The following is a 144,179-nucleotide window of genomic DNA, read 5'->3' on the forward strand; positions in this document are numbered from 1 at the left end:
AGAAATGCTCCTCAGTTTCATCAGCTGTCCAGGTGGCTGGCCTTAGACAATCCCACAGGTGAAGAAGCCGGATGTGGAGGTCCTTGGCTGGCGTGGTTTCAATTGGTCTGCGGTTGTGAGGCCGGTTGGACTTACTTTCAACTTCTCTAAAACGATGTTGGAGGTAGCTTATGGTAGAGAATTTAACATTCAATTCTCTGGCAACAGCTCTGGTGGACATTCCTGCAGTCAGCATGTAAATTGCATGCTCCCTCAAAACCTGAGACATCTGTGTCATTTTATCTGTTATTTTACCAGGTAAATTGACCGAGAACACATTCTCATTTGCAGCAACGACCTGAGGAATAGTTACAGGGGAGAGGAAGGGGATTATTAGGTGACCGTGATGGTTTGATGGCCAGATTGGGAATTTAGCCAGGACACCAGGGTTAACACCCCTACTCTTACGATAAGTGCCATGGGACTTTTAATGACCGCAGTCAGGACACCCGTTTAATGTCCCATCCAAAAGACGGCACCCTACACAGGGCAGTGTCCCCAATCACTGCCCTCGGGCATTGGGAAATTGTTTAGAAAAGAGGAAACAGTTCCTCCTACTGGCCCTCCAACACCACTGCCAGCAGTATCTGGTCTCCCATCCAGGGACTGAACAGGACCAACCTTGCTTAGCTTCAGAAGCAAGCCAGCAGTGGTATGCTGCTGGCATTGTGATGTGTGACAAAACTACACATTTTAGAGTGGCCTTTAATGTCCCATGCACAAGGTGCACCTGTGTCATGATCATGCTATTTAATCAGCTTCTTGATATGCCACACCTGTCAGGTGGATGGATTATCTTGGCAAAGGCAAAATACTCATTAACAGGGATGTAAACGAATTTGTGCACAAAAATAAGCTTTTTGAGTATGGAAAAATTCAGGGATCTTTTATTTAATCTCATGAAACATGAGACCAACACTTTACATGTTGCGTTTATATTTTTGTTCAGTATATTAACAATTCAGTTGTTGTTTTTTTACAATGTAACACTATTACTTAAAATAATCTTGTAATGGAATAAATCTGATTCACTCCAAATTTGGTCTCATCACAATGGTCCCTGAAGTTTGAAAAAAATAGTGTTGATACATTCAAAGACAGCCAAACTATACAAGTTGATGAATATCAGCACATTTTTTATTTAGACTCATGAATGCACATAAAGGAAGATAGTTCCTACATGATAGTGCTTGCTTTGTTATCCAACTGGTCTTGTGTCCTTTGTTATTCTGGGAACCAGATTCATTTCTGCTTGCAGCTATATTTTAAGATAATTACAGTGTATTCGGAAAGTATTCAGACCCCTGGACTTTTTCCACATTTTGTTACGTTACAGCCTTATTCTGAAATGTAGTAAATTATTTTTTCCCCCTCAATCTACACACAATACCCCATAATGACAAAGTGAAAACAGGTTTGTAGAAATGATTGCCAATTTATATTTAAAAATTAAAAACAACATTAATACCTTATATTTACATAAGTATTCAGACCCTTTCCTATGAGACTTGAAATTGAGCTCAGTCGCATCCTGTTTCCATTGATCATCCTTAAGATGTTTTTACAACTTGATTGGACTCCTTTAGTAAATTCAATTGATTGGACATGATTTGAAAAGGCACACAGAAATAGAAAGCATCAACTGAATGTTAAATGTCAGGTATTTTAATTGTATTGTCTACTTGTTGAATGTTTGTGAAGTCTTGATTTGTGGTTGTTTGTAATGTCTTGTTAATTGGTGTTGAGACCCCAGGAAGATTAGCTAGCGTCACAGCATTAGCTAATGGGGATCCTAATAAAAATTACAACCTGGACTATATAAGGTTCCACATTTGACAGTGCACATCAGAGCAAAAACCAAGCCATGAGGTCAAAGAAATTGTCCATAGAGCTCAGAGACAGGATTGTGTTGAGGCACAGATCTGGGGAAGGACACCAAAACATTTATGCAGCATTGAAAGACAAAGAAAATAGTGGCCTTCATCATTCTTGAATGGAAGAAGTTTGGAACCACCAAGACTCTTCCTAGAGCTGAGCAATCGGGGGAGAAGGGCCTTGGTCAGGCAGGTGACCAAGAACCCAATGGTCACTCTGATAGAGCTCCAGAGTTCCTCTGTGGAGATGGGAGAACCTTCCAGAAGGACAACCAACGTTTCTAAAAACCTGCTTTTGCTTTGTCATTATGGGGTATTGTGTGGTATTGACAAGGGGAAAAACTATTTAATCAATTTTAGAAAAAGGCTGTAACTTAACAAAATGTGGAAAAAGTCAAGGGGTCTGAATACTTTCCCGAATACACTGTATTATTGGATCAGTGGAGCAAAACAGAATATCAAAAGAGATCAGCACAGAATCAAAAGCACTGTAACTGAGCAGCTAACTTACTATTTATTGTCTACTAAACAAAATCTTGTGGCTTTGGACCCGACCAGACAGCTTGTATTCAATTGTATGCTGTACAATGTACATCAACCAATGCCATATATAAACCAATAGCAGGTATGTTACCAAAACATTGGGAGATGTACACAAGAATCTCTAAACTAAAACATACAGTACAACATCTTGCCTAATTGGGGTAAAATGAATTTAATGCTGCCAGATCTATTCATCTCTGTACTAAATTTGTTGTGTTTCTCTAACAAAAAAAACCATCAAAACTGTAAAGTATTACCGATAGTGGCCATTTTGTGAGATGCCATCACAGCCCCAGGGGCCAAATCTGTAGTGGCTCCATATCTAAGCCTAAGTCTTAAATTTGGAGTCTTTCTCTTAAAATAGTCATTGTAAAATATTGGTACTGCTAGGCAGTAGTTTTCAAAGATGCCTGCCACAGCCCCCGGGGGCCAAATCTATGGTGGCTCAGCATCAAAATATTTACAGGCCATGTAAATCTACTTCTCTACCAAATGCATTTCTCAAAATAGCCCTTCTGAACTGTAAAATAGTTAGTCGGCAGCCATGTTGTGAGTTGGCCCAAATCTGGGGTGACTCAATATCTAAATCTTTTCAGCTCTGACTAATTTGGTTCCTTTACCACAAAGCAGTCCTCTATATAAATTGTATATTAAGTATTACAGTCAGAGGCCACTTTGAAAAACGTCTGGTAAGCGCGCCCCCCCGGGACCATATCTGCAGTGGCTCCATATCTAAATATTTTCAGGGTATACAGCTGTACCAAACTTGTTGCTTTTAGTGAACGCTTGAATAACATTTTGCAGCGTAACAACTCTACTGTTGACTCTATAAACAAATAGCATCTGACCAAATTATGCAAGATTTTGGTTCTGGGTTAACAGAGATTACAATTAACTACATGAGTGTTATATTTGTACATTACATTATCAATGTTAAGTGCAGTGTATTTCTTCTGGGTGGCATAAATGACATGTTACAGTCTATATTTAAGCAAGCATTACACACCCTATTACAAATTAGAACATTTGATTTTAGTGAATGTACACATCTTGTCATATTGTTTAGCTACCTAATCTACATACTTAAAAACCCTGAAAGAATACATGCCAGTCCCCTCTGCAATTAAAACATACATGACACCCCCCCCCTTTATAAAAAGTTTATTTGTTAGTGCTGTGTGTAATGAATGCTACATACAGATAATTTAGCATGAATGTACACATACGGTACATTGTCACAAATATTTTTTCACATAACAATTTGAAAAAAGCTATGTGGAATAAGTGCCATCTGAAGCACTAATACCTAGGAAATATTACAGGAACTAACACAACAGGCATGCACCGAACAGAGAAAGCAGGGTCAATAGGCAGGGGCTAACTGTTATACACTACACCAGATGAAAAGTCATGTCAATCACAGTCCTAATGACCCTTCCATCAGTCAAACATCTCCTCCCATTACATCCTAAAAGGCCCTGTTACCTCCTCCCAAGAATGGAAATATTCATATAGATTAAAATCATTTTTAAAAATGTATATAAACTAAACATATACAGTACTTTTCTTTTTAATTCAAGTCGCAACTGCTTTTTGATGTGGTCTTAATGCCAGATGAAAGACGAATGACGACAGACAAATGACAAACTGTTAGCCCACCTCAGGTGACGATGGAGGAAACAAAAAAAACACAGCACAGTACATGAAACAGAGCAACAACATTGAGGCAGTCAGTTCTGGAGTAGAATGGGTTTCTAAATAACCCTGACCCCAGTTTAACAGTCTACTGAAACTGATTATAAAAAAGAACCTTCCTCAAAGTTAGCATTACCTTATCATAAAATCATTTCAATACTGCACTCAAACCACAACCAAATACATCCCCTTGAAATACTTCCTTTGAAAAAAAGACCCCCCCACACACACAAAAAAAAAAAACACTTTGAGCCACATTGATTCGCCCTCAAAGTTGACACAGATTTTTGCCTTATTAGTTGTCTTACCACTTACAGACTACAAAGAGTCAATCCATAACTTTTGCAATCAAGCTTAAGCAGCCCATTTTGGTAAGGATGCTATAAAAAAATAAGGCTATTAAATCCAGAACTTAAAATGATCTGCACAAATCTACTGCAGATAAGTTTGACATAACTGGGGTTAAACTATACAGACCTGTCAAAATTCTACACCAGATGTATGTTTTATACAATCCACTTCACAGACAGGATTCCATTTTCACAGACATGATTCAACAATCATTCATCAAATAAACACAAAGGAGCACCAGGGTTCAGAATCCTTGTAGGGCTTAGAGACAGAATGTTCTCCTTGGAAACTTGCAACATATACCACTATCATAACTATGACTTGAAAATAATAAGTCCTCATATGATAAAAAGTTGTAACATACAAAACAGCCAATGCAGTTTTAGAAACAACAGTTATGCAACTTCTGTAACCAAACTGGTAAACATACTCACATACATATTGTACTGTAAGAGGAAGCTTGATCAGGTTTTAGATATTTTCAGCACAGATACTCTTCACTGATCTCTGCAGGAATATGAACTGTATATGTGTGAAATATATATTTCTATATACCAGTGAGATGTCTTGATACTTCAGCTGGTTAATCTCCACACCTTTGGGATTTGCTGCAGTACAATGGTGTTTTGGTACAAACTATAGTTGCCACAATGATGGCCACATACAGTCACAAACTTTTGTAATATTTCACAATAGCACAAAAACAATTAAAAAAATAAACCACTTCTAGTTGGGAGTTGATTCGTGTACATAAAAAAAAATCATAAAAATACTTAAGCAAAGAGTAGAGGTGTATGATTTTATTGTATATGTGTCAGAGGTTGGAACCAAAATTATTTTCCAATTGTTTCGTTCTGAAGAACAGAACCATTATTTTTTACATTATGTTGCACTGTTCCCACCAGCCAAATTAATGTTCTGAACCGGTTCAAACCCAAGAAAGTAATGATTTATATCATTCCTTTTTAAACCTCTACATTTAGCTCAACATTAAATTACTTCACCAATCAGTGAGGATAGAGCAGCTTGCTATGGCACGGACAAGCAATAGCTGTCTGACATCTACTGCATGTGTAAACAAGTGTAGGGCGCGAGATGCGATTGAAATTTTCCAGGTGGGGAAAGATCGAGAGGTTGGAGGAGGAGGCTTGAAGTGCTGGGCATCTTGTGATGACATGCATTATCTGAACTAGGCCCACAGAATTATACCTACGGAGGAGCGGCTTATATGAAGGAACTTTGAATGTCTTTGAACTTGAAGAGTTGTGTTAAAGTTGGACGAGAGCTAGCTAACAAACTTGTGTGTGCAGAGCGGCATCAGAATTCAAATAAAAAACAATGAGAAACGTGATAAGGATACTATAGTTAACCAGCATTGATAAAGTTAATCCATTCTTCTCTAATAAAAAATCTCTACATTTCTGAATCACGCATGTAACGTCAGTAGGCTACAGGGCTTCGGAGGGGGAGGGACAGGTAAACTACAAACACACACAACGATTTTCTGAGTGACAGAGTGAGGGCTTTGCATAGGCGCATTGTTGCGTTTGTGGGACTGTAAAAAAATACCTGGAATGTAAAATAACATTATTACCCGGTTCCCGTGCTTTTAAAATAACGGTTCTGTTCCAGAACAGTATAGATCACGTCCGTTCCCGGTTCTGATCATCATTTTTGTTTTAGTGATATTTCTGGTTCTGTTCCCTGAACCGGTTCCATTTCCTGATATGCATACACTGCTACTACAGTGATTAGGTTGTGGAAAAGTAACCAATACACAATCATTTCAACCCTCCACCCACCAAACAAAACATTTTATATCAGAGTTGATACAGCGTCATTGATTCCAAAATAAAAAAAGCAAGAGGCCATCAGTAGACTGTAGCAGCTGCTGAAACTTAGCAATCATAAAAGTCTTGAGTATCCTGGGTAAGAGAATGGAACATTAATGCATGCAGGATCTCTGTAGATGCATTCTAGAGTGACAACCACTGTTGGCAAGAGAATAGTTCTGGGTCATGGTGCAACACACCAGTCAAGCAGGTCATCACAAGGAGAACTGGTCCACATCGCCTTTTTTCTTTTTAATCTACAAGGTAATTTATGTACAAATGCAAAGCTTTTCATAGACAGAAATGTAGGCGAATGTGGTGATTTACATTTATTTTTTTCCTCACTTGCAAGGAAGTTGATTCAAGAAGGTAAGGATAGATAAGAGTAAATGACCTGGGCTAGAACATCCACCCTAGTGTTTGAAGTGAAAGACATATCCTTGTTGGTGTCTCCTCTGTCCTTCAGACAGTCGCCCTAAAGCAGTGACACTTGGCAGTGACTTCTATTTTTTGTTTTTAACAATTATAGATTGTATGGGTTTCTTAGGGTGGGGAAGTGGACTGGTATCAGTTTTCAGATGGGAAGTGAGGGTATGGATTGTATATGCTGGGGGCAAATTAAGAGTAGGCAGGGGCATTTGCTATGGACTCGATAAGAAGTGGCACAGAGTAACCTACCATCGGGTAACCTTCCCTTTAGATTTGTGCTGGACTGTGTGCTCCTGCAAGGCTCCCAGGTCTCCAAAGCATTTGAACTGGGTATCACTGGAAAGCACCAGAGTGTGCACTCCAGAGATGCCCAGTTCAAGTGTGTTAAGCTGGGTGCTGCAAATTAATGGTAGACAGGGACGTTTGCTATGAACTTGTACAGAGCGGAGGGGCGTGACTATATGCAAGGTGGCACAGGGTAACCCCCTCCTTCAGCTGTGTGCTGGACTGTGTGCTCCTGCAAAGCTCCCAGGTCTCCAAAGCGCTCTCCACACCAAACACACTTGAACTGGGCATCTCTGGAATGCACACTCTGATGCTTGGCCAGGTGCTCCCGTTGCTTGAAACCTTTATCACAGCTAGCACACTTATAGGGCTTCTCCCCGGTGTGGACACGCTTGTGCCTATTCAGGTCAGACGAGTACTTGAAGCGCTTCTCGCATTCAGGACACTTTAAGGGCTTCTCTCGGGACGGGTCGCAGCGGTGCTGCACAAACTCTGAGGATGACAGGAAGCGGCGGTCACATAGGGAGCACTTTAGGGGCTTCTCTTGACAGTGCGAGTTCTGATGTCGCTGCAGTGTCGAACTCTTCTTGTATCCCTTGCCGCACACGTCACATTTGTAAGGCTTGTCTGTCTCCCTAGATGAAGAGGACGACTCACCGCATTTGTGGCGCAGCAGCTCTCCTGACTGACTGAATTCCTTCTGGCAGGATGCACACTTGAACAGGTTCTCCATGCCGTGGACGTGCTGGTGGTACAGCAGATGGGATGGCTGCAAGAAGCCTTTGTCACAAAGGTTGCACTTGAAGGGGCGGTCAGATGGGTTTTTGTGCGTGCGCCTATGGCGCACCAGCGCATACTGCTGTTTGAAACTCATCTGACACTCCTCACAGTGGAAGGGACGCTCCTCAGAGTGAGTGCGCTCATGCTGCCGCAGGTCTGATGGACGCTTGAAGCCCTTTCCACAAGTTGCACAGCGGAAGGGGCGTGCCCCTTGTGGGTGGCATGGATGATGCAGCAGCTCCGAAGACTCCTTGAAGTGCAGTTCACACAGATTGCACTTAAACAAGTGCTCTCCGGAATGGGCGTACATGTGGCGCACCAGGTGGGAGCGGTGCTTGAAGCTCTTGTCACACACAGCACATTTGTATGGGCGCTCAGAGCTGTGGGTGCGCTGGTGATGGGCCAGGTGAGAGGACTGGCTGAAGCTCTTGTCACACGTGTCACACTTGAAGGGCTTCTCTCCAGTGTGCACACGCTCGTGGCGGGCCAGCTCTGACAGGTGCCTGAAACCCTTCTGACAGACGGAACACTTGTAGGGCCTGTCACGGGCCGATGGAAATGTAATTGAGGAAGAGGATCCCACTGCCACACTCCCACTGGAAGAGGCTCCATCAGCAGATGGCTGCTGAGGGTTGGTGGCAGAGGAGGAAGGTGTGGTGTTCCCAGAGGAGCCCGGTCGGTAGGTCTTCTCACAGATGGAGCATTTCATGGGGTTGGTGCTGTTGTGCGAGGTGTGGTGCTGTGCCAGCGAGGTGAGCAGGGAGAAGCCCATCTTACACACACCACACACAAAGGGCTTCTGCTCCACCTGCACACACTGGTGCTCCAGCAGATCAGTGGCCTGGTGGAAGATCTTCATGCACTGGGTGCATTGGAAGGAGCGGTCCTGGCTCACCATACACTGGTGCTCATGTGGGTTGGCCAGGTGGGAGATGTCGTGGCCGCATGCTCCACACTTGTGACCGCCCTCGCCCCCTACCTGCAGAGAGGGCTGCTGTACCTGGGTAGGGTGTTGCTGCTGGCTGTGCTGCTGGCTGTGCTGCTGGCCATGCTGGTGCTGCGACTGCTGCAGAGCGGGGTCAGGCTGCAGGACAATACCATAGACGGCGCAGCCCAACGCATTCTCCGCCCCCGGTGGTATGGTGTGCACCACTGGAGGGGGAGCAACAGCATGCTGCTGCCACGCCTCACTCATCCTGGCTCTTGTGTAGGGATTCAGTTTTGTATCGTAGTGGGGGCTTTTATGAAGAAAAATCAAAGGTACATTGATTGGTGGACGGGTGGGTAGGGTGGAAAGTCAGTAATTTAGTCTGCCATTTCGGTGGAGAACATCACTAAATATATACATATAAAAAAAGGGCTCGTTTTTAGGATGCAATAGATTGGGTGTCTGAAATTTATATGCAGAGGAAGAACACCTGCTGCAAAGACATTTAAATTTAGAAAATTTTAACCCACTGTCTCCATGAGTCTTCAGTCCTCTTCTGATGACTGCAGAAAAAGGGAACAATTATTATTAAACTATTCACTAGTACTGTGTGCGGTATGGCATCCTAGAAGAAGTGCAATATCTCAGTTTCAGAGACTTTCCCTGAGACAACAGAATAATTATCAGAGCCCAAAAGGATAGACTTAAGAAAAAAATATGTATTTAACTCGGCAAGTCAGTTAAGAACAAATTATTTTTTACAATGACGGCCTATGAAAAGTGGGTTAACTGCCTTGTTCAGGGGTAGAATGACAGACTTTTACCTTGTCAGCTCGAGGATTCGATCGAGCAACCTTTCAGTTTACTAGTCCAACACTCTAACCACTAGCCTACCTGCCGCCACAGACTTCAGAGGAAGCAGGTCAGAAAACAACACTGCTACTACTATATCCTTCCATCAGATTAAAAGCAGCTGTAGAGGGCTACTTCATTCCTGCTTACTTGTCTAATGATCCATCATCACAAACACACAACAAGATAGCCATATCCAAACAATCAAAACCCCTTATTTTCAACCTGGTCTCATAGACTAGACATAACATAGTAAAATGTAAATCCGCTACACTCAAATTACTATGATATGTTAGGTTACTTCAAGCAAAAACTAAAGGAGGATGATTGGTCTGGGAGGGCATATAAAACTCAAACGTTTGGCAACCCAAAGGCGGCATGTTCGAATCTCATCTCGGACAACTTTACTTACTACTTTGTACCCAGCTAGCACAGTGGATCTGGGCCAATTCCAGATGAGAGTCGGGGCACTCAGCTCAGAGTCTGGGCCGCCTTCAGCAGTATTACTTATGGCTAGGATGCGGGGGTTGAGCTTGGGCTGATTCCGGTGGGAGTTATCTGGCCCAAATATATTACTTGGGGCTCAGGACAATTCCAGTGAGTTATCTGGCCCAAATGTATTACTTGGGGCTCGGCTGATCAGTGCTGCTCCTTGGCAGATGATTACACAGGCTGCTATACATAATTAACATTTCATTATTTATTTAATTTCCCCCCTCATTGTTTCTGTGATTTAAAAAATACAATTAACATTTAAAATAAATTCTTTAAGTCCTGTGTAGCATTTTGATACTTTTTACAGGCAATTGATAAGCATTAAAAACTTTGTGGCTGGAACTTCCCGAGTGGCGCAGCGGTCTAAGACACTGCATCATAGTGCAAACTGCGTTTCTACAGACGCTGGTTCGAGACCCTTCCCGGCCGTGACCCTTAGACCCATCGTCGGCACGAGGTGGGGGAGGGATGGTCTTGTCCCATTACGCTGTAGCGACTCCTGTGGCAGGCGAGGCGCATGCACGCTGACACGGTCACCAGGTGTGTGGTGTTTCCATCGAGACAAAATTGTTTTTTTTTATGTGGATGGGTATAATTTGTATGTATAAAATATATAATAGAAATATTTAAAATTACTAAATTGGGTAATTTTGTATACATTAATTTAAATTTGCATTGGGGCGATTCTGGTAAGATGCCGGCAAAGTTGGTAGACGGAAATGGCTCAATGTACTTGATCCGATTCTGGGCAGTCATTCATTTTGATTCCGGACAGAGTACGACACCCAATTCCGGGTCGATGCAATCAGTTCCAGCTCCCCGGAACAGGGCGCTTCTGGGCCGATTCCTCATTGCTAGCTGGGTTGCTATTTTGCAACTACTTAGCATGTTTGTTAAACCTTCATCTAACCTCAACCCGGCAGGTAGCCTAGTGGTTAGAGCGTTGGGCCAGTAACTGAAAGGTTGCTGGATTGAAACCCCGAGCTGACGTTCTGCCCCTTAACAAGACAGTTTACCATCATTGTAAATAAGAATTTGTTCTTAAGTTCTTAACTGACTTGCTTAGTTAAATAAATGTAAAAAAATAAAAACCTAACCCCTAGCCTAGCTAAAATTAGCCACCTACCTAACGTATCATACCTATTTACAAATTCGTAACATATTTTACAAATTGGAATTCGTAACATATGAATTGTTATTTGTAACATCATACTTGGACATCCACAAATTAATACATACCATACGAAACATATTCTAAATGGAGGGAAACACGTTAAATGTACTATATTCCGTCTTCCACTGAGTCCAAGTTGTTATTTATATGTATTATAGGGAGACAGACAATATTTAAAATGGTGCGTCCGAGTACATCAGGCTATTTTTCAAAACATTATATCGGTTGAGCACTAATGTCTAATAATGCTCTTAACGTTACTCCTTTCCGAATATGTCAATCATATTGGTTTGGGTTGATTTACGATCGGTGTTCCCCAAGATTACACTATTGGTGACATGCATATAGCAATCAATAAGCATCCATTTGGTCGGTGTTTGCGCACGAATGTAAACCGAAGAAAAACAACTCGATTTACCTAGCTAGTTACGCCATTGCATTTTCCACACGAGAGAGAAAAGCAAACAGCCCATAATTTGTTAACGGAGCCGGGCGGCAGTCGCTGTCTCATTTTGCAGAAGCATAGCTGCATACATCTGTATGGCGAGCTAGCTAACGTTGCGTTTGCTTGTAATGTTGCGATTGGAAAATATTCAGCTATTGTATTAAACTGATCTATAGACGCAGTAAATAAATGAGTAACATATTTGGGACATTATTGCTGGTAACATACCTTTAACGTTTTGCGGAGTTTTTTGTAGCGTCTGACGATTTTGACAGAAAAAGTATTCGTAGGCCCAATAATAATACCTCCTTTCATATCCGCATTCAGCCTCGGTCAGTCGAATATCTGTCCGCTCTCTTGTCAAGCGGGTTTGGATTCAGGGCCGAAAAATTGAGAGCTTTTGTGTCGTTCTAAATGACCCAACTAAATGTGTAATATTCTATTTTGCCCAGAATGGTTAACTTTGTCAACGCCCAGAGAATGTGATCACTAGGCCATACTCCTCCCGCTTAAAAAGGCGATTTATGTTTTTAAATAAAACTCTAGCTAGCTAACTAACTGACTAGCCTCAGAGTTCCTTCCCAGGCACGGGAACATGAATAATCAAGGTTTAATTGGCACGCTCACATACACCCGGAACCCGCAACGAATAGCTTATCTTTCTTCAATGAATATATTTTTATAGCTATGCAGTACAGTAATATTGTGTATTTTCGCAAATAATGTTATTGATTGTAAGTAAGGGAAAGCTATATAAATGTGTGGTGCCTTGCTATGTTTTGTAACCCCATGAAGATGCTGATATGAAGAGGTTGTTTCAGATAATCACGTTTAAATAAAAAATATACCACATAAGCAGCTACTTAAATTATACTACCATTATGTAAATTATGATTCAATATAGTCTACTGTGAAAATGTTTTCAGAACGTCACTGAATATGGAACCAATTTGAACGGTACTTTGTTTCAGGGGGACATAAATGACCACAGCAACGGTTTGTTTTTTATCGGAAGTATATCGCAAGCCTGCGCAATCTGTTCATTGGTCCAATGTTCTACTAACAAAAAAGCTGTTAGAATTGTAAGTGTATGTATGTCCCTTAAGGTCCTTGTGTAATTGTAATGTGATATTGTACCCCCAAGCTCGATTGTCCATTGTATATCATCTATATATACTTGTGTTCCCTCAAAAAAATATTTCAATGTTCCCATTTCTTATTTTTATGACAGAAATCAATAAAGTTTATTTATGAATTTGTAATTGAAAGCTTTACATATTAGAATGTTAGTCAGTTACAGTAACAGCTCTGAAGAGGAAATAGAAAATGTGCTATTAGAGGATGTAACAAAAAGGCTACGATACTGGCACAGAGATGACAACTCATTAAGGAAGAATGCACAAATCAGAGGAACACACCACCAAAACAAGGTAGCATCCTTTCCCGAACATTGTTTAAACTATACTTTGTTATCAATTAGGTATACTAGTTTGATTGATTTCATAGTAGGCTGTCTCATTGATTTAACTTGCATTGTCCTAAATTATTTCATGCATGTGTATCTGCAATCACAATCCCATCTCAGCAAGTGTCTCTGTGCATAGGGAGGAAGATGACTCCAAGTCCAGACTGCCTCTTCCTGGCAGTGTGCTGGACATGTTTACAGAGGAAGATAATGACCCACAGACTGGACAACATACAACATGGTGGACGGATTCGCTCTTTCAAACATGAGAGGAGAGGGGAAACTGGGCCACTTAAGTGTACTTTCTACTTAAATGCCTTATCTTCAGAGCTGCATACACTCACATCACATGCACAATGTTTTTGTCTTGAAGCGTTGTTTGCTCTCTGTCTTAACATCCCACTACTTCTTATGTCCCTCCTTAGACATCCCAGAGGAAGGGTTCTTGGAGCTGCTTGATGAGATGACTAAAGTAGCAGGATCCCATGACATCTCCCTCACTCATACAGACGAGTTTCACCTCAGTCTAAGACAGTGGTTCTGAGGCATCATTGGATCCAGCCTTTCATACAGTCCCTCAGAACAGGCTTGACACATGCCATAAGGTCTGCTATAGTACAACCAACATTTATGTTTTGTCCCTTTTGTTTGTGGAATTGGTGTTACTATTTTCTGTTATATTTTGGTAAGAGGATGCATGTCACCAGAGGTATACTGGCAGGAAACAAATACTCTGCTAAATAGTCTGAATGAGGTAAAGGGATTGCAATCTTTTTTATAGGTTAATTTCTTTGGCTGAGAAGCTGAAGATCTACTCTAATGATGATAAAACCAGGTATAGTAGGATCTCTTATCACGATGAGTGAGACAGGCCTCCTGCCATGTGCCAAGCTTGTTCCGAGCATGCCCCCATTCACATCGACGCGGCTGTAGTGGAGCGGTTCGAGAGCTTCAAGTTCCTCAGTGTCCACATCATTAAGGATCTATCATGGGCCAAACACACCAACACAGTCGTGAAGAGGGCATGACAACTTCTCTTTCTCCTCAGGAACCTGGAAAAATGTAGCATGGGCTCTCAGATCCTCAAAAAGTTCTACAGCTGCACCATTGAGAGCATCATGACTGGCTGCACCACCACTTGTTATGGCAACTGCTTGGCATCCGACCGTAAGGCGCTACAAAGGGTAGCGCGTACGGTCTAGTACATCACTGGGGCTGTGCTCCCTACCATACAGGACCTCTATACCAGGCTGTGTCAGAGGAAGGCCCTAAAAATTGTCAGACTCCAGCCACCCGTCATAGACTGTTTTCTCTGCTACCTCTCGGCAAGCAGTACTGGAGCGCCAAATCTGGGTCCAAGAGGCTCCTGATCAGTTTCTAGCCCAAAGCCATAAGACTGCTGAACAGTTAATCAAATGGCTACCTGGACTATTTGCATTTCACTGGCTCTATGCACACTCACTGGACTACTCACACATACTGTGGCGGCAGGGTAGCCTAGTGGTTAGAGTGTTGGACTAGTAACCGGAAGGTTGCGAGTTCAAACCCCCGAGCTGACAAGGTACAAATCTGTCGTTCTGCCCCTGAACAGGCAGTTAACCCACTGTTCCCAGGCCGTCATTGAAAATAAGAATTTGTTCTTAACTGACTTGCCTGGTTAAATAAAGGTAAAATAAAAAAATACTACACTGACATTACAACACACACTACATACACTCACACAGACATGCGTATTGACGCCACTCACACAGACACACTTTTACAATCTTCACATACACAGCTGGTACTCTGTTTATTATCTATCCTGATTACCCAGTCACTTTTACCCCTACCTACATGTAAATATTACCTCAACTACCTCGTACCCCTGCACATTGACTCAGTACTGGTACTCCTTGTATACAGCCTTGTTATTTTGTCACTATTTCCTTTTATACTTAGCAAATTTAGGTTACTTTAACTCTGCATTGTTGAGCAGGGGCTTGTCAGTAAGCATTTCACGGTAGTCAACACCTATTTTTATTTTCTTGATTTGACAGCATGATCATGTCAAATCAAATCAAATTTTATATACATATTTTATATACATATGAGATGAATATGTAAACAAAGTGGCATAGTTAAAGTGGCTAGTGATACATGTATTACATAAGGATGCAGTAGCTGATAGAGTACAGTATATACGTATACATATGAGATGAATAATGTAGGGTATGTAAACATTATATTAGGTAGAATTGTTTAAAGTGGCTAGTGATATATTTTACATCCTTTCCCATCAATTCCCATTATTGAAGTGGCTGGAGTTGAGTCAGTGTGTTGGCAGCAGCCACTCAATGTTAGTGGTTGCTGTTTAACAGTCTGATGGCCTTGAGATAGAAGCTGTTTTTCAGTCTCTCGGTCCCAGCTTTGATGCACCTGTACTGACCTCGCCTTCTGGATGATAGCGGGGTGAACAGGCAGTGGCTCGGGTGGGTGTTGTCCTTGATGATCTTTATGGCCTTCTTGTAACATCGGGTGGTGTAGGTGTCCTGGAGGGCAGGTAGTTTGCCCCCGGCGATACGTTGTGCAGACCTCACTACCCTCTGGAGAGCCTTACGGTTGTGGGCGGAGCAGTTGCCGTACCAGGCGGTGATACAGCCCGCCAGGATGCTCTCGATTGTGCATCTGTAGAAGTTTGTGAGTGCTTTTGGTGACAAGCCGAATTTCTTCAGCCTCCTGAGGTTGAAGAGGCGCTGCTGCGCCTTCTTCACGATGCTGTCTGTGTGAGTGGACCAATTCAGTTTGTCTGTGATGTGTATGCCGAGGAACTTAAACGTACTACCCTCTCCACTACTGTTCCATCGATGTGGATAGGGGGGTGTTCCCTCTGCTGTTTCCTGAAGTCCACAATCATCTCCTTAGTTTTGTTGACGTTGAGTGTGAGGTTATTGTCCTGACACCACACTCCGAGGGCCCTCACCTCCTCCCTGTAGGCCGTCTCGTCGTTGTTGGAAATCAAGCCTACCACTGTTGTGTCGTCCGCAAACTTGATGATTGATTTGGAGGCGTGCGTTGCCGCGCAGTCGTGGGTGAACAGGAAGTACAGGAGAGGGCTCAGAACGCACCCTTGTGGGGCCCCAGTGTTGAGGATCAGCGGGGTGGAGATGTTGTTGCCTACCCTCACCACCTGGGGGCGGCCCGTCAGGAAGTCCAGTACCCAGTTGCACAGGGCGGGGTCGAGACCCAGGGTCTCGAGCTTGATGACGAGCTTGGAGGGTACTATGGTGTTAAATGCCGAGCTGTAGTCGATGAACAGCATTCTCACATAGGTATTCCTCTAGTCCAGATGGGTTAGGGCAGTGTGCAGTGTGGTTGAGATTGCGTCGTCTGTGGACCTATTTGGGCGGTAAGCAAATTGGAATGGGTCTAGGGTGTCAGGTAGGGTGGAGGTGATATGGTCCTTGACTAGTCTCTCAAAGCACTTCATGATGACGGAAGTGAGTGCTACGGGGCGGTAGTCGTAAGATCAGTCTTACGATCTAGTATTCTGCTCTCCCCTACAGGACATTACTGGCTATGGAAGTCTCCACAGGACAGGCTCAGCTACAAGAGCTTATGAAAGCAGTGGATGGCACCATGGAGGAGTTCACCCTTGACACTTTTTACAAGGTCTGAACACAAAACCATATAGCGTATTACAAATACACTATTCAATTCCAACCCATCAGTGTTCTCTTTCACCAATTTCTTCTGGTGTCAAATCATGACCCTAAGGTGACCCCATCAGCTCCGACCAATAATTTATATATACACTAGATGTTGGAGCCACCGTGCCTTCATCCTGGCACTCCCTCACCATATTAAAAGCTATAGAAATGCATTTATTCATTTGTTTCTGTGATGTTTATTCTATTACAGACACCTTAATGCATACTTTTAAAATATTATGCATGCTATACAAATAAAAATTATATAAAAACATTTCTTCGTGTATTTGTTTTAGATTACTAATGTTACTGTCCCCACGACAACAACACAATACTTAAATACATGTCATTTTTTCCCTGAAACATTTTATTGAAGTACTGTAGAATGCCATTCATTCCTATGGAGGACTGACAATATTGCCAACCGGTGGCGTCAAAGCACCTCAATGACCAATACATAGTAGCATCAGCAATCGAGGGTTTATATACATCATTGGCTCCGACATGCCGAACCCCTCTGTGAATGACGTCATTACTGGTTAAAGCGACAGCCCACTTTAATAAAATAAGCAACTTCTATACAAATGTTATTGATCAGTACAATAAAATAAGTGCCACATGGAAGGGAAACGGATTGTCATCTGTAGCCCCATGAAATTAGCCAAAAGAAGCTCAATATGTCAATACATGCACACACTCCTATTAAATATGCATTCACTTGTATTATGAATAGACCTAGGGTACATCTTGATTTACCCAGTTTATCAATAGAGATTTACTATTCAAATAAATGATTACCATTATGTTGGTCGATTGTATAATTGGTTCATTAATGCATACATGGCTGTCTCAGGAAAATTCTGACGTAAAACATTTAAAATGTAATGATAATGAAATCAAAAGATGCCCAAACGATTGAACAGAGTGATAGCTGAGTTTATCTGTCTGGATCAAATGCCATTCTATGACTTTGGCAATTATGTCTATGTTTTTTGCTGTGGTATCGTTGGTATCGAGTATTGTGATGGTATTCACAATACTCGATACTAAACCTGGTGTCAAAGTAAAACTTCTGGTATCGTGACAACACTACTGTTTAGCAAAGAATGGTTAATAAACCGTTACACTGTTGTATGAGATGAAGAGTGAATACTGAACTTTAACTTTTCTTCAAGAATCCTTCCTTCTATGTAAGTCTGACCTGGTGTGTTGGTGACTGCACGGAACACATTCGCAAAGAGTGTCTGCAGGAGTTGCAGGTATGACCTCTTCCTATTTGTTTATTCTGTCTAATTGTCTGCTCATTTGATCATCTAATTTATTGATAGGATCCATGGCTGTGAAACCCATCACAGAAAGCTGGATCCTTCACCTAGATGCAAATTGGTCATAAGCTCTGGTCATAATACCATGTACATTGGTTTATATACCTCACATTTCATCATAAATGTCTCTCCTCCTCTCTGATACAATGGCAATATAGTTCACAAGCCTTCTCACATTGTCTACCACCTGTTAAACAATCTACTACAAGTCCAAGGTCTCTCCCCTCCCTGGGTAGGCACCGAATGTCCTGTAAGGAACACAGTATTCCAGCCGGTCTGACGATAACTCCATTCATTTCTAACAAGGAACAGAAAGTCCTTGTTCTAATTCTTGACTAAAACTACACATATTATATTCAATATTATGATTATAATAAGATTCATACATTCATACAGTAACATCGTAGTATTCTGTTTAGTTATAGTTCTAAGTTAAATGTATACATAATTTAGTCATTATTCATAAAAATCCAATAACACAACTTAAGATAAAGCAACTGAGGATGGTAGCGGACTACACTAGACATACAAAAATATGTGGACACATATTGGCAGTAGTATGGCCTTACTGAAGAACTCAGTAACTTTCAATGTTGCACCCTCATAGGATGCCACCTTTCCAACAAGTCAGTTTGTCAAATGTCTGCCCTGCTAGAGCTTCCCCGGTCAACTGTAAGTGTTATTGTGAATTGGAAATATCTAGGAGCAACAACGGCTCAGCCACAAAGTGGTAGACCACACAAGCTCGAAGAACGGGACCGCCGAGTGCATACCATCGTCTGTCCTCGGTTGCAACACTCACTAATAATTTTGCTCTTTATTTAGCCATCTTACATATAAACTTGATTTTTTTAAATAAAAAATTGTGAATAACTCACCACAGGTTAATTAGAAGGGTGTGCTTGAAAGGATGCACATAACTCTGCAATGTTGGAGAGTCTGTATTAAATAATTTTCCACACACAATCTGTACCTGTATTTAGTTTTTATGCTAGTGAGGGCTGAGAATTAGGGCTGGGCAGTATACTGTATTTTACTATATACCGGTATTGATGCACGGACCGGTTTGGGTTTGTTAAATGTGTTACGCCGTGTGTAACTATGTCACTTTATACACAGACCTAGTCCCACCCCGTCACTCAATGTGTTGTTGCTTTACCACGAGACACTTTTGTTCAGTCTGCATGGTCAATGCAGCTCATGCAACAATGTTGATGACAACGATGTTGTTTACACTTTGATCTTAATGTAAATCCACAAGCGTTCTATGATTACAATATTAGTTTGTGTTTCTTACATCTGCAAACAGCTAGTTTGTATTTTCTTAGCAGGTTAAGCTAAATTGTGTTAGTACTTTTATAAACTAGCGATTAGCATTAGTGGCTAAGTCAGTGCTAACCTAGCCAGCTAATACAGCCTGATACCAGTCAAGGTGGAGGCTTAAATCAGCATGTTGTTTATGCAAAAGTATCTTCTAAATCGAAGAATGAATATGTTGGCTACATGAATAAAGATTGAATGTAGCCAAAGATTATAGGGTCCCCTAGGAAAGACTGAGCATCACTTTGGTTCCTACCCTGCCACAATTACTCGTCCATGGCATTTCCATTCGTTGTCATGTCAAACACTGTATTCAAAGTGCCTACTATTATTTATATTCTAACTATAGAATTAGAATAAACATTATATTTCCATGATTCCAAAAGTTAACCCAAGTGTTTTGATCTAAATCGCAATTGCAACTTTTGGTTAAAAACAAGGCCTAGTTTTTCCCCCCTATATTGTGGCAGTGTGGAAATGATCTCAAACGAATGCAGGAAATTATTTTAGGTTGAAGTTGAATTGAACAGTATAAAACAATTCTAAAGGAGAAAGACCCATTGAAATCATTTAGAACATATGTGTTGCCACCCTAGGGTCACGCACTACTCATAAAGCAAATGTAGAACTTTTATGAATCAAAAACATAAAATATCGTCAAATACCATCATACCGTCAAAAATGTGAAAAATACTATATGATATTTTGGCCATATTGCCCAGCCCTACCGAGAATCCACTCTCACATAGGTATGTGGTTGCAAAGGGCATCAGTGTCTTAACAGCATGATTTGCCAAGGCAGGATACTTTGAGCGCAGACCAATCCAGAAATCTGGCAGTGGCTTCTGATTAAATTACATTTTCACAGAACCGCTTGTTGCAATTTCGATGAGGTTCAGATAACGGTAAGTGGACTGGGGCAGGGCATGAAAGGGATAACAAATCCAGTTGTTTGTGTAATCCGTTTCATGAAAGTACCTAAGTAATTGTGCAACCAACTCACTCAGGTGCTTCGCTATATCACATTTGACATTGTTCGTAAACTTGAGTTAATTTCCACACATACAAATCATACAATGATGGAAAGACCTGTGTTGTTCTTGTTAATGCAGACAGAGAAGAGCTCCAACTTCTTAATTATAGCCTAAATGTTGTCCCGCACATTGAATATAGTTGCGAAGAGTCCCTATAATCCTAGATTCAGATCATTCAGGCGAAAATTTAAAAAACATTGTCATCATGCAAACGGTCAGACAAGTGAAAAATTATGGTCTGTAAAGGAAACTTTAAGCTCGTCTCTCAATACTGTGCACCTTGATAACCAGCGCACTACTGTATGTTGTAAAAGTGTTACATGGTCGCTGCCCATATCATTGCATAGTGCAGAAAATACACGAGAGTTCAGGGGCCTTGCTTTAACAAAGTTAACCATTTTCACTGTAGTGTCCAAAACGTATTTCAAGCTGTCAGGCCTTCCCTTGGCCGCAAGAGCCTCTCGGTGGATGCTGCAGTGGACCCAAGGGGTGTCGGGAACAACTGCTTGCACACGCGTTACCACTCCACTCATATCTCCGTCATGGCTTTTGCGCCATCAGTACAGATACCAACACATCTCAAAGTCCATTTGATGTCACAAAGCTGTCTAGTACTTTAAAAATATCCTCTCCTGTTGTCCGGGTTTCCAGTGGTTTGCAGAAGAGGATGCCTTCCTTAATTGACCCCCCATAAACGTAACGGACATATACCGGGAGCTGTTGACTGCGAAGCAGTAATTGTTTCAAAACATCTCCTGCCATGTCACTGATGTGTCATGAAACAGTGTTTGATGAAGGCACAGACACATGCATACGCACACATTGTGATATTGTTATATGGTGGTATTGAACATCTTGTTTTGTGAATATGTGGTGGTGTAGGTGTTATGATGTGTTATGATGTATGTACTGTTTTATCTTTAGCTCATTCAGTACAAACAGTTCAGTTTTATCTTTTGTTTTAAATGTCATGTGGGAGCTTTGGTGTGTTTGGACCCCAGGAAGAGTAACTGTTGCTGCAAAAACCTGTTTTCGCTTTGTCATTATGGGGTATTGTATGTAGATTGATGAGGGTATTGTTTTTATTCAATCCATTTTAGAATAAAGCTGTAACTTAATAAAATGTGGAATAACTCAAGAGGTCTGAATACTTTCAGAATTCATTGTATATGTGTATAGATTGTATGTATATGTGTGTCTCCGTCCTGTCTGTTTTAAATGTACAGTTGAAGTCGGAAGTTTACATACACTTAGGTTGGAGTCATTGAAACTCATTTTTCAACCACTCCACAAATTTCTTGTTAACAAACTATTGTTTTGGCATGTTGGTTAGGACATCTACTTTGTGCATAACACAAGTAATTTTCCCAACAATTGTTTACAGACAGATTATTTCACTTATTCACTGTATCACAATTCCAGTGGGTCAGACGTTTACATACACTAAGTTGACTGTGCCTTTTAAACAGCTTGGAAAAGCTTCTGATAGGCTAATTGACATCATTTGAGTCAATTGGAGGTGTACCTGTGGATGTATTTCAACACCTACCTTCAAACTCAGTACCTCTTTCTTGACATCATGGGAAAATCAAAAGAAATCAGCCAAGACCTGTAGACCTCCACAAGTCTGGTTCATCCTTGGGAGCAATTTCCAAACGCCTAAAGGTACCACGTTCACCTGTACAAACAATAGTATGCAAGTATAAACACCATGGGACCATGCAGCCGTCATACCTCTCAGGAAGGAGACGCGTTCTGTCTCCTAGAGATGAACGTACTTTGGTGAGAAAAGTGCAAATCAATCCCAGAACAACAACAAAGGACCTTGTTAAGATGCTGGAGGAAACAGGTACCAAAGTATCTATATCCACAGTAAAACGAGTCCTATATTGACATAACCTGAAAGACCACTCAGGAAGGAAGAAGCCACTGCTCCAAAACCGCCATAAAAAAGCCAGACTACGGTTTGCAACTGCACATGGAGACAAGATCGTACTTTTTGGAGAAATGTCTGATGAAACAAAAATAGAACTGTTTGGCCATAATGACCATTGTTATGTTTGGAGGAAAAATGGAGGCTTGCAAGCCGAAGAACACCATCCCAACCGTGAAGCACAGGGATGGCAGCATCATGTTGTGGGAGTGCTTTGCTGCAGGAGGGACTGTTACACTTCACAAAATAGATGGCATCATGAGGGTGAAAAATTATGTGGATATATTGAAGCAACATTTCAAGACAGTTAGGAAGTTAAAGCTTGGTCGCAAATGGGTTTTTCAAATTGACAATGACCCCAAGCATACTTCCAAAGTTGTGGCAAAATGGCTTAAGGACAACAAAGTCAAGGTATTGGAGTGGCCATCACAAAGCCCTGACCTCAATCCTAAAGAAAATTTGTGGGCAGAACTGAAAAAGCGTGTGTGAGCAAGAAGGCCTACAAACCTGACTCAGTTACACCAGCTCTGTCAGGAGGAATGGGCCAAAATTCACCCAACTTATTGTGGGAAGCTTGTGGAAGGCTACCTGTAACATTTGACCCAAGATAAACGATGTAAAGGCAATGCTACCAAATACTAATTGAGTGTATGTGAACTTCTGACCTACTGGGAATGTGATGAAAAAATAAAAGCTGAAATAAATCATTCTCTCTACTATTACACTGACACTTCACATTTTATTCTGACACTTCACATTCTTAAAATAAAGTGGTGATCCTAACTGACCTGATGAATTTTTCCTAGAATTAATGTCAGAAATTGTGAAAAACTGAGTTTAAATATATTTGGCTAAGGTGTATGTAAATGTCTGACTTCAACTGTATGTAAATTGTCAAGTATTTATGTAGTCTTTTTTTGTTAAACTCCAGGAAGACTAGCTGGCGCCATTGGCGTCGGCTAATGGGGATCCTATTAAAAATTATAAATGCAAGCAATAGGCTAACTTCATGTAGTTTCTGCCATATTGATCTCACCAGCTATCTTATCCTATCAGGGGAATTTCTTTATTTTACCTTTATTTAACCAGGTAAGCCAGTTGAGAACAAGTTCTAATTTACAACTGCAACCTGGCCAAGATAAAGCAAAGCAATGCGCAAAAACACAGTTACACATGGGATAAACAGATATAGTCAATAACACAATAGAAAAATCTATACACAGTGTGTGTAAATGTAGTAAGATTAGGTAATAAATAGACCATAGTGCGAAAAAATGACAATTTAGCATTAACACTGGAGTGATAGATGTTAATGTGCAAGTAAATGAAACAGCCCCAGTGTCTCACAGAGACTAAAGTCTTGTTCTCTCCCCCGTTTGGGTTTGGTTGACTCCCATGAGGATGGAGCTTTCCTGTTGAGACTGGACTGTCAAGAGTTGCAATGTTAGTCTGGGAACAAGACATAGTCGCTACACTGACAACCAGTTCTCATTCATTCTGTGGTCAAATGTAATGTTGTGAAACCTGACAAATGTTCATAATTGACCTACAGAATGAAACAGTAGTTGTCAACTAAAGCTTTTGTTAGATTAAGGCTTACAGGCCTAAATCCATTTTTAAAGTGGTACTTGTGAACTAGAAGGATAGAATTCATTAATGAACCTTTTTGATTAAAGAGGATATAATAATCCTGCACTAACACTCCAGATGACAGGACCCAATGACTTATGGCGCAATCACTCGTGGCTTTCTGATGAGTTCAGAAACCCTGATTAAGTGTTGCAGGTGCATATGGTAGGTCCTGTTTGATCCGTGAAAGTACTGAAGTAGATGTGTTAAGACATCTGAGGGGAAGAGGTAGTCTCTTTCGCCAGACGATGGGCGCGCTGCACGCACGCTCCACTGCAGCTGTGAGAAGAGACTAGGGAAGAGGAACCTCTGAGGCTGATGAAACAGAGTTCCAATTTTCACTCCCTCTTACTTTAACAGAGCTCCCACAGAAGGCCAGCTTAATGCAATGTTCAACATTACATTTTACTTAAATTGTCACAGGGCTGCACACAAACATATCATGGTAGTACCAGCAATAACATATTGGTCAAGCCCAACCATAGCGCAATGGCACAGTTACAGTCAAGCTGATCGGACAGCATCTTCCTGTGCTGTCCCAGTAAACAATCTAGCCTTAACAAAAGAACCTGAATTTATGCATTAATCTCAGCTCAATACTGGACATACTGCTACTTCTGAGGATCACATATTAAACAATTAACCTGGTTTGATTTAGATTGGAAGTGTTAAAAAAATGTTAATAATAGCTGACATGTTTTAGGAACAAAATTACAGGCATTACCGTCATTTATTTCCTTATGTTATACATACAGAATATGAACCGGTATACTATACATACGGTGACCTACAGAACAAAACAAAATGTAACAGCAGAAAAGGTCTGAATAAAAAAAAGAATACGAAAGTTATTATTTCTGTGTTCACATGGCTAATGTGTACAGTAAAATCACTGATGTTTATGGTACAAATACTACTGACTTATTGTAGCTATGCCCCCAATGCTTTACATATAATATGGTAAAATCTGTATGTAAAATCACAACGCGTTTTGGTTTAGCACAACAGGAAACAATCTGGTAATCTGAGTTAAATGGATTGGAGAAGATCTTAGAAAACTGAGTCATTACTTATAATATCAATTAACTGTCACATTTGGAATGACACTATGGGGGAGAAAAAAAACAATGTCTGCTGAGGGGATAATGTATTTTAAAAAATAAAATAAGTCAGGGATAGGGTAAAACATTTCCTCATCAGACTCCGAGGTCATAATCTATCCACAAGCCCATCGTTCATCTTCTTTGTACTATCACAGTTTTTCTTGTTTGTGACTCTTAAGATCAAATCTAGTTGGTCGCTCAAGGGCCAAAAAGGACAGTCTTGATGTAGGCGACCGTCGTAAAGTTAAGCAGCATTGCCACATGCTCATTCCCTTCTAGCTCAAGCATATGGACAGGCTGATTCTGGTGGCCTATCCAACGCTTGCACTGGGTGGCACTCAGCAGGTTGACTGTCCCATCCCCATCTCCAAGAATCAGTGTGGGGTCTGTATCAGGAAAGTTGGTGTAGAGGAAACCCTCCGCTGTGGGAACTCCACTGCCGTACAGACAGTGTATGGCCACCCCAGGGGGCTCCAGTGCACTGACCAGTGGCGCAGTGTCTTGACGCATCTCCCAGCCGTCTTCAAAATCAATATCCTTGAAGAAGCGCTGGTAGTCCTTGACTGTATAGTTGGTGGTAGGTGTTTGGATCAGGACCTGGTCAGCGGGCCAGGAATGTGCATATGGGAACAGCCATGTGGTTGAGACTGCAGAGCGCTGCTGTGAGCGGATTTTTAGTGAACTGATGACTGGAATACGGTTATTATCACCTATAAGGAAAGACCCAATATAAACCACTGCAATAGTTAATATAAAGTACATAGTTGCTAGACATTATGATTGGTATGCAGCCCACAGAAACTCCACTATTGTGTCTGACTCCTATGTAACTTCATGCCAAAAAGCCTACTCAGACTCTTACCAGAAGCCACAACTCTCATGGTTTTGGCCACTCCAGCCCAAGGAGCACCCAGGGACACAAAGGCCTTGATGTAGCGATCCTTCCAGGCCTGGGGCTGATGGTTTAGGAAATACAAGGTGTACATGTTCCCCATGCTGTGCGCAATCAGTACAACTGGACATCCAGCCTTCTCTGCCATCTCTTCAATCATCTGTTGCAGACTCAAAAAGTAGGCCTTGTTCTCATCTGTCAAAATCATATAAAAGCAAGGGAGAAAACTTGCATGAGACTGGTCCTTCTAAACTATTGCGATTCCTATAACAATATTTTAAAGCAAACAATACATCTAAAAAGGTCTAAATTGACATTCAGTTTCTGTATTAAAATGTTGATCATAATTCCAATGACGAGATACAAAGTAATACAACTTACAGGCTAAAATCTACCCAACAACACTATAAAGGTTGGCGGCAATAACACATAGCTTGCTCCTAACACAAGGACATGCAATTCATCCAAAGACCTGTTGCCAACAAGCTCGGTTCATCAGACCGCAAATGTAACAGAATGCAATGGACTGTAAGGGGTGTAGGCTACTTACTTGGAGCCTTACGCCAGTCATACGGAGCCCCTCGAACATCATCATCTCTTGTATATCCCCATTCTACCAGCGACTGCACTATGGTGACGAAATACATACCTGCAATACACACAGTAGTAGCTTAGTCAAACCCACACACAAGCAACGACTGAGATACTAACACTATTAGATAGACCTTTGAATAAATACTTTTAGGCACACTTCGATGGGCCCACTCACCAACATTGCGCTTGCTGGGGTCAAGGTATTCCAGAGAAAAGGTCTGTCCAAAGCCAGGCACCCTGACATCTACCCCCGGAGGAGCTTCTGTCTGCCTTGTTGTGCGGTTGTAAATCAGTCTAATACACAGACAGATGCCAGACTATTAGAAAAGTTCATTACAGTATACATTCTAAGTATTATGAAGATAACATTGGATAGAACTGGAAACTTTCACTTCACTTCATTCATGGGTTGTTCCTGAAATAAACCCACAGCACACTGACATGTGGTTATTTTGGTTAGAGACCCCACAAGCAACACCGGTTTCAATTAATTTCAGTGTAGAGGGCTGCACCTGCGGGTTCCTACAGAGATCATTGTGGAACGGTCAGTATACTTCATGCTGTGGTTGGGAGTGGGCGTCAGACAGAACTTAAAATATTTGTGTTGTCCCACAGATTATTTGGAAATGGACGTCTTTCTGCATTGTGTGCGTTGGCCACGCTCAGAATTCACAAGTTAAGTAGCCTACCTCTCCTCTACTAGTTGGGCGTGCGAGATCAAGTGCGCCTAGTATACAGTGCCTTCAGAAAGTATTCAGACCCCTTGACTTTCCACATTTTGTTACGTTACAGCCTTATTCTAAAATGGATTAAATAAATACATTCTGCAATTTACAAACAATACTCCATAATGACAAAGTGAAAACACAGCTAGATATTTTTGCTAATTCATTACAAATAACAGATACCTTATTTACATAAGTATTCAGACCCTTTGCCATGAGACTCAAAATTGAGCTCAGGTGCATCCTGTTTCCATTGATCATCCTCGAGGTGTTTCTACAACTTGGAGTCCACCTGTGGCAAATTCAATTAATTGGACATGATTTGGAAAGGCAGACACACCTGTCTATATAAGGTCCCACAGTTGACAGTGCATGCCAGAGCAAAAACCAAGCCATGAGGTTGAAGGAAATTAGGAAAAGAGCTGAGACAGGAGTTTTGTAGGGGTACAGATGAAAACCTGCACAGGACCTCAGCTTGAAGGTTCACCTTCCAACAGGGCAATGCAGGAGTGGCTTTGGGACAAGTCTGAATGTTCTTGAGTGGCCCAGCCAGAGCCTGGACTTGAACCCAATCGAACATGGAGAGACCTGAAAATTGCTCTACAGCAACACTCCCCAGCAAACCTGACAGAGCTTGAGAGGATCTGCAGAGGAATGAGAGCAACTCCAAATACAGGTGTGCCAATGAGAACAATTTTATAATAAGGCTGTAGCATAACAAAATATGGGAAAAGTCAAGGGATCAGAATACTTTCCGAATGCACTGTATGTGTGGTCTCAATGAAATCGAATAGGCTGCCTATGCATGTATAGAATCATGTTAGTTATCTTTCCTAGTAAAATAAATATGACTAGACTAGTGTCTAAATGTTTAATGAAAGTGGAGGGTGCACAACCAACATAAGTTGAGGTGCAATCAATTTGATCATTGAAGAAAGGCAACCATGGTAAGCGAGCGTTGCGCCTTGTCATTTTCAATAAATATTGATTACCCATTTATCTGCAACTCGTCCTTGTAAACAACCTGGTCTCAGCATTTTGTATTCTGTATGTAAACCCGGGACACTCTATTTAGGATGTTACATTTCTTATGGTATGTATTAATTTGTATGTCCAACCATTTTGTATTTGCTAAACGTACTATAGTGTTATGAAATTGCAAAAAAGTATTGTTGCTAAATAGGTTAAATTCTAGCTAAGTGGTTAATGTTAGCTTAGGGTTAAGTTTAGTAGTTAAAATGTTTAGGGGAAGGGTTAGCTAAATGTGCTAAGGTTGGATGAGTAGCTAAAACGTAGCTAGTTTCTAATTAGAAAATGTCTGAGATTTGAACTCGCAACTGGTTGTGCACTACGCCTTCTATTCGAATTTAGTATTTAAAGACACTAAGCTCAGACAGACTACTTGTTGAAAACACTGATTAAAGGGGATTCAAAGGTCAATTTGTACAATGGTCAGAAGATAACCTAGGCTACAGAAATAGTTCTAGCGCATGCCTACTCAGCCAGCTACTTAGTAGTATTAAACTAGTATTTTATTACGTTACCAGTAGTAGATGTTATCAGTAGCTTTCTACCGAGCTCATATTAACCAACACCCTGCTTTTCCTCCTCACATAGAACTAAGTGCTAACCTTATGTTATCGATCCAGCAGTCGATGGCCACCGGCACCAGCAGTTCCAGGTTGAGCCATAATGTGAAATAGACATCAGTCTTCTTGTAACATATGTAGTGAACCACGCTGGGCTTGTCCAGCTTGGCCTCCAACTGATTCCCTAGGTCTCCAGGAACTGTGGGACAATACAATAGGTTGAGGATGGCCAATCAGACTGACCAAAGGCAGAACACTATCAATTGAGTGTGATACAATCAATGAGTTAACATTGATTAACTAATGACAACAGTTTGTGGGGTCTTTAGAATGGCGAGATTGTTTACTCCGGCTGGACTTAAATTTCAACATGAGGCAGTGACTACATACAACCTTGAGTGACTGAGGCAACCACAAGTTAAAAGCCGTAACCAGAAAAGAGACCTTGGGCAAACTTCACTGATTACTGCCATGTATGGCGACAAACAAATAGCTTATTGCTAGGGTTGTAACTTGCCAAACAGAAGATACCCTTTGTTGGAACACAGAACAGACTAATTGTTAGGCTTGCAATATGCATTTTTATTCAAGGTGTATTAAAAAGCTGTTTAAATAAAGGTGACATAAGAAACCGCATTAGGGAATTTACAAGTTGGTTAAATAGTAAGATGCATTACAACGCGTGGGGAAACATGTTGGCAAACAAAGTGTCGGTCACATTTTGTTCCATTTGGTAGTCATATGACCGTCATATGACTAGTCGCTCGAACCTAGCGTGCCTGAATCACTCTGCTCATGAGTAAACAATCGGAGAACGAACTGCATTGTAAAATTGGAGTAATAATGTGCACAGGGATAGATTGACTAAGTTAACGACGGTATGTATATTAGCTAGTTTTACCCGCTCTCTAATCAAGCAAATAAACTATGCCTTGCTGTTCGAGGGACATCTCAAAACAAATCTGATGCTGAGTAACAGGTCACGACTTTCTGCTAACTAGCCTAACGTTACCTGTCTGACGTTAGCCAAGAAGCTCGTGAGGCAATAAGTTACACACTTTGTTGCACAGTATTGACTACATAAAAATAGGTGCGCTATCTAGTTAACGTTAGCTCCAACAAATATAAACAATTGGCACTTACTTAGGACTACGGGAGGTCTTTCCGATCGACATGACTTGCCCGTGAGACAATTCTCAAATGTTCTGCCGTTGATGTATGGTGACAAAAACAACAAACACAGCTGAAAGAGCACTGGGATAGTCAAACCACAGGATACCATTTCTCCCATTCATAACGCTGTTTCCCCTAATGAGGAAATGGGGGTGTTTATCAACACGAATAAATCCCTTTGCTGACACACATTTCATAACATGAAAACAAAACTGCGCAGATGTTGAAAGCAGGGGTGCAACAGATAATTTATCAATCTATTGACCTTCTTCTATGGTATTATGACGGTCCGCAAACAACACTAAATGTGCATGCCGCCACCTACTGGATGGGATGAAAACGGTTTAACTTGAACGCACAATTGGGACAAGGGAAAGGTGAAAAAAGTATACAGTACTTCTAATATTTAAAAGTAAACCACTATACTCCTTCAGTCAGATTTAAATGTGTTTTCAGATCCCTACACCGGCTCTTCATTCAGTATTCCCTGTAACACTTGGGCTGTAAAGTCCAAATGGTGAGTAAGGCTGAGCAAGGGCCAGTGATAACTGTTGATTGGCATGGATATTGGATCACTACACACATAATACCCACAGGCTGAGAACAAGATATAGCTCAAAGTAAAAGCCGGATTGCCCAAAAAATTGTTGTGCACAATCAAGACCTCAAGTGGAAGAATCCTATTGATTTTGTGACCACTTGACTGTTCCTCTAGCACCACCATCAGGCCTTTTCATTTCGTTTTCCATTTCCACTTTTACAGCTGCTTATCTTCTAGTTGGTATGTATACTTAGTTCAAAAATCTGCTGCCGATTTTGTTTGTTATATCATTCAAAGATGATAATGTTAATTTATTTTAATTGAAGAGGTTAATATAAGAGGGAGGTTATATAAGCTATATTTATTTTAAGTTATTCATTAATGTTAAGAGAATTTTCCATTCAAGATTTTTACCATTTAAAATTACATTTAGACTGTAAAAGATTACCTTGGGCACATTTCTTATAAAGGGTATCAATCTTGCATCAAATAGTGAATTTCACTATATGCAGAATGTTGCGTGCATGTCTGCACAGTGTTATATTTTCACAGATCAATGTCAGTAAATATTGGACTACAAGAGCCTGCAAGCCTGCAAAGGTAGAGTTATTTAAAGCTTTGAATGGGCCGATTGGGTTCTGGAGGTGTGTGGCTACAGCAATTGCGCAGGGTTGTTGTGACCTGTGGTGGTGGGGCCCAATGTGATATCTTTTCATGAGTCCCAAAATCCCTGGCGGTTCCCCTGGCTGTGGGACATCCCTATCAACCATCAGTTAAAACCTTACTATACACTGAGTAGTTTGGCTCCTGGGTGCTGATTGGCTGAAAGCCATGGTATACTACATTTATGACTCAAAATTACTTGGTTACTGTTCTAATTATGTTGGTAACCAGGGTCCTGTGTGGCTCAGTCGGTAGAGCATGGCGCTTGCAACGCCAAGCGTCGTGGGTTCGATTCCCGCTGGGGCCACCCATATGTAAAGTAGTGTCCCCAGCCGACTTGTAAGTCGCTTTGGACAAAAGCGTCTGCTAAATGGGATATATTATAATAGCAATAAGGCACCTTGGGGGTTTGTACTATATAGCCAATATACCACAGCTAAGGCCTGTGTACAGGCACTCCGCATTGGGTGGTGCATTAGAACAGCGATTAGCTGTGGTATATTGGCCATATACCACACCCCTCAAGTCATAAGAGACGTTAGTAGCAACATTATGTACAAAATAAGTTACTAACAAAATGGCACGGTTAGTTAAGAGCCCATAAAACGGCAGCCACATCCTCCGGCCTCCTACATATTTATCAACACTACTATGGTGATACATGCTCAGGCCAATAATGCATTGGTAACTGTTACTGCTGTGCTAACTTTATTCACTCTCTCCCTCTTCCCCCACCTCTCAGCAGAATGTCTGTACAGGAAGCAGCTCTGTCTTTCTCCCTGAGCCTCTGTTCATCTGGGTTGTTGGTCCCATGTTTCATGAGCTGACATAAACGATTCCATTGGTGCTGAGGAGTCCCTTTTGTGGGGGATTCGGCGCATGCGACAAATTTAGATTTGATGTTGCGTTTATATTTTTGTTCAGTGTAGATGGCTGGCTACTTCTGGGAGATTGTAATAATGAAAACCACATGCTCACTCAAAGCAAAACAAAGCATGGATGCGTTTCAAGAGCCTAAGTTAGTTCTCTCTCTGTCTCACTCTCATGGAAAGTGAGACGGAGACCAAGCTTTCCATGAAGGAGTTTGCTCAGAAGTTTGCCACCAGGCCAAAGGTAGGTTAGCCTTTTTCTTTGTTACAGGGTAATGCATACTACTGATATGTGCTGCAGCATTTTTGTCAGGTTGCGTGTTAACCCCTTCCTCTCTCTAGAAGTGTTCAGTGACTGCTACAAGAGCAGTGAGAGCCACTTCTTCACCCTTTTTAAGGAAGTCTCCCATGTGGGGCGTAGCAGATGGCCACAGCAGTCGACACCCTCCTCTTCAGCCACCACCAGTGGTGTGAAGTAAAAATGTTTACGTTTTTTGTGGTATCTGTACTTTACGTTACCATTTTCTATTTGACAATTTTTACTTCTCTACATGAACAAAAAATTATGTACATTTTACTCCTTACATTTTCCCTGAAACACAAAAGTACTTGTTACTTTTTAAATACTAATGTAACGGATGTGAAACAGCTAGCTTAGTTAGCGGTGGTGCGCGCTAAATAGCGTTTCAATTGGTGACTTCACTTGCTCTGAGACCTTGAAGTAGTAGTTCTCCTTGCTCTGCAAGGGCCGTGGCTTTTGTAGAGCGATGGGTAATGATGCTTTGTGGGTGACTACTGTTGATGTGTGCAGAGGGTCCCTGGTTCGTGCCCGGGTATGGGCGAGGGGACAGTCTAAAGTTATACTGTTACACTAAGCATGACAGAAAATGACCCAATTCACTCACTTATCAATAGAACATCCCTACTGCCTCTGATCTGGCTAAATTCTCTGTTAATTATGTCTGAGTGATGGCGTGTGCCCCTGACTATCTGTAAATACATATTTTTTTTAAACACTAAAATTGTGCCATCTGGTTTGCTTAAAATAAGGATCTTGAAATTATTTATACTTTTACTTTTGATACTGAAGTATATTTCAAACCAAATACTTTTACTAAAGTAGTATTTTACTGGGTGACTCTTATTTTTTTTCTATTAAGGTATCTTTACTTTTACTCAAGTATGACAATAAGTTACTTACTAAACACAGGGCTCAGAGTTCTTTGCATGTGTGTGGTTTGTCATTCCTCTTTATAAAACTAACCAGACCCTTTGATGTCCAGAGTTTGTGTTGGACCATGGAGGGCTGTTAATGGAAGTTTCTCAGGACTAACTACTACATTTTTCTTAATGTTTGTAGAACAATTGTGCCGTCAAACGATTCCTACCCCTTGATTCCACATTTTGCCTTACAGCCTGAATTCCAAATTAATTACCTCACAATGACAATGTTGAGCCATCTTCAGTTTTCTCCTATTACAGCCATTAACTTCTGTAACTGTTTTAAAGTCACCATTGTCCTCATGGTTAAATCCCTGAGCGGTTTCCTTCCTCTCCTGCAACGGAGTTAGGAAGGACACCTGTATCTTTGTAGTGATGGAGTGTATTGATACACCATCCAAAGTGTCATTTGTAACTTCACCATGCTCAAAGGGATATTCAATGTCTGCTTTTCTTCTTTTTTTTCACCCATTTACGAATGTGTGCCCTTTTTTAAGGAGTTATTGGAAAACCTCCCTGGCCTTTGTGGTTGAAATTCATTGCTAGACTGAGGGACCTTACAATTAGCTGTACGTGTGGTGTACAGAGATGAGGTAGTCGTTCAAAAATCATGTTAAACACTATTGCACACAGTGAGTCCACACAACTTATTATGTGATTTGTTAAGCACACTTTTACTCTTGAACTTAGAATTTCCATAACAAAGGGGTTGCATACTTAATGACTCAAGACATTTATTTTTTTATTAATTAAACATTTTTGAAAAACATTGTCAAAGTGGAACAATGTTATACTTTTTAAATTCAGGCAGTAATACAATAAAATGTGGAAAAAGTCAAAAGGGTGTGAATACTTTGAAGGCACTGTAGATATTAAATGGTAAGTGTTTTGTACTGTTAAACCAGAAATTTGGGAGGCTGATCCAACAGGGGCCGGTCTTGCATGACAGTGGGGTCAACAGGAAGTTCATCAGTTTCATGGAATTCATAATCCTCTTCCTCATATCTTCCTTCCCGGATACTCTGGACAACCTTGCTATTGAATACTATTTCCAAGTGGGGCAATGTTGACCAAATGTTCCAATGTTGACCAAATGAGTAACCATAGTATGAAAATAACCTGGTAAGACAAATTTAATGAAATCATAATTAAAAAGAAAACATTTACAGGAAAAGATGGCCTCATTGGTTATTCTCACCTGCCAGCTTGTTGGTGTCTAAGAACTCAACACTATATGTTTGTCCAAAACCAGGCACTCTCACTTTCACCCCTGCAGAATTGGAGGTCTTAACAGTTGTCCTGTTGTTCAATTCTGTAGCAGGAAATATGCAGTATGTACAGAATGTTATTGCATAAGGAAATGATCCCAACCACTAAAACATTCAAAAAATCATAAATAGAGTTGTGGTTATATGCTGCTCTCTTACAGTACATTATTTATTGATACAATTAGCAAATGCTCAAACATTAAATCGAAATGAATTCATTAATCTAAACAGAATTATGACGTTTAATATGTAGAATATACTAATTCTCCCCCTCATCTTGTATTATCAATCCAACAGTTAATCCCAATTGGCATGAACATATTTAGGTCAATCCAGAGTGAAAAAGTCAGTCTTTTTGTAGCACATCCTATGCAGAAAACTTGGCTTGTCAATCTTGGCCTCAAGTTGGTTTCCTAGGTTCCCAGGCACTGGTCAAAAGTGATAACCCTTTAGAACTTTGTCTCCAACTTGTTCAATCAGCACAGCTTGAATTAAAGTATTTGAAAAAGAGCATACAACAATGGTAGATGAGAAAGAAGAGGATGACAGGATTGTGATTTGTGTGATTTGTCCCATCAAACAGACTCAAGACATTGACCAATCCCATATATATATCTCACACACACACGAGCCCCAACCCTAATCCAAGCCCTACCAGTTCCCCAACACAGCACCTCCTAGGACATCATGTGTGGCATTACTGCCCCCACAAAACATTTATTAACCCAACACTTTCTCCTCTCCAGGCAGATATGCTGATTGGCCCCACAAATGCTGACAAAGGAATACCCCAGTCCAACTCTCAGCAAGTGGCATTAGGAATCCTGGGTGGTTCAGTTGGTTGAGCATGGCACTTGCAACGCCAGGGTTGTGGGTTTGATTCCCACAGAGGACTAGTATTCATATAAAAGTAAGTTGCTCTGGTCTACTAAATAATGTAAATATACAGTGCATTTGGAAAGTATTCAGACTCCTTAATTAATCTTAACCACATTTTGTTACGTTAACCCCTTATTATTAAAATTATTAAATTGAAGAAAAAAAACAATCTACACACAATACCCAATTTTTGACAAAAAAAAATGGAAATGTCACATTTAGAATTCAGACCCTTTACTCAATACTTTGTTGAGCAACGATTACAGCCTTGAGTCTTCTTGGGTATGACCTACAAGCTTGGCACACCTATATTTGGGGAGCTTCTCCCACTTTTCTCTTCAAATCCTCAAACTCTGTCAGGTTGGATGGGGAGCGTCGCTGCACAGTTATTTTCAGGTCTCTCCAGAGATGTTCGATCAGGTTCAAGTCCTGGCACTAGCTGGGACACAAGGACATTATGAGACTTTTCCTAAAGCCACTCCTGCGTTACATTTACATTACATTTAAGTTATTTAGCAGACGCTCTTATCCAGAGCGACTTACAAATTGGTGAATTCACATTCTGACATCCAGTGGAACAGCCACTTTACAATAGTGCATCTAAATCATTTAAGGGGGGGTGGTGACCAAATTACTTATCCTATCCTAGGTATTCCTTGAAGAGGTGGGGTTTCAGGTGTCTCCGGAAGGTGGTGATTGACTCCGCTGTCCTGGCATCGTGAGGGAGTTTGTTCCACCATTGGGGGGCCAGAGCAGCGAACAGTTTTGACTGGGCTGAGCGGGAACTGTACTTCCTCAGTGGTAGGGATTCTCAGGCCAGAGGTGGATGAACGCAGTGCCCTTGTTTGGGTGTAGGGCCTGATCAGAGCCTGGAGGTACTGCGGTGCCGTTGTCCACAGCTCCGTAGGCAAGCACCATGGTCTTGTAGCGGATGCGAGCTTCAACTGGAAGCCAGTGGAGAGAGCGGAGGAGCGGGGTGACGTGAGAGAACTTGGGAAGGTTGAACACCAGACGGGCTGCGGCGTTCTGGATGAGTTGTAGGGCACAGGCAGGAGCCCAGCCAACAGCGAGTTGCAGTAATCCAGACGGGAGATGACAAGTGCCTGGATTAGGACCTGCGCCGCTTCCTGTGTGAGGCAGGGTCGTACTCTGCGGATGTTGTAGAGCATGAACCTACAGGAACGGGCCACCGCCATGATGTTGGTTGAGAAACAGGGTGTTGTCCAGGATCACGCCAAGGTTCTTAGCGCTCTGGGAGGAGGACACAATGGAGTTGTCAACCGTGATGGCGAGATCATGGAACTAATTCCTTCCCCGGGAGGAAGAGCAGCTCCGTCTTGTCGAGGTTCAGCTTGAGGTGGTGATCCGTCATCCACACTGATATGTCTGCCAGACATGCAGAGATGCGATTTACCTGGTCATCAGAAGGGGAAAGGAGAAGATTAATTGTGTGTTCTGCATAGCAATGATAGGAGAGACCATGTGAGGTTATGACCGAGCCAAGTGACTTGGTGTATAGCGAGAATAGGAGAGGGCCTAGAACAGAGCCCTGGGGACACCGGTGGTGAGAGCGCGTGGCGAGAGACAGATTCTCGCCACGCCACCTGGTAGGAGCGACCTGTCAGGTAGGACGCATCCAGCGTGGGCCGCGCCGGAGATGCCCAACTCGGAGAGGGTGGAGAGGAGGATCTGATGGTTCACAGTATCAAGGCAGCCGATAGGTCTAGAAGGATGAGAGCAGAGGAGAGAGGATTGTGCTTTGCAGTGAGCGCCTCCATACAGAAAGAGCAGTCTCAGTTGAATGACTAGTCTTGAAACCTGACTGATTTGGATCAAGAAGGTCATTCTGAGAGAGATAGCGGGAGAGCTGGCCAAGGACGGCACGTTCAAGAGTTTTGGAGAGAAAAGAAAGAAGGGATACTGGTCTGTAGTTGTTGACATCAGAGGGATCGAGTGTAGGTTTTTTCAGAAGGGGTGCAACTCTCGCTCTCTTGAAGACGGAAGGGACGTAGCCAGCGGTCAGGGATGAGTTGATGAGCGAGGTGAGGTAAGGGAGAAGGTCTCCGGAAATGGTCTGGAGAAGAGAGGAGGGGATAGGGTCAAGCGGGCAGGTTGTTGGGCGGCCCCAGTCCAACTCTCGAGCACAGGGTAGGGCAGTGTGAGCAGAACCCGGTGTCGGACTTAGCAAACGAGGATCGGATGTGTCGCCTTCTTTTCAAAATGGTTGACAAGTCATCTGCAGAGAGGGAGGGGGGGAGGGTTTGGATTCAGGAGGGAGGAGAAGGTGGCAAAGAGCTTCCTAGGGTTAGAGGCAGATGCTTGGAATTTAGAGTGGTAGAAAGTGGCTTTAGCAGCAGAGACAGAGGAGGAAAATGTAGAGAGGAGGGAGTAAAGGATGCCAGGTCCGCAGGGAAAGTTTTCCTCCATTTCCGCATTTTGTTACGGCTGCCCGGAGCTCTGTTCTGTGAGCTCGCAATGAGTAAATCGAGCCACGGAGCGGGAGGGGAGGACCGAGCCGGCCTGGAGGATAGGGGACATAGAGAGTCAAAGGATGCAGAAAGGGAAGAGAGGAGGGTTGAGGAGGCAGAATCAGGAGATAGGTTGGAGAAGGTATGAGCAGAGGGAAGAGATGATAGGATGGAAGAGGAGAGAGTAGCGGGGGAGAGAGAGCGAAGGTTGGGACGGCGCGATACCATCCGAGTAGGGGCAGTGTGGGAAGTGTTGGATGAGAGCGAGAGGGAAAAGGATACAAGGCAGTGGTCGGAGACTTGGAGGGGAGTTGCAATGAGGTTAGTGGAAGAACAGCATCTAGTAAAGATGAGGTCGAGCGTATTGCCTGCCTTGTGAGTAGGGGGGAAGGTGAGAGGGTGAGGTCAAAAGAGGAGAGGAGTGGAAAGAAGGAGGCAGAGAGGAATGAGTCAAAGGTAGACGTGGGGAGGTTAAAGTCGCCCAGGACTGTGAGAGGTGAGCCGTCCTCAGGAAAGGAGCTTATCAAGGCATCAAGCTCATTGATGAACTCTCCGAGGGAACCTGGAGGGCGATAAATGATAAGGATGTTAAGCTTGAAAGGGCTGGTAACTGTGACAGCATGGAATTCAAAGGAGGCGATAGACAGATGGGTAAGGGGAGAAGAGAGAATGACCACTTGGGAGAGATGAGGATCCCGGTGCCACCACCCCGCTGACCAGAAGCTCTCGGGGTGTGCGAGAACACGTGGGCGGACGAGAGAGCAGTAGGAGTAGCAGTGTTATCTGTGGTGATCCATGTTTCCGTCAGTGCCAAGAAGTCGAGGGACTGGAGGGAGGCATAGGCTGAGATGAACTCTGCCTTGTTGGCCGCAGATCGGCAGTTCCAGAGGCTACCGGAGACCTGGAACTCCACGTGGGTCGTGCGCGCTGGGACCACCAGATTAGGGTGATGGAGGCCACGCGGTGTGGAGCGTTTGTATGGTCTGTGCAGAGAGGAGAGAACAGGGATAGATAGACACATAGTTGACAGGCCACAGAAGAGGCTACGCTAATGCAAAGGAGATTGGAATGACAAGTGGACTACACGTCTCGAATGTTCAGAAAGTTAAGCTTACGTAGTAAGAATCTTATTGACTAAAATGATTGAAATGATACAGTACTGCTGGAGTAGGCTAGCTGGCAGTGGCTGCGTTGTTGACTTTGTAGGCTAGCTGGCAGTGGCTGTGATGTTGACACTACACTAATCAAGTCATTCCGTCGAGTGTAATAGTTTCTACAGTGCTGCTATTCGGGGGCTAGCTGGCTAGCTAGCAGTGTTGATTGCGTTACGTTACGTTAAAAGAACGACAATAGCTGGCTAGCTAACCTAGAAAATCGCTCTAGACTACACAATTGTCTTAGATACAAAGACGGCTATGTAGCTAGCTAGCTACGATCAAACAAATCAAACCGTTGTACTGTAATGAAGTGAAATGAAGATGTGATACTACCTGTGGAGCGAAGCGGAATGTTGACCGGGTAGTTGAAGTTCTATTCGGTAGAGGTTGGCTAGCTGTTGGCTAGCTAGCTAGCTAGCAGCATCTCCTACGTTAAGGACGACAAATAGCTGGCTAGCTAACCTCGGTAAATTAAGATAATCACTCTAAGTCTACACACTCTAAACTACACAATTATCTTGGATACGAAGACAGCAAAGACAACTATGTAGCTAGCTAACACTACACTAATCGAGTCGTTCAGTTGAGTGTAATAGTTTCTACAGTGCTGGTAGACAGTGGACGTTAGCTAGCTGCTTAGCTAGCTGCTGGGCAGATAGCAGTGTAGACTACGTTAACACGAAATACGATAATTACGCAATTATCTTTGATACAAAGACGGCTATGTAGCTAGCTAAGATGAAATTGCTAAGATTAGACAAATCAAACCGTTGTACTATAATGAAATGTAATGAAAATGTAATGAAAAGTTATACTACCTGCGGACCGAAGTGTAGATGCGACCGCTCGCTCCAACCCGGAACCGGTAGCCGGTAGCGTTGTCCTGGCTGTGTGCTTAGGGTCATTGTCCTATTGTAAGGTGAACATTCGCCCCAGTCTGAGGTCCTGAGTGCTATGGAGCAGGATTTATTTTTGCTTCGTTAATCTTTCCCTCGATCCTAACTAGTCTCCCAGTCCCTACTGCTGAAAAACATCCCTACAGCATGATGCTGCCACCACCATGCTTCACAGTAGGGATGGTGCCAGGTTTCCTCCAGATGTGGCGCTGGGCATTCAGGCCAAAGAGTTCAATCTTGGTTTCATCAGACTAGAGAATCTTGTTTCTCAAGGTCTGAGAGTCTTTAGGTGCCTTTTGGCAAACTCCAAGCGGACTGTCCTGTGCCTTTTACTGAAAAGAGGCTTCTGTCTGGCCCCTCTACCATAAGGCCTGATTGGTGAAGTTCTGCAGAGATGGTTGTCCTTCTGGAAGGTTCTCCCATCTCCATAAAAAAACTCTGGTGCCCTATCAGAGTGACCATCGGGTTCTTGGTCACCTCCCTGACCAAGGCCCTTCTCCCCCGATTGCTCAGTTTGGCCAGGAAGCCAGCTCTAGAAAGAGTCTTGGTGGTTCCAAACTTCTTCCATTTAAGAATGATGGAGGCCACTGTAATATTGTCCTCGGACCCCAAGTACACAATCATATAAAACATGAACATAATCTAATGACAATCCCCAATATAGGATTTTCAGATCACAGCAAACTTAATTATGATCTATTTCTCTAGCAATAAATATAAATGCTCACCTATAAGAACCGGCTGAGAGCTATTGTTTGCCACTTTGTTTGGAAGTTTGACACTTGGTGGGAAGAGCCAAAATCCAGTAGATTGGTGTCGCGCAAGGTGTCCTATAACGAGCACGGTACAGCAGTATGCGTATCCCATTATGTCCAAATCTTGACCAACTCTTTCTTAAAGCTCAGTGTTGTCTTGTCTCACTGGGTCAGGAGGAGAACTGGCCTATTAATCCTGTGCGGGAGAGAGATGGGACGCGAAATCAGAAGGGAAACGTGAGGTTAGTTATTCGTAGTCGGAGCGAAGTGTGTTCCGACAACGAATAACTAACCTCACGTTTTCCCTCCGATTTCGCGTCCCACCTCTCTCCCGCACAGGAGAAATAGAATCAACATGATAAAGATGCACATATTATGTCCTGCTATAAGCGCATCTGTGTGCTTCTACCAAGTATAAGTAATACGTGTTACAGTAGTTTACCTGCATTTATATGAAAATGTAAACAACACACACATACAGTAGGGGGACAAACACGACGTGTACCACCGACCTACCTACCTACTCATTGACCTATTGATTGTTGTATAAATTCCATTCCGTCCAGGCTGTTTGCACAATGGTACCAAGGCAAATGATTAACAATCCGACATTTAGAGATGTCAAAATATTAGTTACCAACGAAAAATCTATGTGAAAAAAAACATATATAGTTTGCTAAATATCACCAGCATTGTGTTAATCTTGCAATACATGTTTTCTTATGTTATATAAATATAATGACAGTCAAACGAGCCAAATGCAGAAGCCAGTTCCTTTACAATGAGCCTTTATTATAACCTTATTATTGTGTTGTCAACGGTTTTTTGTGATATTTATTCCCATGTGATGTAAAAAAATAAATAAAAAGTTTCTGGAAATGCAGCTATGCTGTCCTTTTTCGTGGAGAGGACCACTGGTTTGGTTACTTTGTTGCTTTATAGACTAGTGGCCAATCCTCAAAGGGCTTTAGTTTTTGAGATACCCCTACCCGAGGGATAACGAAGTATAACCATGTTTTTCTACATCTCTAATGTCTCCCATTTATGAAATGGATGGTTGAGTAAAAATATTTGACTGAAAAAGTGGTTGTGGAAAAATGTTTTACTGAAAAAGTGGTTAAATTGATAGATATTGTGACACACCCCCTAAACTAAAAAATTGCATAATAATGCCTGATTGGAGGGGGGGATAGGTCACATAAGGTCATGTAACCAAATATTGCAAGTTCTGATATTGCTAAATCATTAGACAAATATTAAAATGTTTATAATAAAACAATAAGAAAAATAATTTTAAAAAATGCAGATCAGAATTGAAAGACACCCTGTTTGTTGTTTTGTGATGTATTGTGTTGCCCATATTCCCCATTATCCCCTGTATTTCTCTTTGTCTTTTGCCAGTTCGTCTTGTCAGGTCTTACCAGGGTTCTTTCCCACCTTCCTGTTGCACTAGTTCTGACCATTCTGCCTGCTGTCCTGTACCTGTCTGACTCTGACCTGATTACGAACCTCTGCCTGCCCTGACCCTGAGCCTTCCTGCTGTCCTGTACCTGTCTGACTCTGACCTGATTACGAACCTCTGCCTGCCCTGACCCTGAGCCTTCCTGCTGTCCTGTACCTGTCTGACTCTGACCTGATTACGAACCTCTGCCTGCCCTGACCCTGAGCCTTCCTGCTGTCCTGTACCTGTCTGACTCTGACCTGATTATGAACCTCTGCCTGCCCTGACCCTGAGCCTTCCTGCTGTCCTGTACCTGTCTGACTCTGACCTGATTACGAACCTCTGCCTGCCCTGACCCTGAGCCTTCCTGCTGTCCTGTACCTGTCTGACTCTGACCTGATTACAAACCTCTACCTGCCCTTTGCCTACCCTATGTTTGTAATAAATCATCTGAGAACTGTACTATCCGCCTTCCGTGTTTTCATCTGGGTCATATCCTGAGTCATTTAAAAAATGAATGGAAGTACATTATATATACATGAGTATGTGACACCCCTTCCAATTAGCGGATTCGGCTTCTTCAGCTACTCCCTTTTCTGACTGGTGTATAAAATCGAGCACAAAGCCATGCAATCTCCATCAACAAACATTGGCAGTAGAATGGCCTTACTGAAGAGCTCAGTGACTTTCAATGTGGCAACGTCATAGGATGCCACCTTTCCAACAAGTCAGTTCGTTAAATGTCTGACCTGCTAGAGCTGCCCTGGTCAACTGTAAGTACTGTTATTGTGAAATGGAAACATCTAGGAGCAACATCAGCTCAGCCACGAAGTGGTAGTCCACACAAGCTCACAGAACGGACGGCCGAATACTGAAGCACATAGCGTGTAAAAATCGTCTGTCCTTGGTTGCAACACTCACTACAAACTGCCTCTGGAAACAATATCAGCACAACAACTGTTCGTTGGGAGCTTCATGAAACTGGTTTCCATGGCCGAGTAGCCATACAAAAGCCTAAGATCACCATGCGCAATTCCAAGGGTTGGCTGGAGTGGTGTAAAGCTCTCCACCATTTTACTGTGGAGCAGTGTAAACCCGTTCTCTGGCATGATGAATCACGCTTCACCTTTTGGCAGTCCGACAGACAAATCTGGGTTTGGCAGATCCCAACTATAAAATTAGGTGGAGGATGAATAATGGTCTGGGGCTGTTTTTCATGGTTCGGGCTCGGCCCCTTAGGTCCAGTGAAGGGAAAATGCTACAGTGCACAAAGCAAGGTCCGTAAAGAAATGTTTTGTAAAGATCGGTGTGGAAGAACTTGACTGGCCTGCACAGAGCCCTGACCTAAACCCCATCGAACACCTTTGGGATGAATTGTAAGACAGGCGAGATGTTTGAGATGTTCGACGAGCAATTGTCCACATACTTTTGGTCAAGTAGTGTATGTTGGGAATCCAATGTCCCCACCATAATTACTCAAACACCTTTGCTTGTGTATATAAAAGGCAGCAGACTGCCTGGCATGGCAACACCAATATTTCAATTCACAAGCCTCTTTGAGGATCAATGAGGCAACGATGAGGCTCCAATGAAAGGAAAGAGAATACAACCATGGACTCGGACACCCGCTCCCTCGATTTACAGCTTGCCCCCACTGTGGAATATAACTTAGCCTACAGAATTGGGCTATAATGTCACCTACTTACCATCAAACTGTTCCTTAATCCCAATTTCCCTATAAGGACATGCCATATATCAAACAAGAGGCACCTTAGGATGGTCAAACTTAGACAAAGATAAGTGTGATTGTGAATGGTGGCTGGGACATGACTGTGAGATAGTGGCTTGGGGGTAGAAGCTGTGAACCATTCTTGATCAACTCCATTGATCAAATGATTTTGGGTCAGACTCTAATCTTTTGCGCTCGTGCAAAAAAATTGTAGTCAACTGAATGCGCAGCTTAGTTCATAGCCGTGGCTACGTGAAACTCCCAAAGTTATCCACCACTCTAATAAAGGTAAAGCAATCGCTGTGTGTGTTAACTATAATTTTAGCACCATTTTGATTGGGACAGCGCCATTGTCCTGCTTTGAGAAAAGCATGGGATCTCGTCTTGACAAAATCTATCAATGTCAGATTATTGTTTTCACTGAATCTCCATTTGGATATTTGGTTACAATTAGGCTGGGAAGTGTTAGCTAAATTGAGCTGAGTGCTCATGACCATTAGTCTAGCAATTGAAAATGTAAATTGTCTGGTGGCGATTTTTATGAATTGTTCAGTAGTCTAATGGCTTGGGGGTAGAAGCTGTTGAGGAGCCTGTTGGTCCTAGACTTGGCACTAACTTAGGTGACTGGAGTCTCTGACAATTTTATGGGCTGAAACCACCTGGATGGCAGGAAGCTTGTCCCCTTGATGTACTGGGCCGTTTGCACTACCCTCTGTAGCGCCTTACGGTCAGATGCCGAGCAGTTGCCATACCAGGCGGTGATGCAACCGGTCAGGATGCTCTCAATGGTGCAGCTGTAGAACCTTTTGAGGATCTGGGGACCCATGCACAATCTTTTCAGTCTCCTGAGGGGGAAAAGGTTTTATCGTGCCCTCTTCACGACTGTCTTGGTATGTTTGGACCATGATAGTTTGTTGGTGATATGGACACCAAGGAACTTGAAACTCTTGACCTGCTCTCAACACGCTCTTTGTGTTTGAAGTTGTGTTTAAAATTCACTTCTTGAATGAGGGACCTTACAGATAATTGTGTGAGGTACAGAGATGAGGTGGTCATTCAAAAAATCATGTTAAACACGATTATTGGTCACAGAGTGAGTCCATGTAAAAATGACAAAGAAATATTCCACTTTGACATTATGGGTATTGTGTGTAGGCCAGTAACACCATCTCAATTGAATCCATTTTAAATTCAGGCTGTACAGGTTATGAGCAGCAGGTGGTGGAGTGGTTCAATCGAGACGGGTCCAAGACAGCTGGGGAGGATGTAGCAGAATGGATCTTCCTGGTGTCTGAGGACAGGATCCAAGTGACATATCAAGGGGAGGATGACTGGGTTATTCCTGCTTGGAGAAACTTCAAGCCCAGAGATTCAGGGGATTCCCAGAACCCACACTCCTTCACCCTTCAGATGGCTCCCACCTATTCACCTGGCAACCACCTTTCAGGTGTAATCTTCAGGGGCAATAAACAGTAGCTAAACAATCTACAGAATTTACACCTGGCTTTGATCATCTATTTGGTGCCACCAGCAATTTGAGATAAAATGTTCTTCCGTTATGTGGGTTAAGTAACTATGGTGTTTGTCCAATGGACTTTATGTATGTGCTTTCAGGTAGATCCATTTTAGAAGCCAAGTAAGAATATGTATGAAATGTTAGTCCATATGATGGAGGAGGAGAATGTGGTAAAATCAAGGAGTCTGAGAAAGAGGTGTACTAGACCTTTTCTGACATGTCTTCATATTAGAGAAATATCAAAGTAATAAACAGTTAATATTTTTACTCAGGTGAGGGGAATACTGGGTGTAAGAGAACAAGAAGAGGGCAGTACTGAGCTTTACATCTCCATCTACAACACAGTGAGGAATGAGAGAGCACGCTGTCACTGAGAGGCACTAGTAAGAATTACACTCACCCTCTCATCACAGAAGGCTGACTGACACTCGGTGCCGCCTTCTTACCCTACAGTATTTCCTCTCTACCTCATGTCATGTCCAGGAGAGGATGGCCAAAGAGGAGCGTCTTCGACAGGCGGTGAAGAAGCTGGACATCTTAGCACCGTTTCAGGCCCAGCTGGGTGACCCAGAGAACCTGACCAGACAGGCTGCTATACAGCTGACCTGAAGAAGTGACTTGTCGATAAGGCCAACCTCATACATGCTCGTTTTGAGAGGGTACTTCAAAACACACCATAATCAGATAAACATAGGATAAAATCTAAAGAACTAAAGGGTTCTTTACAGACAATAACTGTGTCATAAAAATGTGTTGTTGACAAAAACAAACAAAGATGTAGTATTACTTAGTTCATACATTTATAAAAGATGGTTTTAATTTTGATAGATATGTCTGTATTTTTCTAATGTTGGTCTGTATTGCTGTTATAGAGTATAATGTAATACATAATATATCTGTAGGAGACCCAGGACCTTCAGTAGAAACAGCAGTGCTGCAGAAAAAACAGCCCACTATGACCAAGGAGGATGAAGATGAATACCTTGCTTACTGCTCTGATGCCATGTGCACGATACATATTCTCAAACTGTGGTTGAGCAGGTAAAGCACTGTAAAGGCTTGATTAATGGTAGAGAATTATTTCACATGAAATCAAATACAACTGTATTTGTCACATGCTTTGTATACAACAGGTGTAGACGAACAGTGAAATGCTTACTTACAGGTCATTTTCCAACAATGCAGAGTTAAATACTTTTTCAAAATAGTGACAAGAAGAATAAATACAGAGTGACAATAAAAAAATTAACATGGCTATATACAGGGGGTACCAGTACCAAGGGGTAAGAGGTCATTGAGGTAGCTATGTACAGTGCCTTCAGAAGTATTCATAGCCTTTGACTTATTCCATATTTTGTTGTGTTACAGCTTGAATTCAACATGGATGAAATGTTCTTACCCATCTACACACAATACCCTCCTAATGACAAGGTGAAAACATGTTTTATAAATGTTTGCTAATTTATTGTAAATTAAATACATAAATATCTCATTAACATAAGTATTTACACACCTGAGTCAATACTTTGTAGAAGCATCTTTCGCAGAGGTTACAGCTGTGAGTCTTTCTGGGTAAGTCTCTAAGAACTCTCCATACCTGGATTGTGCCACATTTGCCAATTATTCTTTTTAAAAATTCTACAAGCGCTGTCAAATTGGTTGTTGATCGTTGCTAGACAGCCATTTTCAGGTCTTGCCATATATTTTTAAGTAGATTTAAGTCAAAACTGTAATTCGGTCACTCAGGAACATTCACTGTTTTCTTGGTCAGCCACCCCACAATCTTAGTAAAAATGGTTTCAATAGGGTTATTCGGATGTCCCCATAGGATAACCCTTTTTTGTTCCAGGTAGAACCCTCTGTAAAAGGGTTCTACCTGGAACCAAAATGGTTATACCTGCAACCAAAAAGGGTTCTCCTACGGGGACAGATGAAGAACCTTTTAAGGTTCTAGATAGCATCTTTTTTTCTAAGAGTACAGTGTAGATTTGGCCTTGTGTTTTAGGTTATTGTCCTGCTGAAAGGTGAATTCATCTCCCAGTGTCTGGTGGAAAGCAGACTGAACCAGGTTGTCCTCTAGGATTTTGCCAGCGCTTCGTTCCATGTTGTTAATTTTTTTACCCTGAAAAACTCCGCAGTCCTGAACAATTATAAGCATACACATAACATGATGCAGCCAGCATTATGCTTGAAAATATGGTGTTACTCAGTAATGTGTTGTATTGGATTTGCCCCAAATACAACACACTTTGTATTCAGAACAAAAAGTTAATTGTTTGGCCATTTTTTTGCAGTTTTACTTTAGTGCCTTGTTGCAAACAGGACGCATGTTTTGGAATATTTTTATTCTGTACAGGCTTCCTTCTTTTCACTCTGTCAATTAGGTTAATATTGTGGAGCAACTACAATGTTTTTGATCCATCCTCAGTTCTCTCATCACAGCTATTAAACTCTATAACAGTTTTAAAGTCATCATTGACCTCATGATGAAATCTCTGAGCGGTTTACTTCCTCTCCGTCAACTGAGTTATCTTTGTCGTGACTGGATGTATACCAAAACAGCAGCAACTCTTCCTGAGGTCCAGCAAAATTAAGGCAGTTTATACCATTTTAAAAACATTACAATACATTCACAGATTTCACAACACACTGTGTGCCCTCAGGCCCCTACTCCACCACTACCACATATCTACATTATTAAATCCATGTGTATGTATGTATGTTATCGTGTGTGTGTGTCTGTGTGTGTGCGCGCAGGGGCCGGGTTGAGTGCGCAGGTGTCTGTGCCAATGTTTGTGTTGCTTCACAGTCCCCGCTGTTCCATAAGGTGTTTTTTAATATTTTTTAAGTCTAATTTTACTGCTTGCGTCAGTTACTTGATGTGGAAAATAGTTCAAATCAAATTTCAAATCAAATGTATTTATAAAGCCCTTCTTACATCAGCTGATATCTCAAAGTGCTGTACAGAAATCCAGCCTAAAACCCCAAACAGCAAGCAATGCAGGTGTAGAAGTTCCATGTTGTCATGCCTCTATTTAGTACTGTGTGCCTCCCATAGTCTGTTCTGGACTTGGGGACTGTGAAGAGACCTCTTGTGGCATGTCTTGTGGGGTATGCATGGGTGTCCGAGCTGTGTGCCAGTAGTTTAGACAGACAGCTCGGTGAATTCAACATGTCAATACCTATCATAAATAAAAGTAGTGATGAAGTCCATATCTCCTCCACTTTCAGCCAGGAGAGATTGACATGCATATTATTAATATTAGCTCTGTGTACATCCAAGGGCCAGCCGTGCTGCCCTGTTCTGAGCCAATTGCAATTTTCCTAAGTCCTTTTTTGTGGCACCTGACCACACGACTGAACAGTAGTCAAGGTGCAAAAAAACTTGTGCCTGTAGGACCTGCCTTGTTGATAGTATTGTTAAGAAGGCAGAGCATTGCTTTATTATAGACAGACTTCTCCCCATCTTAGCTACTACTACATCAATATGTTTTGACCATGACAGTTTACAATCTAGGGTTACTCCAAGCAGTTTAGTCATGCCAACTTGCTCAATTTCCACATGATTTATTACAAGCTTTAGTTGAGGTTTAGGGTTTAGTGAGTGTTTTGTTCCAAATACAATGCTTTAAGTTTTTGAAATATTTAGGGCTAACGTATTCCTTGCCACCCACTCTGAAACTAACTGCAGCTCTTTGTTGAGTGTTGCAGTCATTTCAGTCGCTGTAGTAGCTGACGTGTATAGTGTTGAGTCATCCACATACATAGACACTCTGGCTTTACTCAAAGTCAGTGGCATGTAGTTAGTAAAAATTTTAAAAATCAAGGGGCCTGAACAGCTACCCTGGCGAATTACTGCTTTCAACTGGATTATATTTGACAGGCTTCCATTAAAGAACACCCTCTGTGTTCTGTTAGACAGGTAACTCTTTATCCACATTATAGCAAGGGGTGTAAAGCCATAACACATACGTTTTTCCAGAGCAGACTATGATCGATAATGACAAAAGCTGCACTGAAGTCTAACATGACAGCCCCCACAAGCATTTTATCATCAATTTATCTCAGCCAATCATCAGTCATTTGTGTAAGTGCTGTGCTTGTTGAGTGTCCATCCCTGTAAACATGCTGGAAGTCTGTTGTCAATTTGTTTACTGTGAAATAGCATTGTATCTGGTCAAACAATTTTTCCCCAGAAGTTTACTAAGGGTTGGTAACAGGCTGATTGTTCGGCTATTTGAGCCAGTAAAGGGGGCTTTACTATTCCTGGTTAGTGGAATGACTTTAGCTTCCTTCCAGGCTTGAGGGCACACACTCTCAAGCAGGCTTAAATTGAAGATGTGGCAAATAGGAGTGGCAATATTGTCTGCTATTATCCTCAGTAATTTTCCATCCAGATTGTTAGACCCCAGTGGCTTGTCATTGTTGATAGACAGCAATACTTTTTTTCACCTCTTCCACACTGACTTTACAGAATTCAAAAGTACAATTCTTGTCTTTCATAATTTGTTCCGATATACTTGGATGTGTTGTGTCAGTGTTTGTTGCTGGTATGTCATCCCTAAGTTTGCTTATCTTGCCAATGAAAAAGTCAATAAAGTAGTTTGCAATATCAGTGGGCTTTGTGATGAATGAGCCATCTGATTCAATGAAAGTGACTAGGCAACAGGGTAGATAATAGACAGTAGCCGCGGCATATATGGTGAGTGTGAATTGTGTGTGTGTGTGTGTGTGTGTGTGTGTGTGTGTGTTGGGGTGTCAGTGTGAGTATGTGGGTAGAGTCTAGTGGGTGTGCTTAGTCAGTGCAAGAGAGTTAGTGCAAAAGTGGACTTCAATATATATGTTTACCACCACTCAAAGCAATAAACTAGTTTTATGTCAGTGATACTCTGGCTCTCAATCATTTTCATCATGACTACTTGTTTGAGCTTGACTGGATGTTTTTGTCAATCTGAATGGGATTCATTTGCCACTGCACTATCTTGAACTAGCTATATCATCAACTGGTATCCCACAATATTTTCCCACCCACATAGTGAGAAAGGCAGAAACAAAGCCTATTTTGGTCATGGTATTGGTGTGCAGTTCAGCACTGTACTGTCAGAGAAGGAAACTCAACGAACTCAACTCAAAAGCCTAAACCTCGCCTCTCCAGAAGGCGGCACTATAGGCAGAGTGTTTGATTAGTCTTTGTGCGCTTATATCGAAGGGCCCTCTTATCGGAGTGAGGAGGTGGTGCCTGCTGCTAGCCACATAGCTAGCTTCTCTCTCTTCTGGTCTACTGCAGTTTCTGTATTTTTCTGATCAACAATGGTACAACTAGTGGGGTCTCTCCGAAAAGAGCTCGCTGATTCCTTATCCGCTTGCCGGGTGCTGGTGGTCGGAGCTGGAGGAATTGGTTGCGAGCTCTTGAAAAATCTTGTACTCACCGGCTTCAAAAATATAGAAGTGGTAAGTCGTGCAGGGGGCGGACATTTGCTGGGTCTTTGTGCAGCCTACAGGCTGAAGTGTGAAAGGCCTGGCATGCTAGCTAGTCTGAAATAAGTGTATATATTAGACCATTTTCACATGAGCCGGGCTATATGTAAGTGGTGGAGTTAGCAATGTAGTTATATAGCTAGCTAGTTACATGCATGTATATAAAAACACAACATTTAGGTCACTTCGTCCAGAATTTCAATTGCGCGCCATGTTGTCCCGACCTCTTTGTGGTCTGCTAACGTTAGCTAGACAATGCTAAGCTGTCCATACCGGTATGCTTGAAGGCTAATTAGCTAGCTGCTAGCAATGCTGGTGATTTGTGATAAGCAATGTAAACTACAATGCAGCTAACTAGATATATAATAAGGTACGGTAGGTTGCTAACGTTATACAGTTTGTAGCAAAGTCTTTCATACCACGTCCAACTTTTTTGTGAACTTGTCTTGATCTTATTAATTGCATTTTTTGTATCAGTAATTGTGTTTTAACTTCGATTTGCTGTGTCTCTTTTATAGATTGATCTGGACACTATTGACGTGAGCAACCTGAACAGACAGTTCCTGTTCCAGAAGAAACATGTGGGGAAGTCCAAGGCGCAGGTAGGGGACAGATGCTTTGTTGTTCTTTCACGAACATGAGATCACTTGGTCTTGCATTCTAAAATACACTGAGTTTACAAAACATTAGGAACACCTTCCTAATATTAAGTTGCACCCCCTTTTGCCCTGAGGCTGTTCAGCCTCAATTCATCAGGGCATGGACTCTACAAGGTGTCAAGCGTTCCACAGGGATGCGTTACCTTGTTGACTCCAATGCTTTCTACAGTTGTGTCAAGTTGGCTGGATGTCGTTTAGATTGTGGACCATTCTTGATATACACTGGAAACTGTTGTGTGAAAAACCCGGCAGCTTTGCAGTTCTTGACACACTCGAACAGGTGCGCCTGGCACTTACAACCATAGCCAATTCAAAGGCATTTACATATTTTTTTCTTGCCCATTCACTCTCTGAATGGCACACATACACAATTCATGTCTCAAAGCTTAAAGATCCTTCATTCACCTGTCTCTTCCTCTTCATCTACACTGATTTTGAAGTGGATTAAACAAGTGACATCAATAAGGGATCATAGCTTTCACCTGGAAAGAGATGTTCCTAATGTTTTGTACACTCAGTGTATGCTGTACACAATCTAAATACTATTTGTGAACTTACGGCTGTCTGTCTTGCAGGTGGCAAAAGAGAGTGTGCTGCAATTCTGTCCCACTGCCAACATTACAGCCTATCATGACAGCATCATGAAGTAAGTCAACTAGTGTTGTGAGTTGCCGGTGTGAGAACTTAAAGTCCTTGATCCTGTTTAATGTTTGGTATGTTTGTCCTTCACAGCCCAGAGTACAATGTGGAATTCTTCAGGAACTTCATGCTTGTCATGAATGCTTTGGACAATCGAGGTATAGTAATATCTACTTCCCCCTAATTCCACCCTCTTTCCCTACCCCTAGTCTGTTTGTAGAGTACGTTTGGTATCTTTTCCCTGGTGTGGTCATGGTCTTCGCGCCAGCTGAATCTTTTCTTCCTTGCAGCTGCTCGTAACCATGTGAACAGGATGTGTCTTGCAGCTGACATTCCCCTTATTGAGAGTGGCACAGCTGGCTACCTTGGGCAGGTGACTGTTATTAAGAAGGTAAGACACGGATGAAAACAACCTGTGGATGCCAATTAGAAGCATGGTCATGTTCAGTGCAGTAAAAATTCATTAGATACAGAGTGAAATATTCACCTCTCTCTCCTTGATTTCCCACACTATAGGGTCTTACTGAGTGTTATGAGTGCCAGCCCAAACCCACACAGAAAACCTTCCCTGGTTGTACCATTCGCAACACCCCCTCTGAGCCTATACACTGCATTGTGTGGGCCAAGTACCTGTTCAAGTAAGTGTTGTTGAAGTGCTTTTTTTAAATTGATTTTTTATTTATATCATCTTTATTTAACCAGGTAGGCCAGTTGAGACAAGTTCTCATTTACAACTGCGATTGGCCAAGATAAAGCAAAGCAGTGCGACAAAAACAACACAGAGTTACACATTGAATAAACAAATGTACAGTCAATAACACAATAGAAAATTCTGTATACAGTATCTGCAAATGAGGTAAGGAGGTAAGGCAATAAATAGGCCAACAGTGGCGAAGTAATTACAATTTAGCAATTTACACTGGAGTGATATATGTGCAGATGAGGATTTGCAAGTAGAAATACTGGTGTGCAAAAGAGCAGAAAAACAAATATGGGGATGAGGTAGGTGGTTGGATGGGCTGTGTACAGCTGCAGCGATCGGTAAGCTGCTGTGACAGCTGATTTTTCAGTTAGTGAGGAAGATAAGAATCTCCAGCCTCAGTGATTTTTGCAATTAATTCCAGTCATTGGCAGCAGAGACCTGGAAGGAAAGGCGGCCAAAGAGGTGTTGGCTTTGGGGATGACCAGTGAAATATACCTGCTGGAGCACGTGCTTCGGGTGGGTGTTGCTATGGTGACCAATGAGCTGAGATAAGGTGGAACTTTACCTAGCAAAGACTTATAGATGACCTGGAGCCAGTGGGTTTGGCAACGAATATGTAGTGACGGCCGGCTTTGGTGACAAAACGGATGGCACTGTGATGGACTACATCCAGTTTGCTGAGTAGAGTGTTGGAGGCTATTTTGTAAATGACATCGTCAAGGATCGGTAGGATAGTCAGTTTTATGGGGATATGTTTGGCAGCATGAGTGAAGGAGGCTTTGTTCGAAATAAGAAGCCAATTCTATATTTATTTTTGGATTGGAGATGCTTAATATGCGGGGGGGCTTGGGCCAGTTGCTGTGGAGGGTGCAGTGCTGTTGGCCGGGGTTGGGGTAGCCAGGTGGAAAGCATGGCCAGCCATAGAGAAATGCTTAATGAAATTCTCAATTATTGTGGATTTATTAGTGGTGACAGTGTTTCATAGTCTCAGGGCAGCTGGGAGGAGGTACTCTTATTCCCCATGGACTTTACAGTGCCCCAAAACTGTTTGGACTTAGTGCTGCAGGATGCAAAGTTATGTTTGCTTTCCTAACTGACTGCGTTTATTGGTTCCTGACTTCCCTGAAAAGTTGCATATCGCGGGGACTATTCGAGGCTACTGCAGTACGCCACAGGGTGTTTTTGTGCTGGTCAAGGGCAGTCAAGTCTGGAGTGAACCAAGGGCTATATCTGTTCTTAGTTCAACATTTTTTGAAAGGGGCATGCTTATTTAAGATGGTGAGGAAAGCACTTTTTAAAGAACCAGGCATCCTCTACTGATGGGACGAGGTCATTATCCTTCCGGGATACCTGGGCCAGGTCGATTAGAAAGGCCTGCTCGCAGAAGTGTTTTAGTGAGCATTTGACAGTGATAAGGAGTGGTCGTTTGACCGCTGACCCGTAACGGACGCAGGCAGTGATCGCCGAGATCCTGGTTGAAGACAGCAGATGTGTATTTAGAAAGCAAGTTGGTCAGAATGATATCTATGAGGGTGCCCATGTTTACGGATTTGGGGTTGTACCTGGTAGGTTCCTTGATAATTTGTGTGAGATTGAGGGCATCTAGCTTAGATTGTAGGATGGCTGGGGTGTTAAGCATATCCCAATTTAGGTCACCCAGCAGTACCAACACTGACAATAGATGGGGTGCAATCATTTCACATATGGTGTCCAGGGCACAGCTGGGAGCTGAGGGGGGTCTATAACAAGCGGCAACAGTGAGGCACTTATTTCTGGAGAGATGGATCTTTAAAAGTAGAAGCTCAAACTGTTTGGGCATAGACCTGGATAGTATGACCGAACTATGCAGGCTATCTCTACAGTAGATTGCAATTCCGCCCACTTTAGCAGTTCTGTTTGACGGAAAATGTTGTAATTGGGGATGGAAATTTCACAATTTTTGGTGGCCTTCCTAAGCCAAGTTTCAGACACGGCTAGGACATCAGGGTTGGCGACGTGTGCTAAAGCAGTGAATAAAGCAAACTTAGGGAAGAGGCTCCTGATGTTAACATGCATGAACCCAAGGCTTTTACTGTTGCAGAAGTCGGCAAATGAGAGCGCCTGGGGACACACAGGGCCTGGGTTAACCTCTACATCACCAGAGGAGGAGTAGGATGAGGGTACGGCTAAAGACTATAAGAACTGGTCATCTAGTGCTTTGGGAACAGAGAATAAAAGGAGCAGATTTCTGGGCATGGTAGGATAGATTCAGGGCATAGTGTACAGACAAGGGTATGGTAAGGTGCGAGTACAGTGGGGGTGAGAGAGGTTGCATCTCTGGAGGTGCCAGTTAGGCTAGGTGTGGTCTCCGCATGTGTGGGGGGTGGGACAAGGGGGCTATCCGAGGGCATGTTGAGCAGGACTTGGGGCTCTGCAGTAAAATAAAACAATGAGAGCTGCCCTAAACAACAGTATACAAGGCATATTGACATTAGAGAAAGGCATAAAGCAATCACAAATGTTGATTGGGAGAGCTAAGACAACAAAGGGTGAGACAACAATGGGTAAACAGCTAGGACGCGGCAGGGTAGCCTAGTGGTTAGAGCGTTGGACTAGTAACCGAAAGGTTGCAAGTTCGAATCCCCGAGCTGACAAGGTACAAATCTGTCGTTCTGTCCCTGAACAGGCAGTTAATCCACTGTTCCTAGGCCGTCATTGAAAATAAGAATTTGTTCTTAACTGACTTGCCTAGTAAAATAAAGGTAAAAAAAAAAAAAGGACATTAACGGGTAAATGGCGATAAATAGGCAGGGAGGGTCAGTTACCTACACACGGGGCCGAGTTCGAGGCTGGGGCCAACAGATAAACAAAGCAGCAATAGATGAAACAGGGAGCTGCACGGTAGTCTGTTACTATGCTCGGCGAGCAGAAGAGATGGCGTTTAGGAAGCTAGCGGGCCCGGGGCTAGCAGATGGATCATCACCAACATCCATGATGCAGGGGCTGGGTTGAGAGCGCAGGGGCCGAATTACATCAGCAGACCAGTCGTGATGGATCGGCGGGGCTCCATGTCGACAAAGGGTCCATGCCAATTGACAAGATAGGTATTGTAGTTGGTGTACTTCATTTTCTAGCCGGGAGATGGGCCTAGCTTGAGGCTAACTGGTGCATGCTTCTGGACAAGGGCGATGGCCACTCGGTAGCAACTAGCTAGCTGCGAAGATCCGGTGTAATGGTCCAGAGCTTGCGTCAGGAATCCGGGGATGTAGTGGGGAAAAAAGTGGCTAACAATGACTAAATAGCTAGTAGCTAATTAGCTGCTGATGGAGGTTCTAGTTATAAGGTCTAAAAAATAGCAGATCCGTACCACCTTGTGTGAAGCGGGTTGCATGAAGGTATATTTAATTTGAAATGGGGAAAAAAGAGATTTGAATTGTACACAAAACCCCAGAAAAAGATTGAATATTTACATGGGCCGAAAACAAACGTGTCTTACTGCTGCGCTATCTTGGAAGATAACTTTTATGTATCTCACTAGTTGTAAACCAATGAGGAATAGGTCATGATTGTTATCTTTATCCTAAGTGAGTGTTGGTGTTGCTTGCAGAGAGATGTTTTATTGCTGGGAGGTTGAGATTAAGCCCATGATAATGACCATCCGGTTTTATTTTAATCTCCACCTCAGCCAGCTCTTTGGAGAGGAGGATGCAGATCAGGAGGTGTCCCCTGACACCGCTGACCCAGAGCTTTCATGTGAGTAGAGCGCAACACTAGAGAATTCTAATACTGCCACTTCCCTGCCCTCCATAGACCAGAGGGGTGAAATGCACTGACACGTATGCAGTAAAAGGTTGCTGTGTATACACACTGGTTTTCATTGGGGTCTCCTTTTCTCAGGGAACCCTGCAGACACTGAAGCCCGAGCCACAGCATCTGATCAGGATGGAGACATCAAACGGGTGTCCACCAAGGACTGGGCACGATCCACAGGCTACGACGCAGTCAAACTCTTCAACAAAGTAGGCTTTAGTGTGAACAATCATTCACGAAAGGACTGCTCAAGTGAAAGTGTCCCCTTGTCTTGTTGTCAACAAGCTTATTAGCCCCTCGACTTTGGCTAATAGCCATTTGCTTTGTGTGGTCCTCCAGCTTTTCAAAGATGACATCCAGTACCTCCTGACCATGGACAAGCTGTGGAAGAAGAGGAAAGCGCCACTCCCTCTGGATTGGCTTGAGATTCAGAAACTTGGTAAGATATTAGCATCCTACACTGAACAAAAAATATAAATGCATTGTGTATTATGTTGGTCCCATGTTTCATGAGCAGAAACCAAATTAAAGCTTATTTCTCTCAAATTTTGTTTACAAATTTGTTTAAATCTCTGTTAGTGAGAATTTCACCTTTGCCAAGATAACCCAGCCACCTGACGGGTGTGGCATATCAAGAAGCTGATTAAACAGCATGATCATTACACAGGTACACCGTGTGCTAGGAACAATAAGAGGCCTCTCTAAAATGTGCAGTTTTGTCACATGCCACAGAAGTCTCAAATTGAGGGATTATGCAATCGGCATACTGACTGAAGGAATGCCTACCAGCTCTGTTGCCAGAGATTTTAATGTTCATTTCTCTACCATAAGCCATCTCCAACGTCGTTTTAGATAATTTGGCAGTACGTCCAACTGGCCTCGTGCATGGCGTCGTGTGGGAGAGCGATTTGCAGATGTTACGAGTGCTCTACGTGCCATGTAAAAAAGCTAACGTTTAAGTTCCTTGCTCAGAACATGAGAACATATGAAAGCTGGTGGTTCAATAGTCCCAGTTAAGAAGTTTTAGGTTGTAGTTATTATAGGAATTATAAGATTATTTCTCGCTATACCATTTGTATTTCATTAACCTTTGACTATTGGATGTTCTAATAGACACTTTAGTATTTCCAGCCTAATCTCAGGAGTTGACCGGCTTGAAGTCATTAACAGCGCTGTGATGCAAGCATTGCTAAGAGCTGCTGACAAATGCATTAAAGTTTGAATGAATGCTTACGAGCCTGCTGCCACCTACCACCGCTCAGTCAGACTGCTCTATCAAATCAGACTTAATTATAATATAATAAACACAGAAATTATATTATTGGTCATTGTGGTCAAATCCGGAAACTATAGTTTTGTAAACAAAACGTTTATTCTCTCAATGAAATACGGAATCGTTCCGTATTTTATGAAACGGGCAGCAGTCTAAATATTGCACAACCTTCAATATTATGTCATAATTATGTAATACTCTGGCAAATTAGTTTGCAATGAGCCAGACGGCCCAAACTGTTGCATTTAACCTGACTCTGAATGAACGCAAGAGAAGTGACACAATTTCCCTACTTAATATTGCCTGCTAACATGAATTTCTTTTAACTAAATATGCAGGTTTTAAAAAATATAATCAAATCAAATTATATTTGTCACACACATGGTAAGCGGATGTTAATGCGAGTGTAGCGAAATGCTTGTGCTTCTAGTTCCGACAATGCAGTAATAACCAACAAGTAATCTAACTAACAATTCCAAAACTACTGTCTTATACACACAAGTGTAAGGGGATAAAGAATATGTACATAAACATATATGAATGAGTGATGGTACAGAGCAGGATAGGCAAGATACAGTAGATGGTCTCGAGTACAGTATATACATATAAACAGAGTGGCATAGTTAAAGTGGCTAGTGGTACATGTATTACATAAAGATGCGGTAGATAGAGTACAGTATATACGTATACATTTGAGATGAATAATGTAGGGTATGTAAACATTATATTAGGTAGCATTGTTTAAAGTGGCGAGTGATATATTTTACATTTCCCATTATTAAAGTGGCTGGAGTTGAGTCAGTGTGTTGGCAGCAGCCACTCAATGTTAGTGGTTGCTGTTTAACAGTCTGATGGCCTTGAGATAGAAGCTGTTTTTCAGTCTCTCGGTCCCAGCTTTGATGCACCTGTACTGACCTTGCCTTCTGGATGATAGCGGGGTGAACAGGCAGTGGCTCGGGTGGTTGTTGTCCTTGATGATCTTTATGGCCTTCCTGTAACATCAGGTGTTGCGTTGTGCAGACCTCACTACCCTCTGGAGAGCCTTACGGTTGTGGGCGGAGCTGTTGCCGTACCAGGCGGTGATACAGCCCGCCAGGATGCTCTCGATAGTGCATCTGTAGAGGTTTGTGAGTGCTTTTGGTGACAAGCCAAATTTCTTCAGCCTCCTGAGGTTGAAGAGGCGCTGCTCCTTCTTCACGATGCTGTCTGTGTGGGTGGACCAATTCAGTGTGTCTGTGATGTGTATGCCGAGGAACTTAACTTACTACCCTCTCCACTACTGTTCCATCGATGTGGATAGGGGGGTGTTCCCTCTGCTGTTTCCTGAAGTCCACAATCATCTCCTTAGTTTTGTTGACGTTGAGTGTGAGGTTATTTTCCTGACACCACACTCCGAGGGCCCTCACCTCCTCCCTGTAGGCCGTCTCGTCGTTGTTGGTAATCAAGCCTACCACTGTTGTGTCGTCCGCAAACTTGATGATTGAGTTGGAGGCGTACGTGGCCACGCAGTCGTGGGTGAACAGGGAGTACAGGAGAGGGCTCAGAACGCACCCTTGTGGGGCCCCAGTATTGAGGATCAGCGGGGTGGAGATGTTGTTGCCTACCCTCACCACCTGGGGGCGGCCCGTCAGGAAGTCCAGTACCCAGTTGCACAGGGCGGGGTTGAGACCCAGGGTCTCGAGCTTGATGACGAGCTTGGAGGGTGCTATGGTGTTAAATGCCGAGCTGTAGTCGATGAACAGCATTCTCACATAGGTATTCCTCTTGTCCAGATGGGTTAGGGCAGTGTGGTTGAGATTGCATCGTCTGTGGACCTATTTGGGCGGTAAGCAAATTGGAGTGGGTCTAGGGTGTCAGGTAGGGTGGAGGTGATATGGTCCTTGACTAGTCTCTTAAAGCACTTCATGATGACGGAAGTGAGTGCTATGGGGCGGTAGTCGTTTAGCTCAGTTACCTTAGCTTTCTTGGGAACAGGAACAATGGTGGCCCTCTTGAAGCTTGTGGGAACAGCAGACTGGGATAGGGATTGATTGAATATGTCCGTAAACACACCAGCCAGCTGGTCTGTGCATGCCCTGAGGGCGCGGCTGGGGGTGCCGTCTGGGCCTGCATCTTTGCTAGGGCTAACACGTTTAAATGTTTTACTCACCTCGGCTGCAGTGAAGGAGAGTCCGCATGTTTTCGTTGCAGGCCGTGTCAGTGGCACTGTATTGTCCTCAAAGCGGGCAAAAAAGTTATTTAGTCTGCCTGGGAGCAAGACATCCTGGTCCGTGACGGGGCTGGTTTTCTTTTTGTAATCTGCGATTGACTGTAGACCCTGCCACATACCTCTTGTGTCTGAGCCGTTGAATTGAGATTCTACTTTGTCTCTATATTGACGCTTAGCTTGTTTGATTGCCTTGCGGAGGGAATAGCTGCACTGTTTGTATTCGGTCATGTTTCCGGTTACCTTGCCCTGATTAAAAGCAGTGGTTTGTGCTTTCAGTTTCACGCGAATGCTGCCATATTGTATTGATTTTAAGAAAGGCATTGATGTTTATGGTTAGGTATGTTCGTCCAACGATTGTGCTTTTTTCATGAATGCGCTTTTGTTAAATCATCACCCGTTTGGTGAAGTAGGCTGTGATTCGATGATAAATTAACAGGCACCGCATTGATTTATATGCAACGCAGGACAAGCTAGTTAGCCTTGTAATATGATCAACCATGTGTAGTTAACTAGTGATTATGTTAAGATTGATTGATTGTTTTTTATACGATAAGCTTAATGCTGGCAGCTTACATTGGCTCCTTGCTGCACTCGCGTTTATGGCCTGCCACGCAGTTTCCTCGTGGAATGCAATGTAATCGGCCATAATCAGCATCCAAAAATGCAGATTACCGATTGTTATGAAAACTTGGAATCGGCCATGCCGATTAATCGGTCGAATTCTACTCTGGATTGATGTGTACGACAGCGTTTTCCAGTTCCCGCCAATATCCAGCAACTAAGCACACCCACTGAAGAGGAGTGGGACCACAGGCCACAATCAACAGCTTGATCAACTCTGTGAAGGAGATGTTGAACTGTATGAGGCAAATGGGGGTCACACTAGATACTCACTGGTTTTCTGATCGATGCCGCTACATAAGAAGTTTTTAACAGGTATCTGACCAACAAATACATGTCTGTATCCCCAGTCATGTGAAATCCATAGATTAGGGCCGAATTTATTTATTTCAAATGACTGATTTCCTTATATGAACTGTAACTCAGTAAAATCTTTGAAATGGTTGAGTTTATATTTTTGTTCAGTATATATTATATTGCTCCAAGCTTCTGGGGAGTGCAGTGGACCAATTTGATTGAGAAGATTTTGTTGTGGTCGTTTAGTTTTGTCATTGTCTCGCTCTCTTTTTCTGGTTGTGCGATAGCGTGTCCACAGGAGGTGACTGGGACGGGACTGAAGGACCAACAGGTGTTGGGTGTGGCAGGTTACTCCCAGCTCTTCTCCCGCAGCGTGGAAACCCTGCGCTCCATGCTGGCTGAAAAAGGGGATGGAGCAGAACTTGTGTGGGACAAGGTGAGGACCTAAGGATGGGACATTGCAGAATCAACACTGCCCCACTGGAACAAAATATTTTGGTGGAGATAGAAAATAGACCTGGGAAGATTATGCTCTTTTGGCATTGCATTTGAGTAACATTTTCCTCCTTTTGCTAGGATGACCCTCCAGCGATGGACTTTGTGACAGCAGCCGCCAACTTGCGCATGCATATCTTTAGCATGAACATGAAGAGCCGTTTTGACATCAAGTGTGGGTATTTTGGGTGAAAGATGTCAAGCTGTTAAGTTCTTATTGTGACAATTTATTATTGATACAGATTCATACAATTGATTTTACTTTCTTGCTTTAAAGTTCCAATGCTGCTGTTTTTTATCTCGATATCAAATCATTTCTGCTTAACAATTAAGTACCTTACTGTGTTTGTTTTTAATGGTCAATTTCTCAAGCAAGAATATGGCTAGGACAGTATGGGAGTGGTCTGAGTGGGCAGGGGGAAACTGAAAACTATATGTTATTGGCTGAGAGGTTTGGAACTCTTTGTTATTGGTCTGTTATCTAATGTATAACTTGATGTCACAAGGCAGGCCAAAACTCCATCCCACCAAAACAGGCAGACATTTTAGGCAGTCTTTTCAAACAGCTCTTACACTAAAAAGAGCATGATCATTTTCATAATTTCACAGTATTATTCCACCTTCATATTGTGGAAATGTATATAAATCATGTTTTTGACTGCACTGGGCATTTAAATGTCTGATACCTATTAAGGTGTTTTGATTTTGTAAATTGTTCCTTGCAGCCATGGCAGGAAACATCATCCCAGCAATCGCCACAACCAATGCAGTCATTGCTGGCCTCATTGTGCTGGAGGCTCTGAAGATCCTGTCTGGAGATGTGGAGCAGTGTCGCACGGTGAGAAATCAGGAGTGATCCCTTCTACTCTTAGAGGGTGGTACTCTACCTTTGATCGTCTGCACATTTGGGGAAGCTTTGACAGTATGAATGGGGCACTATTTTCAAAATTCAGCATATCTCTTACTTGGCCCAGCATTTCATTCACTAATTGTAGCCATGATGGTTGTAAATAATTAATAGATTATGAGTGTTTGGTGTATGCCTACTGTGCTCTGAAACATTTTCCAATGTTCCTTCCTGTATGGTCTTCTTAGATCTTCCTGAACAAGCAGCCTAACCCCAGGAAAAAGCTGCTTGTTCCATGTGCTTTGGACCCACCCAGTGCCAACTGTTATGTGTGCGCCAGCAAGCCAGAGGTTACAGTCAAACTGAATGTGCACAAAACTCTTGTGCTGGCCCTTCAAGACAAGGTAATGTATGCCCCTCTGGCTCCTGTATGCATGTGACCATGCTTGCAATCAGACTGATAAAGACACACACAGACTGGTATGGACGTTGTTGGCCAGTGATGAAGACATTTTTGACCATAGAGGCAGAGATGAAGCCAGATGGATATTGACTGCTTAGAGAGTTGCATGTCGATCTATACAACACCAATCTGGTTTGCTTGTTTGTTGCAACCACCACAACACAGTGAAAAGTGATCAGAATATCTGTGTTCCGCTAAAGATTCTTGTTTCTTTGTTAGATATTAAAGGAGAAGTTTGGGATGGTGGCACCAGATGTGCAGATCGAGGATGGGAAAGGGACAATCCTCATCTCCTCTGAGGAGGGTGAAACTGAAGGTATAAGACAATCACAGAATAATATCAGAAGGTTCCCAAGGAGACTAGTAGAGGATGCCAACATGTTCCCATGGTGACTGCAAGCCTTGACATTAACATTTTTAGACACTTTACAAATAAAATGCATTACTATCTTTTTTTACCCTCGAGAATCAGACAAAAAGGTAGGCGAGCTACACTCTGCTTATTGGCTTCTTTGCATAGTCAAGCCTACACTCTGCCTCTTTAAGGCTCTCTTGAAAAATGGTTGGCCACCCTTCGTAGCCTATAAAATAATGCGACATTACAAGTAAAACCAAATACTTTATTGGTTTATAAAATAATTCCGTTCGGGGCTTGAAATTAAGGGTGTCCCGTTGTCCCTGGGACGATAAACAATGTCTACGGTTCAAAATACAACCACACACACATAAATATATATATATATATAAATAAAAATAAATCACATTTTATTGGTCACATACACTTATTTAGCTGATATTGCGGGAGTAGCAAAATCCGAAAAGCAATGAGTTCGGTGCAACAGATCAGACCGTTTAGCTTAAAATGTTGATCAAGTAAAAAAATAAATAAATATTTAACCTTTATTTAACCAGGTAGGCAAGTTGAGAACAAGTTCTCATTTACAACTGCGACCTGGCCAAGATAAAGCAAAGCAGTTAGACACACACAACAACACAGAGTTACACATGGAGTAAAACAAACATACAGTAGAAAAATAAGTCTATATACAATGTGAGCAAATGAGGTAAAGGCAAAAAAAAGGCCATGGTGGTGAAGTAGATACAATATAGCAAGTAAAACACTGGGATGGTAGATTTGCGGTGGAGGGATGTGCAAAGTAGAGAGAGAAATAATGGGGTGCAAAGGAGCAAAATAAATACAGTAGGGGGAGAGGTAGTTTGTGCTAAATTACAGATGGTCTATGTGCAGTAATCAGTGAGCTGCTCTGACAGCTGGTGCTTAAAGCTAGTGAGGGAGATAAGTGTTTCCAGTTTCAGAGATTTTTGTAGTTCGTTCCAGTCATTGGCAGCAGAGAACTGGAAGGAGAGGTGGCCAAAGGAAGAATTGGTTTTGGGGGTGACCAGAGAGATATACCTGCTGGAGCGTGTGTTACAGGTGGGTGCTGCTATGGTGACCAGCAAGCTGAGGTAAGGGGGGACTTTACCTAGCAGGGTCTTGTAGATGGCCTGGAGCCAGTGGGTTTGGCGACGAGTATGAAGCGAGGGCCAGCCAACGAGAGCGTACAGGTCGCAGTGGTGGTTAGTATATGGGGCTTTGGTGATAGACTACATCCAATTTATTGAGTAGGGTATTTTGTAAATGACATCGCCGAAGTCGAGGATCTGTAGGATGGTCAGTTTTACAAGGGTGTGTTTGGCAGCATGAGTGAAGGATGCTTTCTGGCGAAATAGGAAGCCAATTCTAGATTTAACTTTGGATTGGAGATGTTTGATGTGAGTCTGGAAGAAGAGTTTACAGTCTAACCAGACACCTAGAATATGTGGACAACTACCTAAGTCAAAACCGTCCAGAGTAGTGATGTTGGACGGGCGGGCAGGTGCAGGCAGCGATTGGTTGAAGAGCATGCATTTAGTTTGACTTGTATTTAAGAGCAATTGTAGGCCACAGAAGGAGAGTTGTATGGCATTGAAGCTTGTCTGGAGGGTTGTTATGTGACAAGTGTCCATATTATAAGCTCAACAATGCGCTCATGGCTGTAGGCTACGTACAAATGTTCCAAAATTCAATTAGCGGGAAAACACTCGCTTTTAAGTTAAAACTAACAGTAGTCAAGTAGGCTACTGTGGCTATTTGATCATAATGTAGTCCTAACAGAGTAGCCTACCATCAAAAACAATGAAGAAAATGCATCCAATAACATTTTAACATGGAAATAGCTGTTCTATCGTTCAGCCTACAGTAGCAGCCATCGTGTCCATAGATACAGAACAAAATGACTGAATGACTTGGTCGTGTCTCTAGCAACCGAACCAATAGAACGAACGACCAGCCGGTTGGGTAGCAACCCTAGATTTGTGTCGGGACTATATCTTTTCGAAGGATGAAATGGTATGAATGAATAAATCAAAACCTTTTAAATTAAAATATGTCAATCATTATTTGAATATGTTGGTAACCTGTTTGTATAAAAGTGATAATGTTCTCGACTTTTTCAGGACCCTGTCTTTCAAAGATAATTTGTAAAAATCCAAGTAAATTCACAGATCTTCATTGTAAAGGGTTTAAACAATGTTCCCATGCTTGTTCAATGAACCATAAACAATTAATGAACATGCATTTGTAGAACGGTCATTAAGACACTAACAGCTTACAGACGGTAGGCAATTAAGTTCACAGTTATGAAAACTTAGGACACTGAAGAGGCCTTTCTACTGACTCTGAAAAACACCAAAAGAAAGATGCCCAGGGTCCCTGCTCATCTGTGTGAACATGCCGTAGGCATGCTGCAAGGGGGCATGAGGACTGCAGATGTGGCCAGGGCAATAAATTGCAACGTCTGTACTGTGAGACGCCGAAGACCGCACTACAGGGAGACTGAACGGACAGCTGATCGTCCTCGCAGTGGCAGACCACGTAACAACAACTGCACCGGATCGGGACATCCGAACATCCTGTACCTGTCACGCAGGTGTGATGGCAACAACAACTGCCTGAGTTACACCAGGAACGCACAATCCCTCCATCAGTTCTCAGACTGTCCGCAATAGGCTGAGAGAGGCTGGACTGGGGGCTTGTAGGCCTGTTGTAAGGCAGGTCCTCACCAGACATCACCGGCAACAACGTTGCCTACGGGCACAAACCCACCATCGCTGGACCAGACAGGACTGGCAAAAGGTGCTCTTAACTGACGAGTCGCGGTTTTGTCTCACTGGGGGTGCTGGTAGGATTTGCCTTTATCGTCAAAGGAATGAGCGTTACACCGAGGCCTGTCCTCTGGAGCGGGATCAATTTGGAGGTGGAGGGTCCGTCATGGTCTGGGGCGGTGTGTCACAGCATCATTGGACTGAGCTCGTTGTCATTGCAGGCAATCTCAACGCTGTGTGTTATAGGGAAGACATCCTCCTCCCTCATGTGGTACCCTTCCTGCAGGCTCATCCTGACATGACCCTCCAGCATGACAATGCCACCAGCCATACTGCTTGTTCTGTGCAGGATTTCCTGCAAGACAGGAATGTCAGTGCTCTGCCATGGCCAGCAAAGAGCCCGGCTCTCTATCCCATTGAGCACGTCTGGGACCTGTTGGATTGGAGTGTGAGGGCTAGGACCATTCCCCCCCCAGAAATGTCCGGGAACTTGCAGGTGCCTTGGTGGAAGAGTGGGGTAACATATCACAGCAAGAACTGGCAAATCTGGTGCAGTCCATGAGGAGGAGATGCACTGCAGTACTTAATGCAGCTGGTGGCCACACCAGATACCGACTTACTTTTGACCCTCCCCCTTTGTTTAGGGACAAATTATTCAATTTCTGTTACTCACGTGTCTGTGGAACTTGTTCAGTTGTTGAATCTTATGTTCATACAAGTTTGCTGAAAATAAACACAGTTGACAGTGAGAGGATGTTTCTTTTTTTGCTGAGTTTAGGTTATTGGCCATTTAGATTCACATGGAGGGATTTATTTCATAATAAGCTTAAACTTGTCATTCAATGTTTCTATAGGCTATTGATGATGTTTGTTCTCTCATTAGTCCCCTGGCTACCTTACATTTTTAGGCTATTCAAACTACTTTGTGATGTAACTCAGCTAGCATTCAGCATTCATTGTTTGATCAGGAGAACGGCATGCATGCATAAAACGATGAAAGCATAGCCTAACCCAAAGTCATATTCATAGCCTATCGAATGGAGAGAGAGAAGGGAATATAGCCTACGTTTTTTTTAAACGCCTAGCCACAAGATGGTCTGTATTTACAGTGCCTTCAGAAAGTATTCATACACCTTGACTTATTCTACATTTGTGTTACAGCCTGAATACAAAATTGATTAAATGTTTTTTAAATCTAACCCATCTACACACACTACCCCATAGTGACTAAGTGAAAACATGTCTTTAGACATTTCTACACATTGAAAATGAAATACAGAAATCTTATTTACATTGGTATTCGCACCCCTTTGCTATGTCACTCCAAATGAGGTCAAGGGCATCTGATTTCCGTTGATCATCCTTGAGATGCCAATACAACTAAATTGGAGTCCACCTGTGGCCAATTCAATTGCGTGGACATGATTTAGAAAAACACCTGTCTATATAAGGTCACACAGTTTGACATTCCTGCAGTCAGCATGCCCATTTCACGCTCCCTCAACTTGAGTTGCCTTTTATTGTCCCCAGCACAAGATGCTGTTTAATCGACTTCTTTATGTCAGGTGGATGGATAATCTTGGCAAAGGAGAAATGCTCACTAACAGGGATGTAAACAAACATATGTACAACATTTTAGAGAAATAAGCTTTTTGTGCGCATGAAACATTTATGGGATCTTTTTCGCTTATGAAAGATGGGACCAACACTTAGATGTTGCGGTTCATATTTTTGTTCAATATATTTGGCCTGAATGCAAAGCGCCGTCTGGGGAGAACTAGGCCACAGTTCATCACCCGTCAAATATAATCCCTACCGTGTAGCATGGTGGTTTCAGCATCATGCTATGGGGATGCTTTTCAGCGGTAGGAACTGTGAGACTGGTAAGGATAGAAGGAACATGAATGGAGCCAAATACAGACAAATCCTAGATGAGAACCTGCTTCAGAGTGCAAACAACCTTCGGTTGGACGAATGAGCCCAAGCATACAGCCAAAGCAACGCTGGAATGGCTTCAGAACAATAATGTGAAATTATTTGTGGTCCAACCAAAACCCAGACTTATGTGGAAAGAGTTTAATAATGCTGTTCACCGGAAGAATGGGAGAAAATCCCCAAATTCAGATGTGCATAGCTGATACAGACACCCAAGACGGCTCAAGGCTGTAATCACCGACAAAGTTGCTTCTGCAAAATATAGACTCAGGGGTGTGACTACTTATGTAATAAAGAGAATTAATTTTCAATACATTTGCTAACATTTGTAAAAACATGTTTTCACCTTGTCATTATGGGTTATTATGTATAGATGGGTGAGAGGGGAAAAAATATTTTTAATCAATTTTGAATTCGGGCTGTAATACGTACTGCATTGAATAGCCCCCGCGATATGCAACTTTTCAGTTAAGTCAGGAACCAACATACACAGTCAGTTAGGAAAGTTAAGGATAGCTTTTTCAAACAGAAATTTGCATCCTGTAGCACTAAGTCCAAAAAGTTCTGGGACAATAAAGTCCATGGAGAATAAGAGCAGCACTTCCCAGCTGCCCACTGCACTGAGGCTAGGAAACTCTGTCACCACCGATAAATCCGTGATTGAGAATTTCAAAAAGCATTTTTCTACGGCTGACTATGCTTTCCACCTGGCTACCCCAGTCAACAGCCCTGCAACCCTCACTGCAACTTGCCCTAGCCCCCCCATTTCTCCTTCACCCAAATAGAGATAGCTGAGGTTCTGAAAGAGCTGCAAAATCTGGACCCCTACAAATCAGCAAGGCTGGATATTCTGGACCCTCTCTCTTCCTAAAATTATCTGCCGAAATTGTTGCAACCCCTATTACTAGCTTGTTCAACCACTCGAATCGTCTGAGATCCCCAAAGATTGGAAGGGGGAGACACTCTAGACCCAAACTGCAACAGACTTATCTATCCTCCCCTGTCTTTCTAAGGTCTTTGAAAACCAAGTTAAACAAACAGATCACCGACCATTTCGAATCCCACTGTACCTTCTCCGCTATGCAATCTGGTTTCCGAGATGGTCACGGGTGCACCTCAGCCACGCTCAAGGTCCTAAACGACATAACCGCCATCTATTAAAGACAGTACTGTGCAGCTGTATTCATCGACCTGTCCAAGGCTTTCGACTCTCAATCACCACATTCTTATCGACAGACGCAACAGCCTTGGTTTCTCAAATGACTGCCTCGCCTGGTTCACCAACTACTTCCCTGACCGAGTTCAGTGTGTCAAATTGGAGAGCCTGTTGTCCGGACCTCTGGCAGTCTCTATGGGGGTGCCACAGGGTTCAATCCTTGGGCCGACTATTTCCTCTGTATTCATCAATGATGTCGCTCTTGCTGCTGGTGATTGTCTGATCCATCTATACGCAGACGACACCATTCTATATACTTCTGGCCCTTCTTTGGACACTGAGTTAATTAACCTCCAAATGAGCTTCAATGCCATACAACTCTCCTTCCGTGGCCTCCAACTGCTCTTTAAATGCAAATGAAATGCATGCTCTTCAACTGATCGCTGCCCACACCTACCCACCCGTCCAGCATCACTACCCTGGATGGTTCTGACTTAGGTAGGTGTCTGGTTAGACTGTAAACTCCTCTTCCAGACTCACATTTAAGCATCTCCAATCCAAAATTAAATCTAGAATTGGCTTCCTATTTCGTAACAAAGCATCCTTCACTCATATTGCTAAACATAACCCCGTAAAACTGACTATCCTACCGATCCTTGACTTCGGCGATGTCATTTACAAAATGGCCTCCAACACTCTACTCGGCAAATTGGATGCAGTCTATCACAGTACCATCCGTTTTGTCGCAAAAGCCTCATATCATACCCACCACTGCGACCTGTATGCTCTCGTTGGCTGACCCTCACTTTATATCCCTCGCCAAACACACTGGCCCCAGGTCATCTGTAAGTCGTTGTTAGGTGAAGCTTCGCCTTATCTCAGCTCGCTGGTCACCATAGCAGCACCCACATCACGCGCTCCAACAGGTATATTTCACTGGTCACCCGCAAAACTAATTCCTCCTTCAGCCGCCTTTCCTTACAGTTCTCTGCTGCCAATGACTGCAACGAACTGCAAATTATCACTAAAGCTGGAGACTCTTATCTCCCTCACTAGCTTTAAGCACCAGCTGTCAGAGTAGCTCACAGATCACTGCACCTGTACATAGCCAATCTGTAAATAGCCCATCCAACTACCTCATCACCATATTGTTATTTATTTGATTTATTTTGCTCCTTTGTAACCCAGTACCTCTACTTGCACACTGATCTTCTGCACATCTATCACCCCAGTGTAATTTCGCTACTATGGCCTATTTATTGCCCCCCCTTATCCTACCTCATTTGCACACACTGTATATAGACTTTCTCTATTGTATTATTGACTGTATTTTTGTTTGCTCCATGTGTAACTCTGTTGTTATTTGTGTTGTACTGCTTTGCTTTATTTTGACCAGGTCGAAGTTGTAAATAAGAACTTGTTTTTTACTAGCCTACCTGGTTAAATGAAGGTTAAATAAATCAAATAAAAACAACAAAATGTGGAAAAAGTCATGCGGGATGAATACTTTCTGAAGGCACTGTATAAAAATTGGTTTAGGCCGTAAGGCCCAAGCATCCAACAGCAAGAGGGGGGAGAGACAATATTTTCTGAATGGCCAATTCGCGCTGCTTTGGTGTACTACTCTGCTCTGTCTAGCCTACATTCCTCTTCCGTTCTGTATAACATATTTATTGAAACAGGCCAGCCTTTATTAATATGAAGCCTTTCATAAAACAAGATAATAGCAAATAGGAATAGACAAATTACTCAGAATGTCACCAAGCTGCCCTGCCCAACTCCGTTATTTATTGCGCGGCGCTAGTCAAGTTCAAATACGCTAAACCAGGGGTCTCCAACCCTGTTCCTGGAGAGCCACTGTCCTTTTCTCTCCAACCCCAGTTGTAACTAACCTGGTACAGGTTATCAACCAAGTATTAGGGTTGGTTTAAAAACCTACAGGACGGTAACAGAAACAGGGTTGGAGACCCCTGGGCAAAAACATTGTCACATCACAATGTTGTCACCATTGGCAATGGCTGTCGAGTATCGTCTATCGACGATGATCATCATAATAACGCTAAACCCTGTATTGTACTCAACGGTATACTTTTATCAGGTATACATATTTATGATCATGCACCATTCTCTTATAGCAAACAACAGCAAGTTTCTGTCTGACTTTGGGATACGACATGGTAGCCGTCTGCAAGTGGATGACTTTCTGCAGGATTACACACTCCTGGTTAACGTGATTCACTGGTAAGAGAGGATGTATTTCTCTGTGCTGTATAGGCCTTTGCATTTGCATGACTAATGCAAATTTGTTTCCTTAACGTAAATGTATTTCTGCGCTTGTCTGTAAAAGTGAGGACTTGGAGAAGGATGTGGAGTTTGAGGTGGTGGGTGACGCCCCTGACAAAGCCCCAACCCCACCCAGCGCACAAGAGGACAAGAATGTTGCCAACGGCAACAAAGAGTCTGCAGAACCGTCCACCTCTTCCAAAGGTGAGCAAAACTCACATTGATTACAGAGATGGACTGTTTTAGACTGTCTAAAAATCAAAATTCTGGTCAGAAGTTACCTGTCCTGTCCTTTAAACCATTTTGTTTATAGTACTGAGAATCATGTGCAGCTATGTTTATTTTGTAGCTGAACGTAAACTCTAAAATAGTACATGTCGATCGTCTCTCGTCTGACTTTCTCTTGATTTCCTTTCTCCTCTTAGCCCCTGCTGAGCAGGACGATGTTCTGATAGTTGATTCGGACGAGGAGGAGCCGTCCTCCAGCACTATGGATGTCCGCATGGAGTCAGGAGGCCACAAAAGGAAGCTCCATGATGCTGAGACAGGCGAGGCTTCAGCCAAGCGGCAACGCCTGGATCAGCCTTTGGCTGCCAATGAGGAAGATGATGACATCATTGCACTAGACTAGTATGTCTCTCCTGGCCCCTCCCCTCTTCAGAAGGATGAAACTCTGTGTTTGTGTTTTCATACGCTGTTCCTCTTACCAAACATGTGTAAATATAAATGTACAAAAACTGTTGTGTGCCAGTTTTTTTTTATTTTGGTCCATCACAGATGGATAAAATACTTTTAGCTTTTTGTATTTTTTATAAATGTATTTGTCATGTCACAAGTCAGGGTGTGGTTTGTAGGGAGACTGAAAGAAACATTTAATAACAAATGTTTTTTTTCAGTGTATTTCATCTAGTAAACTTACACCTCCATTGAAGGAATGTAAAAAAAAGTTAGCAAACCCAATCATTTCTTTGAGTCAAGCGTTGACTGAATTTTCCTTTGTAATTGTTAACCATTGACCACTTGCAGGGTGAGTTGTTTTGTCACAGCTGGTTAAAAAAGAAATTGTACTGGAGTTTGTTACTTTATTTATAAATCTTTCATGTGGTTTATAGTTGGAGCCATCATATCCAGGCCTCAACCTCCCTTTGGACCAAATAGATTAACGACACAATAAACACTTACATCTAATGACCCCAAAATTGTTTTCTTAAGCTTTAGCATACACTTTATTACTGGTATACAGTATTTGTTTAGAACATCAGTACTTTGGCTTGTTTTTACTGGACACACCACCAAATTTCAATTTGCTAACTTATTTGTGGTGCTTTTTTTGGGGGGGGAGACTATGAAGCCCTTTCATTGCTTGGTTTTGGTTTGACAATAAATTCTGTTTTTGCCACAGTTGTCTTCTAAAGGGTTCAGACTGAGAAAAGGCCTCATTATAGCAATTACAAGTTTGCCGAAAGAGCGAATGAGTTTCATAACGTCCCTTTAATGTTTGTCTTCCAACGTCCTTGGACTGAAGGAAAAACATTTTTCAGAGCAAATGTTTTGTAACTGAAGGTGTGTGTAGGGATTAAAGTCCTGTCAGTAAATGGAGTACACAAGAAAAGCCATAACATAAGCATGTTTACAATAAACATGACATTGCTCAGGAGCTTTCGCTGAACATATTCTCAGTCCCATAGTAGCACAATGTTTGCAAGACTTCCATGTTATTCAAAATAACCTCATCCAATAATTTACATTACATCAGAATAGAACACTTGGGCTGCATGTCAGAGCAGAAACTATACCATGAAGTCCAAGGAACTGTCTGTAGATCTGAGATCTAATTATGCTGGGGCATATATCTGGGAAACTATTTCTAGTGTTAAAAGTTTCCAAGAGCACAGTGGCTGTCCAACCAAACTGAGCAACCGGGCATGAAGGACTGTGGTCAGGAACCCAATTTAAATAACTTCATTGGGCCCTAATCTATGGATTTCACATGAATGGACAGGGGCACTGCCATGGGTGAGCCTAGGAGGGCATAGGCCCAGCCACTGGGGAGCCAGGTCCAGCCAATCAGAATGAGTTTTTTCCCACAAAAGGGTTTTAATTACAGATAGAAATACTCCTCAGTTTCATCAGCTGTCCGGGTGGCTGGTTTCAGATGATCCCGCAGGTGAAGAAGCCAGATGTGGAGGTCCTGGGCTGGAGTTGTTACGTGGTCTACAGTTGGATGTTATGCCAAATTCTCTAAAATGATGGAGGTGGCATATGGTGGAAAAAATAACATTCACTTATCTGGCATCAGCTCTGGTGGACATTCCTGCAGTCAACATGCCTATTGCACACTCCCTCAACTTGAGACATCTTTGTCATTGTGTTGTGACAAAACTGCACATTTTCGAGTTGCCTTTTATTGTCCCCAGCACAAGATGCATCTGTGTAATGATCATGCTGTTTAATCGAATTATTGATATGTCAGGGGGATGGATTGTCTTGGCTCACTGACAGGGATGTAATCAAATTTATGCACAACATTCTAAAGAAATAAGCTTTTTTGTGAGCATTGAACATTTCTGGGATCTTTTTTTTAGCTCATGAAAGATGGGACCAACATGTTGTGTTTCATATTTTTGTTAAATATATTTGGCCTGAATGCAAAGCGCCGTCTGGGGAGAACTAGGCCACAGCTCATCACCCGTCAAATATAATCCCTACCGTGTAGCATGGTGGTTTCAGCATCATGCTATGGGGATGCTTTTCAGCGGTAGGAACTGTGAGACTGGTAAGGATAGAAGGAACATGAATGGAGCCAAATACAGACAAATCCTAGATGAGAACCTGCTTCAGAGTGCAAACAACCTTCGGTTGGACGAATGAACCCAAGCATACAGCCAAAGCAACGTTGGAATGGCTTCAGAACAATAATGTGAAAGTCCTTGAGTGGTCCAGCCAAAACCCAGACTTGAATCCCATTGAAAGTTTGTGGAAAGACTTGAAGAATGCTCTTCACCGGAAGAATGGGAGAAAATCCCCAAATTCAGATGTGCATAGCTGATACAGACACCCAAGACGACTCAAGGCTGTAATCACCGACAAAGGTGCTTCTACAAAATATAGACTCGGGTGTGACTACTTATGTAATAGAGATATTTCATCTTCAATAAATTTGCTAACATTTCTAAAAACATGTTTTCACCTTGTCAGTATGGGTTATTATGTATAGATGGGTGAGAGGGAAAAAAATCTATTTAATCCATTTTGAATTCGGGCTGTAAACAACAAAATGTGGAATAAGTCAAAGGGTATGAATACTTTCTGAAGGCCCTGTGTATATGTATATATAAAAAATGGTTTAGGCCGTAAGGCCCAAGCATCCGACAGCGAGAGGGGGGAGAGACAATATTCTCTGAATGGCCAATTCGCGCTGCTTTGGTGTACTACTCTGCTCTGTCTAGCCTACATTCCTCTTGCGTTCTGTATAACATATTTATTGAAACAGGCCAGCCTTTATTAATATGAAGCCTTTCATAAAACAAGATTATAGCAAATAGAAATAGACAAATTACTCAGAATGTCACCGAGCTGCCCTGCCCGACTCCGTTATTTATTGCGCGGCGCTAGTCAAGTTCAAATACGCTAAACCAGGGGTCTCCAACCCTGTTCCTGGAGAGCCACTGTCCTTTTCTCTCCAACCCCAGTTGTAACTAACCTGGTACAGGTTATCAACCAAGTATTAGGGTTGGTTTAAAAACCTACAGGACGGTAACTCTCCAGGAACAGGGTTGGAGACCCCTGGGCAAAAAAGTTGTCTGTCACATTACAATATTGTCACCATTGGCAATGACTGTCGATCATCGTCGATATACGATACTATCATAATATCGCTAAACCCTATATTGTACTCAACGGTATACTCTTATCATCAGGTATACATATTTATGATCATGCACCATTCTCTTCTTATAGCAAACAACAGCAAGTTTCTGTCTGACTTTAGGATATGACATGGTAGCCGTCTGCAAGTGGATGACTTTCGGCAGGATTACACACTCCTGGTTAACGTGATTCACTGGTAAGAGAGGATGTATTTCTCTGTGCTGTATAGGCCTTTGCATTTGCATGACTAATGCAAATTTGTTTCCTTAACGTAAATGTATTTCTGCGCTTGTCTGTAAAAGTGAGGACTTGGAGAAGGATGTGGAGTTTGAGGTGGTGGGTGACGCCCCTGACAAAGCCCCAACCCCACCCAGCGGCACAAGAGGACAAGAATGTTGCCAACGGCAACAAAGAGTCTGCAGAACCGTCCACCTCTTCCAACGGTGAGCAAAACTGACATTGACTACAGAGATGGACTGTTTTAGACTGTCTAAAAAATCAAAATCCTGGTCAGAAGTTACCTGTCCTGTCCTTTAAACCATTTTGTTTATAGTACTGAGAATCATGTGCAGCTATGTTTATTTTGTAGCTGAACGTAAACTCTAAAATAGTACATGTCGATCGTCTCTCGTCTGACTTTCTCTTGATTTCCTTTCTCCTCTTAGCCCCTGCTGAGCAGGATGATGTTCTGATAGTTGATTCGGACGAGCCGTCCTCCAGCACTATGGATGTCCGCATGGAGTCAGGAGGCCACAAGAGGAAGCTCCATGATGCTGAGACAGGCAAGGCTTCAGCCAAGCGCCAACGCCTGGATCAGCTATACAGCTGGATCAGCTTTGTGGGCTATACTCAGCCTTGTCTCAGGATGGTAAGTTGCTGGTTGAAGATATCCCTCTCGTGGTGTGGGGGCTGTGCTTTGGCAAAGTGGGTGGGGTTATATCCTTCCTGTTTGGCCCTGTCCAGGGGTGTCCTCGGATGGGGCCACAGTGTCTCCTGACCCCTCCTGTCTCAGCCTCCAGTATTTATGCTGCAGTAGTTTATGTGTCGGGGGGCTAGGGTCAGTTTGTTATATCTGGAGTACTTCTCCTGTCCTATTCGGTGTCCTGTGTGAATTTAAGTGTGCTCTCTCTAATTCTCTCTTTCTTTCTCTCTCTCGGAGGACCTGAGCCCGAGAACCATGCCTCAGGACGACCTGACATGATGACTCCTTGCTGTCCCCAGTCCACCTGGCCGTGCTGCTGCTCCAGTTTCAACTGTTCTGCCTTATTATTATTGGACCATGCTGGTCATTTATGAACATTTGAACATCTTGGCCATGTTCTGTTATAATCTCCACCCGGCACAGCCAGAAGAGGACTGGCCACCCCACATAGCCTGGTTCCTCTCTAGGTTTCTTCCTAGGTTTTGGCCTTTCTAGGGAGTTTTTCCTAGCCACCGTGCTTCTACACCTGCATTGCTTGCTGTTTGGGGTTTTAGGCTGGGTTTCTGTACAGCACTTTGAGATATCAGCTGATGTATACGAAGGGCTATATATATAAATTTGATTTGATTTGATCAGCCTTTGGCTGCCGATGAGGAAGATGATGGCATCATTGCACTAGACTAGTATGTCTCTCCTGGCCCCTCCCCTCTTCAGAAGGATGAAACTCTGTTCCTCTTACCAAACATGTGTAAATATAAATGTACAAAAACTGTTAAGTGTACCAGTTTTTTTTATTTTGGTCCATCATAGATGGATAAAATACTTTTAGCTTTTTGTATTTTTTATAAATGTATTTGTCATGTCACAAGTCAGGGTGTGGTTTGTAGGGAGACTGAAAGAAACATTTAATAACAAATGTTTTTTTTTCAGTGTATTTCATCTAGTAAACTTACACCTCCATTGAAGGAATGTAAAAAAAAGTTAGCAAACCCAATCATTTCTTTGAGTCAAGTGTTGACTGAATTTTCCTTTGTAATTGTTAACCATTGACCACTTGCACCACCAAATTTCAATTTGCTAACTTATCTGTGGTGCTTTTTTTTTGGGGGGGGGGGGGGGGGGGGCACTTTCATTGCCTGGTTTTGGTTTGACAATAAATTATCTGTTTTTGCCACAGTTGTCTTCTAAAGGGTTCAGACTGAGAAAAGGCCTCATTATAGCAATTACAAGTTTGCCGAAAGAGCGAATGAGTTTCATAACATCCCTTTAATATTTGTCTTCCAATGTCCTGGGACTCAAGGAAAAACATTTTTCAGAGCAAATATTTTCTAACTGAAGGTGTGTGTAGGGATTAAAGTCCAAAAGAGTCATCTCAGCCCTGTCAGTAAATGGAGTACACAAGAAAAGCCATAACATAAGCATGTTAACAATAAACATGACATTCATAAGGAGCTTTAGCTGAACATATTCTCAGTCCCATAGTAGCACAATGTTTGCACAACATTTGCAAGACTTCCATGTTATTCAAAATAACCTTATCCAATAATTTACATTAAATCCGAATAGAATACTTGGGCTGTTTGTAAAGATGCATGTGTGTTCATCCACAATTGGAAACGACAGTCAATGAGTGAGTTTTTGTTATAGAGAAAGCACTGCACATTTGACAATGTATCGTATTGAAGATCATGAGGCTCAGATGAATTGTGCTGTTATGACATATGACAAGAACCACAGAGACATTTCAACAAAACTAAGCAAAAAGTACACCAAATATCTATGTCACGGGTCTAGATCTAGCGCATGTTGTTTGAAACGCCTCTCAGAGGATAAAGCCGATTGGTCGAAAGTCTTACACGAGCCCCACTCAACGATCTCTTCCTTTTGGAACCACATTACCGCAAACACTTTACAAACAATATTTCACCTTCATTGATTCGGAGCGTGCGATAGCAGTAGGTAGCCAATATAAATCGCCGCGGTGTTAAAGTAAGCACGTATCAACAGATCAAGTGTAAACCTTTGGAATTTACGTGAATGTTTCAATCGTGTGAAAGCTTGTCTATTTTCCAGATCAATCAAGCGATAGTGTGGAGAGAGCCAGCCGGCAGCCATCCGAAACTGTCAGTGTGGAAGAAGAGGGGCCATAACGCAACTCCCGTTGTTGTTTCTGACTGAAAACATATGAAACCGAAAGACTCGGGAGACGGGAGCAGTTTTAATTCGACGTTTTGCCTTACCTGAAAAGATAACACAACAGCTCATTTTGACTCTCGCAAACTTCGAGTAGCCAATTCGAAGAACCGTGGTCATGGTGGCTCTCTCATCGATCGTAAACCCACTTGCCCGGCATCTGCAGAGACATGTCATCAAGCAAACTAAATGTCAACGGTTGATACCTGTGAGAAGATGCAACCTCACTGCATGTTCAAGCAAATATGTGCTTTCAGCGTGTAAGTGTCGAAACTTTAAAAGTACGGTAGCTTTCATCATATTACAGCTGAATTATCATTAGTTGCAGTTGAATTCGCTAGCTGTTTGCTCTTCATTTCATAAGACTAGAACAATTACATTAATGTTCAGTCCAGCTGGCCGCTGAGATTACATGAGAAATAAGACCGTTTCAATCGCTCAAGTAATAGTAACATAAATGGCTACGCTGTAAAGTTGTAATCGAAATCCACAATGTCTACATTACTAAAGGGTTAATTAATGGCGTTGTTTTGATCGCAACGGGTGCACAAAGAATACATGGAAACCAAGGACTGGATTTCTGCACGAGTATATTGGCGTCACATTTTCAGGGGGAATTAGTTCATTCTAAACTTCTGGCCGGGTACTGGTTTTGATTTTAACTATGGTGTGTACATACATGTCAATTTGATCTTAACTGTGATCACAATTTATCTTTTGTATTTTATTTTTTAACTTGGCCTATTTTACACTGCATGTTTGGTTTATGGTCTTGTCTTTACTCAAGACATTCATAAGGCCTGACTTTTCTCTCCAGAACCCAAGGCATTATGCATTATTCCAAGGGTTCTCAGATATAAGCACTGCATACCGGTGGGAACATGTGAACTGAAATCCCAGCGCTCTGTTTTAATGTTTAGAACCATCAATCATTGCTTGCATTACGGTTTATGAAACATATGGAATTTCTTTCATACTGTATAAGCGAGAAATAATATTTAAAAATATATTCACTTAATGTAGCAGATTTGCACAGATCCATAACGCTGTGTGTGCATCCACCCGACAAACTACACTTCCGCTACACCTTCTCCCCAGTTACGCTTAGCACAGATGGTCGCCTCTGTCTTCCGTAAACAGGCATTAACAAAGGTGTTCGCTGGGCTTCTTACACAACGATCCCGACAAACCATTTCTGTATGAACCTCGCTTTGTGCAGTGGGGCATTGTCATGCTGAAACAGGAAAAGGCCTTCCCTAAACTATTGCCACAAAGTTGGAAGCACAGAATTGTCTAGAATGTCATTGTATACTGTAGCGTTAAGATTTCACAACTGGAACAAAAGGGCCTAGCCTGAACCATGAAAAACAGCACCAGACCATTATTCCTCCTCCACCAAACTTTACAGTTGGCACTATGCATTGGAGCAGGTAGTGTTCTCTTGGCATTCACCAAACCCAGATTCGTCTGTCGGACTGCCAGATGGTGAAGCGTGACTCATTACCCCAGAGAAAGTGTTTCCACTGCTCCAGAATCCAATGGCGGCAAGTTGTACACAATGTTTGTCTATGGAGATTGCATGGGTGTGTGCTCAATTTTATACACCTGTCAGCAATGGGTACTTACTTCATGGGGCGGCAGGGTAGCCTGGTGGTTAGAGCGTTGGGCTAGTAACTGGAAGGTTGCAAGTTCAAACCCCCGAGCTGACAAGGTACAAATCTGTCGTTCTGCCCCTGAACAGGCAGTTAACCCACTGTTCCTCGGCCGTCATTGAAAATAAGAATTTGTTCTTAACTGACTTGCCTAGTTAAATAAAGGTAAATAAATAAATAATGAATATCTAGCAGATTGTAACAAGTAATGTGATCTATTAGTCATTGCAGGATAGCTACTGTTTGGCGTATCACAGAGAATTTTCGATCAACTTTAACTTAGCGACACTATCTTCGTCCTCGATTCGGTCAAACATATCTTCTAATAGGTCTGTTCAGTTGCAGGTGTTTCGTTCGAATTTAGAAAATGCTAGTAAGGATAGGCCCTCTTTTTTCAGGTACAGTAGCAAAATGGATAATTGTTAATACATTTTTCCATTAAATACCTTTTCCAAACGAGCTTTGTCGTAGGTTAAGCATTCACATAGGTTAAGCATTCACAGTCCCATTGGCAGAGCGGACAGTGACTGATGTAAATTGCATCATAGGCAGTTATTGTTTTGCAGCCCAATGGCAAAACCAGGAAGTCGTAGTAGATTTATTTTAACGCCAGAAGATGTACATCTATGAAACGTTCCATTCAGAGCTGAACTAGTGTCTCCCATTCCTGCTGCGGAGTAGACCTGGTGGGCTGCCAATACATTCCGCGAGTCTGTTTCTATAGCCTACCCACATTTTGCTTATCCTGTAATTTCCTTTCAATAGGAGTTACTGAAGGAAGTGTCTCTTTTTCCTCCTGCTTTTTAAATTTCTTAAACGGAATCAACGGAGGAGGCTTAGACTACTGGTCTCACAAAGTTTTCAGAATTGCTTGTCTACTTTGAGACATTTGATCTTATGTTATTTGGGAATTTGACTTATTGCCTATTTTAGAATGCAGGAAGCTGGAGAGTACACTATGAAAAGTAAGTGTCAGCATTTGTTACAGTAGGCTAAGCAATAGGACCTAATGTGATTTACTAAAGACAAGCTGCTGTTTTACATTTTACTATCAGACTAGATTTAAATCCCCTCTCTCATGCTTCGACTCCAGTGCATCCGATGTGGCAGGGACCACTTGTTGCTCCTGGGGGCAACAGACAATCTCCGATCGATATTCGGGTGCGCAAGAGTGTCTTTGATCCGCATCTCAAGCCGCTGACCCCGGACTACGACCCCAGGACATGTTCACAGATATGGAACAACGGGTACTCATTCCTGGTTGAGTACGATGACACCACCGACAAATCCAGTAAGCAGTTTCTGTTCTGCCGTGTGACCTCCTGATTTAAAACTGCAATGCCTGCCACGTGGAACATGACTTTGATTTACATTTAGGTATCCCTGCTCTTGGCTTATTTCTCAACATCATGGTCTTAACTTATTGTATAGACAGTCTAATTACTTTAATTTTCAATCCAATATTATTTCAGAAATGTATATTTTATTAACCGCTAGACTTTACATAAATATTTATACCAAGAGGCAAACATTTTTTTAACAGTAGGCTAATTATTCTGTAATTTAATTCTTAGTTCTGCTTTTAATGTGTGTTTGTGTGAGAAGAGGATACATATGTTTTAACAAGTATGTTTATATAATAATGTTTAACTCGCCACAGCTGTTGTGTGTATTAATTACGGTTTCTTCTCATTATTGTATGCTTCTCTAACACAACATTGATGAGTGGTCGATTTCTTCTCGTTGCTCTCTCCCTCTCAGCACTTAAAGGGGGTCCTCTGGAGGACAACTTCCGGCTGTGTCAGTTCCACTTCCATTGGGGGGAGAGCAACGCATGGGGCTCTGAGCACACAGTGGACCGCCGCCTCTTCCCTGCTGAGGTAGCTACTGCACGTCCTCTTACTTAACATTTAAATACAGACACTCTCTGTTAACTTTGTTGAATGACTCTAGCTATGCTATAGTAAGAACCTCCTAACATGTCAAGTCTAATAGAGTCATAGTCTTCAGGAGACTGTGGCATGGAACGGTAGATAGTAGGGACTGCTTAGTCATCAAGTCAATGCTGATGCCCTAGCCAATCCATGACGACATTGGCATGCAATTTCTGTGACAGGGGGATTGTGCTGTTGGAAACCTCTACGTATAGAAGCAGAATGCATTCTGTTCTATCCTTAAGGCCCACCTTTTCATGTGTGATCTATTTTCATATTTTTCCACTCACCTAAAGCATACTTATGCAATAGAGGGAGTACTACTGTATGTCTGGGGGAGGTTGCCATGCCAAGCTGGCGTTAGTGGCTGTGAGAATCTGACCATGTCAGGGTTCTCAACACTCCCCAGGTGCAGTGTGTGTACAGAGGCTCAAGTTACGATTACAGCACACAACTCACTCTGTGTGCCTAATAGGAGCACACCACAGTGGGTAACCGAGATAATGGATCCTTCTCAGTTTACTTATTGGGTTGTACCATTCTTTATAGAAATCTCCCCAGATCCCAGGGTGAATAGGGATCTGTGGTGTGAGTATGGGTAGGGTTGGGTTGGACACTCCGTTGGTGTAAAACAAAGAGCAGCTGCATGTGACCTCAGGGTCAGACGATACTCCGTTTGGTTTAATAGCTACTGATACCCCTCTGTTCAGGATGGAGGATTTTGGTGGTGGATTTTCATTCAGAATCTGCTAATTTTTTTGTTGTTACAGTTTTGATAATTGATTGTTCTACCACGAAGGTAACCGTTTATCTTGAGAATGATATTAAAGATTCATAATTATCCAGCAGCAAATATAATCTGTGACACATGGCATTTGAATTCTCTGGGTGTGTGGATAAATGGGTTCTAATTAATATATGGCGTTGCCTTTTGTGTTGATAGCTCCACATGGTCCACTGGAACTCTGATAAGTACAGCCGGTTTGAGGAGGCGGTGATGGAGGAGAATGGACTGGCTGTTATCGGGGTTTTCCTCAAGGTAACTTATTGCTTCTTGTTAACATAGCGAAGCATCCCTACCACATGCAACCCACCACCACTGTCATGCATACTTGACCATATACAGTTGAAGTCGGAAGTTTACACACACTTAGTTTAGAGTCATTAAAACTCATTTTCCAACCACTCCACAAATTTATTGTTAACAAACTATAGTTTTGGCAAGTCGGTTAGGACATCTACTTTGTGCATGACGACACAAGTAATTTTTCCAACAATTGTTTACAGACAGATTATTTCACTTATAATTCACTGTATCACAATTCCAGTGGGTCAGAAGTTTACATACACAAAGTTGACTATGCCTTTAAACAGTTTGGAAAATTCCAGAAAATTATGTGATGGCTTTAGAAGCTTCTGATAGGCTGATTGACATAATTTGAGTCAATTGGAGGTGTACCTGTGGATGTATTTCAAGGCCTACCTTCAAACTCAGTGCCTCTTTGCTTGACATCATGGGAAAATCAAAAGACATCAGCCAAGACCTCATGAAAATAAATTGTAGACCTCCACAAATCTGGTTAATCCTTGGTAGGAATTTCCAAATGCCTGAAGGTACCACGTTCATCTGTACAAACAATAGTATGCAAGTATAAACACAATGGGACCACGCAGCCGTCATACCGCTGGAAGGGGACGTGTTCTGTCTCCTAGAGATGAATGTACTTTGGTGCGAAAAGTGCAAATCAATCCCAGAAAAACTGCAAAGGACCTTGTTAAGATGCTGGAGGAAACCGGTACAAAAAGTATCTATCCACAGTAAAACGAGTCCTATATTGACATAACCTGAAAGGCTGCTCAGCAAGGAAGAAGCCACTGCTCAAAAAACGGCATTTAAAAAGCCAGACTACGGTTTGCAACTGCACATGGGGACAAAGATTGTACTTTTTGGAGAAATGTCCTCTGGTCTGATGAAACAAAAATAGAACTGTTTGGCCATAATGACCATCATTATGTTTGGAGGAAAAAGGGGAAGGCTTGCAAGCCGAAGAACACCATCCCAACTGTGAAGCACGGGGGTGGTTGCATTATTTTGTGGGGGTGCTTTGCTGCAGGAGGGACTGGTGCACTTCACAAAATACAGTGCCTTGCGAAAGTATTCGGCCCCCTTGAACTTTGCGACCTTTTGCCACATTTCAGGCTTCAAACGTAAAGATATAAAACTGTATATTTTTGTGAAGAATCAACAAGTGGGACACAATCATGAAGTGGAACGACATTTATTGGATATTTCAAACTTTTTTAACAAATCAAAAACTGAAAAATTGGGCGTGCAAAATTATTCAGCCCCTTTACTTTCAGTGCAGCAAACTCTCTCCAGAAGTTCAGCGAGGATCTCTGAATGATCCAATGTTGACCTAAATGACTAATGATGATAAATACAATCCACCTGTGTGTAATCAAGTCTCCGTATAAATGCACCTGCACTGTGATAGTCTCAGAGGTCCGTTAAAAGCGCAGAGAGCATCATGAAGAACAAGGAACACACCAGGCAGGTCCGAGATACTGTTGTGAAGAAGTTTAAAGCCGGATTTGGATACAAAAAGATTTCCCAAGCTTTAAACATCCCAAGGAGCACTGTGCAAGCGATAATATTGAAATGGAAGGAGTATCAGACCACTGCAAATCTACCAAGACCTGGCCGTCCCTCTAAACTTTCAGCTCATACAAGGAGAAGACTGATCAGAGATGCAGCCAAGAGGCCCATGATAACTCTGGATGAACTGCAGAGATCTACAGCTGAGGTGGGAGACTCTGTCCATAGGACAACAATCAGTCGTATATTGCACAAATCTGGCCTTTATGGAAGAGTGGCAAGAAGAAAGCCATTTCTTAAAGATACCCATAAAAAGTGTCGTTTAAAGTTTGCCACAAGCCACCTGGGAGACACACCAAACATGTGGAAGAAGGTGCTCTGGTCAGATGAAACCAAAATTGAACTTTTTGGCAACAATGCAAAACATTATGTTTGGCGTAAATGCAACACAGCTCATCACAATGAACACACCATCCCCACTGTCAAACATGGTGGTGGCAGCATCATGGTTTGGGCCTGCTTTTCTTCAGCAGGCACAGGGAAGATGGTTAAAATTGATGGGAAGAAGGATGGAGCCAAATACAGGACCATTCTGTAAGACAACCCGATGGAGTCTGCAAAAGACCTGAGACTGGGACGGAGATTTGTCTTCCAACAAGACAATGATCCAAAACATAAAGCAAAATCTACAATGGAATGGTTCAAAAATAAACATATCCAGGTGTTAGAATGGCCAAGTCAAAGTCCAGACCTGAATCCAATCGAGAATCTGTGGAAAGAACTGAAAACTGCTGTTCACAAATGCTCTCCATCCAACCTCACTGAGCTCGAGCTGTTTTGCAAGGAGGAATGGGAAAAAATGTCAGTCTCTCGATGTGCAAAACTGATAGAGACATACCCCAAGCGACTTACAGCTGTAATCGCAGCAAAAGGTGGCGCTACAAAGTATTAACTTAAGGGGGCTGAATAATTTTGCACGCCCAATTTTTCAGTTTTTGATTTGTTAAAAAAGTTTGAAATATCCAATAAATGTCGTTCCACTTCATGATTGTGTCCCACTTGTTGTTGTCTTCACAAAAAAATACAGTTTTATATCTTTATGTTTGAAGCCTGAAATGTTGCAAAAGGTCGCAAAGTTCAAGGGGGCCGAATACTTTCGCAAGGCACTGTAGATGGCATCATGAGGTAGGAAAATTATGTGTATATATTGAAGCAACATTTCAAGACGGGAAGTTAAAGCTTGGTCGCAAATAGGTCTTCCAAATGGACAATGACCCCAAGCATACTTCCAAAGTTGTGGCAAAATGGCTTAAGGACAACAAAGTCAAGGTATTGGAGTGTCTATCACAAAGCCCGGACCTCAATCCTAATGAAAATTTGTGTGCAGAACTGAAGAAGTGTGTGCTACCAAATACTAATTGAGTGTATGCAATCTTCTGACCCACTGGAGATGTGAGGAACGAAATAAAAGCTGAAATAAATCACTCTACTATTATTCTGACATTTCACATTCTTAAAATAAAGTGGTGATCCTAACTGACCTAGCACAGTAAAAATTCCCTATGATTAAATGTCAGGAATTGTGAAAAACTGAGTTTAAATGTATTTGGCTAAGGTTTATGTAAACTTCCAACTTCAGCTGTACACGTCATATACACACCATTTCAATATTTACTGACATTGAAATGTAAACACCCCATGCAGTGAATGTAAACACACAGCACATGCCTGACACAAGGACTCAGTGCTCAGACACAGATTATTTTCCTCCTCAGATAGGGAAGAGACACGAGGGACTGCAGAAACTAGTAGATGTCCTACCTGCTGTCAGACATAAGGTGAGTTCAATGATTGACCACTTAAACCATGCAGGTGATTTTGTTGCCAGGGTTTCAGAGAGAACGTTTCAAGCAGGGGTTATATGTCGCTGAGTTTCTGAGAAGGCCGCCCAAAGCTTAAGAACATAAGTAGTCAGTGCTGTACGACTCAGGTTGGTATTCTAGACAAGCCTCTCTCCGGTGGCGCACATGACATTTGTGTGACTATTGGAGTGCGAATTACACCATGCTATTTGGGGGATTCTCTATCAAATTTATCGACCTAATAAATTACCTTTTAATAACATTTTAATGTGGCATGAACACAACCAGTCATATTTTCATCTGGTTGTCAAACAAATCACTTCAAAAAGTAGGCATGTTGGTCCACTCCAAAATAATTCCAGCATCCAAACTAGAGGTCGACCGATTTATGATTTTTCAACACCGATACCGATTTATTGGAGGACCAAAAAAAGCAGATAACGATTAATCGGCTAAATGTATTTGTAATAATGACAATTGCAACAATACTGAATAAACACTTATTTTATCTTTATACATCAATTTAGCCTCAAATAAATAATGAAACATGTTCAATTTGGTTTAAATAATGCAAAAACAAAGTGTTGGAGAAGAAAGTAAAAGTGCAATATGTGCCATGTAAGAAAGTTAACGTTTAAGTTCCTTGCTCAGAACATGAGAACATATGAAAGCTGGTGGTTCCTTTTAACATGAGTCGTCAACATTCCCAGGTAAGAAGTTTTAGGTTGTAGTTATTCTAGGAATTATAGGACTATTTTTCTCTATACCATTTTGTATTTCATTAACCTTTGACTATTGGATGTTCTTATAGGCACTGTATCTTGCCTATGCTGCTCTGTACCATCACTCACTCATATATCCTTATGTACATATTCTTTATCCCCTTACACTGTGTATAAGACAGTAGATTAGGAATTGTTAGTTAGAATACTTGTTGGTTATTACTGCATTGTCGGAACTAGAAGCACAAGCATTTCGCTACACTCGCATTAACATCTGCTAACCATGTGTATGTGACAAATAAAATTTGATTTGATTTAGTATTGCCAGTGTAACAGTATAGCTCCCGTCCCTCTCCTCGCCCCTACCTGGGCTTGAACCAGGAACACATCGACAACAGCCACCCTCGAAGCATCGTTACCCATGCAGAGCAAGGGGAACAACCACTCCGAGTCTCAGAGCGAGTGACATTTGAAACGCTATTAGCGCGCACCCCGCTAACTAGCTAGCCATTTCACATCGGTTACACCAGCCTTACCTTGGGAGTTGATGGGCTTGAAGTCATAAACAGCACAATGCTTGAAGCACAGCAAAGAGCTGCTGGCAAAAACGCACGAAAGTGCTGTTTGAATGAATGCTTACGAGCCTGCTGGTGCCTACCATCGCTCAGTTAGACTGCTCTATCAAATCATAGACTTAGTTATAACATAATAACACACAGAAATACGAGCCATAGGTCATTAATATGGTCGAATCCGGAAACTATCATCTCGAAAACAAGACTTTTATTCTTTCATTGAAATACGGAACCGTTCCGTATTTTATCTAACGGGTGGCATCCATAAGTCTAAATATTCCTGTGACATTGCACAACCCTCAATGTTATGTCATAATTATGTAAAATCCTGGCAAATTAGGCTGCCCAAACTGTTGCATATACCCTGACTCTGCGTGCAATGAACGCAAGAGAAGTGACACATTTTCACCTGGTTAATATTGCCTGCTAACCTGGATTTCTTTTAGCTAAATATGCAGATTTAAAAAAATATATCCTTCTGCGTATTGATTTTAAGAAAGGCATTGATGTTTATGGTTAGGTACACATTGGAGCTAGGACAGTCCTTTTTCGCAAATATGCACCGCATCGATTATATGCAACGCAGGACACGCTAGATAAACTAGTAATATCATCAACCATGTGTAGTTAACTAGTGATTTTGATTGTTTTTTTTTATAAGATAGCGTTAAACGTATCTAGCAACTTACCTTGGCTTACTGCAGTCGCATAACAGGCAGGCTCCTCGTGGAGTGCAATGAGGCAGGTGGTTAGAGTGTTGGACTAGTTAACTGTAAGGTTGCAAGATTGAATCCCTGAGCTGATAAGGTAAAAATCTGTCGTTCTGCCCCTGAACAAGGCAGTTAACCCACCGTTCCTAGGCCGTCATTGAAAATAAAGTGTTCTTAACTGACTTGCCTAGTTAAATAAAGGTGTAAAAAAATAAAATAATAATCGTTGTCCAAAAATACAGATTTCCGATTTATTATGAAAACTTGAAATCAGCTCAAATTAATCGGCCATTCTGATTAATCGGCCGACCTCTAATCCAAACTGCATGTATACTTGTGCTGTTTGACTGTTAATAGATTTGTTACAAAGCACCAAAAAATAATAAATGGTCTGGTACTTCTGGCCACGATTGGCAGGGAGAACACCAGTACCTGCGCACACCTAAAAAAACAGCTGCTTTAAGCAGCTGACTGACAAAAGCAAACAATGATAAATCAATGGATAAATCTAATGCATTGGAATAAAGACAGGCTATTTTTATCAAGGCTGCATGGCAAACAAATGGCGAAAAATGACAAAGTATCAATGCTGAAAGGAGCTCGGCTGAAGCTGAAATTCAGCACTAGCCTACTGGATGGACAGCACCGCCACAGAAATAAATGGTTTAACCCATGACAGAGTTGGGGTGTACGTTTCACATTTACCACTGCATTTTAAACAAATAGGAGAATGGTTAAATTAGCATTATTTAGAGCCCCACCCCCCACCCTTTGTTACCTTCCAGAAGTATTACTGCAAAGGAACTTACTGTATGATCTGAGATGGGGAGACTGTCAACTTTAACTGCCGTCTAGTGGCCATGAGTCAAATTACATGCCCCTACAATTTTTTTTTTTTTTTTTTACCTTTATTTAACTAGGCAAGTCAGTTAAGAACAAATTCTTATTTACAATGACGGCCTACCAAAAGGCCTCCTGCAGGGACGGGGGCCTGGGATTAAAATAAATAAATACAATATAAATCTAGGACAAGCGACACTACATAAAGAGAGACCTAAGACAACCACATAGCAAGGCAGCAACACATGACAACACAGCATGGTAGCAGCACAAAACAGGGCACAGGCAACAGCACAAAGGTACACAACAATACATCACACATTAAGGTTGGGAAATGGCAATTATTATTATAACTTATGACACGGTTGGCAGCACCATGTAACCCTTTCCTCTTTCCCTTTTTACACCTTAGGACAGTGTTGTTGAGTTCACTAGGTTCGACCCAGCCTGCCTACTGCCCACTAACATTGATGATTACTGGACGTATGCAGGGTCACTGACCACGCCTCCTCTGACTGAAGCAGTGACCTGGATTATCATGAAGCAGCACATCGAAGTCAGCCATGACCAGGTTAGTGTGTGAGTGTGTGTGGTAAAAAGGGAAGGAATGTTAGAACTACTGGTGGACTACACTTTAGTGACTTCACTCTGCTGTTCCATGTCTGCTTAACACATTCTCTCCCTGTCCGGTCTCTTCCTCAGCTGGCTGTGTTTCGGAGCCTTCTCTTCACCTCCGCAGAGGAGGAGGTGCAGAAGAGCATGGTCAACAACTTCCGTGTGCAGCAGTCGCTGCAGGGCCGCACTGTGCGTTCTTCGTTTACCCCCTTCCTGAAAGAGGAGCAACCGGCAAAGGGTCCACACACAGGCCACTGACCTTTACTCAGAGACTCACTTGGACCCTTCAAACCAAAATAATGCAATACCCTGGGAAGCACATTTTTGGCTAACAAAGTCTTACGTTTGACTCTACAGAAGTCATACTGCTGGCATCTTTCCAAACGCTTATGCATTCAGAAAGCCCTCTGATTTCACTTAAGTGCCAGGGATTTTATAATTCCAATGTCACCATCTAAAAGCTGTTTTGTTGACCATCCTTGGCACTAGACAGCTGTCTCACTGCCTGCTGTCCTATCAATAAGTGAAAGGCATCATCAACACAGGGCAGGTGTATTGCTGTAGTCTATGCTAACAGATTTTTTAAACCCCTGTCTCTTAGGTGAATATTTTTTTTCTAGATGCTCTGAATGTTTAAGTTGTAAACCTTTTTTATTCAGTCCTTAACAGTCCCACTTGAAATGCTTATAGAAACCAATGAGGGATTATGCTGAAATACAGGTAACTGTCAAAATAAAGGAAAACACCAACATGTATTGTCTTTAAGAGGGTGTTGGGGCACCACAGCTTTAATGTACAAGTGTCTGGAAGTCTTGGAGGGATGCGACACCATTCTTCCATGAGAAATTCCAGAATTTTTTGTTTTCCTCCAGGATCTCCCATAAGTGTTTTAATTGAGTTGAGATCTGGTTACTGAGATGGCTATGGCATATTTTTATGCTCAAAACATTCAGTGACCACTCGTGCCCTGTGGATGGGGTTATTGTCATCCTATGGGGGCGTAGCCAAAATAATACATCACCCTAAGTAAGCATGATGGGCTGTTACCTGCTTAATTAACTCAGGAAGTGCACCTGTGGAAGCATCTGCTTTCAATATACTTTGTTTCCCTCATTTACTCAAGTGTTTCCATTATTTTGTCAGTTTCCTGCATTTTTATACTATCACCGATTTTAATAATCTCAAGCATAAGAATATCACCCTCGTGTATGAGCAGTACTCTTGCAGTAATTGTTCTCCTTCCTTGACAAAGTATTTGAGGTGAAGGGGCTCCATATATGGATGTGGGGTTTAGTTTGAAGGTTTACGCTCTGAACTTGTTTACTGCACACAGCCGAAGAGATTTGGTTCATTGTATTTGGGCCTAGCTAAGGCTCCAAACTGCACAAATGAGTGTTGCTCATTGCTTTGAAAGATGTTTTAGATGAATTTGTGATTGATTTTATTACATAGTCTATTGAGTGGACTAGAATGTACATCTCACTATCTGTAACTTAGAGGTAAAAATCATATGTATAGGATCCACATCTTTTATAAGGCCTTATAAGCACAGGGACACAGGCATTTGTTACAACTAATATGCTGAACTATTTTGTTGATATAGCAAACATCTGTATTTTAGCATGGGTGTCTAAGCATATTTCCTCTTGTAATCAAATTGTTCTGTTCTACTAAACTGGGATCTACCATAGTGCCTTCTATTTTATGCATCATACTGACACATGGCGGTCACCTCTGTTCTCAGATCAATTTCTCATGGCAATGTGTCTATTCTGTAGGGGCTTGCTGGTCTAACGCATATCGATAATATTCTGCCCCTACCAAGCTTAACAGTCGGTCAATTTTTATGTTTGCCAGTTTCTGGTTTAGGCGCTGGGAGAGTTAAGAGAGGGTATCACATCATGCATCATTAACCTGTTTATCTTGTTGGTTCTTTATTTATTTATTGGTGGAGGTCGGTAGGTTTTTACTTGCCTTTTTAGAAGCACACAGACAGGAATCATTCTCCTGATAATTTGTATTTCATTTCTTGAGACTTAAGCTTTTTCTGTACTTTATCTCTCTCTCTATATATAACATTTGAAATTTTAAAGTTCCCAGCAGAACTGGACAGGGGTTACAGTGGAACCAACTACATGCATCAACTTTAAAACATAACTACACCTAATGTTATGCTTTAATCGCGTTCCAAAAGGTTAACTGTAATATAAGCACTGCTATTCCCCATGTTGATACAAAACCATGAAACCTGATACAGCAATTGTAATACCTTGCTGCCTATTTTCCATTAGCCTACTTCTAGTTGCAGTATTCTGGGTGTGCCTTCCAGTGCTTCACTATTTTAATCAAAGAAAGGGAGTGATTGAATAAAGAGAGGGGGGGGGGTCTTATGTTTGCAGTGTACAGAGAATGTGAAGTAGGTGCTTAAAAGATTGGAGGAGAAAGGGATTGATTGGTTTGTTCTATAAACAGGGAATGAAAAGGGAGCAGACATTGAGGCGACATTGGTATTGTTTGTTCTATAAAGCATTACGTGAGTGAATGGTTGTCTTTGTGATCATTCAATAACAATGTTCCTGTATAAACTGTCCCTTGTGGGGCCTCTCCCTTGAAAGAGCCACCTGGCCCTCTCCCCACTATGTCAATTGCAGAGAAGAAGTAGCTTGACCCTAACCTGTTTTGAAAACTGTACAGCACTGTCCAAACACAGGAACCGTAAGACTCTTGCCCTCTATACCCAAATGACACTTGCCTGTTTCACTACGTTCCCTATGAAATTAAAGATGGCATTTTGTTACACCAGAGTTTAGGGGAACAATGTTGGGGTACAGGGAGGATTTGAACACAGTTCTGAATGGTTATACATTTCATGTGGGCATTTTTATGGGTGCTGGTTTGTTTGATGGTAAGTAGAGAGATTTTATTTTCTGTTGTAACTGGTACAGGGCCTATTTTTTTTCAAGCTTCCATTTGTCTTGGTCTGTTTAGTTATGATCCTTTTTAAATATTTGAAATACTCTCCAGTGGGAGGTTTCCATTCGTTTAACTGTATTTTTATAGTTTTCAAATGATAAATACCAAACGGACACAAGTTTTTGTACTATAATGACTATGTACTTCAATAATTGATCATTAGTCTTGGTTAATATGTCCTCTGGTGAACTGCTGTATTTTAATGTGTCTGCCATCAATGCCTGTTTTAAACGTGTAAAAGTTAGTATGCACAATGATCTCGATCGATATACAATGTGTACAAAACATTAACACCTTCCTAATATTGCTGGCCGATGACGCCAATGCTTCCCACAGTTGTGTGAAGTTGGCTGGACGTCCTTTGGGTCGTGGACCATTCTTGATACAAGGGAAACTGTGAAAAACCCAGCAGCGTTGCAGTTCTTGATGCAAACCGGTGCGCTTGGCACATACTACCATACCCTGTTCAAAGATACTTCAATCTTTTGTCTAGCCCATTCACCCTCTGACACACACACAATCCATGTGTCAAGGCTTAAAAATATTTTTTTAACCTGTCTCCTCCCCTTCATCTACACTGATTTGAAGTGGATTTGTCAAGTGACATCAATTAGGGATCCTATCATTCACCTGGTCAGTCTGTCATGGAAAGAGCATGTGTTCTTAATGTTTTGTACACTGTGTACATGTTTTACATAAATACGACTTGTAGTACTTCCCCTTTCTTTGTTTGCTACTTGGCAGGTGTTTTCCTGAGGCTAGAGGAGTATGCTGTAGTACATGTTGTATTTGTTTGATTGTCGGGCAGCCACATTCCTGCCCCATGGGCCTTGAGGAGCTGTGGTTCAAGGGATAAGTTGGGGCCCCTCTTCCAACAGGCCTGTTATTGCACCAGGTGCTGGATTGGCCCAGTCCAGCTGGGCAACCAGGAAGTGGTGCTACTATCATGTCCCACAGGCCTAAAACACCACAGGGATGGACCTTACATCCTTTGCTGACATGGCCTTCATCAGGGAGTACAAAAAAAAAAAGAATACAATGTCCTCTTTTGAACAGCTTTTCCAATTAGCCCTAATTGAAAGAAGGAGTGGTTACAAAATTGATTGGACACACCTCGTAAGCAATAATATACACATTAAAAGGTGAAATGGTGAAGCTATGTTATCATAAAGATACAACTCCAAGCTAGAAGTATCAGAACACTTAGAAAGGTAGTTCTAACCTTAAATATGACTGGGAGAAGTGTCAAGAATAAGAATGCTATATATCCCATAGTACACTAGAACACAGCAAAACATGAACAACAACCGTCTAAACATAGCTGAGGGCAATTTAGCAAAATGTCCACTAGATGACAGCAAATGGACCCATCACGACCCTACAGGAAGGGTGAGAAATCCATATCTTCATTTAAACCAGGGTATTTAGTGGCCTGTAGTTTGTAAATCCCAAAACTTTCCCTTTGGCTTAACTGTTTAAGACGGTCCCCTTTTCTAATAGAGGCCGGAACATAATCAATACCCATAGCTTGTAGGGAGGCAGGGTTGCCATGGTGTAAGAGCGTCTGCTAAATGACTTAAATGTAAATGTAAGGACTTGTAGTGCCATGCCATGGGGTAGTCTTCATTGACTACCCGTATGGAGTACTTGTGTTCCGCTAAGCGGCCTTGAAGGCATCTCTTTGTCCGTCCAATGTAGAACACCTTGCACTGTGGACATTCCAATCTATAAATGATATGAGTGGTTTTGCAGTTAATGAAATGCTTGACGTAATACTCCATTTTGGAAGCTGTGTCAACAAAATACCTCTGTGCAATATTACTGCAATGGTTGCAATGGTTACATTTAAAAGAGCCCTTGGGTTTGTGGTCAAACCAAGTTTTTGAGTCACCGGAAGATAACTGTGGACTAATCTGTTATTTAGGGTAGGACATCTCTTAAAGCTTATGACTGGTGGCTCAGAAAAGACTTGGCGTAGAAGCATATCACTTTGGATGATTCCCCAATTATTTTTAATGATTCTTTTAATGTTCTCTGCTTCAGTGCTATATTTTGTAACAAAATACACTCTCTCTGATGTGTCATGAGGCACTCCCCTTCACAACAAGTTCTCTCTGTTAAGTAATCCAACCCTTGTACCTGCATCTTTCAGGACCTGAACGCTGTAGCCTCGATTCAAGAAGCGATTCTCCAATTCAGCAGATTTGACACTGTAGTCCGTTTCATAATCGCAAATTCTGCGGACTCTTTGGAATTGGCCATATGGAATATTAGTCTTTTGGGGTGAAAGCTGTCTGCCCTCAGAATGGTATTCCCATCTGTAGGCTTCCTAAAGATTGATGTGTGCAAACCACCTGTCATTTTTACTAATGTCGAGGTCCAAAAAATGAATGTTATCCTTGCTGTACTCCATAGTTAGTTTGATGTTAGGTTTAATGTTGTTAAGGTATTGGTGGAAGGAAATAAGTTAATCTTCTGAGCCGGACCAAAACATATAATCCAGTCAAAGAAATGGTTATTAGAAGGATCCAAAATGAAGTTATTTTCCCATTTATCCAAGTACAAACCAGCGTAGGAAGGACTGTAGCTCCCATGGCACACCCTTTGACCTGTTTAAAAATACGGTCCTGAAAGATAAAGATGTTATGATTAAGAGTCCATTCAGTCAGTGAGACAATTAATTCATAAGTCATAATTCATAAGCTTTAAGAGATGTCCTACCCTAAATGACAAATTAGTCCACAGCTATCTTCCGGGTGACTCTCAAAAAACTAGCTTGGAGTTATCTTTTTTTAATGTCTAAAAAAAAAATGTATCCCCTTTTCTCCCCAATTTCATGGTATCCAATTGTTAGTAGTTACTATCTTGTCTCATCGCTACAACTCCCATACGGGCTCGGGAGAGACGAAGGTCGAAAGCCATGCGTCCCCCAAAACACAACCCACCAACCAAGCCGCACTGCTTCTTTAACACAGCGCACATCCAACCCGGAAGCCAGCCGCACCAATGTGTCGGAGGAAACACCGTGCACCTGGCGACCTGGTTAACGTGCACTGCACCCAGCCCGCCACAGGAGTCGCTGGTGCGCGATGAGACAAGGATATCCCTACCGGCCAAGCCCTCCCTAACCCAGACGACGCTAGGCCAATTGTGCGTTGCCCCACGGACCTGCCGGTCGCAGACGGTTACGACAGAGCCTGGGCGCGAACCCAGAGTCTCTGGTGGCACAGCTGGCGCTGCAGTACAGTACCCTTCACCACTGCGCCACCCAGGAGGCCAATAAAGGCATTTTAATGAATTATATGAAGAGTGCCTTGGTCCTCCTTTCTTTTTGAAAACTATGGAATGGGTTACTCATCTGGGCCAAGTTATGTAGTTAAAGTAAGGGTGATTGCATCTCCCATATGATACCACAAGTCTTTTATGGGACATGCCATCACCTTTTACTTTTTTTGGACTTTGTCTTTGATTTGATTTTGTGAGCCCATGTGGTTATGTTATAGGATGGTCATATTGGGGTGTGTTGAATGTGTCTCTTATGACATCCTCAATAGGGTGGGAAAAGGAGGGAGGGTACAATCGTCAATATTGCAGAAAGATGTTTTTTTTTGTGGAACAAGGTACTTGTCTTTAGTCATTACTCAGCATTGGGCTTGTCATGCTATGAGGCATGCGGGGCAGTAGTAGGCACGGAAGTAGCAGAATATGCTGAAGTTACAGGGCTTGTACCTATGAAGCACTTCAATACACCAAACACTTTGAATTACATCAAATCAAATTTCAAATGTATTTATATAGCCCTCTTAAATCAGCTGATATCTCAAAGTGCTGTACAGAAACCCAGCCTAACACCCCAAACAGCAAAGCAATGCAGGTGTAGAAGCACAGTGCTTAGGAAAAACTCTCTAGAAAGGCCAAAACCTAGGAAGAAACCTAGAGAGGAACCAGGCTATGAGGGGTGGTCAGTCCTCTTCTGGCTGTGCCGGGTGGAGATTATAACAGAACATGGCCAAGATGTTCAAATGTTCATAAATGACCAGCATGGTCATAATAGCATGGTCAGCATAATAATCACAGTAGTTGTCGAGGGTGCAGCCAGTCAGCACCTCAGGAGTAAATATCAGTTGGCTTTTCATAGCCGATCATTAAGAGTATCTCTACCGCTCCTGCTGTCTCTAGAGAGTTGAAAACAGCAGGTCTGGGACAGGTAGCACGTTCGGTGAACAGGTCAGGGTTCCATAGCCGCAGGCAGAACAGTTGAAACTAGAGCAGCAGCACGGCCAGGTGGACTGGGGACAGCAAGGAGTCATCATGCCAAGTAGTCCTGAGACATGGTCCTAGGGCTCAGGTCCTCCAAGAGAGGGAAAGAAAGAAATAATTAGAGAGAGCATACTTAAATTCACACAGGACACCGGATAAGACAGGAGAAGTTCTCCAGATACAACAGACTGACCCTAGCCCCCCAACACAAACTACTGCAGCATAAATACTGGAGGCTGAGACAGGAGGGGTCGGGAGACACTGTGGCCCCGTCCGATGATACCCCCGGACAGGGCCAAACAGGTAGGATATACCCCCACCCATTTTGCCAGAGCACAGCCCCCACACCACTGGAGGGCTATCTTCAACCACCAATTTACCATCCTGAGACAAGGCCGAGTATAGCCCAAAAAGATCTCCGCCACGGCACAACCCAAGGGGGGGGGGCAACCCAGACAGGAAGATCACGTCAGTGACTCAACCCACTCAAGTGACGCACCCCTCCTAGGGACGGCATGGAAGAGCACCAGTAAGCCAGTGACTCAGCCCCTGTAATAGGGTTAGAGGCTGAGAATCCCAGTGGAGAGAGGGGAACCGGCCAGGCAGAGACAGCAAGGGCGGGTGGTTGCTCCAGAGCCTTTCCGTTCACCTTCACACTCCTGGGCCAGACTACACTCAATCACAGGACCCACTGAAGAGATGAGTCTTCAATAAAGACTTAAAGGTTGAGACTGAGTCTGCGTTTCTCACATGAGTAGGCAGACCATTCCATAAAAATGGAGCTCTATAGGAGAAAGCCCTGCCTCCAGCTGTTTGCTTAGAAATTCTAGGGACAATCAGGAGGCCTGCGTCTTGTGACCGTAGCGTAGGTGTAGGTATGTACGGCAGGACCAAATCGGAAAGATAGGTAAGAGCAAGCCCATGTAATGCTTTGTAGGTTAGCAGTAAAACCTTGAAATCAGCCCTTGCCTTGACAGGAAGCCAGTGTAAGGAGGCTAGCACTGGAGTAATATGATAATTTTTTGGGGTTCTAGTCAGGATTCTAGCAGCCGTATTTAGCACTAACTGAAGTTTATTTAGTGCTTTATCCGGGTAGCCGGAAAGTAGAGCATTGCAGTAGTCTAACATAGAAGTAACAAAAGCATGGATTAATTTTTCTGCATTTTTGGACAGAAAGTTTCTGATTTTTGCAATGTTACGTAGATGAAACAGTCTTGATATGTTGGACAAAAGAGAGATCAGGGTCCAGAGTAACGTCGAGGTCTTTCACAGTTTTATTTGAGACGACTGTACAACCGTCAAGATGAATTGTCAGAATCAACAGAAGATCTCTTTGTTTCTTAGGACCTTGAACAAGCATCTCTGTTTTGTCCGAGTTTAAAAGTTTGCAGCCATCCACTTCCTTATGTCTGAAACACAGGCTTCTAGCGAGGGCAATTTTGGGGCTTCACCATGTTTCATTGAAATGTACAGCTGTGTGTCATCCGCATAGCAGTGAAAGTTAACATTGTGTTTTCAAATGACATCCCCAAGATGTAAAATATATAGTGAAAAAATAGTGGTCCTAAAACAGAACCTTGAGGAACACCTGAAATTTACAGTTGATTTGTCAGAGGACAAACTATTCAGAGACAAACTGATATCTCTCCGACAGATAAGATCTAAACCAGGCCAGCATTTGTCCGTGTAGACCAATTTTGGTTTCCAATCTCTCCAAAAGAATGTGGTAATCGATGGTATCAAAAGCAGCACTAAGATCTAGGAGCACGAGGACAGATGCAGAGCCTCGGTCTGACGCCATTAAAAGGTCATTACTGCTGAAGTGAAAGCCATCCTCCCTTGGGGAATGCTGCTTTTTAGTTAGCTTTGCGACAGTATCAAAAATACATTTCAGATTGTTCTTATTTTCCTCAATTAAGTTGGAAAAATAGGATGATCGAGCAGCAGTGAAGGCTCTTTGATACTCCACTGTACTGTCTTTCCAAGCTAGTCGGAAGACTTCCAGTTTGGTGTGGCGCCATTTCCGTTCCAATTTTCTGGAAGCTTGCTTCAGAGCTCGGGTATTTTCTGTGTACCAAGAAGCTAGTTTCATATGACAAATGTTTTTAGTTTCTAGGAGTGCAACTGCATCTAGGATATTGCGCAAGGTTAAATTGAGTTCCTCCGTTAGGTGGTTAACTGATTTGTGTCCTCTGACGTCCTCGGGTAGGCAGAGGGAGTTTGGAAGGGCATCAAGGAATCTTTGGGTTGTCTGAGAATTTATAGCAAGACTTTTAATGCTCCTTGGTTGGGGTCTGAGCAGATTATTTGTTGCGATTGCAAACATAATAAAATGGTGGTCCGATAGTCCAGGATTATGAGGAAAAACATTAAGATCCACAACATTTATTCCATGGGACAAAACTAGGTCCAGAGTATGACTGACAGTGAGTAGGTCCAGAGACATGTTGGACAAACCCCACTCGATGGCTCCGAAAGCCTTTTGGAGTGGGTCTGTGGACTTTTCCATGTGAATATTAAAATCACCAAAAATTTGAATATTATCTGCTATGACTACAAGGTCCAATAGGAATTCAGGGAACTCAGTATATGTCCCAGGAGGCCTGTAAAGAGTAGCTATAAAAAGTGATTGAGTAGGCTGCATAGATTTCATGACTAGAAGCTCAAAAGACGAAAGTCATTTTTTGTGTTGTAAATGTTAGCAAAACCTCCACCTTTGCGGGATGCACGGTGGTCACCGTGTGGTCATTAGTGTAACCAGGAGATGAGGCCTCATTTAACACAGCAAATTCATCAGGGTTAAGCCATGTTTCAGTCAGGCCAATCACATCAAGATTATGATCAGTGATTAGTTCATTGACTATAACTGCCTTTGAAGTGAGGGATCTAACATTAAGTAGTCCTATTTTGAGATGTGAGGTATCACAATCTCTTTCAATAATGGCAGGAATGGAGAAGGTCTATATCCTAGTGAGATTGCTAAGGCAAACACCGCCATGTTTTGTTTTTCCCAACCTAGGTCGAGGCACAGACACGGTCTCAATGGGGATAGCTGAGCTGACTATACTGACTGTGCTAGTGGCAGACACCACTAAACTGGCAGGCTGGCTAACAGCCTGCTGCCTGGCCTGCACCCTATTTCATTGTGGAGCTAGAGGAGTTAGAGCCCTGTCTATGTTGGTAAATAAGATGAGAGCACCCCTCCAGCTAGGATGGAGTCCGTCACTCCTCATCAAGCCAGGCTTGGTCCTGGCAGGTTTGTGAGTCCCAAAAAGAGGGCCAATTATATACCAATACTATCTTTTGGGAGGGGCAGAAAACAGTTTTCAACCAGCGATTGAGTTGTGAGACTGCTATAGAGCTCATCACTCCCCCTAACTGGGAGGGGGCCAGAGACAATTACATGAAGATTCCTCTTCACTGTTATGCACGCATGTAATGCTTCGCTGCAATTTCAAGCCAGAACGCACTACACATGAACTAAGATGAGGGTCTGCAACAGAAACAATGTCACAGAGCTCTGGGTTCTTAAAGGTTTGTCCACAATAATTGTGCTGCACTCCATTGTTCCCTATCAGACAAGAGCCTAGGCCCAGACATTCAATAAGGACCTGGACCAGGGCTGATAACGCCACAGAAGAGCTAAACGGCACCTTTGAAGACAACAGAGAATGGGGTGTGGGTGTTTATAAATGTTAGAAAACCTGGTTTGAGTTGTCTCAACTTGATTCAAACAGACCCCTATTCGTGTTTATTATGGTTCGCCACAGGGGGTATAAAAGTGGGATGAGATATCTCCCAAAAGGCTGCATGGTTTCCCATTATTGTGTGGGAGAGTTTGAGAAGCTGTTCTTTGAACGGTGTAAAAACAAATGGCAAAGTTAAACGAACAGGCGATCAGAGTGAATATTTCTGTGACTACATGGCTATCATTCAGAGTATGGGAATAAGCGTCATGTCCGTCTGTGGTCCTCATGCTTGAGCTGACCTCTTTCCACTGACCTTAAGTTACAAGATGAATGGCAGTTAGAAGATGAAAGAAAATGTCTAATTAAAGAATTTCTACTCCTGGTTTTTGTTCTTTGTTTGAAGAGGATATTTTTAGAACAAAAGATGAGCCACCAGTCTCCCAAAGCCCACATACTAGGACTGTAAACAGGAACTTGCAGCTTCAGGACATTCTCAGAACTCCCATCCAGCTGCTCTTTCTCCCCCTCAACTCAATAGTGTGTTTAGTTTATCAGATATTTCAATCTGTTTCTCATAAATAGGGTTTGAGAACTAGAAGTCCCCTCTGATGTAAATGGAAGCTTCAACTGAAATTGGCTCCTTGAAACATGAAAGGAGGATAGTCCAGGCTCTTTGGTTATGAGAATGGTTGGCAGTAGATTGGGCACTTCTTATGCCAGTATGTTTTGTTCACAGGATCTTCAGATGTTGTTTTGAACTGAAGAAAATAACCTGTGTTCATTGTTTTGTCAATCAGAAAATGCAATGTCAAATGTCTTTATTGATCTCAGTCCAAACCATATCACACAGAGACCATAGGGACTTCTGTTCTCTTGATTTTTCAATGGACTTGCTGAATTTTTAAAGATGCAGTGAATGTTAGGCTACTTCTGAGTAAGTTTCTCACCTCAGACAATGTGAGCCTACATCCCAGAGCTTGTATAGCATTCATTTTGTTGTGTCACTGTATTTACTTTTCCTCATTGTTTTAAGGATTGTTGTTCAAGGGACTCCTTATCCCAATAGCCACACTATGTACAAACATATGTTCCATGCAATCTCAGCAACAGCCTCAGATCCTCCCTGCTCCCCCGCTGGCATGCACTCTGTGGGCTCCATTCAGAGGATGGCTGATTGTTTTAACTTCCTTATGTTGACCAGCCCTGTATTAGAGGTCAGTCCCACCCTTAGATCACCTGCCAGGAGAGAAAGCAGAACCTCCACATCTGGAGGCAGCAGTACCTTCATCACTCTGTCAATGATGATCACCACTTCACCTTGCCACGATGCACACAAACTGCCCAACCACCACACCATTGTGCTTAGTACTCTGATACCTGGGTTAACGAATAATGAGTCCCACAAACCAGTGATTCAGTGGAGTATATCAGTAGGTATTAAAACATCTGGACATCATGAGGGAAGAAGACAAATAGAGAACTGTGAAATAAATTAGGGGAAATAAGTCTCCCCATGTGCGTTAACATTTGTGTTCTTGTGACTGACTAAACTAAGGGTGTGGAATGTCATATTGTGCAATATGAGATCGTAGCAGTGGAAGCTCCTCAGAGGAGGATGGGGAAGACCATCCTCAGTAAATTTAATAAAAAGTGAAACATTTAAAAAGTTATCCTTTATAGATAAAACTACACTAAATATATTCACATCACCAATTGCTCTAATCTGTTGAAAAACGTTTCTCAAAACGGAAATAAACGAGAAAAAATATAAACATATCTGAATTTGTCCAATAGAAACTCTTGTTTGCAACTGATGGGCTAATGATTACACCCTAGATCAGCTAGATGCAGGCAAAAGTGTGTAAAGGCGGTATTGAATATGTCAATTTCTCTCGAACTGTGGACATACTTTGTGCACTTTCATTCATAGGCTAGGTTGTAGCAACCTCATGATGGGTATAGGGAAAATGTGAGAATCATGTAGTAGCCTAAACTTAGCTGTTATATTGAGTTGAGTGAATGTAATATGAACGACAGTCATCCAATATGCTGTAATTTGAAAAAAAAATGTATCGTCCTCCCTCATCTTAAATGGCACCGACCGCCACTGAATCGTAGGGCCAGATTCTAAATAAATGATCAGGAGTTACACAAGTAGAGGGTATAGTCAGACACCAAGGTACACTACATGACCAAAAGTATGTGGACACCTGCTCGTCAAACATCTCATTCCAATATCATGGGCATCAATATGGAGTTGGTCCCCCCTTTGCTACGTTAACAGCCTCCACTCTTCTGGGAAGGCTTTCCACTGGATGTTTTAGCATTCCTGCTGGGACTTGCTTCCATTCAGCCACAAGAGTATTAGTGAGGTCGGGCGATTAGGCCTGGCTCGGAGTCGGTGTTCCAATTCATCCGAAAGGTGTTCGATGGGGTTGAGGTTGGGGCTCTGTGCAGACCAGTCAAGTTCTTCCACATCAATCTCAATAAACCATTTCTGTATGGATCTCGCTTTGTGCACAGGGGTATTGTCATGCTGCAACAGGAAAGGGCTTTCCCTTTTTGTCTAGAATGTCATTGCAGGCTGTAGCGTTAAAATTGCCTTCACTGGAACTAATGGGCCTGGCCCAAATCATGAAAAACAGCCACAGACCATTATTCCTCCTTCACCAAACTTTACAGTTGGCACTGAGCATTCGGGCAGGTAGAATGTTTCTGGCATCCGCCAAACCCAGATTTGTCCGTCGGACTGCCAGATGGTGAAGCGTGATTCATCACTCCAGAGAACGTGTTTCCACAGCTCCAGAGTGCAATGGCGGCGAGCTTCACACCACTCCAGCCAACGCTTGGCATTGAGCATAGTGCTCTTAGGATTGTGTGCGGCTGCTCGGCCATGGAAAGCCATTTCATTAAGCTCCCGACGAAGAGTCCTGATGCTGACGTTGCTTCCAGAGAGCAGTTTAGAACTTGGTAGTGAGTGAGCAAAGCAAGATAGAAAACCCTGAGTAGATCTAAAGCTAGAGAACTTCAGTTAGCTTCACATTCCAGCTCAGGCTTCATCCGTATTACAACAGCGGATATTGGTCATCTGCCTGCAGGCTTAACTACATGTGCATGTCACACATGGCAAGTCTAACACCAAACTCTTCATTGAGACAATGCTGAAACATCAACCCATGGGCAAATCAGTGCCACATTTTCATTTGTGCCAAAAATGAAAGAAAGGTTATCTTGCAAATTCAACCTGGCTATCGTGTGAAATAGACTTTTACAGTAGCCGACTTCCACTCAAGGCCACAGACAGAGAGTAGCCTAATCAACACTTCTCCACTCCCCCTCATTCCATGGCAGTGATTTCAGCAGGTAGGGTTCTATTCTCTTACCCTCATAGTGCTGCGACTGCCCTGAAACATTATGGCAACATGCCAGAGTAGTCAATACCTTTCCACTCCCTCTCAAGGCCACACAGACCATTACTATATTACTTTGGCATGGTTATCAATGCAATCATCACAAATTCATCCTGCCATTACTAAATGTGGAATGTGAGTTCGCCTGCCCTGGAGCAGGTTAGTTCAGAAGGATTTGAAGCCATAGAAACTTGTATGACCAGTTACCCCGAGTTGGACTCGATTAACCAAAGTTACCTCACTGCAATAGTGTGCTTAGTAATAGGCTATATGCCAGCGGTTCCCAAAATAGGGGGATCGTGACCCCATATGGGGTCGCCTGATTTGAAAATGGGGTCGAGAGAAATTTGACAAAAACCTGAATATACAAAAAAGGGTCATAATATCATATTTGTATCTCAAAATCATTGTAATGTGGTTAACCTTAAATCCAAATTACAATTAGTCAAATCTAAAAGAAAATTCAACCAGTGTGCCCTTAGATCATGGGAAAAGGCCTAACTTTACCATTACACTTGAATCATTCACACGGTGAATGACTTGGTCCGCTACGCTATGAAACCACACACTATTGCAGACTTTGATATTACCAGCTAAAATTGATATTATGAAAACAATGTGTGGGGAGGCATAAGAACAGAAATTTACATTAATACATTTGTCAGATAACACTGTTAAAAAATTATGAATACTATTGCTAGCAATCACGAGGAAACTGACTGAATGACTCAAATATAATCCAGTTTATGCTCTCCAAATGGAGGTTAGCTGTGAGGGCCAAGACGCCTATGCATTGGCTGTTGTTTGCTGTACATGACGTGGGGTACTATTCACAAGGACATATTGTTCCGTCTCTTTATTCCCGAGCATGAAACGGCACAGGGGATGCTCAGTGAGCTGCGTGGCTATTTTGACGAAAAAACGATTCCATGGAATCGAATGGTGGGTTTATGCACAGATTGGGCTCCATCCATGGCGGGACGACATGCAGGCGTTTGCACTCTAGTTATGAATGTGTCTCCCTCTGCCATATGGACGCGTTGTATGATATGCCGAGAGCAACTGTCGGAAAAAGAGCTGAGCACATACATCGGGGATATACGGGAGCAGGTAAATTTGATTGTAAACGACGTTAATCCACATCCACTGCGTACACGCCTGTTCACATCTGTTTGGATATTTGACCGATTCAGCGGAAATACACTGCCCCAAAAAATAAAGGGAACACTTAAACAACACAATGTAACTCCAAGTCAATCACACTTCTGTGAAATTAAACTGTCCACTTAGGAAGCAACACTGATTGACAATAAATTTCACATGCTGTTGGGCAAATAGAACAGACAACAGGTGGAAATTATAGGCAATTAGCAAGACACCCCCAATAAAGGAGTGGTTCTGCAGGTGATAACCACAGACCACTTCTCAGTTCCTATGCTTCCTGGCTGATGTTTTGGTCACTTTTGAATGCTGGCGGTGCTTTCACTCTAGTGGTAGCATGAGATGGAGTCTACAACCCACACAAGTGGCTCAGGTAGTGCAGCTCATCCAGGATGGCACATCAATGCAAGCTGTGGCAAGAAGGTTTGCTGTGTCTGTCAGCGTAGTGTCCAGAGCATGGAGGCGCTACTAGGAGACAGGCCAGTACATCAGGTGACATGGAGGAGGCCGTAGGAGGGCATCAACCCAGCAGCAGGACCGCTACCTCCGCCTTTGTGCAAGGACGAGCAGGAGGAGCACTGCCAGAGCCCTGCAAAATGACCTCCAGCAGGCCACAAATGTGCATGTGTCTGCTCAAACGGTCAGAAACAGACTCCATGAGGGTGGTATGAGTGCCCGACATCCACAGGTGGGGGTTGTGCTTACAGCCCAACACCGTGCAGGACGTTTGGCATTTGCCAGAGAACACCAAGATTGGCAAATTCGCCACTGACGCCCTGTGCGCTTCACAGATGAAAGCAGGTTCACACTGAGCACATGTGACAGACGTGACAGTCTGGAGACGCCGTGGAGAACGTTCTGCTGCCTGCAACATCCTCCAGCATGACCGGTTTGGCGGTGGGTCAGTCATGGTGTGGGGTGGCATTTCTTTGGGGGGCCGAACAGCCCTCCATGTGCTCGCCAGAGGTAGCCTGACTGCCATTAGGTACTGAGAGGAGATCCTCAGACCCCTTGTGAGACCATATGCTGGTGCGGTTGGCCCTGGGTTCCTCCTAATGCAAGACAATGCTAGACCTCATGTGGCTGGAGTGTGTCAGCAGTTCCTGCAAGAGGAAGGCATTGATGCTATGGACTGGCCCGCCCGTTCCCCAGACCTGAATCCAATTGAGCACATCTGGGACAGCATGTCTCGCTCCATCCACCAACACCACGTTGCACCACAGACTGTCCAGGAGTTGGCGGATGCTTTAGTCCAGGTCTGGAAGGAGATCCCTCAGGAGACCATCCGCCACCTCATCAGGAGCATGCCCAGGCGTTGTAGGGAGGTCATACAGGCAAGTGGAGGCCACACACACTACTGAGCCTCATTTTGACTTGTTTTAAGGACATTACATCAAAGTTGGATCAGCCTGTAGTGTGGTTTTCCACTTTAATTTAGTGTGACTCCAAATCCAGACCTCCATGGGTTGATAAATTTGATTTCCATTGATAATTTTTGTGGGATTTTGTTGTCAGCACATTCAACTGTAAAGAATGTAAAGAAAAAAGTATTTAATAAGAATATTTCATTCATTCAGATCTAGGATGTGTTATTTTAGTGTTTCCATTATTTTTTTGATCAGTGTAATTCTTATTGGATAGTTTTTTTCAAAAGCTCCTCCATGCTCCCTTCCTCCTGCAGTACCTGTTTCGAAAAGAAAACAGCATCAGTAAATATCCCACATGAGTGATGACTGCTTACCTCCAAAGCTTGGAAGAGCACTTTGGGACCTACATGCCTGTGATCCTGGCTCAGTTAACATGCCGTTAAGGGAAATCTAACAGCTGATCGAGCTGCAGACAACGCATTCACGGGTCACAAAGGATGCGTGATGCGGTCCAAACACTTAAAATACACACCCTATCCCCTCAGCCTTCAAATTAAGTGGAAACTTCTGATGACGTTTCATGACGTCTGACGAGTATACACTTGCAGGGCGAGGGAGGAAAGAATGATTTTTAAATGGACCACCACGAAAATCTCCCCCTTCTAATTTCCTTCGTTTTGAGATTTTCCGCACAACACCGGAAATTCGTCACTAGTTTATCCAGCAATGATTGATGTTTTCAGCCACCGGTAGCTTGTGGGTGCTTTATATGCGCTACAGTCAATTACGAGCGCATATCTACTTATATTAAATCTATAAGTATTAATATACGTCTACTGTATGATAGCTAGCACATTTATTAGCTAACTAACGTTAGCCTGCCTAGCTGGAACTTCTGAAGAATGACAATGTTTTTATTTCTACAATTTCCCAAAAGAATAACCCCAAAAAAGCATATTTACTTTGTACGATACGTGTTTGTGCCGTCATGTGCATTAGTAGCACAATTTTCAAATTATTTGCATTCATTTTTACTTTCCCGTTGTATATTGACTTCTCCATTGGTGTTGTTTAGAAAGTTTTCGCGGACTTTTCTTAGCGGATGTACAATCGTCGCGAATTGAATTATGGGGAGTTTCAGGCCCCGGAGTGACCATCGTTGTACATTCGCAAATCCGACTAAAAACGAGGACTGAAGGGCTTACGTTGCAATCATCCCTTGCTTGGCTGATCATTTGGACCGCCAGCCAAGATGGCAACGGGGATTCCCCCAAGGGCATAAGGCGAGGGTAAGTGGACGAGGGTGTGTCTTTTAAGTGTCTGGACCGTAACTCGGTTCATAACTCGCAAGGGAATAAATACCCTGTCGTCTCCCTCTGGGCATTAATGCAGCGTTCAGAACAACTAGGAACTAGGAAATCTCCGACTCCAGTGCGTTCAAGACAACTGGGAATTTGGAAGAAACGAGCTCCAACTAGGAAAAATCTATTTGAACGGTCATTCAACTCGGAATTCCAACTCTGGAACTCGGGCCTCTTTCTAAAGCTTTTTAAAAATTGTATTTATTTTTATTGAATCAAATATAACAGATACTCTGACGTCATGGAGTCAATAATTAACAAGAACCTAAAGGACAAACAAAAACAGAAAAATGTGTTATGACAGCATAAGAGAATGCAACAATGTGACTTATTCAGAAAATAATTAATTATAGAATACAACCATAGACAAGCTTTTCTTATATAGTAATTTCAGAGACTCAATTAGAAATAAACTCTCAAAAACACTTTAAAGCAGGGGTTTTATTTGTATTTTTTGTGGATATAAAAATGTACCAACCAAAATCATGACATTAGTTATACATTTCAGAGTTCAGAGTACAGTAAAAAAAATAAGTTCATAACATCATTGCATTTACGATCAATAGTGTGACCAGTTTTACTCAATATGTACTCTTCCATTTCTCTCCAAAATCTAATAGTGTACAAACAACTGTATAACAAATGTATCAGCGTTTCAGGTCCATCATTGTAGAAAGTACATGTCATGTCTGTAAACCTTAACACCATTGTGTTGGAGGGGTATATATTGTGCAAAATCTTTAGGTGCCCCTTTCTTAATAGAAATAAACAGAAATGAAGTTACAAAGCCTTTTGCCATGAAATGTCTGATAGTTGTAAATTCCAAAAGGGTTTCCCTCTTATGTGTGATCTTTCTTTTGCTAGAAAAAAACATTATCTTTTGTGTTTATTTGTACACTTGGGACTTTTGAGTTCAATACCATTAATCAATAGACTGGGTTATATTCTATGTGTATCTTGAAAACACATATGACTTTTCATTAGCTGGGAAATAGCTGAGGGCATAGCATTAACCACAGAGCGATATTCTTTGTATGTAACAGGAAAGGCTTTGACTCTTAAAAAGACCTTATAACATAACATTTGGCCACCACTATCAAACATGTCACCTACAAAGATGATATTTAAAAAATAAATATGAAAAAGTAATTGAAAAATAATTTCCATGCCATAAAGGCTTGCTGATTACATTTTGATAACATTAGTGGCAGTTTGATTATGTTGTAATTTCAAGACAACCAAATTGTGAACCCCCAATTTTCTTACAAATATAACGAGGAATAATGAACCATAAAGATTCTGGAGATTCTATGCATTTTTCAAACACTTAATCTTAAAGATATTATTCATATTGACAAAATCACATAACTCCAAACCTCCTTTTTTCCTAGTTGCCCTAATAATTTCTGTCATATATTAACAAAATATGATTGAACTATATGTCTGTACCACAAATGAAGGATTGTAACTCTGAGATAATCTGAGAGTAAAGGCACTTGCGAGAATAGAAAAAACTCTGAACAAAATGAGGTACTGCATATAGACCAAAAATTAACCATGTAACAAAATGGTCATTATCAATGTGAATCTTGCCTGTCTGCGCCTTTTAGGTCACCCTGGGATGGTTGGATCTATTGCTGAGGTCGTCAAATTATCACGTTCTTCCCAGCGATTATAGGCGTATTCAGCCCTTTTCCCTTCCTTACGTGCCTTATTGACCAGTGGCCATAGTTTGTGCCTTAGCTGCCTCTCGAGATCGCAGGACTTCTGCGTCACGGAATGCTCTCCATATCTTGTTTCTGAATGTGCTCATGGTGTATTGCATGATAACTGGTCAGGTTGTCTTGTCGTTTCGGGGGTATCCGACTCTGTGCACCGTGTCCACCAGGAATCCAAGTTTTTCCCTGTCTTTGGAGCGATCTTGGCCAAAACATTGAAAAAGTCTTTCCTCACATCTTCATTGCGTCTCAGGAAGACTGTAGAGCCGCAAATTACACCTCCTACTGTACCTTTCAGCCTCCTCACTGACCTTACTAGAATCCCTATTTGGCATCATCTCTCGCAAAGCCAACGTTAACTAAACAAATAGCTAACGTTAGCTAAACATTTTTTTTTATATAGTACAGGCAGTAATTTAGCTATCTAGTTCGCTATCTATCTAACCAGACTGGCTAGCCAACATGCACAGAGAAAGTTTGCTTTTGGGTCTCAACCAGCACTTAAATCTTATTGATTTTGGTTCAAAAGTCACATTGTTAAATTCCTTTCATAATGTAAATATGTTTGTGGTTCAATAAATCAATGAAACATGTGGTACTACATAACTGTCTGAGTTCACAGGGATGCTGCTGCTCTGGTCGCCATTTTGTGCGACCTCCTCCTTCTAGAGCTTCACCTTTCCGACCAGTAGATCACTGAAATCATGATTTGACTTCGTATTTTTCTGAGTTCCCATTTGTCTTGAAAGCACCCTCAAAACTCATGGTACCCTTCACCAGCTCATATCTGTGTGAAGCTGGATTCAGTGCTCTCATCTGCATTAACACCAGATATCAATCCAGGTTGGATGTGACAGCAGAGATGAGATGCACACCGTTGACCACGCCCCCTGACTTTGAGAATCTCCGAGGCGACATGCATCAAGCACACCCATCCCATTAGTGGTGGTGAGAAAATATACATTATGTCAGACTAATTTACAATTGACTGTTATAGCCCCACATTAAAATTATGTTTGAATAATGTTTGAATGTTTTTCAATTGACTGTCATAGCCCCAAATATAATTATCTTTTTAAATTCCACATGGTTGGGGTTGAGAAAATGTTCAGATATCAAAATGGGGTCTTGGGACAAAAAAGTTTGGGAACCCCTGCTATAAACTCAGGAGGTACTTCTATGCACGCAAAGGCGCGAGTTCACACAACATTAGGCCTACCGCACTGAGAAGCCAGAAAAATAAAAACATTTACAGATGCTATCACAGGTGCAGCGAAATGCTTGTGTTTCTGACTCCAACAGTGCAGTAATAATAGCCTACCTAGCAATACAAATTTTTTTTTACAAAAGGTTAAAATAAATAAATAGGCTATCATGCACACATGAAGCACTCCAAACCAAAGACAAATAAGAAATGGACAGAAAACTGGTAAATATAATTAAATAAACCGTATCTCCTTTCACACAAGTGTAGCGCAGTTTGTGAGCTATCCAAATAACGTGTCCACTTAAATAAATAAAGCCGTAGGCTAAATGAATGTAATAATGTGAACTATGGGAAATTACTGGAAATGACATGGATTAACGGTATATTGGATAAGCATTAATAAACAAAGGGCAAACAATTCACACCATGGAATAATTAATTCACACGGATTGGCGGGAGATACTGAGCGCATTTGTGGAGAAAGAGGCGCATACTGTTTCTTCGCCACAATGCCCTTTCTAGTATTACAATTCACTAATGCATTGAAAGTACCAATAAAACCAGTTCAGCTAGTCTGGCAGTTTGGCCCTATCAGACATCCTTTGAGGCCAAAGCATCAGTAGAGGGCGCAAAAGCTTTGGTCTCGCATTGAGCAGTATGTGGGGTGGATTTGTGACGCTGTCATGAAAGGAGAAATGGAAGAGGCTGTCCTAGACAGACCATGAAGCTTTATACTAAAATCCTTTATACACAGAGTTCCGTTGACACAGCACAGAACACGTGTTTCTGTGTCAGCATCGTGTCTTTGCACTTCAGGAGCGACAGACAGGATCATAAACATTCAATTTTAGAAGAAAGAAAAAAGGGAGAGACACGGACACCAAGCAAAAAGCCGTGTCCCCACAGGAGCGAGCAATGTCAAGTATAAAGAAAAGATATTCGAATTCGTCAGCCGAACGGGATGTGGAAGACAAGGAGGTTACGGAGAAGATGCTCTCTCCGGTCGGAGGAGAGAATGGAAACTCGAGCCGGATGGGAAGCCCGGATAAGGTACCCGGGGAAGAGAAGGTTGTCCTAGAAAGAACCATTACCCTGGTGAATGGCGTAGCTATCATAGTGGGTACCATCATCGGCTCGGGTATCTTTGTGACCCCGACTGGTGTGGTGAAGGAAGCCGGGTCCGTCGGACTGTCCCTTGTCGTTTGGGCAGTGTGTGGGGTGTTCTCAACCATAGGTGCACTGTGTTATGCTGAGCTGGGCACCACTATTTCCAAATCAGGTGGTGACTATGCTTACATCCTTGAAGTGTATGGTTCCCTGCCGGCTTTCCTGAAACTGTGGATCGAGTTGCTCATCATCCGCCCGTCATCGCAGTACATTGTCGCGTACGTCTTCGCTACCTACCTTCTCAAGCCAATCTTCCCTGACTGCCCTGTACCCGAGAATGGGGCGAAGCTGATCGCCTGTCTTTGCATCTGTAAGTAGCCATTCTGATTCAATTTACTATTCTCAAACTCAGTGCTTCAATATCAGGTGGTAGTTACACACGTTGCATCCTCCTTTACGCATGGCGCCACGTCAGGATTTCGTAGTATGCAAATGTATCTTCCAACAGACACTGTTTTATAAAAGTATTTTTAATGAAACTTCATTTTGTAATTTCCTGGACTATGTTGATATATGGTGCCAAAATCTTGAAAACACGTAGTCTAGGCCTACTCACTGCGACACTGTTCTCTTGGCAGTGCGCTCGCCACTCACCCAAACGGAAACTCTGTAGGCTAGGTCTACTGTAGTTGAAAGAAACTGTTGAAAAAATAGCGCGTTATTTCATCATCCTTGTTTGGCAGAGGCCGGCTTTTTGGCAGCATTACCCAGGCGCCATATGGTCTGATCACACTCACATGGACATTTTTATTTCTCCAGATAATAAAAATAAGGAAAATAATGTAAATACAATACAAATATAAAACATAATCTACAATAAATTATTGTTTCCCCATAATATGCTAATAACATTAATTCAGTTACACATCTTGCGCACATTATTCTCATGGACCCTTATTGCGCGGGGTATAAACGACAGTAATAATAAAATAAAAGGAAGGCGTGTGATGTGACTTACTATGTTCCATATCAATATGATGAAGGGATGTATTAAGTTTTGACACTATCCTTTATCACTTTGTTGATATCATATGCTTTGGTATACAAATAAACAATATTGTATTCTCCAACGAACCAATTTGGACAGCTTATAGGTCTATACATTCAGTAAGAGTTGTTCTATAAATGTTTTTGTGAGTCAGGTGGCACTGTGAAGTTCAACACGTAGATGTTAGCTAGTCTGTAACAGACATGGCTGTTGTGTTGTGCTGAACGATGATTATTTTTCGTTTTTTAAACAATAAATTGACCTAAATCGGTTCAATTATTAGAAATGTGTTCCGTTTTTTTCTGTGAGCTCAATGCACACATTGCACAGTTTCTCTAGAGATAAATCAGATCCAGCCTGAACTGTATGATGTTGTAGTTTCCAACAGGCCAATATTCTACATAGTTTAGCGCATTTGTAGTCTGTGTTTAATTTATGCCTGCTACGGAAGAGGCAGAAGAATGCACGACCGTGAGGGGATATAGAGGGCAGCTGTTGCTTCGCAAGGTACAGTATCTCTACCTGAAAATACATGATCTAAGTGATTAATAGTTGGTATTCAGCCGTCATAAAAGCATGCCTTATTTACTTTGGAGTACTACAAAATAGTGATTTTTGTCAAACCGCATATGCAGCAGCTCTATAGGGATGAGATGATGACTTGGAATGAAATAAGAAAGTCATCAAAAAAAACAAATGTCACTATACACAACTGAAATATTTGATTAAAGTAATGTGAATAAATGATGGTTAATAAGTGATAAGCAGTGGTGAGCAGTCACTACCATCATGGGACTTTGTTGTATTGTTGCATTCTGTGTTACAGCATTCAACACATATAATAGAAACCGAAATAGAACACCTTTTTTTATAATGAACCAAAACCGAACAGACCTCAAAAAGCACTTATCGCTCAGCACTACTGTTGTGCAGTGTTGGATAGTAGTTAGCCAGTTGGGATTATGGGTGGATTAGTTTGAGCTCTGCATTAATTAGCCAACAAATCAAAAACATTCTCACATTGTGGAGATTGCTAGTTATCTCAAGCAGACTTTTCTTTCTGCTCTCCAATTCCATCTCTCTGTTACAGACTTTTGCCCCTTTTGGACCCATCTCTCTTGTAGCATACATTTCTCTGTTGGGGGTATGAATCAGTGGAGGCTGCTGAGGGGAGGACGGCTCATAATGAAGGCTGGAATGGAGTAGAATGGATGGAATGGAGTGAATGGAATCGAACGCATGAAAACCATGTGGTTGATACCACTCCGTTGACTCCATTCCAGCCATTATTATGAGCCTTTCTCCCCTCAGTAGCCTCCACTGGTATGAATGCCTGATTAAGGTGCAGGAATGTGTGTGTGAACGTCATATGGTATAGTGCCTGCGCTAGTCTCTAATCCCTTTTCTGAGCGTGTAATCCCCAACAGTGACCACATGATAGAGACTGAGATAGAGGGGCAGCCAAGCCAGGGCACATATATAGATTAGAGATAGGGTTGAAGCCAAGATGTTGTTGGTCTAGACTCTAGAGTTGACATGGTCAGTCAGGATAGCTAAGCTTCTATTATCCACAATACTGTTCCATGCAGTTTTGCTAATCCATTGAGTTGTGCTAGGCTAGGATGTTTGTCTGACCGTCTGTGTTATTGTTCCAGTGATTGATTTGGTGTTTAGTAGTTATTAGGTCGCCGTGCTTTAGTTTAATGTATATTTCCACAGTAGTGAGGTTTAACACAGTGGCCCCCTGGCTGGTTGTGGGTTGAAACCTCAGGTTCAGTCCATGTCATTTGTTTAGGAGGCTGAGACTGAAGCCTTTTTGCCTTGGTAGTCCCTTTACTCTGATCCCAGTGGCAGCAGGTCTGCTCTCTCATTCTCACTCTCAGTGTGAGTGTGTTTTCGTGTGTGTGTGTGTACCATTCCTCCCAATCTATACTGTACTCCCACACAGGCTCTCTTTGTTCTGTTTGGTTCCCCATTGTTGCCCAGGCTGATTTTATTTATGGTTCTTTGACGTGTTCGTTAGTTAATCTTTTTTAATGGGGAGTCAGAGGGACAGGGGGAGGGCCTTGATTTTATTCCAACAAGAATCTGTTTACTGGGTCTCTGAACTAATCCACCCTCTGTGCCACATGACACACCTCACAGCGGTCCAGCGCACTGATCATTTACATTTTAGTTATTTAGCAGATGCTCTTATACAGAGCAACTTACAGGAGCAATTAGGGTGAAGTGCCTTGCTCAAGGGCACCTCAACATATTTTTCATCTAGTCAGCACTGGGGGTTCGAACCAGTGACCTTTCGGTTTACTGGCCCAACACTCTTAAACGCTAGGCTACCTGCCGCCCGATCACATATATAATGTGGGCTGGGTGCTGGGATTTCCCAACCCTAGCCTCAGGGTCCCGCTGTGCGTGCTGAGTGGATGCTACGCGAACAATTAGTACCTTCAGAAGGATTTATTGAGCTTACTGAGCTTATAAAAGGTGGGAGAATTTTTAAAGATTTTTTTTAGCTCATTCATGTAGACAGTAATAAAAAGGCATAACTCTCACACACTGTCTTTTTCTCTGTCTTTCCCCAGTGCTGTTGACTGCTATAAACTGCTACAGTGTGAAGGCAGCCACGCGGGTCCAGGATGCCTTTGCAGCTGCCAAGCTCTTTGCCTTGGGCCTCATCATTATTATTGGTTTTGTGAAGATTGGCAAAGGTAAGATACAGCCACACAAAATCACTAACACACTCATCATAATGCACTTTACAGGAGGAGGTACACAGTGAAAACTAAACAGACAAGCCATAAAGTGCCATGCGACGGGAAAGGAAGTGGTCATTTGTAGCTCAGTTGGTAGAGCATGGCACTTGTAATGCAAGGGTAGTGGGTCCGATTCCTGCTTCAGATAAAAGTGTCTGCTAAATGGCATATATTGTTATATATTATAAGTCAGGCCCAATAACGATGTGTCAGGTGATCGAGTGCAGGGAGTTGGCGTGGCCTTCATTGCCAATAAGGTATTTCCCCATAGATGGAGGGTGTCCCCAAGAGAGTGAAGTAACTAACTATCTTAGCCCAGCGCCCAGTTTTTCTCAAGTTATCTATCCGGATTTCAGCTATCAGATTGGATGTATAGAAATAGAATGTAAAGAACATCCCCATTCAAGTCAATGATTCATCTGTTCTATTCATTCTATTGTTATGCATTTAATCCTATCTGATAGGTAACTGTGCGCTGGCGAATAGAAGTCTTCTTCCTGTTGACTAGCAGGATCAAGCATTATCATGATTGATTTTATTTCAGTTTCATATGAGCTTATAAAACACTATCTTGAAGAATCATGTGCACAAAAAAACTAAACAAAATTACATACAATTGACATGCATGCAAAATAATCATAGCAAGTACTTGCTATGATTATTTTATTACTTGCTATGTAACCTTTTTTTATGAGCAGCGTCAAATATGCCCTATAATTTCTAGACGCACAAAGGCAGCTTCATATCTCAGCAGCTTAAACATGAATCAGTCCTTGAGAGCACAGGAAGCTGCTGCTATCACAGAACCAGGAAACACACCTCATGTTGCACAATGTAAGAACAGAATGGATAAAAGAAATGGCAAACAAATAATCAATATTATACCCATCCTGTTCCCAACTCAAGGGTCCCAACTGGGGTCCTAAGGAAAGATTATGATCATTAACTTTTAAGTGATATAAGTCCAACAGACATCACCATTCAATCCACTAGTGTTTTGGTCCAATTAAGATGTTCAGCCCAAATGAGAGGCATAAAAAACAACGTTATCATGTTCCAACAGTAAAACACTACTCCATTGTCCTGTGGGAGGAAGGAGTGCTGAGGGCCAGTCAGTACTGATTGAGAGATCAGTGTGGACTGATTCAGTGCCCAGACTGGGCTTATGGGCCACCTTGAAGGAAAACAAACAAGTCTTCCAGTCAGACTGATTTAATATTATGTAAAAGTAATTATGTTAGAATAAAAGGTACTGTTGAAGTGCAAGGAATTGCACTTTTTAAAACCTTTGTCCTGGAGATGCCTGAGATTTTGTAACCTGATGTTTTACTGTAGTAAGTTAGCAAATGAGAATTCCTTTACAGAAGTGTGTGGTTAGTGCATGGGAGCAAATGAGTGATTCAAGCTTAACTAAACAGCTTACAGAGAGGTGCCACCCTATTTACCAGAGGCATGCCCCCCCTCCTTCAGTGTACCAAGACTGCAATGTCGAAGGTGCATACATTTGCAATGCTGCTCAGGGAACCGTTTCTGAGACTGCTAACCTTTCCCAGGTAACCCTGTGCCCTTAGGGGCCAGATACCCTCTGTTGGGTGAATATGTGTAGTCATGGCCTGCTGTGTAACCATGGCTGGTCCTGTTCTTCCCTGTTGGCCTCCTTGTTATCACATCTCTTTCCCCTCTCCTGGTTGTATATTTGGGTGCACATGAAGTTAAGGGTGAAGTGTATGAGAGAGAATTTCTTTGCAGGCCAGAGCACTGGGCAAAAACTGGTTTAATCAACGTTGTTTCCATGTAATTTCAACCAAAGAAATCATTGTGATGACGTTAAATCAGTGATGAAAACTCATTGGATTTGTAAAAACTCATCAATGTAAGGGCATTTTGTGTTTTTCTTCCACTCAACTTTGAACCTAAATCCAATGGCATGGTGAAATGTTTTGTTGATTTTGCATTGAATTCACATTAGTTGACATCTCAACCGAATGTAAATCAAAACTAGATGTTGAACTGACATCCTTGTCCAGTGGGGGAGCTCTTGCTTAAAGCACCAGACTAGATTGAATCAATCGTAACATTGGTGGTGGACTTTTAGCTATTTTTGTCAGACACTATAATACGGCTAGGTAGAGTTAATACTATCAATCATTCAGAGTTAAATATGGTTTCCCGGCTCTCTATCTTCTGTCTTCAACAGCAGCCCCACTCTCCCCCCCTCCATCTGCATGGTCCTGTCTGACTCTGCGAGTGGTCACAGACAGATGAATGGCCGGCTCTAAGGGGGAAAAATATATTTAAATAAAGAAGAGCTATGGGTGTCTGTGTCTGCAGGGTCAATATGTTAGTGCTGGTTGGGAGTGGAAGTTGGTGAGGGGCTTATGTCCGATGGGCATTTTCTCACAATGGATTTGTAAACAAATCTATTGTAGGCCCCAATGGTCATTGGTTACTGTCTGCTTTTCACAAAAAGTTTTCACAAAAAACAGCAACTTTAAACACTTATTTGTTTCTTGTTCATTCTTACACGGACTGATCTTTCTAATAGAGGACATTTTTGATTAAGGCTTTACTTGCAATGATCATGGTAGTGGTTGTCTTTACTTGAATGAACTTGTTGTAAGTCCCTATGTGTCAGAGCATCTGCTAAATTACTTAAGTGTGTCTATATCTGTATTTCTTTGTCTGTCAGGATGTGTGTGTGTGATAGTTATATTGCCCGTGACAAACTCAGTGTTGTGAAATAGCATGTATCAAATTATCATGGTCCTCCTGCTGCCAGCTCATGGCTGTGGTATGGAGGGGGATCTTCCAGAGCTGGACTACTCTGGTCTGGTCTTGTCTTATCTGGGTGGGACGCCACTGGGTTGGAGAGATACATCTAATGACAGAGGTTGAATGAACGCACCTCTTGTCCTTTTTCTCTTTTCCTGACTGAGAGACATGCTCACTTCAGTGCATTTTAAACCACCTGTTGTCTATACTGGGCAGTCACCTAGGGTAAACGGATTAAGTATAAGATTCTGGGTCATTCCTTCATTTGGCAATAGGCTCAAGCAGGTTAATGGCAACAGGATTGTTAAAAACTAATCTGATTAGGCTACTGCAATAGTCCAGTTCCTTTTCAATCAAAAGTGTTTTTGTTTGTCTTTTGGAGCCAGTAGGGAGGCTCTGTAGGGACATTCCTTGTCTGGGTGTCTTTAATGTGTGTTTTTCATGTGTACATGTCTGTCTCAGTACATCTCCCCTTGGCTGCTTATGAAATAGGCAGCCCTGCAATAGTTTTGCCATCACATTTCTTTCTGCTGGCTCAGTTGAAGGAACGGTAGTCAGTATAGTAACGGGATCTCTTAATGGTTTATTTACAACCTGACCCAGCAGCTCATTGTGCTGCTGTGACCAACTTTAACCCCTCCCCAAATACAACACACATACGCCCACTTCCTGGCGGGAAGGAGCGATGGGCCAGTAACCGAAAGATTGCAGGATCGAATCCCCGAGTTGACAAGGTAAAAATAGGTTGTTCTGTCCCTGAGCAAGGCAGATAACCAACCCACTGTTCACCAGGCGCCGATGACATGGATGTCGATTTAAGGCAGCCCCCCGCACCCTCTCTGATTCAGAGGGGTTGGGTTAAATGCAGAAGACACATTTCAGTTGAATACATTCAGTTGTACAACTGACTAGGTATTAAATCAAATTCAAATTCCCACATCGTCTCCTTCTGCCTAATCACGTAACTGCCAATCGTACCTACCTGTCAAGCCACTCCGACATTGCTCGTCCTAATATTTATATATTTCCTAATTCCATTATTTGACTTTTAGATTTGTGTGTACTGTTGTGAATTGTTAGATACTACTGCACTGTTGTAGTTAGGAACACAAGCATTTCGCTACACCCGCAATAACATCTGCTAAATAAATTCAGTAAAAAAAGAAACTTCCCTTTTTTAGGACACTGTCTTTCAAAGATAATTCGTAAAAATCCAAATAACTTCACAGATCTTCATTGTAAAGGGTTTAAACAATGTTTCCCATGCTTGTTCAATTAACCATAAACAATTAATGAACATGCACCTGTGGAACGGTCATTAAGACACTAACAGCTTACAGACGGTAGGCAATTAAGGTCAGTCATGAAAACTTAGGAAACAAAAGAGGCCTTTCTTCTGACTGAAAAACACCAAAAGAAAGATGCCCAGGATCCCTGCTCATCTGCGTAAACGAGCCTTAGGCATGCTGCAAGGAGGCATGAGGACTGCAGATGTGGCAGGGCAATAAATTGCAACGTCCGTACTGTGAGATGCCTGAGACAGCGCTACAGGGAGACAGGGACGGACAGCTGATTGTCCTCGCAGTGGCAGTCCACGTGTAGCAACACCTGCACATGATCGGTACATTCAAACATCACACCTGTGGGACAGGTACAGGATGGCAACAACAACTGCCCAAGTTACACCAGGAATGCACAATCCCTCCATCAGTGTTCAGACTGTCCGCAATAGGCTGAGAGAGGCTGGACTGAGGGCTTGTAGGCCTGTTATAAGGCAGGTCCTCACCAGACATCACTGGCAACAACATCGCCTATGGGCACAAACCTACTGTCGCTGGACCAGACAGGACTGGCAAAAAGGCTCATCCTGACATGACCCTCTAGCATGACAATGCCACCAGCCATACTGTTCGTTCTATGCGTAATTTCCTGCAAGACAGGAATGTCAGTGTTCTGCCATGGCCAGCGAAGAGCCCGGATCTCAATCCCATTGAGCACGTCTGGGACTTGTTGAATCGGAGTGTGGGGCTAGGCCCTCCCCCCCCAGAAATGTCTGGAAACTTGCAGGTGCCTTAGTGGAAGAGTGGGGTAACATCTCACACCAAAAACTGGCAAATCTGGTGCAGTCCTTGAGGAGGAGATGCACTGCAGTACTTAATGCAGCTGGTGGCCACACCAGATACTGACTGTTACTTTTGATTTTGACCCTCCCTTTTTCAGGGACATATTATTCCATTTCTGTTATTCACATGTCTGTGGAGCTTGTTCAGTTTATGTCACAGTTTTTGAATTTTGCTATGTTCATACAAATATTTACACATGTGAAGTTTGCTGAAAATAAACGCAGTTGACAGTGAATTGACGTTTATGTGTATGTGACCAATAAAAAGTTGCTGTTATCTATCCACTGATATTGTATTAAGAAGTTTTAAACTGCTAGGCCACTGTTTTATCTTGACCAAATAATACAGCTGACTCCAAACTAGGAGAACCTAGTGCTGTGGGCCAAGCCAGTATCTCTCTTGACAAAGAAAACAAAAATGATTCCAAGGTTAGCCTTATCTGAGTGGGGTTTGTAGATGTACCTTTTCTAGTGATAAAGATGGGTGTAAATAGTGAAAAACCATTTGTCAGTACGTCCAAACGGATTCACAACCGCAGACCACGCGTAACCACACCAGCCCAAGACCACATCCAGCTTCTTCACCTTTGGGATCGTCCGAAACTGTGGGTTTGCACAACCAAAGAAGTTCTACACAAACTGTCAGGATCCAGGGACCTGACCTGACTGCAGTTCTGCATCATAAACGACTTCAGTGGGAAAATGCTCATCTTCGATGGCCACTGGCTCCCTGGAGAACTGTGCTCTTCACATATGAATCGCAGTTTCAACTGTACCAGGCAGTTGGCATGTATAGCGTCGTGTGGCGAGTGGTTTGCTGACGTCAACGTTGTGAACAGAGTGCCCCATGGTGGGGGTATGGGCAGGCAGGCATAAGCTACGGACAACAAACTCAATTGTGAAGTTTGGTGCCATCCTTGACGATGCCTACTTCCTGCAGTGGAGAGATGCCATGGGCATAAGGATTGTACCAAACTTCGCTAACCTGCAACTCGGGACACCTGCATTTCACTATGGAACATGACGAGAGAGGTCTGGACTTCCTGGATGTACACGTCCACAAAACAGATGGAGACATTGACCACAGTACCCCTCACCCTGAGGACCAACCTGTATAGTCTACCACACTCTCTTTCATTTGCCCCACCAGCTGAATAGCGTTTTCTTCCGAATTGTCTTCCCCATGCCCTTTATGAACTTGTCCATTCCCTTGTTCTGATTACTCTGCTGAAGGCCATTGAAGGCCGAAGAGTTTATTTTAACCTTGCTTATATAAAACAATGAATTCTTAATGCTGAGCGAGCGTTGAGCATTTTCCTTTTCAATTATGATTACATTCTTTGTTTGCACCTTGACTCATGCTGGTAAGAAGTGGAGGGCGCGCAACCAATATATTTGTGTCATAAGAGTTTCAGTGGACTAGCTGATGTTGCAGAACTTTGGGAAGACCCTTACCATGTTGGAACGTCATGCAGGCTTTAGGCTCAGAGTTGGGAGACAATAAAGGTGGAAGGTCATGGTCCTACATGAAGAGGGACATGGGGGTTCTCACGGCCCAGTGTTTATCCTGTTTAATCATGGGCCCCTGTCTGAAACAACACTCTGGGAATTGTTTGTTCAGAGAATGTCTGGCTCTTTGGGCCAGCTGGTACTGTTGGAATGTCCATCCCTGGTGTGTTCCCTCAGGCATACGCTTCACATTTGCCTTGTTTTTATTTTTTTAAACAGGTAGCCCCTGAGTTGTGGAATCAGTGAAATCCCCATTACTATTGATGGTAGGGGATTAAAGTAGAGGTCGACCGATACCGATTATTGGAGGACAAAAAAAAGCCGATACCGATTTAATCAGACAATTTTTATATTTATATTTGTAATAATGAGAATTACAACAATACCGAATGAACACTTTATTTAACTTAACATAATACGTAAAAATCCATTTATTCTCAAATAAATAATGATCAATTTGGTTTAAATAATGCAAAAACACAGTGTTGGAGAAGAAAGTAAAAGTGCAATATGTGCCATGTAAAAAAAGCTAACATTTAAGTTCCTTGCTCAGAACATGAGAACACATGAAAGCTGGTGGTTCCTTTTAACATGAGTCTTCAATATTCCCAGTTAAGAAGTTTTAGGTTGTAGTTATTATAGGAATTAAAGGACTATTTCTCTCTATACCATTTGTATTTCATACACCTATTGGATGTTCTTATAGGCACTATAGTATTGCCAGCCTAATCTCGGAAGTTGATAGGATTGAAGTCATGTGCTTCAAGCATTGCGAAGAGCTGCTGGCAAATGCAGGAAAGTGCTGTCTGAATGAATGCTTACGAGCCTGCTGCTGCCTACCACCGCTCAGTCAGACTGCTCTATCAAATATCAAATCATAGACTTAATTATAATATAATAACACACAGAAATACGAGCCTTTGGTCATTAATATGGTCAAATCCGGAAACGATAATTTTGAAAACAAAACATTTATTCTTTCAGTGAAATACGGAATTGTTCCATATTTAATTGAACGGGCGGCAACCCTAAGTCTAAATATTGCTGTTACATTGCACAACCTTCAATGTTATGTCATAATTATTTAAAATTCTGGCAAATTAATAACGGTCTTTGTTAGGAATAAATGGTCTTCGCACAGTTCGCAATGAGCAAGGCGGCCCAAACTGCTGCATATACCCTGACTCTGCTTGCATTGAACGCAAGAGAAGTGACACAATTTCCCTAGTTAATATTGCCTGCTAACATGAATTTCTTTTAACTAAATATGCAGGTTTAAAAATATATACTTGTGTATTGATTTTAAGAAAGGCATTGATGTTTATGTTTAGGTACATATTGGTGTAACGATTGTGCTTTTTTTCGCGAATGCTCTTGTTAAATCATCACCCGTTTGGCGAAGTAGGCTGTGATTCGATGATAAATTAACAGGCACCACATTGATTATATGCAACGCAGGACAAGCTAGTTAAACTAGTAATATCATCAACTATGTGTAGTTTAACTAGTGATTATGTTAAGATTGATTGTTTTTTATATACGTTTAATGCTAGCTAGCAACTTACTTTGGCTCCTTGCTGCACTCGTGTGTCTCCTCGTGGAATGCAATGTAATCGGCCATAATCGGCATCCAAAAATGCAGATTACGATTGTTATGAAAACTTGAAATCGGCCCTAACTAATCGGCCATGCTGATCGGTCAACCTCTAAATTAAAGTTTAAACCACGGATGCTCACAGCCTTTTGAACAAGCTCTAAATTATATTAGTGATATTTTCGCTGGGTACATTTGTCTAGCCCTGCACTATTTCAACGGTTTCAAGTTGATCATGGTGCATTTGTTATCTAGTGTTGTATCATTCCAGAACCCTGCTCTGACACAATTCATAGGGATACTGATTCTGTCCACTTTGTGTTCAATGAGTCAGTCAACTTTGGACTCACCTTTCCAACTCCCTTTCTCTCCTTCTTCCAGGTGACACAGTCAACCTCTTACCAGAAAATTCTTTCAAGAATTCAAACTACGACTTTGGGAACATTGGTCTGGCCCTGTACAGTGGTCTGTTTGCGTATGGGGGCTGGTAAGTACAGAGAACTAGAACTTGACTGACATCCAGAACTATTGAACACTAGGCCAGCATTTTGTCCTCCATTCTAATCCCATTGTAAACCCCCTCTTAGGAGGACTGACTAATTAAGAACTCTACTAAGTGAATTGAAAAGTCTGTTCAGACTAATCCTCCCCATGCCTGGTGTTCAGTCCCTCTTTCCCCGTACCTCTCCCTCTTTCCCCGTCCCTCTCCCTCTTTCCCCGTCCCTCTCCCGCTTTCTCCTCACTAGCTAGGCCTCCATCCAATTGGCAACATTTGCATGCAAATATTCTAAAATCTGCATAAATGAAATGTGCAAAATTCCCACAAGTGGTGTGTTTCCACCAAACTTGAATCTAATGTTCAATGTGTTTCCATTTGTATTTTCAACTCTACCGATAGTTTTAAATAGAAAATGCGCCTACTCTGGCACACAGCTCCAGTCTACATGATGAATTTCTTTTTATTTAACTAGGCAAGTCAGTTCAGAACAAATTATTATTTACAATGACGGCCTAGGAACAGCGGGTTAACTGCCTTGTTCAGGTGCAGAACGACAGATTTTTACCTTGTCAGCTCAGGGATTCGATCTAGCAACCTTTCATGTACTGGCCCAATGCTCTAACCACTAGGCTGCCTGCCGCCCCTGTAGCCTGATGATGGATTTGAGCGAGAACATTTTTTATTTATCAAAATGGCAGTCAAGCATTGATCATCATGTCACCAGAACAAGACCCTTGATATGTTATTGGAAAGGAGCATCAAGCTCATATCGTGCACTTTCACCACCCTGTAAAGGTCATAACTTGTTTAATCCACATCCTATTTTAAATTGCACGGTTTCCCAAGTCATAGTGGGAGGAACACACACCAGTGAGGTTTCAAGTTGACTTTGATATGGTGGTATTTACATCAATATTTGCGCATAAAGGCATTTCCACCGCCATTCCTTGCATAATTAATTTTACAGACACAAAAGATCCCACTATGTCAAATGAACAAATTATCTGCCGCCATTTACCAAATTGTTCCAAAACTTCCTGTTTCCATCACAGCTGTCATATTTTCTTTAAATATGATGACTTTACTTGCATAAAAACTGTGGATGGAAACTTGGTTACAGTCTCACTCTTTCCCCTCCCGTCTGGTCTTTTTACCACTGTGTGTTATGTTTTGTTCATCTATGGTATATGAAAGCTATGATTACGATATATTTACACAAAGTGTTCTGTTCTGATTGTCTCTCTGTGTATCTAAACCATGTCTTCTTCATCTTGCAGGAATTACTTGAACTTTGTTACAGAAGAAATGATTGAACCTTACAAGTGAGTGTCCAAACTAGTCCATGGCTACGGTCCAAACACTTAAAAGACACACCCTCGTCCACTTACCCTCGCCTTATGCCCTTGGGGGAATCCCCGTTGCCATCTTGGCTGGTCAGCCAAACAAGGGATGTTTGCAGCGTAAGACGCAGCCCTCGTTTTTAGTCGGCTTTGCGAGTGTACAATTATCTTCACTCCGGGCCCTGAAACTCCCCATAATTCAAACCACGACGATTGTACATCTGCTAAGAAAAGTCTGTGAAAACTTAAAAACAACAATGGAGAAGTCAACATGCAAGTGTAAGTAAAAACGAATGCAAATAAGTTAGACATTTTGCTACATTTTGCTACTAAAAAGTACATATGTTTTTGGAAATTGTAGAAATAAAAAAATTTCCTTCTTCAGAAGTTCCAGCGAGGCAGGCTAATATTAGTTAGCTAATTAATTTGCTAGCTATCATACAGTAGGCGTATATTAATAATTATATATTTAATATAAGTAGACATGCACTCATAATTGACTGTAGCGCATATAAAGCACCCACAAGCTACCAGTGTCTGAAAACACAATCAGTGCAGGATGATTGTGTGGTTTACTTAAAAATAATTCCTTCCTCCCTCGCCCCTTGCCCGGCAAGTGTATACTCGTCAGACGTCATGATACGTCATCATGCTGAGGGGATAGGGTGTGTCTTTTAAGAGTTTGGACCGCAGCCCATGTTCCTTGTAACATACTATAGGTCAAGAATGACTACCTATGCATTTTGAAAATAATTACTGGTACATGCATGTTTTATGTTAACACGATTCCTGTGTCAGTCCGTTTCAAAGTTTATAATTACCTCAGATTTTCTTCCGACGTAGGTAAACAAAGGAAGTATTATGTCAGAGGTGGCGTGTTAAACTCTATAACTCACTGCCCCCCCCCCCCCCCCACACCCATAGGAACCTGCCTCGTGCTATCATCATCTCCTTGCCCATCGTCACTGTGGTGTACGTACTGACTAACCTGGCCTACTTCACCACTCTGAGTCCAGAAGAGATGCTGAGCTCTGAGGCTGTGGCGGTGGTAAGTTCTCCCCCATACTGAACCAGCCTGTACTAGTCTCCCGTGACAGACTTATGGTGTTGAGATTAGCCTGTACATACAGTACAGAACTGTCTCTCCACTGGTACACACTCAATATCAGGTTACGTACATCACTGTATGTCTTAGTACACACAGCCCAGTGACAGTTAGACAGACTTTGTTTGCTGATATTGTTTGTGTTTCTGTCCTTCAGGACTTTGGAAACTACCACCTGGGCCCCATGGCTTGGATTATCCCTGTGTTTGTGGGACTGTCCTGTTTCGGCTCTGTTAATGGCTCTCTCTTTACATCATCCAGGTATCTCACAAACACACACACACACACTTACACCGGTGGAGTCTGGTGGGAGGAGCTATAGGAGGATGGGCTCAGTGTAATGTCTGGAATGGAATTAATGGAACGGTATAAAACGTATAAAGCCATGTTTGACTCTATTCCAGACATTACGATGAGCCCGTCCTCCTATAGCTCCTCCCACCATAGTCCTCTGACTTACACTTATTAATTCACACACAAACTCCAAAGCTATATACATGTATGCTCTTTTGGTTTGTGTGTATGTATAAATACTATAACCCCTGTTCTCTTTGTCAGGTTGTTCTTTGTGGGCTCAAGAGAAGGCCACCTCCCCAGTCTGCTGTCCATGATCCACCCCGACCTGCTGACCCCTCTGCCGTCACTCATCTTCACAGTACGTAACCTCTCTCTGACCAGGTGCTTCTCAAAACTGCTCCACCATCGAGGGCTCTCATCATTCAATATGCAAAGTAAAATATAATATTGGAACTTGTAGTCAAACATTGAGCCTGAGGATTGAGGCTCAGTATTATGGTCATTATTAGCAATTTTTCATGCCTGTCTACAATAGTCACTGCTGTGTGCTATGTTCACATCTCTCTCTCATACTTCCCTCACAGTGCCTCATGACGCTGCTGTATGCCTTCTCCAACGACATCTTCTCTGTCATCAACTTCTTCAGTTTCTTCAACTGGCTCTGTATTGCCATGGCGATAATCGGCATGATGTGGCTGCGCTACAAGAAACCTGAGCTGGAACGACCAATTAAGGTGAGAATATGTGTAATGTCTCGAACCTGTTTTCAACTGATCAGGCACCAGAGAGAGGGCTCTTTGTTTGCGGCTGATGCACGTTCATTTTTAATTTAGTCATGTAGAAACTGTCACACTGGAATTTTCCACTCCTAATGCCAGGTTCAGCAGTTTACTTGTCTAACATCGGCTCACTTGCGCTGAGGTGGGAGGGGTGGCAATATTTGAAATATGTTCTTAAAAACAAGTGACAATTTCATGCAGCACTAATTGGAAGTTTTAAGACCCACAAAATACAGGTCTTAATGGTAACTCAGTTGATAATTGTTAGAGTAGGCTATCCAACCTCATTTTCAAAGCGCGACACTCCTTTCGATTACCAAAGACACGCCCGCTCCTTCAAACTATTCAATCTTCCTATAATGCCATATCATTTGCAATTAGATTTTTTTTCTGCCTTGAACATAGGCAACGGTACAATTAACAGGAGCCTAGTATTTTGTATAGATGTGCGAATGATATGCGCAAAGACATTTCCGCCTTTATGTGCACAGTGCCATGGAACGAGATAAGCGATTTGTGATATCATGCATCTGACCCGATCCTATTTCAAAATACTGTTGTTGGTTTACATTTCATTTTATTTAAACTAATTTATTAGAAACATTCACCGTCCATGGGTTTTTGGTGAGTATGTACTTGGCTCGAATACAATGCAATTTTGTCTGCTATTTCTGGAGAAGTGCAAATATGGTAACTTCGTGCTGAATCTTTATCCAGCTTCTTTGAAATTGCCTTACCTTATCTCTAAGTTGCCCCTGTATCCCACGGCGAGCAATTATGGTAACTGTAGTTGCCCCTGTATCCCACGGCGAGCAATTATGGTGCCTGTAGTTGCCCCTGTATCCCACGGCAAGCAATTATGGTAACTGTAGTTGCCCCTGTATCCCACTGCGAGCAATTATGGTGCCTGTAACTGTGTTTAGACATAGCTTATTTAAAACTGTTTTTTCATTTTTTTATAGAATTTGAATAAAATTATTCATATCTTATCAATAGACTAGTGAATTTAATCTGATTATTGACTACGTTTTGCCTGTCCATGTCTGCAATTTACAGTAGGTCTAGTCCCTATATACACACAATGCCTTCGGGGGTAGGCCAAATTTGAAAAAAATCACATTTTCAAACAGTCCATTTATATTTTCCAACGGGGCTATACATTTAGGTGAGGTTTTTTTCTCGCCTTAATAGCCTCGTTTCACTATCCAAAATAAAATGAAACCATCTAGTGTTCAGCGAAATAACAACCCAATGTCAAATACAGGTAACCTAGTCAAATAATTAACATCCAATCACATTAACCGTTACTCTCTCGCGGGAATTCCAGTAACGGTCCAAATGTATCAAAACGTAGCTGCTGCTCATTCCGTTTGCTCGAAAATAGATTAATGGTTCAAAAAAGTAAGGCCCGCGTCCATAGCGACACATACCAGCTCTACTGCACCTGTCGACGACACAATTGTTCTGCTTCCACAAGCACATCCAATGCCAGCATCAGTAATTCTACATTTGTTGATAACCCAGCTACCATTGACACTGACTGTTGTGAATCTGATGCAGCCGAAGAGCTACTGCCCCCTTATCCGGGAAAGCACCGAACAACAGACAGGGACGTTGTACCATCAAAGAGGCGCAAATATGATGAACTACATTGATTTGGGGTTCACTTATATTGGGAGTAGTGCCTTTCCTCAGCCACAATGTATTATATGTGCAAAAATACTATCTCACAACTCGATGAATCCTTCACTCTTGTGCAGACATTTTGAAATATGCCAATTTGAAAATTAAGCCAGAATTAAGACGACTTTTGAGTAGTAAGACATATAAAAGCAACAGATACCATTAATAAAAAGGGTCTAGAAGCTTCTTATATGGTGAGCTAACGAGTAGCTAGGACAGGCAAGCCCCATGCTATTGTGTAGGACTTTATTCTTCCTGCTGCCCCGGATATGGCTGGGACAATGCTGGGGGGAAAGGCACAAAAAACTGTACAGACAATGACTTCATCAAACAACACTGTTTCACAATGCATCAGTGACATGGCAGATGTTTTGAAACAATTACTACTTCGCATACAAGCCAGTGAGTTCTCTGCATTACAGCTGGATGAGTCAACAGACGTGAAGGGCCTGGCTCAGCTCCAGGTATATGTCTGTACATTTATGGGGGGTCAATTAAGGAAGACATCCTCTTCTGGAAACCCGGACAACAGGAGAGTATATTTTTAAAGTACTGGACAGCTTTGTGACATCAAATGGACTTTGAGATGTGTTGGTATCTGTACTGATGGCACAAAAGCCATGACAGGGAAACATAGTGGAGTGGTAATGTGCGTGCAAGCAGTTGCTCCCAACGCCACTTGGGTACACTGCAGCATCCACCAAGAGGCTCTTGCTGCCAAGGGAATGCCTGACAGCTTGAAAGACGTTTTGGACACTACAGTGAAAATGGCTAAATTTGTTAAAGCATTGACACGTTTTTTTGAATTGAGAGACGATCTTCAAGTTTTCTTTATTGACCATAATTTTCACTTGTCTGACTGCTTGCATGATGACAGGTTTCTCACACGACTGACCTGTCTGGGTGATATTTTTTCTCACCTGAATGATTTGAGTCTAGGATGACAGGGACTCTCCAACTATATTCAATGTGCGGGACAAAATTGAGACTGTGATTAAGAAGTCTGCATTAACAAGAACAACACACAGGTCTTTCCATCATTGTATGATTTTTTTTGTGTGGAAATGAACTCAAGCTTATGGACAATGTCAAATGTGATACAGCGAAGCACCTGTGTGAGTTGGGTGCGCAATTACGCAGGTACTTCCCAAAACGGATGACACAAACAAATGGATGCCCTGCCTCCAGTCCACTTACCATTATCTGAACAAGAGAGCCTCTGCCAGATTTCTGGATTGGGCTGCGCTCCGAGTATCCTGCCTTGGCAAATCGTGCTGTTAAGACACTGATGCCCTTTGCAATCACATAGCTATGTGAGAGTGGATTATCGGCCTTTAATAACATGAAAACTAAATACAGGCACAGACTGTGTGTGGAAAAAGACTGAGACTCTCACCAATACAACCCAACATTGCAAAGTTATGTGCATCCTTTCAAGCACACCCTTCTCGTTAACTTGTGGTGAGTTATTCACAATGTTTGATGAACGAATAAGGTTTTATATGTAAGGTGGTTAAATAAAGAGCAAAACTATGGATTATTATTACATTATTTATTCCCTGGTCCTATAAGAGCTCTTTGTCACTTCCCACAAGCAGGGTTGTGTCACAAACTCACACTCATTCTTATGTTTAATAAATGTATCATATAGTTGGGGCGGCAGGGTAGCCTAGTGGTTAGAGCGTTGGACTAGTAACCAAAAGGTTGCAAGTTCAAATCCCCGAGCTGACAAGGTACAAATCTGCCGTTCTGCCCCTGAACAGGCAGTTAACCCACTGTTCCTAGGCCGTCATTGAAAATAAGAATTTGTTGTTAACTGACTTGCCTAGTAAAATAAAGGTAAAATAAAAAATAGTGTGTGGCAGGCTTACAATGATGGCAAAAACAACATTTGAGAGTGGGCTGACCCTGGTGCTATGCAGCTGGACGTTGAATGTTTGTAGGGATATGGGACTATAATAAGTTTGGGAACCACTGCTCTAGCCTATGTTTAACTATGTATTTCCAAATTGAAGCAATTCAATTAGAAAAATGTAGACTGCAAAAATGTTCAACATATTTAGCAAATATTGGGCAGGCTATTTAACGGACTATGCTATAGCAGAATAATATTCGTAAATACACTACTTGAAGCAACCACATATTTAGCCATGGATTGGCCAGTGAGGGGCCAAGCGTCGACACACCCACAACTTGTTTATTTATCAAAACCTACAGCGCTACTGCCAACAGTAAGATTTACCATTGCAAGGGAAGGGGGATGCCTAGTCAGTTGCACATCTGAATTCATTCAACCAAAATGTTTCTTCCGCATTTAACCCAACCCCTCCGAATCAGAGCAGTGCGGGGGGCTGCCTTAATCGATGTCCATGTCATCGTCGCCCAATAGAGCCCAGAGAGAGAGAGAGAGAGAGGACGATAGAAGAAGAAGAAAGAAAAGAAGGAGCTTGAACTGGTTACTTGGCGGCGTAGACCGTAGTGTGACCTGCCATTGGCATGAGCTGCTGGCTATAGAAGGTAGAGCAGCATGTGCACTGACACAGTCGCCCTAGGACTGTTGGACACACAGAGACCCTTTGTGTGACTGTGGGTCCTCTGCCTGCCCCCAAAATGGACCTATAATGGCCTGAACCCATCTGTCTGGTTGACATGGCGATGTGTTAATGAGGGGAGTGGCTGAGAGAGGCAGTGAAGTGAAAGAGGCCAGCGCTGCACAGTTCAGATCTCTATCTATCACAGATAAATCTGTCCTGTGTGTTTGTGTTGGGACTGGGTTTGGGACAGATGACCTTACAGTGGCTCTGTGCCACAATAAAGGAGGGGCTGGAGGGGTTCTTCAACATTGACCATTCAACTCTCTGCCTTTGAATATCTCGCTCTCGTATACCCGCTTGCTGGTACTCATTTAGTTAGTGTGGATCAACATCAGACTGCATTTGGCAGCCTCTGAAAATGTCAGTTATTGGTCCAATGGTCCAGATTCAGCTGGATGTGAGTCAGTGTTCTCATCAGAGTTTGACGAAAGTGCACAAACACTCCCCTTCCCTTTTCCACTCAGCATTTCACATCTAACCCTCCTCAGAGTTTTAACCTTAAGCATTTACCTCAGTAAGACTGATGAGAGAGGCCCATTTGCTATGTATTATCTTCTACTTTTAAAATATTGTATTTTTAAATATTCTATTTAGTAGATGAAGATGCTTTGTGAATTACTGTCATACAATTTCACAATATTTTCCTATTTTAATTCCCTCAAGATGGGTTTAGTTTGAATCCAGTCATTCTCTGTGTGTTTTGTTAACGGTAGTGTCAGTGTGTTTGTCTGTCCTGGTTTATTTATTCAGTGTCACATTTAAATGTTTCCCCCAGGTGAATATCCTGCTGCCTATCAGCTTTGTCCTGGCTTGTATGTTCCTCATCGTGGTGTCCATCTGGAAAACACCTGTGGAGTGTGCCATTGGCTTTGGCATCATTGCCACTGGAGTGCCAGTCTACTACATTGGCGTTTGGTGGCAAAACAAGCCCAAATGGCTCCTTCAGTTTATCTGTAAGTTTCCGTTATGAATTGCTTCAATGCTCTCTCTGGACCTATCTGCATGATTGTAGTCGGTTTCTGATTATACAGTGATTGTGACTTACGGTGTGTTTCTCTCTCCAGTCTCTTCCACGGCACTTTGCCAGAAGCTGATTGGGGTGGTACCACAGGAATCCTGAAGAGGAGCTAAAGCGACGAAGCCCCTCGACATACAACCCCAGTGACCACTTATCTACCCCCTCACCCCTGGAGGCACCTGCTCCCAGTCTACACCCTCACTCAGCCCCCATCAATGTTTTTTAGGTCTAATCATTCCTTCTGATCTCCTAGTGTTCTAGTGCAGGAGAGCCATGCTGCTAGACTGCTGTGCCCAGCACGGTCCCCCTCTACCCTGCACATACTGTAGCTGTTGGGATACCTTCAGACAGGTTTTCACTGCAAACGTTGTTTCAGTCTTCAAGATTTTGTTGATTTTGAATGTCTTTGTACCGAACCACGGCTCACAAGTGTTGTATTTATGAGGATTATGTTACTTCTGTTTACAGAGAAATGTCCTCTCGTTCAAACTATTATTTCACTGAAGGTTTGGCATCCCTGTGTTCATATAGTTGCAATCTGTGCATTCAGTCAATTGTGATGTGTGGCCTGGCTTGGTGCTAATTCCTGGTAGGCCAAAGCTAGAATTGTTGTTCAGATTCACTGACTCACTGTTTCACAGTAGTTCTGCCATTACCCAGTTAGTGAGTCAACTGCTTCCCAGAAGGGCATCGTGTCTGTTTGTTGCCATGGCTTCTATTTCAGCAGCTTACAGGCTGTTGAACGCAGACATTATGTGTTGTAGTCTGGGTGTTTGTTTTTCTGTATGCTTTTGTTTTCAGCTTTTTTGGGGGAAAGGTTTAATGTATCTGGATAGCGAAATATCAATTTTATTATACTAGTGCCTCTGATAAAGCCAAGGCTATTCAGTTCCCTGACTGCAGACACACTTGAACTCATCTGACCCCTGAGAAGCTGAAACTGAGGGTAGACAGGGAAATGGACGTGTAACAGTGATTGGAGCGTAAGTGTTATAATTCTTATATGATAGCACCCCTCCCCATCTACGGCAGATCAGACTGGCTCACTGCACCTTGTTGTAAATCCCTGCTTTGGCTGTTATTTTTTAAATCTTTGTAGATATGAATTTCTACTTTCATGAGGTAGATGCAGTGGAGCTTTTTTTTAATGCTGTCAATTAACTTTGTTGTATATCCAAGGACGTCTTCGTTTCCCGTGAGATTTCTGGTTCACAAATAGACCATGCATGGGACATAATTATTATAGTTATTTTTACAACTATTCCGAGTATACAAATTACAGAGACCCTTTTGCTTGTCTGTAGATTTGTCATTAAATCACTAGTAGCCTTCCGACTGTACCATGTCTTACCTCAGTGGACCTACAGTATCACAGGAATATAATATAGCTGGTTGTAAATCTTACAAATATAACATGTTTTTTTTATGCTGATGTAATACAAACTTGTGAACATAATAGTTGCCTGCTTGAGCTCAATCCAGACTACATACATTACGAGCAAGGATTTCATTTGTTCTTAGATCACAATGATCTTGTGGGTATCATCAGATTCACATGGGTATTGTTGCTATTAACTACTGTTATGTCGAAGAGTTTTGAAACAGGACAGGGCCAAGGCCCCCAATAGGAACACTGTCACAGTGACTACTTTTTACCTGTGGCTGGCTAATAACCTCAGACTTTTGGGTTAGAATGGGCTATTGTGGGTGTGTATGTGAGTGTGTATATGTCTTAGAATAGGGTCACAGCTATAAAGATGATTTCATTGTTTTAGTGTGTCTGTTTCTGTGCTTGCATGTGTCTACTGTACATTGTCACTACTGTCAGCAACTATCAACTTCATAAAATGATTTCTACATTTAAGTGTGATGATGAGATTTGTGCGGTAAAGATTTAATGAGGTATGGACCATGGTTGTTGGAGATGTGTGGTTTCCCCGTCAAAAAGTGGGTAGGCGGGCAGGGCAGGGCAGGACATAGCAGAGCAAAGGTTAAAACCACAGTCTTTGGATACAGATGCCTCAGAGGGTGGGACGGGGGAGACACAGGACTGGAGGTGAATGGTTGACAAGATTATTAATTCATTGTTATTTTTTTGCTGAAAAAAAATGTTCAGCGTACTATATTAACAAAAATCATCATGCAGAAGCTTGTCCAGACCTGTTTATTTGAATGTGTTCCTCCACATTGTGGCACGGTAAAGCTTTGTAAAGCCAATGACATGTGTTGTTCTATAGACCACGTGGTCACTGTGGTAACCATATAGCTCATGATTCTGACTTACCATTGGTTTCCTGGAGGATGTGTCATTGCATGTAGAACAGCAGAATAGCTTGCTAACACTCCAGCCATCAGAAGATGTTAACTAATTTAAATAGTACTGTAGAAGGTTTTATTTATTTATTGTAGGATCTGTTAGTCCCCACATTTTTTACAGGGCATTTGTGTGCTTTATGAATAAATCTTGTTTTTTTCCCATACATGTATGTATTGTCAAATTATTTGTATCCTTTATCCTGTGTTCTTATCATGTTAATAAAATATGTTTCAATGCAATCCTCTTTGTAACTGATTTTTAAGTACACTACAGGACGTGCTTCACATTGACTACTTGTCTGGACAAGCCCACTGGGCACAAACATCCATTCAACATCTAGTTTTGTAGAGTTGTCAACTAACGTGACTTCAACTTCAAATCAACAAAAATATAAACCATGTCATTGGATTTAAGTTTAAAGTTGGGTAAAAAACGTTGATTCAATGTCGTCACATTGCATTTTTTTGTTAAAGTGACATGGAAATAGCATTGATTAAAATCATATTTAAAACTGTATTTGTCACGTGCCAAATACAACAGGTGAAACACTTACAGTGGGGCAAAAACGTATTTAGTTAGCCACCATTTGTGCAAGTTCTCCCACTTAAAAAGATGAGAGAGGCCTGTAATTTTCATCATAGGTACACTTCAACTATTACAGACAAAATGAGAAGAAAAAAAATTCAGAAAATCACATTGTAGGATTTTTAATGAATTTATATGCAAATTATGGTGGAAAATAAGTATTTGGTCACCTACAAACAAGCAAGATTTCTGGCTCTCACAGACCTGTAACTTCTTCTTTAAGAGGCTCCTCTGCCCTCCACTCATTACCTGTATTAATGGCACCTGTTTGAACTTGTTATCAGTATAAAAGACACCTGTCCACAACCTCAAACAGTCATACTCCAAACTCCACTATGGCTAAGACCAAAGAGCTGTCAAAGGACACCAGAAATAAAATTGTAGACCTGCACCAGGCTGAGAAGACTGAATCTGCAATAGGTAAGCAGCTTGGTTTGAAGACTGTGGGAGCAATTATTAGGAAATGGAAGACATACAAGACCTCTGATAATCTCCCTCGATCTGGGGCTCCACGCAAGATCTCACCCCGTGGGGTCAAAATGATCACAAGAACAGTGAGCAAAAATCCCAGAACTACACGGGGGGACCTAGTGAATGACCTGCAGAGAACTTGGACCAAAGTAACAAAGCCTACCATCAGTAACACACTACGCCGCCAGGGATTCAAATCCTGCAGTGCCAGACATGTCCCCCTGCTTAAGCCAGTACATGTCCAGGCCCGTCTGAAGTTTGCTAGAGAGCATTTGGATGATCCAGAAGAAGATTGGGAGAATGTCATATGGTCAGATGAAACCAAAATAGAACTTTTTGGTAAAAACTCAACTCGTCGTGTTTGGAGGACAAAGAATGCTGAGTTGCATCCAAAGAACACCATACCTCCTGTGAAGCATGGGGGTGGAAACATCATGCTTTTGGGCTGTTTTTCTGCAAAGGGACCAGGATGACTGATCCGTGTAAAGGAAAGAATGAATGGGGCCATGTATCGTGAGATTTTGAGTGAAAACCTCCTTCCATCAGCAAGGGCATTGAAGATGAAACGTGGCTGGGTCTTTCAGCATGACAATGATCCCAAAACACACCACCCGGGCAACAAAGGAGTGGCTTCGTAAGAAGCATTTCAAGGTCCTGGAGTGGTCTAGCGAGTCTCCAGATCTCAACCCCATAGAAAATCTTTGGAGGGAGTTGAAAGTCCGTGTTGCCCAGCAACCGCCCCAAAACATCCCTGCTCGAGAGGAGATCTGCATGGAGGAATGGGCCAAAATACCAGCAACAGTGTGTGAAAACCTACAGAAAACGTTTGACCTCTGTCATTGCCAACAAAGGGTATATAACAAAGTATTGAGATAAACTTTTGTTATTGACCAAATACTTATTTTCCACCAAAATTTGCAAATAAATTCATTAAAAATCCTACAATGTGATTTTCTGGATTTTTTTTCTCATTTTGTCTGTCATAGTTGAAGTGTACCTATGATGGAAATTACAGGCCTCTCTCATCTTTAAGTAGGAGAACTTGCACAATTGGTGGCTGACTAAATACTTTTTTGTCCCACTGTACTTACAAGTCCTTAACCAACAATGCAGTTTTAAGAAAATAGAGTTAAGAAAATATTTACTAAACAAACTAAATAAAAAATAAAATAAAAAGTACCACAAAATAACAATGAGGCGATATACAGGGGGTACCAGTACCGAGTCTGTGTGGGGGTACAGGTTATTCGAAGTAATTTGTACATGTAGGTAAGGGTAAAGTGACTATGCATAGATAAACAGCGAGTAGCAGCAGTGTAAAAACAAGGGGGATGGGTGTCAATGCAAATAGTCTGGGTAGCCATGTGATTACTTGTTCAGCAGTCTTATGGCTTGGGGGTCGAAGCTTTAAGGAACCTTTTGGACCTAGATTTGGTGCTCCAGTACCACTTGCCGTCCAGTAGCAGAGAGAACAGTCTATGACTTGGGTGACTGGAGTCGTTTACATTTTTGGGGCCATCCTCTGACACCATCTAGTATATAGGTCCTTGATGGCAGGAAGCTTGGCACCTTGATGTACTACCCTGTGTAGCGCCTTACGGGTCGGATGCCGAGCAGTTGCCATAACAGGCGGTTATGCAATTGTTCTGGATGCTCCCAATGGTGCAGCTGTATAACTTTTTGAGGATCTGGGGACCCGTGCCAAATATTTTCAGTCTCTCTTCACAACTTTCTTGGTGTGTTTGGACCATGATAGTTTGTTGGTGATGTGGACACTTACCATGCTGCAAATTTGTCTGATCTATCTTACTCCTCAACAGAGGAAGACAACGAACATTACACCTAAATTTAATAGAAAGGATATTTTTTCCATTCTGGAGCGATTACGCATATGAAGTGGCTATGTTGAGCATTAAAGTGACCATTTAAACAGGTTCTATATGCTAGATTTAGGGTTATTTGGCAACTTTAGTTGTGAATGATACAAACCTTAGAATATCTTAGAAATCAAAACATATATGGGCTGCATGATGCAACTATACGATATTGATGATTGGAAAAATTGCAAAACAAAAAAAAGCTCTGTTCCTTGCCTCAGGCTGCACACTCTGTTCTTTCATCAACTGATCATATTTTCACCCATCAGACGATTCTCAATTTAATATTGTCTTTACTAGCAGCATGCCCTACCGTTTGCCCGCAGTATACCACCCTACATCCCACTGCTGGCCTGCTTCTGAAGCTCAGCAGGGTTGGTCCTGGTCAGTCCCTAGATGGGAGACCAGATGCTGTTGAAGTGGTGTTGGAGGGCCAATAGGAGGCACCCTTTCCTCTGGTCTAAAAAAAATATCCCAATGCCCCAGGGCAGTGATTGGGGACATTGCCCTGTGTAGGGTGCTGTCTTTCGGATGGGGCATTAAATGGCTGTCCTGACTCTCTGTGGTCACTAAAGATCCCATGGAACTTATTGTAAGAGTAGGGGTGTTAACACTGGTGTCCTGGCTAAATTGCCAATCTTGCCTTCATACGATTATTGCCACTTAATATTTCTCAGTTTACAATTGACTCATTCATCTCCTCTCCTCTCCCCTGTAACTATTCCCCAGATTGTTGCTGTTAGAGAAAATATGTTCTCAGTCAACTTACCTTGTAAAAAAAAAAGTTAATTTGTTTAGATTTAGAATGCCTGATTATCAAATGGGCAGGAACAGGGGAAAAAATACATAATCTGCATACATTCATATAGTGAATGGAGTTCGTTTTTCAATGTGCTGGGTAGGCTACTCCGGTTTTCTTTAAAAGCTGAAAATGAAATATAGTAGCTGCTTTCATATGGGATTGCATATAGAAATGTCTGGGTTTATAAGAACCCCTAGCCTATTTCACTCCACGCATCAACCACTGCTTGAGGACTATGCAGCCTATTGCTGCGCAACAGGTGATATTCCGCCCAAACTCTGTATACCAGGGGCTCTCCAATCCTGTTCCTGCAGCTACCCAGTGCTTAATTTGGGAAACCAAATTAAATCTCTTCGGCGACATCGATAGTAAGATGTTTTCACAGCGAAACATATTTCCTTAAACTGTTGACAGCCCCTCTCTCTGCACTCTTGAGAAAGGAATGAAAGAGAGAGGAGATGGAAAAGCACGGTGGTGAGATATTGTGTAGCTTAAGGTAATTTGCCAGCCTATTCATTATGAAAATATAAAAATGCCCTATTACTTGGCTATTAACCTCTAGCGTCGAGCAATCCCGTATCCGGCAGCATAATCATAGCATCAAGCTCATTAGCATAACGCAACGTTAACTATTCATGAAAATCTCAAATGAAATGAAATAAATATATTGGCTCACAAGCTTAGCCTTTTGTTAACAACACTGTCATCTCAGATTTTCAAAATATGCTTTTCAACCACAGCTACACAAGCATTTGTGTAAGAGTATTCATAGCTAGCATAGCATTAAGCCTAGCATTCAGCAGGCAACATTTTCACAAAAACAAGAAAAGCATTCAAATAAAATCATTTACCTTTGAAGAACTTCGGATGTTTTCAATGAGGAGACTCTCAGTTAGATAGCAAATGTTCAGTTTTTCCAAAAAGATTATTTGTGTAGGAGAAATCGCTCTGTTTTGTTCATCACGTTTGGCTGAGAAAACCCCCCGAAAATTCAGTCATTACAACGCCGAACTTTGCTATTAAAAATACAATGCAAATTCATTCACAATAGGTTGGTGACAACTTAAATGGGGAGGACAGGCTGATGGTAATGGCTGTGGTAGAATACGTGGAATATCAAATTCCATTCCATTTGCTCCGTTCCAGCCATTATTATGAGCCATCCTCTCCTCAGCAGCCTCCACTGATATTATAATTGTAAGCTAACTCTGTAAGGCATCTGCTTTCTTTTCCACAAAGCTCAGTCCGGTAGAGTGGGAGACCGGAGTTATTAGCTGTGGTAAAAGCTCTGAAGGTGTGGAGACACTGGCTTGAGGGGGCTAAACACTCTTTCCTCATCTGGACTGACCACCGTAATCTGGAGTATATCCGGGCAGCGAGGAGACTGAATCGTCAGGCAAGGTGGGCCATGTTTTTTAACCAGATTTAGGTTCACCATCTCCTATAGACCAGGTTCCCTTAACACTAAGGCCGACGCGCTGTCCCGTCTCTATGACACCGAAGAGCGGTTCATTGACCCTACTCCTATCCTTCTAAGGACGTGTGGCTAAGGAGGTGAGGTTTTATGTTTCCTCCTGTTCGGTGTGTGTAAGGCTCCTAGACACCTGCCTAGAGGGAAGTTACAGTTCCACAACGGCCGTGGTCTCATCTGTCGGTGGATTTTCACACTGACCTTCTCCCGTCTCAGGGGAACACTACGATCCTGGTCGTTGTGGATCGGTTTTCTAAGTCCTGCCGTCTCCTCCCGTTGCCCGGTCTCCCTACGGCCCTACAGACTGCGGAGGCCCTGTTTACCTACGTCTACGGGGTGCCTGAGGACATCGTTTCTGATCGGGGTCCCCAGTTCACGTCCTGAGTTTGGAGGGCGTATATGGAGCGTCTGGGGGTCTCGGTCAGTCTGACCTCGGTTTCCACGCCGAGAGTAATGGGCAGGTGGAGAGAGTGAACCAGGATGTGGGTAGGTTTCTGTGGTCATATTGCCAGGGGTGGCCAGGAGAATGGGTGAGGTAGATCCCATGGGCAGAGTTAGCTCAGAACTCACTCCGCCACTCCTCCACAAACATGTCACCTTTCCAGTGCGTGTTGGGCTACCAGCCGGTCCTGGCACTGTGGCATCGAGCCAGACCGAAGCTCCTGTGGTGAAGAAGTGGGTGCAGCGCTCACAGGAGATCTGGAGAGCCGCCCAGGAATCTCTCAAACAAGCTGGTGGTCGGCAGAAGAGGAGCGCTGACCACCAAAGCAGTGAGGCCCCCGTGTTCGCACCGGGGGATCGGGTCTGGCTCTCGACCCAAAATCTGCCCCTCCGCCTGCTCTGCTGGAAGCTGGGGCCGCAGTGTATGGGGTCATTTAAAGTCCTGAGGAGGATAAACAAGGTGTGTTATAGGTTACAGCTCCCTTCTACCTACCGTATTAACCCCTGGTTTCATGTGTTTCTCCTCAGGCCAGTGGTAGCTGGTCCCCTGCAGGAAGGTGAGGTGCCGGAGATCCCTCCGCCCCCTCTGGACATCGAGGGGTCCCCGGCGTACACAGTACATTCCATTCTGTACTCTAGACGACGCGTGAGGGCCCTACAGTACCTCGTGGACTGGGAGGGGTTTACGTTCCGGAGGAGAGGAGCTGGGTACCGGTGGAAGACATCTTGAATCAATCACTGCTGAGGGATTTCCATCGCCTCCAACCGGATCGCCCTGCGCCTTGTCCCCTGGGTCGCCCTCGAGGACCCAGGAGGTGGGGGGGTGGTACTCTTCCTGTTCGTGCGGCGCTCGGCAGTCGTCGTCACTGGTCTACTAGCTGCCACCGGTTCCCTTTTCCTTTTCTGTTGGTTATGTCTTTATTGGTTTCACCTGTTTCTCGTTTGGGGTTTTTGTTCAGAGCTATTTAAGCCATCTATGCCCCCTTGCTTTTGTGCGGGCTTATTTGCTGTTCTGTTTGTGGATGGTTACGTTTGTTAATTTGTTGGACTGTTTTGGTGTCCTGTTTTGTGTAGGTCAGTATTTGTCACCTATTGTTGTTGACGTGACCTTGTTCGGTCCGGAATAAATTACGGAAACCCAAAACCCTCTGCTCTCTGCGCCTGACTCCGCAGCCACCACTCCTAGCTACGTGACAGTAATAATCCAACCCTCTGCTTACTGTCTGCATTTGGGTCTTGCCTTGTGCATTTATAGTACGAACTGGCAATGACAGACCCAGCAGACTTGGACCAGCTTCGCCACACTGTCTCCCTGCAGGGAAACACCATTGGGAGTTGCTAAAGGGCCTTTTGGAAGTGCTCGGTTCCTTGGTTACAGGCTATTATGGAGCAAATCAGGGAGTTAGCTCAGACTGTCTGCCACCTCTGAAAAACATCAATCACCCAGTAATGTTTTTCCTTATCTGTGGTGAGTTGGTACAGCCTATCCCGACTCCCTGTGAACCCTGCTTACCTCCAGAGCAATATTTAGGGAATCCTGGTGCCTGCCAGGGTTTTCTTTCCCAGTCCTCGCTTATTTTTGAGCTACAGCCATTTTTGTTTACTTCTGACCCATCGAAGATGGCGTATATAATTACGCTAATGTCAGGCTATGGCAGTTTGGGAACAACAATCTGCCATTTGCGGGCATTTGGAGGAATTCATGGCAGAGGTGAGACGTTTTTGAGTATCCGGGAGAAAGGCGGCCAGCAAACTGCTTGACTTACGTCAACTCCTGTAGTATGGCAGACTACGCAGTGGACTCTCGCATGTTGGCCGCCGAGAGTGCCTGGAATCCGGAGTCTCTTTTCGATACTTTTCTGCACGGATTATCTGAGGAGGTTAAGGATGAGCTAGCTGCTCGCGAAATGCCGGTGGACCTCGACTCCCTTATCGCCTTAACCATTAAAATTGATGGACACCTAAGGGAACATAAGAGTGAGAGGTTTGGTCTAGGGCACACTCATGCATCCGATATGGAGCGTTCACCTCCTATGGAATCTGGAAGTTTCCAAATGGCAGCTCTTCCGAGAGGAGTCGAAGCCACCCGAGCTCTCGTAAATCTACTACGGGTGAGTTGGATACTCCTGAGCCTATGCAGTTGGGAAGATCTAGGCTATCAATTTGGGAGCGCTCATGGAGGATGAATAATAACTGTTGTCTGTACTGGGGAGGGATATGACATTTTTATAGCTACCTGCCCTATTAGGAAACCCTTGCCTCTAGTAGGTACCAGTACTATGGTGAGTCAGACTGGGAGTTCCCTAATTCCCATCACCTGCACACCACTTTTTGCTCTTGTACTGTGGAGAGACCAATCTAAATCTCTTCGAGTGCTCATTGACTCTGGGGCTGATACAAATCTTATGGATGCCACGATAGCTTCGGAGTTTGGTATTCCCTCTCAGCCTCTCTCTGTGCCCATGGATGCTAGGGCACTGGACGACCACTCTATGGGGGAAGTCACCCATAGTACTGTGCCCGTTCAATTACAGGTTTCTGGTAATCACAGTGAGACAATACAGTTCCTCCTCATTACCTCTCCCCATGTTCCGGTGGTTTTGGGATTTTCCTGGCTTCAAAAGCACAATCTGATTGATTGGTCCACAAGTTCCATCCTGGGTTGGAACCCATTTTGTCATTCCCACTGCCTTCAAGCAGCACAGCCTTCCTCAAGTCATCTTCTCAGGATGTTAGCAAGACTAGATGTCTCTGCTATCCCCACAGAATAC

General features: G+C 42.5%; 6 protein-coding genes, 2 long non-coding RNA genes and 1 pseudogene across 17 annotated transcripts; 6 read left to right on the forward strand and 3 right to left on the reverse strand.

Annotated features, from left to right (window-relative positions):
* Positions 1–2,408: 2,408 nt before the first annotated feature.
* LOC135524511 (zinc finger protein 319-like) lies at positions 2,409–12,116 on the reverse strand. Of its 6 annotated transcripts, XM_064952105.1 has the most exons (4): positions 12,028–12,091; positions 10,021–10,166; positions 9,287–9,319; positions 2,409–9,066 (listed from the first exon to the last, which is right to left on the reverse strand). In XM_064952105.1, exon 4 carries the CDS (start codon positions 9,021–9,023, stop codon positions 7,221–7,223), a length of 1,803 nt encoding a protein of 600 aa, XP_064808177.1. In that variant the 5' UTR covers positions 9,024–9,066; positions 9,287–9,319; positions 10,021–10,166; positions 12,028–12,091; the 3' UTR covers positions 2,409–7,220. The 6 variants fall into 6 exon arrangements, with proteins under 6 accessions (XP_064808177.1, XP_064808178.1, XP_064808175.1 ...); XM_064952106.1 differs by lacking the exon at positions 10,021–10,166 and having other exon boundaries at positions 12,028–12,116; XM_064952103.1 differs by lacking the exon at positions 10,021–10,166 and having other exon boundaries at positions 11,951–12,042.
* A 182-nt stretch (positions 12,117–12,298) lies between these two features.
* On the forward strand, positions 12,299–17,124 carry LOC135525025 (U6 snRNA phosphodiesterase 1-like; annotated as a pseudogene).
* Positions 17,125–24,828: 7,704 nt separating this feature from the next.
* LOC135524513 (phospholipase A2 group XV-like) lies at positions 24,829–30,478 on the reverse strand. Its single transcript, XM_064952108.1, has 6 exons — positions 30,164–30,478; positions 29,063–29,219; positions 26,882–27,000; positions 26,663–26,761; positions 26,083–26,307; positions 24,829–25,930 (listed from the first exon to the last, which is right to left on the reverse strand). Exons 1-6 carry the CDS (start codon positions 30,309–30,311, stop codon positions 25,419–25,421), a joined length of 1,260 nt encoding a protein of 419 aa, XP_064808180.1. The 5' UTR covers positions 30,312–30,478; the 3' UTR covers positions 24,829–25,418.
* A 4,087-nt stretch (positions 30,479–34,565) lies between these two features.
* On the reverse strand, positions 34,566–41,158 carry LOC135524516 (uncharacterized). The gene is made up of 3 exons (XR_010452970.1): positions 40,884–41,158; positions 34,686–34,799; positions 34,566–34,606 (listed from the first exon to the last, which is right to left on the reverse strand). It is a non-coding gene; the product is annotated as an uncharacterized LOC135524516 (long non-coding RNA).
* On the forward strand, positions 35,301–47,035 carry LOC135524515 (uncharacterized). Of its 2 annotated transcripts, XR_010452969.1 has the most exons (6): positions 35,301–35,665; positions 45,276–45,527; positions 45,869–45,940; positions 46,080–46,255; positions 46,499–46,637; positions 46,965–47,035. It is a non-coding gene; the product is annotated as an uncharacterized LOC135524515 (long non-coding RNA). The 2 variants fall into 2 exon arrangements; XR_010452968.1 differs by having other exon boundaries at positions 45,276–45,940.
* A 3,775-nt stretch (positions 47,036–50,810) lies between these two features.
* Positions 50,811–72,988, forward strand: LOC135524517 (SUMO-activating enzyme subunit 2). Its single transcript, XM_064952111.1, has 17 exons — positions 50,811–51,047; positions 51,593–51,676; positions 52,309–52,379; positions 52,466–52,530; positions 52,663–52,763; positions 52,889–53,010; positions 56,740–56,807; positions 56,952–57,073; positions 57,204–57,303; positions 61,552–61,700; positions 61,841–61,934; positions 62,485–62,597; positions 62,855–63,010; positions 63,289–63,385; positions 71,440–71,545; positions 71,652–71,791; positions 72,013–72,988. Exons 1-17 carry the CDS (start codon positions 50,907–50,909, stop codon positions 72,216–72,218), a joined length of 1,935 nt encoding a protein of 644 aa, XP_064808183.1. The 5' UTR covers positions 50,811–50,906; the 3' UTR covers positions 72,219–72,988.
* Positions 72,989–75,551: 2,563 nt separating this feature from the next.
* Positions 75,552–78,557, forward strand: LOC135525026 (SUMO-activating enzyme subunit 2-like). The gene is made up of 4 exons (XM_064952802.1): positions 75,552–75,653; positions 75,760–75,900; positions 76,123–76,325; positions 78,453–78,557. The coding sequence occupies exons 2-4, from the start codon at positions 75,777–75,779 to the stop codon at positions 78,555–78,557; spliced, it is 432 nt and encodes a 143-aa protein (XP_064808874.1). The 5' UTR covers positions 75,552–75,653; positions 75,760–75,776.
* Positions 78,245–92,620, forward strand: LOC135524518 (carbonic anhydrase 5B, mitochondrial-like). Of its 4 annotated transcripts, none has more exons than XM_064952113.1 (8): positions 78,245–78,368; positions 78,453–78,832; positions 81,318–81,515; positions 81,986–82,104; positions 83,102–83,197; positions 86,530–86,592; positions 89,876–90,034; positions 90,166–92,620. In XM_064952113.1, the coding sequence occupies exons 2-8, from the start codon at positions 78,691–78,693 to the stop codon at positions 90,334–90,336; spliced, it is 948 nt and encodes a 315-aa protein (XP_064808185.1). In that variant the 5' UTR covers positions 78,245–78,368; positions 78,453–78,690; the 3' UTR covers positions 90,337–92,620. The 4 variants fall into 4 exon arrangements, with proteins under 4 accessions (XP_064808185.1, XP_064808184.1, XP_064808186.1 ...); XM_064952114.1 differs by having other exon boundaries at positions 78,252–78,334; XM_064952112.1 differs by having other exon boundaries at positions 78,245–78,832.
* Positions 92,621–111,448: 18,828 nt separating this feature from the next.
* On the forward strand, positions 111,449–136,000 carry LOC135524519 (large neutral amino acids transporter small subunit 1-like). Its single transcript, XM_064952116.1, has 10 exons — positions 111,449–112,701; positions 115,962–116,087; positions 124,511–124,616; positions 125,906–125,950; positions 126,893–127,016; positions 127,231–127,334; positions 127,632–127,728; positions 127,955–128,104; positions 133,202–133,379; positions 133,491–136,000. Exons 1-10 carry the CDS (start codon positions 112,140–112,142, stop codon positions 133,544–133,546), a joined length of 1,548 nt encoding a protein of 515 aa, XP_064808188.1. The 5' UTR covers positions 111,449–112,139; the 3' UTR covers positions 133,547–136,000.
* The last annotated feature ends 8,179 nt before the right edge of the window (positions 136,001–144,179 follow it).

Source organism: Oncorhynchus masou, chromosome 31 (genome assembly GCF_036934945.1).
Source record: "Oncorhynchus masou masou isolate Uvic2021 chromosome 31, UVic_Omas_1.1, whole genome shotgun sequence".
NCBI classification, from domain to species: domain Eukaryota; kingdom Metazoa; phylum Chordata; class Actinopteri; order Salmoniformes; family Salmonidae; genus Oncorhynchus; species Oncorhynchus masou.

Bases quoted from the DNA above. Each gene is read 5' to 3' on its own strand.
- LOC135524517 (XM_064952111.1), top strand. From the start codon at position 50,907: ATGGTACAACTAGTGGGGTCTCTCCGAAAAGAGCTCGCTGATTCCTTA. The intron at 61,701-61,840 runs GTGAGGACCTAA...TCCTTTTGCTAG, and splicing joins CAGAACTTGTGTGGGACAAG to GATGACCCTCCAGCGATGGA. The intron at 63,386-71,439 runs GTATAAGACAAT...ATTCTCTTATAG, and splicing joins TGAGGAGGGTGAAACTGAAG to CAAACAACAGCAAGTTTCTG.
- LOC135525026 (XM_064952802.1), top strand. From the start codon at position 75,777: ATGTGGAGTTTGAGGTGGTGGGTGACGCCCCTGACAAAGCCCCAACCC. The intron at 75,901-76,122 runs GTGAGCAAAACT...TTCTCCTCTTAG, and splicing joins ACCGTCCACCTCTTCCAACG to CCCCTGCTGAGCAGGATGAT. The intron at 76,326-78,452 runs GTAAGTTGCTGG...TCTATTTTCCAG, and splicing joins CTCAGCCTTGTCTCAGGATG to ATCAATCAAGCGATAGTGTG.
- LOC135524511 (XM_064952106.1), bottom strand. From the start codon at position 9,023: ATGAGTGAGGCGTGGCAGCAGCATGCTGTTGCTCCCCCTCCAGTGGTG.
- LOC135524513 (XM_064952108.1), bottom strand. From the start codon at position 30,311: ATGGGAGAAATGGTATCCTGTGGTTTGACTATCCCAGTGCTCTTTCAG. The intron at 29,220-30,163 runs GTAAGTGCCAAT...ATTGTCCCACAG, and splicing joins AAGACCTCCCGTAGTCCTAA to TTCCTGGAGACCTAGGGAAT. The intron at 26,308-26,662 runs GTAAGTAGCCTA...TGATTTTGACAG, and splicing joins TGACTGGCGTAAGGCTCCAA to ATGAGAACAAGGCCTACTTT.
- LOC135524519 (XM_064952116.1), top strand. From the start codon at position 112,140: ATGTCAAGTATAAAGAAAAGATATTCGAATTCGTCAGCCGAACGGGAT. The intron at 112,702-115,961 runs GTAAGTAGCCAT...GTCTTTCCCCAG, and splicing joins GATCGCCTGTCTTTGCATCT to TGCTGTTGACTGCTATAAAC. The intron at 133,380-133,490 runs GTAAGTTTCCGT...TTCTCTCTCCAG, and splicing joins ATGGCTCCTTCAGTTTATCT to TCTCTTCCACGGCACTTTGC.
- LOC135524518 (XM_064952112.1), top strand. From the start codon at position 78,691: ATGGTGGCTCTCTCATCGATCGTAAACCCACTTGCCCGGCATCTGCAG. The intron at 78,833-81,317 runs GTAAGTGTCGAA...CTTCGACTCCAG, and splicing joins CAAATATGTGCTTTCAGCGT to TGCATCCGATGTGGCAGGGA. The intron at 83,198-86,529 runs GTAACTTATTGC...TTTCCTCCTCAG, and splicing joins TTATCGGGGTTTTCCTCAAG to ATAGGGAAGAGACACGAGGG.